Source organism: Hydra vulgaris, chromosome 05, assembly GCF_038396675.1.
Source record: "Hydra vulgaris chromosome 05, alternate assembly HydraT2T_AEP".
Taxonomy (NCBI): Eukaryota; Metazoa; Cnidaria; class Hydrozoa; order Anthoathecata; family Hydridae; genus Hydra; species Hydra vulgaris.
Window position 1 is genome coordinate 42,130,389 of NC_088924.1, and position 122,112 is coordinate 42,252,500.

The window sequence follows — 122,112 nt, forward strand, 5'->3', positions numbered from 1 at the left end:
GAAAGTATTATTCGTGAGACAAAAGTTGTTGCAGAAGTTATTAGAATAAAAGCTCAATTTCATAAAAAAATAATTTGTTCTCCTAAACCAGATCAAGGTTTCAAACATTTTATAGTTTACCCAATGTTGAGTTTAATAATTAAAAATTTGAGCAAATGGTTTTGAAGCAGCCAATGCAATATGCTATTTATTCTCAACCGTTATGAATTTACAGAAACTTGAGCATGGAAAGCGTAGTTTTAAAGCAGCCAAACTCGTAAATTCAAGAAAAGAAAGATTTATCAGATGATTTCTAAGTGAAATACTGCCAATATAATTTCTTATTTAAAATAACACTTGAAAAAAATCTTGTGATAAATAATAAAAAAATGTTTTGATACATAAAAATTGACGATCAAATAAAGAACATAGTTAAAGAAGAGCTTAGTTCAAAAGCAGTCAAACTTGTAAATTCAAAAAATGAAAGCTTGTATTAAAACTTACTCAGTGAAATACTTTATCTCATAAAACTGGAAAATTGAAGGCTAGACCATAATGAGGCCTTTTTCAGAATGTGTGGGCCGTGATGTTCTTCTATGAAATATGGGTAAATTAAATTTCGGAGAATCGGCATTTAGAGTAATGTAGTTGCAAAAGTTTTGTTAAAAAGTAATTTTTTCTTTAAAAAAGTAAATACAATAAGTTCAAACTTTACTTACTTGAGAGAATAGCACTTTTTTAGATACTTTATAAATGATGTTCTTATCACTGAAGGCACTCCAGATAGAATTTCTCTGAAATACAAAATAGGCTTTGATGGTGTCACAGGATAGTCCATATATAAACAAATATCGCAAGGAACAGTAGTAAAAAATTTAAACAATAAGCAGGCATCTTTTATTACTTGCCTAGTGCCATTAAACTTGTGTTGATTTTCATATGAAAAACGGTATCCAGCTTGGCGAAATCCACGACCATGATCAACAACGTACTGTTGACCTCAGCGTTTTAAATTTGAAAAAGAAACTGCAGCAGTTTCTAAATCAGAAGAGGATCTCATTAGGTTTAGATTTTAAACTTGCAAGATACTGAAGTTAAGATAAACAATAAAAAAATCAAAATACATCATATAATACAAATTACTATGATTGATGGAAAAGTTCACTCTGCTCTTTCAGATGTGACAAATTCTAGGCAATCTTATACTATATGTGTGGCAAGTCCCAAAGTAATAAATGATATTGACAAAATGGTTTTGTTAAGGGTATGACAGGCAGTTATTTATTTGGTTTTTTTTTAAATGCTCCCAGAAGTCCTTACGGTTCACGCCTCTTTCCTTACCAATGCCGCTTATTTGGCTAGAGCCGGCGTTGAACCCGGAAACTCTGGGTTCAGAGCCAGAACTCTAACCACTGCGCCACGGCTGCTCAAATTTATCATCCTTACATGCTTTGATATGTTTTTTTTTTTGAATGTTTATTACATATTTGGTATAAATTTACTTTGAAAAACTGGCAGGCAAGAACAGAAGAATATAAATCTAAAGTAAAGAAACTGAAGCAGCAATTTCAAAATAGATTAAAAGATAAAATGGACTTGATAGTTGATGTTCTGAAATCTGGTGGTAGTGGAACATTAAGTGTTGGAAATACGCCTCGATGAGCATTTCAAAATGAATAAAAGTTTGCAGAAATTTTAAGTATTGATGTTGAACTGATTCTAAATTTGCATGTTATATTGGGAACAATTTCATCTGATTTAGACATTGACACTGATAAATTTGAGGCTTTCTGTTTAAAAACAGTTCGACTTTATGTTCATTATTATCCTTCGCACTGTATTCCACAATCTCTGCACAGAATTTTAATCCGTGGTTCTGAAATTATTAAAACTTTAGCATTACCCAATGGTATGTATTCTGAAGAAGCTCAGAGTACGTAATAAAGACTTTCAAAACTATCGTGAACATTTTGCAAGAAAATCATCTTGTGTGAAAACTAACCAAGATTTGTTAAATCGACTACATTGTAAAAAATATAACGCCAACATAACAGTTACATAACGATTAGTGAAAAATTTAGCGTTATGTTTACCGTTATGTTAGTAAAAAATATATCAAAGCGTGATGTTTCCCAAAATTATTTACGTATTCTTTTGTCTATGGAAAACGTTATGCTTTACCATTATGTTACTGTAACTTTGGGTAACTTTGCACAACCATGGGTAACATTGCACAACTAAAGTCAAAGATATTTTATTCTCTAACAGTTAAAAATTATAGCTACAATTGCAAAGCACTTTTGAAGTCAGCTGTTTATTCTAGTTTTAATACAAAAATAGTGTAAAAAGTCATTTTAACGAGATTTTTTCTACACAAGTAATTTAATTAAACATAGAAAAACGTCACGCAAATAATTTCTTGCAACTTTTATCTGTTAAGCAGATAAGAATTAGACCCTAAGGTAAGTAAACAGCATAGCATACTCATCATAATATTAATTTGAATTATGTTTTAATGCGATTGTCAGTATAGATGAAGAAAAATTATCAATTTTGTAAATAAATTACTATTTTGGACTAAATTGGGATAACTTTGCACAATGTGAAAAATAACCACAACTGTCTTTATCATCTAAAAGCAATACTTTTTAAAACTTGAAGTAAATTGTATATATAAGCATAGTTATTACATATATAAATTTATTAAAAATAACATTCATGTTTTTTCCAGATGTCAAGTTGTTAAAAAGACAGAAAATATAAAAACTACACAAACAATGACCTATCCAAATGTCTTGAAGAGGTAAAATGTAAAAAGCTGACACTAAAGCAAGCTTTAGTGTCAGCTTTTTACAAGTAAATTTTTACAGCAGCTTACAAGTAAATTTGTGTCAAACTTATGAAAATCTCGAGTAATGGTTAATGAAAAAAATTTAAAGGATTATATTCAGCAATTGTTAAAAATTGTACAAAATGTACTTCCAAGCAACATATATAATAACGATGAAACAGGAGTTAAAGTTTTGTTAGGCAATAACTTATCATGTCTTTTCTCTCCAAACGTAATTAATGCCTGTGAAAAAAATGAAATTCTATTTGTTTACCTGCCACCTAAAAGCTCGCATATAACTCAACCTCTAGATTTGGCTTTCTTTAAACCTTTAAAAAGAGATTGGCGTAGAATTATTAGAGAGTACAAAGATTCTCCTGCTGGCTGCACAAAAAAATATCTTAAGAAACAACATTTTCCAGAACTTTTAAACAAGTTATTAATTGCTATAGAACCAAATCAGGCTAACAACTTAAAATCAGGTTTTAGAAAGTGTGGTATTAATCCAGTAAATGTCAACCAACTTCTCACACAATCTAGAAAAAGAGAATCGTACGATAAAGAATTTTCAGAAGATAGCTCTAAAATTTTTTACAAGAAAAATATAAATCCTTGTAGTCTTCAGAAACTAAAAAACGAAAAAAAAAAGCTTCCTTTTCTTGCAGGAAGAAGTATTGACACAGAAGATTTAAAAAAATTTGATAACAGTTTTGATATTGGCTCAAAGCTTGCAAGAAAAAAAACTAAACAAAACACAAAGAGCATAAAGTCAAAAAATCAATCTGTTGAAGATCCAAAAGAGTGCCATGATCACAGTTCTAGCTCAAAATCATTGATTACCATTGAAAATAAACTTGTCAACAAAAATGATAAGAATGAGAAATCAAGCTTAGAAAATTTGAGACGTGTGATCTTTTCCTGGACAAATTACAAATGTCAAGGAAAACAGTGCTTATGCGAAGCCAATAGTAAAAATATTAAATGCTTGTCTGACACACAAGAAGATTTTTATGAATGGGACAATATTTGTTTCACATCAAGGAGCCTCAAAAAATAACCTAAACTAGAGAACTTTACAAAGTACCTCTATTAGACTTTCATTTCTCTTGAAGTTTGTTTATTTAACTTTTATTTTTTTTTAAAGGTATATAATTGCCTACATTAAAAGAAATTTTGTGTTTTTAATTTTTAATGAGGCTTTTTTTCTTTTATCATGTTAAATTTTTTATTAACCAAAATAATATTAAATCTGATTTAATTTTTTTATTTTTATTCGTCTTTAAACTCTCGTTAAAACTTTCTTTAAACAGTATAATAAAAAGAGTTTAAATAGCAAAATTCATATAAACGGTAGAGTTATTTTGCGGCCGTGGCGCAGTGGTTAGAACGCTTGCTTTATATGCAGGAGATCCAGGTTCGAAACGAACTTTGGACATATTTTCGCGTCAGGGTAAGGAAGGAGGCGTGAACTTCCTGATTAAATGCACTTCCGCGGTGCTCTGTGACAAGACCGTTAGGACTTCTTGGGGCACCTAAAATAAAAAAATTAAAAAAAAAAACAAAAAAAATTTCAAATTTTATAAGACTGTGCAAAGATAGCCAAAACCCCGGTTAACTTAGGATATAATTTAGACACACATGAAAAATCCTTCTTAAATGGGTCAAAAAATAAATCACCCAGCTACCGCTCAATTTTCATTTTTTCTCTAAGATCTTTTCTTATTAAGTTCTTTTCGAAGCAAAAAACTTCTTTTATGTGCGCCCTTTAATTTAGAAGAATTTTTTAAAATTTGTACCTTATCTTTGTATTCTAATTATAACAGTTTTTGAATCGTCCAAAGAAAATTTTTGGCAAGTTTTTATAAATATTAGGGAAATTTTAAGCCAATTTTTAGAAACACAAAGCAAAAAATTTCAACTTTTAGCGCAAAGTTACCCAAAGTTACGGCACCCGTTATGTTAGTTTAATTACGTAGGTTAGAGTATGACATCATAGAAATATTTGTAAAAAAAGAGAGATTTTTTGCAAATTGTGTTATATGTTTACGATTTTTTTCAATTAGCAATAAGATCGCTCAAACAACTTTTATATTAAAACTTTTTATTAGGATATGTTTATTATATTTTTTGGTTAATGTGGTTAATGCTTTTAATATGGATTGTTTCTTAATATAAATTCTTTAGACAGAGTCTCTGCTTAGAGGTGGTTCATACCCTTAAAAAAATTTCAAAGAAAACTAGCTATTTTAAGTACTTTTTTTAGTTAACCTAAATAAAACAATTTCCATTCAAATAAGAAATAAAAATACGTAAATATTTTTGCCTCATTTATTCATACTTTTATGCTTAAAGAGACGAAATTTAAATCTGCGATTAAGCAAGAAATACTTGCTTTTAGAACCTAAAATTTTCAGGCTATCATTATTAGGTTACACAGGAGTTGAAGCAAATGACAAGCGGTTTGAAGAGCTGTTAGTTGGCCAGGAAAAAAATGCCGGAAAAGCCTTTAAAGACGTTGTTGACAATTTCCTGGGCAATTACAGAGCGCCAAACTACGTTGAAGTTGTAGACAAACTTATCCCCACATACCAGAAAATAAAGTGCAACATGTCACTCAAGGTTCATTTCCTTCACTCGCACTTGGACTTCTTCCCCGTGAATCTCGGTGCTGTCAGTGACAAAAACGATGTTTCACCAGGACATTGCTACAATGGAGAAACGATACCAGGGCAACTGGAATCCGTCAATGCTTGCTGACTACTGTTGGACACTGCAACGTGATGCACCAGAAGTTGAATACAAAAGAAAATCAGGAGCAAATCATTTTTAACTCTGTTGAACTAATGGCTCATGCGGAACATAAACGTGATTAAATAGAAAAACATATAAATGTCTATTTCTTAGGGTTCCTACGTGATACAGTAAAACAAAAACTATATTTGTCCATACTCTATAGGTACCTGTCACAATCACCTAAAACTTTTCAGGAAGCAAGACTTTTATAAAAATTTGTTGTGCAGTGTTATTAGGAGATGTTTATAAAAAATTCATACAAATTTACAATACTGTGTTCTTTAATATCACATAAATCCATCATATGATAAATCTGAAATGAAAAAATGAAACAAATAAGTAGATACAAAGAAAAACATCGTACATGAATCAAAAATCAATGTATTGATAGATTATTGTCAATAACAATAAGGGCATAGAAGTATTCGTTTAGGGAAGTGCTAAAAATAATATCATATAAGCTATCCTACATTTATAGATTCAGTCACTCTCAAACACAAAATGCATACATTTAAATTATTATAACTTTTTTGTATGCATGTTATATATATGTATATATATATATATATATATATATATATATATATATATATATATATATATATATATATATATATATATATATATATATATATATATATATATATATATATGTATATATATATATATATATATGTATATATATATATATATATATATATATATATATATATATATATATATATATATATATATATATATATATGTATGTATATATATATATATATATATATATTAGGGCTGTCCAGAAATTATTACACAACCCAGATCATAGCCTAGTGAAGTTTTTCCCATTATACTATCAATTCTTTATTGAAAAACATTTTTTACAGATTTATTTTAAGTCTTCTAGGGGTTGCTCAAAGCTCTTGAACATTTAACTAAAATATAACAGAAATTGTATTAAAACGCTATCTTACTTTTGTTCTTACTTGGTCTTACTCAATTAAATTTATTAAAGTAATTATGGAAATTGTTATTTTTTATATAGTAGTAATATGATGCACAACTTGTGCATGTTTGTTTACGTTCTACATATATTTCTGGAAAATAATTCAATATTTTCATAGTTTTTAAGGTCCAAAATGAGGAAAAATGTCGAAATTGTCACTTCAAGTTAGTAAGTTCAAGTTATTAGTTTCAAATGTTTAGTGTTTTTTTGTCAAAACTTGGAAACAGCTTCCGATGTTGTTCCACACCTTGCAATAGCCATGCTCTCTGTTGTTCATCTGTTGTTATTATTGTTGCAAAATCTGAGATTAGTTTGACGCCTCGTTCGGCAGCATCGTTGACAACTTTTACTGTTCGAACAAACTTTTCAGCAACTTGGAAGTTTTCATCTGCTGCTCATTGATTCACTGGTTTAGAAAGCCAATCTCTTCTGATGATGAGATTCTGGAACAACAGATGTGACTCCGGTCCTAACAGACTCTTCAATGTTGTGTTGCGTTTGATTTGTCTGAAGATTGGTTTACCCATTCGGAAGTTTTCAGGCACTGCTATTGTCCACAATTTGTTTGCTATTTCTTGCTTAACATGGTCACTCATTTTAGTATGATGACTAAATAAAGCAAAAGGAACAACTTCTTCAGTGAGGTACCATCGATGGTTGTTTAGTTTGGCTACCACAACATCTGCAATTTCTCTGTCTACATTGCGGAAATCCATCATGTCATGAATGAGTTCTAGATCGTTTACTGGAGCATCGGCTCCAATACTGGCTTGCATCCATGCTGAGGTGTAAAAAAGAGCCAAGAATCTGTTTATACGTTCCAGTTTAATCACAGTTTCCTTGTCGCATTTCATTGCTTTTGAAAACATGAACATCTTCCCAGCATATATGTTGCAAGCCATCCAACGAGCCTGATGTATGGCTCCAGGTTTGAGGAAATGGGTACCACGAGGTCGTGTTTCACCCAGAACAATAAGATTATTTTCTGCGCACTCTCGGTAGTCATCCCGAGGAAACACAGATGATTCCTTGCTATTGAGCAGCATTTTTAAATTTTCAATCACACGTTCTTTAACTTCCAACAACCATGGATTTTCAATTTTCAGCAACTGGATAGGTGATTGCTTATCGAGACCTGACCATGCCTCTTTGAAGGTAGCAAACATTTTGTTTTCTGGTCCTCTGATTTCACCAAACAGTGATTTCCAAACAGCGCTAGCTACAAGTTCAAGGATATGGTGACGACAAGCAAGATAAAATAGCTTTTTATCAACAAGTTCTTCGATAAGTTTAGCTGCACCCTTATGGACCCCACTGTTGCTTGCTGTAGTATCAAATACCAAAGCGACAACTGATTCTTTTAATCCCCATGCTTCTAAGAGATCATATGAGGCATCAGCTTGAGTTTGTTCTTTAGAATCTCCTAGTTGTGGCACACCCAGCAATTTTCCCGATAAAAATTCTGGTGAACCTGACAGAAGAATTGCTAGACGTTCACACTTATCACCAAGAGAGTCCTGCAGTAACTTTCCATCCCAGTGCATGGCACCAAATTGAGGTGGTTTTTCCTTTATTTTCTCCATTATGTTTTCTGCAATGTGCTGTCTGTTTGACATTCGCTTTCGACGCGTAGTTGAACAGGATACATCGAAGTCGTCTAGATTGCCACCCGCTGCTTTTATTATAGCTGAAACTATCATTGTAGTTTGATTGTCGGACAACTTTAACCGATCGGCTGCTGTCGTTAACTCGTCACATTCCATAATTTTTCTGGGAACTTGAAGTGTAACAAATTCTTGAAACTCTATTTTTTCAATAATGTGATCTGGCTCAAAATCCGGATTAATTTCCGTACAACCAACTTGTGCATCATCCTCGGACTCTTCAAAAAATTCATTTCCTTCTAGCTCTGCAGCTGCTCTTTTCTCTAGTCTTTCTGTTTCTTTTTCTTGTCGTTGTTGCTGCTGTTCAATTCTGGTCAGAAACTGTAAAGCCTTTGCTTCAAAAATTTTATCCTGGCCATTCATACTAGACTTTCTTTCATGTTTCTGATCAAAATAAAACGCAATGTCATCATCTTTGTGTTTCTGAGATAGAAGTCTAGATTTTCTTATGCCATCAATTGCATCTGGAGCACCAATGTCGAAAAGCATATCAAGCTCTGAGATGAAGTTTTCTCGTTTGTTACCAGGGTCGGTGGCACGACTTCTATTTTTTTTTAGACTGGTCCATTCATTCCATAATCCAAGAACATCAAACATACAGTTTTGTCTTACTTTGGTTTTGATGCAAGCCATGTGCCAAAAATCTGCAACACTGTCTGCAACGATGTAAGAAATTTCTTCATTTTTAACACTGTTACCAACGCTATCAGGATCATGTCTCAGATATAAAACATACTTCATCACCTGTCTGCGTGTAGGTAACTTTGCTCCTGTAATTGATGAACATGGCTGACCAATCAACCAAAAATTTGTACTAGTTCTAGTGGTAGGTTTTGAAGATGACGGAGTTGCGGGAACACTCGAAGGTAATGGCGAAGACGGTATAATTGGGTTTGTCACTTTTAATTCTTTTCCACTCCTAGTCAACATTTTCTATTTTTTCTAAACAAAAATGCAAAATTGTATGTACCCAATCATAGCATGCAGGTAAAATAAATAACTATTATAACAAAAACATTATTTCTTATGTGTTTTAGAAAATGACATACAATTTGTTTGATTTGGGTCAAATTTAGGTCAAAATTGGGTCAAAATTGTGTAAAATTTTAAAAAAAAATACTCACAATAACTTAAATAATCATCAATTTATCAATTGGCATCCATAACTTAATTAATCAATAACTTAAATTGATCAATTTCAACATTTTTCGACAGTTATACTAAAAATAACATAGCGTTTTTGTACATTTTTTGTTAAAATTTACTTAAAATGTTCAAGAGCTTTGAGCAACCCCTAGAAGACTTTAAATAAATCTGTAAAAAATGTTTTTCAGTAAAGCATTGATAGTATAATGGGAAAAACTTCACTAGGCTATGTTCTGGGTTGGGTAATAATTTCTGGACAGCCCTAATATATATATATACACATATATATACTTACAGAAATACACACGTAAGCATAGTACTATATATGCACATATACATTTTAGCTGTGTTTTAACTCTTATTAATAGAAATAGAGCTAAAATGTCGAATACAAATACAACAATGATGTCATCATAAAATTAAATTAAAAACTCTAACAAATGTCAAAATTTATATCTGAATGTGTAACTAATGGATAAAAGTAAAATATTTATATTTACCAGCGTAACGGTTATATCAAAAGGCGAAGGAGGGTTTGACTTAAAAAGTTCAATTAAAAAGTAAAAAGGCGTTTGAAAGAAAAAACATGATAAAAAAACTGCTTCAAATTAAACTAACTCTATTCACTTAGATCACGCGACTAAACATTCACATAAAGTATAATTATAAATACATTTATAAAACTTTTACGATTCAAAAACACGCGGTATACAGTCGGCACGGAATGCCAACAATTAGCTAATTATAGCCAATACTGGCCCGTCAGTTGGATCAACTTAAGCGTGTTTACTGGGATGTTTCAAAGGATAGTTTTAGCTTTTTGTTCAGAGCAATTTATATATATATATATATATATATACATATATATATATATATATATATATATATATATATATATATATATATATATATATATATATATATATATATATATATATATATAATAAATATGTTACTGTTACCCGCATTACTAGGAATTAGCTAAATGCTAATGTTTATAATATAATTTAATATTGCAACTCTGAGTTTCATGTGTTATCACAATCATCAGGCAAGTAGCAAAAGTTTAATTTTGCTACCAGGTACCAGGTATTTCTGGTAACTCAGTTCAGGTAATTCCTGGTACTGCGGGTAACAGTAGCATATATATTATATAGCTCTAGTTTATCTATTGAGCACTCTCTCAAGTATACAATATTATACATGATAATATAAAGATATTTTCTTTAGTCATATATATACACTTACGTATATATATATATATATATATATACTTTAGTGTATATATATATATATATATATATATATATATATATATATATATATATATATATATATATATATATATATATTAATTAATTGTAATTGTATTAATTAATTGTATTAATTATATGTAATTAAAAAATTTTTATAATAATTTATAACTTCCTGTAAGATATTTTTTTCTATAAATTGAATTTTTTTTGAGATTTAGTAACTCTTCCTGATGATCCAGCAATGGTGAAACTTCAAGTCGAAGATAAAAGTTAGATAAGTGTTTTTTACTAATTAATTATATTTATATATATATATATATATATATATATATATATATATATATATATATATATATATATATATATATATATATATATATACATATATATATATATATATATATATATATACATATATATATATACATATACATTTTTTTAAAACTATCTGTTCAATTTTCTACATTATTTTCACACAAACATTGTGTGACAAATAATATTTCAAATAAAGATTTAAACTATATTACCTAGTCTGGAATTTTATATCATATGATATCACACTATGTAAGGTAATATTGTACAGAGTACCATAATATTTGTCAAGTAAGTAATTTTACATTTAATGTTGAAGCAAATTTCAACTTTAACTATACAGTAAATACTTCTAGATGGGTTATCAAAGTCTCCAAAAGTTATTCCAAGTATTATTACTATTGTTTTTATTTAATTTTTTAAAAATCATAATTTTATAAGCACTATCATCACCAACCAGTCTGGTCAAAGCAGAAACTCTTCAGCAGAAAGACAGATTTTTTTTGGTAATAAACTTTTCCCCGATATTTTAAATACAATAAAAACTTTATGCCCTGTTGATGACCAGCTTGCCAAAGTGACTTCTGCTTGTCTTAAAGCAGTGGAGCATGTCTTGGCTCAACAATATAAGAGATATTTTTCTCTTTCAATTACAGATACACTCAAGGAGGAGACAGCATACGCAAGGCTTTGCAATATAGATAGTGAAGAATTAATTGGTATGTTTAGTGATACCAAAGGAAGATGCCCTAATTCAACAAGTTGTTATATATCAAGCAAATTAAGATCCAAAGAGTATCGGACTGTAGATTATTTAGATAATCTTGAAGAGTTAGATAGAGAAAAGGTAGTTAAGTGGTCTATTTACATGGCGTAAAAAAGAAATTTCGTAAAAAAAGAATGAAAATCCGATTAATACATAATGACATTCGAGCAGAGATTACTAATAGACAGATATTTAATCGCCAAAAAATGGATGAAAAACAAAAAAAGAAGTGTGTATTTTTGCGTATTTTTGGTAGGTGTAGGTGGTGGATTAGCACGCCCTCCAATTCCCTCAATGCGCCCTTTACCTAGAAACTTAAAATTAAATACTATTTTTACATCTATCTTTTGATACCAAGTTATAGATATTTAAATAAGAATTGGCAAAATTATAACAATTTATCTGAAAAAAATTTTTTTTTACCACAGTTTTATCAAGAAATCATATAGGGAAATAACCGCCCCCGTTTGGATTAATGTTATATGAAAATAAAAACGAAATGTGTTTTTTTAAAAGTTTATTTTAATAACCAAATTATTAGGCTTTAAATTGCTGCAATTTGAGAAAAAAATAAAAAGATTTTTAAAAATGTTATTGCACAAAATTAACACTTAGTCAAAAAAACGGGTGTGCACCCAGTGTGAGGCACAACCGCACTCTCAAAAAAATCGTTGGGGTACACTTTTGGTCATGGATTTTCTTTACAATAGTCACAGCTAAGATTATTTGCTGATTTTGTTGCACGTTTTCATACGTAGACATTCTTTGCACTTACAGCCTGAGTTTTCTCTTTTGAAATACTTACAATTTCCGTTGGTGTACCATTTTTTGTTACTGCAGTCTTAGCAATTGTTTGAGCATTTTTTTAATAAAGTTTTGAGAACCAAGCGCTTTTCCAGTTCCGCTTTATATGGTGAACTGGTGAGTATAGCTATTTTGTCATTTTGGTATCGTTTTCAAGGTTGCTGAGTTTTCTCATTTGGAATACTTACAATTTCTTCGGGTTTAGCAATTGTGAAACAAGCCATAGATATCAAGGACAATGTTTCTGGTTCAGAGCAATATATCAGGGAGCAATACATCAGGGATACATCTCGAAGTGAAATAATAACCACCATATAAATCACCAGATAAATATAAAATAAAATATAAAAAATAAATATAAATATAAAAAAATATAAATATAACATACTCTTAGCTTTATATTTTAATCAAAAATAAAAAAAATACGAATTCTCATTTCCAACTTTTCAAAACAAAACTATTTCCATTTAAGTTTTTATATAAACGCATTCAAGTGGGACAATTGTAATCATTGTCATTCGTAATTATCTAGCTTTGATAAATATCAAAAGTATGCGGTTGTGCCTCCTGTGCGTTTATGCGGTTCTGTCCCCACTTCCCCTATCGAAAACTTGCTACTAAAAACGGCATAACTTTTCATAAAATTGTCTAATTTTCATAAATTTTCGCCTTTAAAATGCTGTATTTGAGGGCTTTTTAATGGTATATAACATTCTACTATTTGATCAATTTAAAAAAATCAGTCCATGTAGCTAATATATAACAATAATAATCTGATTTATGATTTTGCAGTTTTAGATAAAAGAAATAAAACTTGTTTTGTTTGTTTATTTTGCCGTTTAATAACTTATAATTTAAAAGTTTATAAATAAAAACACTGGCGGGGCAAGTAGAAGACATTATTTTGTCTTACCACCGAGCCCCAATCGTACGTATTTACAATAACCGTATAATATATTTATACTTTACAAACTATTTATTAAAAGTTATATATGTAAAAATAAATACCAATTAGTTTAAGAAATACTTCAGGAACAATATTCATGTTAAGAGTAATAACCAAGTAAACAAAAAATAAATTAAAAAAAAAATAAAATATAAACAAAAAATAAATTAATTAATTATAGGGCACGTATTTACAAGAGCCACACTATCTACGTATATTATATAAAGTATTTATCTAAAAATATAAAAATAAAATGTATAACAATTTCTTATAAAGTAATATTTAAATAAAGAACGAAAAATTAAAAATAAAAGAGTGCTTAATTTACAAAAACCGTAATACTTATGTATATTTTAAAACCAATTTGATTAAAAGTAAAATAAATAACAATTCGTTATTAGTTAAAGAAAAAGAAAATATTCAAGAACTCAGATTAGATTTCAACAATAACTTTCAAGATTAGTGGAAACACCATAACTGAAATAATAAAATAAAAAAAAATTGATAAATTCTGAGGCATATTTTATATAATTGAATTTTAGTTTAAAAGAAGCATTTAAAATCTTAAACTAGAAATAAATACTTTTAAGAGACTTTCATTTTTCACAAAAAATTTTTTTTTGTGAAAAATGAAAGTCTCTTAAAAGTATTTATTTCTAGTTTAAGAAGTGACGTATGAGGTTCTCTGGCGACCAGTATAAGGTTCTTTATGGTGTTACCTAATAAGATGCCTCTAACAAAGTTCTGGGTCAATAGGATAATCTTTTCTGCGCAGCCATTGGCACATTCAATTAGCTTCAAAAACCTTTGAAGTATGTAAAATATCTAACAGTCGTTTCGCTTTATCCGCCATTTCAACTCCCCAACATTTCAACTCCCCAACATGAATCTCAGTTATCCTACCAGCTCATTAAGCTCCTACTTGCTCAGTTCCTAAAAGCATGAATCACAACCTATTAAAACCCCGCTGAGTAAGCTTCGCTGACCTGCTAACAACTAGTAGCTTTGGTTTCCCCAAATGAAACTGCTCAGACAAATTAAAATGAGCCATTTTTATCGTCTTTTTCTTTTCCTGATTTATCACCTAGGATACATTCTAAATTATCCTATAGGCAAGCATGTATGAGGCATTTATCAAACACCTTAGGAATGAATTATTATTTATATTTTTAAGAAACTCTAAAATCTACTTCCCCTTCTCATCCCCCCCCCTCCCCCCGTTCTCAAAAAAAAAAAAAGCGATTGATAATATAATTTAACTATTAGTGGAAGGCTCTAGATTGAGGAAAATAAAATAGTGGTACATATCCTAAGAATTAAAAGACAACTAGTTCACATAGCTTCGTGTAGTCCCCGTGTTAAATATTTATGGGGCCAATGGCCTCTAGAGGAACTTCAGGGCCTCCTTTTTAAATTTGTTTAAAAACAACCTAACTTGTTACCCATTCTAATCAAACCTGATGTGCTCCGTCTCATCCACCTCGTTCTGAGTGACCGACCTTTATATAATCTTACATACAGTGTTTTCCTGTGCCATTTTATTTTCTCATCAATAAGATCCTGCACAAAATGAGAAATGTGTACCTCCAATATGTGTTGCCTGCAGATAAATCAGAACAGGGAAGGTTGTGAAGATGGTAAAAACTCCATAAAAGAACTTCAGTGTTGTAGTGTTGAAAGCAGTGATGTAAAGGATTTTGAAATAAACATTTATAAAATTGTATATCTGAGGTTTTCCAATGCTGAGAAGCTGGTTTGAATATTCTATCAATCAGTTGCCCAAGACAGCTGGTTGATTGAATACTTTACAGGAAACAGTAGCTTTCTGGTATTAGTGTCTATTTTGACAGGACTACCGATGTTAGCCACAAAACTGAACTTTTCGATTGACCAAAGATGGCTTAAATTGGCATGTGACATGTTTTTTTATGAGAGAATTATACGTTTATAAACATATAAGGCTCAGGTTATGTTTAAAAATTAGGCGTATGATAAGCATTTTGTAGTGTATTACTTTAAATCAGACATGTTTATGAGCAGAATACTAAAATTTTTGTTGGTGTTTATTTGATGCATGAAAACCATTTAATGAGGTTATTGCTTTGCAAAACAAAAATATCTACATATAAGTATAGATAATTTTTTTCTTGACCACAAGGTCTTCGAGAATGCACACGGTTTTGTAAGCTGAAGAATAATTACGAGCCTCTTAAAATATTTTAAATAAGCGTAACCAATATTCATATAAAATAAAAGCATGCATTACTCTAATAATAGTATTATTCACCTCACTATTTAACAATAAATGTTTAAAAAAACAAAAAAATGAGAATAATATCCTAAGAAGTTAAATAACATTGACAACAAAGCAGCATTCATTTTCAAAAGAATAATTTTTTTTAAATTTTACAAGAAATACTTTTTGACAACTGATTTTATTTTTCTGGTTATTAATAGTCTCTTGAGACTTCAAAGAATGGCAAAAACTTGAGAAATGTCCTTAAAAAGGAAGAATAAAACCTATTTCTGGTACACCCTTTTGGCGGCTATTTCTGGTACACCCTTTTGTTAAAGTTCTAAATTTAGAGCTTTTGGTAAAGCTCTAAATTACGCATGTTTTTGAGCACAAATCTAATAAAATCGGAATTCTTAAAGAATTCCGGTATTATTAGATTTTCCGGTATTATTTAGATTGAAGAAAGTTTATTTGTCTTTTCTACAAGACTTACGAAAAGGCGCGCACTTTTGTAAGCTAAATCATATTTCCGAGCCTCTCGATACATTTTGCCTAAACATACCCGAGCCCAATTCTGAAAACCAAAATATGCTTTTAAAAAGTCATAATATCACTATTCTATACTTAGTCATCATTATTAACTTTATTAAAAACAAAATAAAAGATAAAAATAAATTTCATTACATATTAATCCAACAAAATTGATATTTTCGAAAATATCAATTTTTTCAAGTTTTACAGCTATCACTTCCTGGCTACGAATTTTTTTCTTCTATTGATTTTTAGCTTTCATAGACTTTAGAGAATGGGAAAAAAATGAGAGGTATCCTGAAGAAAAAAAAAGTATGTTTTTGGGACACCCTACTAAACAGCCCTGTTTGAGTAGAATTAAGTTGTAGTTAGGGAGTTAGGGAAATAACAAGAAAATTGTAGATTCAATCAATTACTCCTATAATTTGTTACAATAAAAATCAATACTCAGGTTTACATACATGTGGTGACTTTAAATACTCAAAATATAATCAATTCAAAATATAAATTAACTAACATTTCAAATAAATAACAAGAAAAATGAGAAACGTATTAGACTTAGTGATCAGATCTTTGGCTAGAGTTTTTCAAATAGAACGCATATCAATCTTTTTTTTGAATATTTCTTAAATATTTTAATTTTAACTTTTTTTTTTAAAAAAAAATAGAATTTTAAAGAATAATTTTAATATATATACTTATACATATTCGGGTGTCCCAAAAAAAAAATATGTATATACCCTTAAGTGTTTGGGATTTGGTCTATAGAAAAAGAAAATACCTATATGTTATGGTTCATTTAGTCGATAATTGCAAGATCTATATTTTGAAAATTTGGATATGACAATTTTTTCCGTATTTTTGTTACTTTCGCTTTTGTAATAATTGTTATGGAAAAAGCATTGTTGCTAAAATCATACAGAAAGATTTATTAGATAAGCTTAAGAATGTTTACAAATTTTTCTAATAGTTGTTAAATAATTTTAACGAATGAAGAATTGTTCACAACATCTAAATGTTTTTTACATGAAATGTTCAAAAACGTAAATAAAGCAAGGTGCATAAAGAAAATGCAACTGCTCTATTAGTCCCAGAAGAACTGTTTACCTTCTTAATTATCTTATAAACAAGATGCCAACAAAACAAATGCCTTCTGTGGGAAATGTGTTGAGATATTAGCTATTTTCAAACTCTGAAAAAAACTACAGATTCAGGCCGTCAAAGTTTCACATTGCGTGTCCACAAAAACATCTTGGATTTGAACTTGTGTGTTTTAAAGGAGTTGTTAATCATTTTGGGATCAATTGTGTTGTTGCCGAAGTTATTTCTGTATGAATCAAAGCAGGTTTTGGAGATTATATTCAGAAAGGAGCTCAAGTAAGCTAATTAGTAACCTTAAAAAAATGAATGTTTTTTCATTTAGTACTCGTTTTTTGTTAGCTTAACTGTAATTGTAATCGATAAAATAATTCTTTTTATTATTTACATAGGGACAAATTAAAGAAGTTCATTAAAAAATACGCAAAAATGCTAAAAATGAAATCACTTGAGTTTAAAGATAAAACAAAACATAACATTCTAGTAGAAGAATTTAAATTCGAGTTAAGTAATCTTTTTAATATTTCAAAAATGGATTTTGAGCAGAAAATAAGAGCAGCTGATCTAAAATAATGATCTAGAAGTAGTTGAAAATGATCTTGATATTTTTAAAGACCAAATGAAGGAAAGGAAAATGTTCATTGAAGAAAAAGATGATGCAGCTTACAGAGCTAGAATTGAAAAGAGGAGACTCAGAATTCTAACTATAGAAAAATAAAAAGATTTAGATGGATTTGAAACAGCCGATTGCAAATTTGACTCTTCAACAGATGATGATTTTGGCAAAAAAACTTATGAAGAGAAAAAAAAGGTAATTGTGAACTACTACGTTATTAAAAATAATTTTTATTTACAACCAAGTATTTATTTTATTTCCAGAACAACTTTTCTATTAATAGAGGCATATTAACTCAACAACAAATTTAAATAAAAAATTTGTTTATTAAACACTTTTAGATTAAAGAAAACGACTAAAATAATCATAGAGCTTACTCCTGATGAGCTTATTGAAGCAACATCAATTGTGGCAGCAAGATATAATATTGGAATACGACCTCAGACCGCAATTATGTCTGCCATTCTTTCTAAATCTAATGTTAATTTAAAAAAATAAGCATCTCTAGGTCTTCTGTTCACAGAAAACGGATTCAGATAATTCAGTCAATAGGGGGCCTTCTAAGAAAGCAAATAATTGATTTACTAAAAGGTAAAAGATAAGTTCTACATTTTGATACTAAACACTAAAAGAAATTTCAGAAGACCTTCAAATATCTGTTGTTTATGAAAGATTGGCTGTAAGCGTTAATTCTCCAGATGTTCCAGATTACGACAATAATTGCTTGGGATTGTTCAATTAAAAAATGGTATTGGAGCATGCCAGGCAATTAAACTAACAAAATTATTAAAATATTACGAGTGTGTTAATCAACTGTTTATTTGCTGCTGCGATACAACCAGTAGTAACACGGGGAAATATGCTGGAGCAATTCGATTGTTGAGCGTAAAACTTGACCTCTCTTTAATATGGTTGTTATACAATTATCATTATATGAGCTGCATACGTCTCACTTCATGGAAGTACTCACAGGAAAGACAAAAGATCCCTATAGAGCATTATATTTAAAGTTAAAAAAAAAGGGGAACGAAGTTTGTAGAGAAGTGAACACTCTAAATAGTATTGTAAAAATGAGTTAACCTAGAAGTTGATTCAGTGTTACACTCATGCAAAAGATACTCTTACTTTCTGTTCAAAAGCTCTACTCAAAAATACTTTTGCAAGAGGTGATAATAAAAACCTTTGCCAGCTTGTTGCTTTTTATCTTGATGGAAATGTAACTAATTTTAAATTCCATCAACCTGGCGTTTGTCATGAGGCACGTTTTATGGCAGATGGACTTTACCTCCTTACATTGGAAATAACAAAAAATGTTGTTAAAATAATGACATAAAAAGAGAAAAATGAGGTACAGAAGGGAAGTCTTTTTACCGCCATTCTTTATGCACCATGTTTTTTAAAAAGCTCTCAGTCTACCAAAGCACCCAAGAATGAGCTTGATGATTTTAGGGCAAGTCTTAAAGTTCAAGAGCAATACCAGTTAGGACAGTCTTTAACAGTTAGGGCAACAGTCTTTAACAAGTTAGACCAGTTAGGAAAGTCTTTAACACAGAGTACAAAACGACATTTTTGGTATTTATCTCCTCAGCTTGTTGTGTTTGCAATTGGAGATAATGACGTTGAAGACAATGAAAAAATAAAAATGATTAATAACCTACTTATATTTCCTATGTCTACCATATTGGGTATCCTCAAACTATTCCAGTTCTTGATTTCGAAACAACATTATCTCTTCTGGTTGGTCCAGAGTCTTAGTATCTTTTTAAAATTATTAAAATTTCAAAAAGCGAAGTTAAACAATAGGTTTACGGTGGAGTAAAATCTTAGGAAAATACTGAAAGTTTTCATAAATTCTGTTTATTTGTAAAATATCTCTCTACTACTAACAATTGTGCAGAAAGAAAAATCAAACTTATACAAGACTTTGTGAAGGCATCTACAAATGATGATCAAAGGCAAAATATAATGCATGTTGCAAAAGATCATAGATAAAAATTACAAGCCAAAATCCCAAAAGATCAACTCACAAAAGCATACACTTTATAACTGTTTTCCAATGCGTTTAATTTAATAAAAAAGATTTTTAACATTGTGATTTATTTTTTCTCGCTGTAACGGTTGTTTATTTCATTATTTAATTCTGCGAAATAAATTTATAAGGTATATTTATTGAAGGAAAATTATCTCAGTAATATGCGCGTAAAACCGTAAAAAAATATAAATCTCTCTGAATTTATAATTAAACATCTAACGAAGTTGCTAACTTTGGATCAAAATTTTTTATACATTTTATCTTTATAGACCAAATCACATAGTTTGGAGGGTATAGACTCTTGATTTTCAAATTTTCATCATTTTTTATGACACAATAATACACACACACAGATATATATATATATATATATATATATATATATATATATATATATATATATATATATATATATATATATATATATATATATATATATATATATATATATATATATATATATATATATACTGCAATCATTTTCTATAGGCGCATGTAGGTTATGTCTTAACTTTATTTTAATAGTGTATTTCAATAAATTATAAATAAAGTATCAAAAAATAATGAAAATTATCACCAAAAAAAATCAAATTTGAAAAAAGGTCAATCATAAATGAATTAAATTCAAAAGATAGCTGATTATTTTCTATAGACGCAGTTCACATTTTTTAACAAAACTATCAAAAAAAATGTTTTATCACATTTTAAAACTCGATTGGACCTCCTTTGCGCTCAATTACTTGCTAGATTCGTTTTGGAATACTTCCCACCAAGTTTTCCAGCACTTTTGGCTCCATATCCTCCCAGCATTCTGATACCGCTACTTTTAACTCTGCCAAAGAGTCATATTGCTTTTGGTCAGCATAGATACGTCTTACAATGATTCCCCAGATGTTTTCAACAGGATTCAAATCTAGACTGCGAGCAGGTCACCACATTTGCTCAATTTTTTTAGCTTTAAACCAAGAGTGAATGCTGGCGTTGTCTTGTTGAAAAACAAACTTTTTGCGTCGATATTTGTTTTTAAATAGAATCAAACATAATTTTAGCACATCAATGTATTCAGAACTCTTTATTTTGCAAGATGTAAATGCTAAATTTAACTTTCCTGTTGCACAAAACCCAAGCCAAACCATCAAAGGTCCACCACCGAAATTCCTTGTCAAAAAATATTTGGGTTCTCTCCTCAAATCACGCCAGTAGTCACTAGAAATATCAGGCCCATCAAGATTAAACTTTTTCTCGTCCAAAAAAATTACCTGGTATTGAAAAAAAAAATATTCAGCTATTTAGAAATCTTATGTATTCATGAGAATTTAACCTAAAATTTCATACTTGTTCTTAATTGTGTGCCATGTTTTCGCGGGCGAATTTCATCCGTTTCTGTTTGTGAACGGGCTTCAAATTTGGTGCTCTATTTACTTTTGATCGTACAATGTGTGGGGTGTCTATAAGAACTTTCCTAATCGTCTCCTTGCAAACATTAAAACCCAAATCTGATTGTTGCATAATCTGTTGGATTTTTCAAGAAATTACGGGTAACGTGATCTGATCTTTTCAATCTTCTAGCAATTTCTAGATTTGGATCTTTTTCTCAATGATAAGCCAATATTTGACCTTTTTCAATATTGGTAAGGACCTTTCCTTTCGGCATTTGGTTAATTTCAACTTAATTTCGATTTATAAAATAAAAAGTATTACAGAATATAAGAAATTTGCGACGAAACTTGTAAAAAATTTTCCTGCGTCTATAGAAAATTGCCACGTGAATATTAAAAATTTAATTATTTTAATACAACCAAGACAATTAATAATCAGATGCATAATGGATCATCGTTTTCTTACATATACTTATTCAAAAGTACCGTTAGAACAATTTTATTACTACTGTAACACAGTAAATCCGCTAAATTCTACATGACTCTATAGAAAATGGTTGCAGTGTATAATAATTTTTTTTATTCTAAAAGTTATTAAAGTTCGTAAACATAACGGGTAATTACCATTTATATCAGGTTTTCAAACGTAACGCTTACATAACGCTAACATAACGCCAGATTTCATGTTTTATAACGGGTAATTACCGTTTTGTTCCATGTATAATTTGTATGAAAAAAAAAATAATGCTAAATACCGTTATGATTTTTCATACGAGTTATATCTTGACCATAACGGGAAATACCCGTTATGTTCAATTTATAATTCCTATGAAAAAAACATAACGGTATTTGCCGTTATGTTTTTTTCATACAAATTATACATTGAACATAACGGTAATTACCCGTTATAAAACACGAAATCTAGCGTTATGTTTTTTAAAAATATAGCAGTTACTTTTTTTTAAGTGTACTGTGTACATCTGATCCATTTATTGTATCTATTAGAAAGACAGCAGGAAGTCACACCAAAACAAAAAACTTACCAGCTGGAGTTATTAACTTATTGAGGTCATCCACTGATGATAGTAGTTTATAAATGTGTCTTTCGTATCTTTATAACTTTGGAAATTGTGTGTACCTATATGAAAGTGTGGCTATAAATTAAAAATCATTTTAATTTATAGCCACACTTTTAAAGAATGTATTACTATGCAACTGGAGTTGCCATGGTAATCACACAAAAGAATAGCCATGCTCATTCAAATTATAATCATCCAATTACTTTATATACCAAACTTTGAGGCCTATGGATGAAAGAAAATTAGTTACAACTTTTTTCTAAAAATATGGGATTCTGACCCATTGTTAGTCTTTACTGTCTCTACGTCTATGTCTATCAAAATTGGCGAACTTTCCTTAATACTTAGAAACAGTTCATCTCATTACAAATTTAAGCAAATAATTAACTAGAATTTTCAAAATAATTTTATTGAAAGATAATAGGTATAGCGTATACCCAAATTATTAATATGTTGTAATTGACGGATAATTGGATCTCGCAATTCGTATAACGTTTGTTTAAAATTGGTCTCTTGCAAATTACTACCCTAAAAATATATAAGCGTATATTGATATATATATATATATATATATATATATATATATATATATATATATATATATATATATATATATATATATATATATATATATATATATATATATATACGATCTAACATAGCATAGACTTAAGATCACTTACTATAAGGTCAAAGACATGAATATTAATCAGAATGAATATTAAGCTCTTGACATATTTGTTTCTAAGAGACATACAAACATGTCATAAAGTGATACAAACATGTCATGAAGTTTGCTGTTAAAAACAATTTTGTAATTTAACTACTATTCTTTTCTTTTTCGTTATTTTTTTTAAATATAAAAGAAAAAACATTTATATATATATATATATATATATATATATATATATATATATATATATGTTTTTTCTTTTATATTTAAAAAAAATATTAGGACCAGGGACGTGGTAGCTCAGTACGAGGGCACGAAGACTTATACTGGGCCCTCAAAAAGAAACTGGGATCCCAATCCTCTAAGTTAAAGAATTTAATTCAGTTCTATAAGTTTCTATCAGGGCATTTTTTACAACATTTTATTTAACTTGCTTTCACGTCGGTTTGTTTGTTTGGTGTCCGCACAAAACAAACACTAGGTCAGCGGTAATAACAAGAGAAATACGCTAAACTTTAGTTTAGCGTAAAATAAAAAAAATTGTTAGAAAAAGTAATTAAAACAAACAAAAAACAAACTTTGTTTAGCGTAAATAAATAAAACGTTGCTGACCTGAAAGTAATAGATTGAAATTAAAAATTAATAAATTAATTGCAAGATTTTATACTGTAAAAAACTAAGTAATGCTTTAATACTTTACTTAAAGATAGTAATTAAAAATAATAGTTAAAATTTTTAAAGTAAATAAGTAAAAAAAAATATCTTATCAACGTAGAAATATAAAGAAGAAAGCTAAGTATAAAAAAGAAAGCTGGAAACTGAAATTATTCGATTAGCTTGTCTTGCTCGAGAAAGAGAACGAAAATTTTGAGCTAGAGAAAAAGAATCAGCTGAACAACGAGCATCTCGGCTAAAGAAACGAAGAGAACGATACGTTAAGGCAAGGTTGGCTGAAACAGAAGAAGGTAGAGGCAGACGAATTGCTAAACGAAAAGAATACCGAAAACAAGCATTATAGTGACGAACGATTAAACGGTGTCTCCTCTTTATCTGATGAAATTAACCATCTCATCAACTTAAAAAAGAGAAAATTGTTATTGAAAAGTTCAAAACAATAAATATATAAAATGCATGAGTTTATTTGCTCAGTGGCTAGGATGGCAACCTCCCCTCCCCCCCATCCTTTACTCCATAATTTTAACAAATAAATATGAGAGAGTGTGTATGAAAGAGCCAGACTCTGAAAGAGCCGATGCCATTATTTACAACTTACTGGCATCCGATCATGATTGTATTTTACTTGTTATGTGGAAACACTGGATACCTGTCACCCACAAAAAATTTACGGTTCTACTAAAAAAAATAGTATCCTAAGAATGCACTAAAAATTTTGAAAATAAAAAGTAATTTTTAATTGAAAGAAATATTTGGAGCTGGAGAAGGCTACAAATATGATTTATTAAATATGTTACAATTTAATGGTTTTCAGCTATTTTTCTATGCAATTTTAAGCATTAAATTGTAGAATAATTTTAAATTAGTTTTTATTTTGTAGCATGTTTTTAAGCTGACATTTTTTTAGATAATAAAATGTAAAAACGATTATCTGTGCATATTTGATTTTACTTTTTATTTAATATTTACATTTTTATAATGTAATAACATAATTTTAACAAAGGAATAATAGTTCTTACTTAAAAACCTTTTTTTTTTTTTTTAGTATTATCAGTGGTCCACCTAGCAAACGTCTTAAACAGCAGTGTCTTAGTTTTGCTCGTATTTCTTCTTCAAATGTTAATACTGCAGCCCTTCAAGTCAATGATACTGCCAACTTTGTGAGTGTCAGTATACCCCAACAATCAAATGGAATTGTTGAAGAAAGTTCATCACCTGCATTGGATAATGTTAAAATTGTCAGTGTCTCTTCAGTTGACCCACTTGTGACTAGTTGACACTATTGTGTGCAATAGCCATTAAATTTAGTTAGTTGCACTGACATTGCTTCAATCTTGATGAAAATATTCTTAGAAAAATAAGTGATTCAGAAAAAGTTAACTTCTTGGACATTTGTTGGAAACCATCTGCTAATTTCATATTTGAAAAGGAGGGTTTCACAATTGCTCAAGGTAAGACAAAAAGTATTTCTTTTCAATCAAAATGGTTTGATAATTTCAAATGGCTGAGATACAGTAATCAAAATAGTTACAAAGGTGGATGGTGCATTGTCTGTATATTATTCTCTGAAAAAGAGAAGTTGGGTGTTTTTGTTAAAACACCATTTTTAAACTACAACAGGTCTAAGGAGCTTCCAAATAGCCATGAATCAAAGGCATATCACCAAATGAGTATGAAACGGTTATCAACTACCAAGACAAACTTAGTGAATCCAGCATTGCGTATTGACTCAGCAATTAATTCAATGACTGCTGAAAATATGAAAAATAATCAAAGGGTGCTTCCAACAATTATTGAAGCCGTCATGTATTGTGCACACCAACAAATTGCACTGCGAGGCCATCGGGATGATGCCATTCAATTTTCTGAAAATCCGACAACAAATGAAGGGAATTTTATTGCCTTGATTCGTCTTCTTGCAGAGCAAAATTTTAGTTTTAAAGGAACACCTACTTAATGGACCGAAAAACGCACTATATACTCGCAAAACTTTACAAAATGAGATAATTAACATTGCCGCTAACTTGATTCGTGATTATTTTTGTAAGTGTCTAAAAGCTTGTCCATATTTTTCGATAATTGCCGATGAGACAAACTCACATGGTCGAGAAATTATTTCGGTCTGTATTCGTCTTCTTGACACATTTAAAGAAAAGCCCAAAAAGGTGGAAGTTGTAATTCGATTGGTAGAGATTAAGAGAATCACAGAAGAGTCTATTGCACTGTCTATCAAAAATGCACTAGAAGAAGAAAGTGTTAACTTCAAAGATTGCAAAGGACAAGCATATGATACAACGGGGTCTATGAGTTCAGACAGAAAAGGGGTACAGACTTTTGTTAAAAAATGGGCACTATATGCAGACTATCAAGGATGTGTCCTTCACTCCCTAAATCTAACAATTTGCCACGGATGTGAGATTTCATCTATTAGAAATATGATGGATTCCTGCCAACAACTGTTTTCATTTTTTGATAACTCACCAAAGCGTCAACGCTTTCTCCAACAAATTATTTCTACTCAAGCGCCTGGATTAAAAAAGACAAAGTTGAAGAACCTTTGCAAAACACGATGGCTTGAGCGTCACAGCACATTCAATACTTTTGATGAACTTTACACTTACATTATTCACACTCTTGATGAAATTGTAACACCATCATAGAGATGATTTACAACTTTTTAGTTGTAAATCATCTCTATGATGATTTACAACCAAAAAGTTGGAACTGGGATTCGAAGACTCGGTTAAAAGCCAATGGATTATAACACACATTTACTAATTACAACCACGTTATTAATTTTGTTGTGGCAAAGAAAGTTTTACAGCCAATGCAACCAATTGTATCATGTCTTCAGGGTGAGTTGATGAAGGTTTATCTGGCCTTCCAAAAAGTTTCGCAAATTTCTTTTTTCTATTTTACACTCCGCACCAATGCTGATGACTGGTTTTCTACCATCAATCTCATAGCCAAAAAAATTGCGCAGTCTTTAAATTGTACTGAAGAAACTCCAAGGCTTCGTAGTCGTCAAATCCACAGCTCAAATATACCTGCTACCTCACCTTTTGAGTACTAAAAGCGTAATGTAGCCATTCCAATCCTCGACAAGGTTTGATCTGAGTTGGCAGCACGCTTTACAGAAAATAAGAGAGCACATTATGTTCTGTGATTCCAGAAGTTATTATCACCAAAGACAATGAAGAGTTGGAAACATTGTCAAAGCAACAAGCGGATAAATGGAATTCTTCCAAACTCATATGATCTGAATATGGAATTCTTCCAAACTCATATGATCTGAATAATGAGTTGCAGCGATGGAAACATTTATGTGTTGAGAACAATTTTTGTGGAATGACAATCACGCAACTACTTCAGCAACATGTTGACTCCACATTCTTTCCCATTATTCGTGAGTTATTCCTCATTCTGGCAACTTTGCCAATTGGCAGTTGTGAGGCGGAGCGTTCATTCTCTTGTGTACATCGCATTCATTCATATTTACGAACAGCGATGACAACTGATAGATTTGTGTGTGATTGGGATGCATTATAACAATTTACACGACTGTGTTTTAACAGAAAAAATTGTAAATAAATTCATTGCACTACATCTACGTAGGCTGAAAGAATAATCTTTTTTTTATGACTGTGTTTAGTAGTTTATGTTTGTATATTATGTTTCAATGAATAGATAATGTGCTTTGGATAACAAATAATTATTTCTAAAACATGGAAAAAATCATAAAATTTTGTAAGTTAAATCAAGTATTTTTTTATAATGTAGCCACCCCCTCCTTCAAAATCTTGGATCCGCCACTGTTGCTTTGCATTGATAAATATGGTCAATATATGTTTGATAAATAAAATTGTGTGTTTAATGAATTTTTGTTATTACTTTCATTCACTACTACTCAACATGCTCCAGTTCACTTCCTATCGGTCCATGGAATTTATAAATAGTACTACTATTTATAAATTCCATGGACCAATAGTAGTTATAATTCAAACAAAAGAAACCAATGCCCTAATTTTATAATAGGACATATTTTTAATTTGATATTTATTTATGTTTCAGGTGAAATGAAGGGAAAAAAAAAAAAAGGCAACATGGAAATACAAATCTGGTGCTTAAAAAAAAGGTCAAAAACGATCATATGAATTGAAAGCAGCTGATAATGATACAAAACAATTAAACTTAACGGCAGGTCTTGCGTCAGTGCAACTGCCACAAACACAGAGAAAAGCTGGGAAATCCTTTACAGAAACAAAAATAACATAGAATTAACATTAACATCCATTGTAAATATCACAAGTAAGCCTATTATTGAAACAGAGCATTAGTGCAGAGCATTAATAACAGAGATTAGTGACCAATCATCTGTACAAGAAAAAGACAATAATCAAGATGTCATAATTGCAGCAGATAAAGGAGCAGATTGCACTACTGATATTACAATCTGTAAGCAAACTTCTATTGTATTACGTTATGTTACGCTCGCTGCAGAAGAGGCCGTTGTAAAGGAACATTTGATTTCAATGATTAAAACTAAAACAACTACTGGTGAAGGAAAAAGTGAAAAAATCAAAGATGAACTCAAATCAAATAATGTAGATATTCAAAAGTATGTGGGTATGTCTTTTGATGGTGCGAGCAATATGCAAGGAGTTGCAACACATTTGAAGCAGCGTTCTTCCATGGCAATAAATATTTATTGTGGATCTCATGGAACAAATTTGGTTATGAAAGCTTGTGCAAAATCTTCTGTTGTTTCTGTTCACATTTTTGGAGCAGAAAACAAGCCTGGTTATGTGCAGAAATTAAAGACTTTTCTCAAGGAAACAAAATAATATATTTGAGAAGTGCAAATTTCTCTTGAGGATAATCTCTTCTTGAGCATGTGAATCAGCCTCTTAAACTGGCTTCTATCCACAGTGTCTATTTCAGTGCCTTACAAAATGCTACTGACCAACTGCTGACACTATACCCTGCAGTAATCGATTGCTTTGAACAAATTACAAATGACATGGAATTTAAAATGAATATTCGAACTAAAGCAAAGGTCTTTTATCCTGATTTCAGTCATATGAAACAATTGTGAGTTTATGTCTCTCCAAAGAAATTTTTACTATCTTGGGTCCCCTAAATAAAATTCTTCAAATAGAAACACTTGATTTTTCCATTGCTATAATGTCTGTCTATGTATAAATAGAAGAGCTTCAAGTACTAAGGGACAGTGCTGGCCAAAATGCTATTTTATCTGCTGTTAAAATTGCAACTGAAGCTCAGCTTGAACAGAGAACATTTGTTAAGAAAAGGACTCGCAGAAAGAAACGACTGGACTTTGATGAAACAGAAGATAAGCGGCTTACTCAGGCTAAAGATCAGTGGCTAGCAGAAGTGTTTTACACTGTAAAGGATTCAGCAACTGCAGTTCTTGTTAAAAGGTTTTCTTCACAGCGTAAATTTATAGAAAGCGTAGACATCTTTTTCTTGACGAATATGAGTGAAGATATTAGCCATAATTTTCATAACTTTAATTCACAAAAAAAAAATTAATCAGTGCTTGAAAAATTCAAAGTTGGTATCAATTTAAATGAATTCACTACTGAAATGGTTGATTTTGTGGAGATCTGCAGAAAGGCTGCTGAGAAGAATAACAAAACTTTGCCTTCTTTCCTCACCATTTACAATTTTATGCTAAAGACTATGTTAGATGCTGTATTCCCCTCTGTTGCGGTTCTATACAAGATATTCGGTACAATTCCAACAAATCAGCAGAGTTTGAGAGAGTTTTCAGCAAACTGAAACTTGCCAAAACTCATCTAGCAAATCGGTTGACATCAGAGCATGCTGGGATTGTGTTCTCTTGTCAATGGAAGATGAGAAAATGTGGAATTTGATGCATTCAGACATAATAAAAAACTATGCTGACACAAATGAGTTACGTTATATTTTGTAGCTATAAAAACATTTTCTAGTATAAATATAATTTTCCTTGATCGCATATTTGTTTTTTGTTAAAAGTACTTTACCGGGGCCCTTTTCTGGAAATTCGTACCTGCATTATACGTGCCACCACATCTTTGAAAAATTTAATAAAAAAAATATTTTTTCTTATTGAGATTTTTATTACGGAATAATTTTTTAACGGTTGTTTGGAAATAGTATTACAATTACTTTCGATTACAATTACTATACTCTGACTGATTTAAATAAAAACATTTTGATAGCATCTTAGCGTTGGATATCTGAAAAAACTCACAAAATAAATAGTGCTTCGAAAAACTCCAACCATTGTTTTCGAATCAAAGTAACACTTGATAGTAGTGAAAAATTTATATATAAAAATAAGAAAAATGGGTTTTATTCTAATTAATCAAGAAATTTTTAAAATGGTATATAAGTATTATTTGTAGAGGACCTACAACACGGGTTTTAAAGGGGTACAATCGTCACTTTCTAAAAAAAAGCTCTCTATATCTGGAGATTTCTAAATATAGAAAAAAAAGTGTTCTCTTTCCCTTCCTGTCTAGTTTGTAGCATTATATCTGTCCAGTTTGTAGCATTATGAATTTCTGAAACCTAGAATTTTCTTGAACCTTATGGAACTTTTTAGAACTTTCTGGACTGTTTTGGATGTTTTTAGAAATCTCTAAAACTTTCAAAAATTTATGAAAAGAGACAAAATTTAGACTATATAAGCTGCCTGATTGAGCAACGATAATAAATATATATGAATCTGTATTCGCCAGATGGTAGCCAAATATTGTAGAAGTACAACAGGGCTTATATTTATTTTTATTACCTTTCAGAAATATATTCAAGTATTTTCTTCAATCATAATGTCCTATAAGAAAAGTGCTTTCACTTCTGAAAGAAACAAGACAATCTGCATGAAGAATCTCGTAGAATTTTAAGAGTCATATCGGAAAAGAAGATTTGTTCCACTAGAAGAACAATTACTAGAAAATAACATCAGGATACAATTAAAAATCCAAGTTGGTGGGCGCTTTCTGTTCCTGGGAGCATCCATCAAAGGGAGACAAGAACACATAAAGCAAATTGAAAAAAAGTAACAAGTTTATGACAAAAGAAATTAAACTTTCAATATCTATCAATTAAAATCGTACAGGCAAAATTGTATCAAGACGTACGATAAATATACAAAACAAATAAAATAGAATAAAGTTTTTTACATCACAAAAAAGATGGTGAAAGGCTCTGCAGTGAGGACAAAAGGTTGTATCATCATTAGATTGAAAACAAAAAACAGGTTGGGTATACAACTGGAAAAGAAAAAAAATATCTTTGAAGTCTTCTTTAACAGTAAAGGTAGCAGTAACAACATCAACTTATGAATCCGATTCTGAGGCTGAATATCAAGAGTCTGAAGATTTAGAAGAATAGTTCACAAGTACCAGCAAGAACTACAGCAAAACCAAAACTGCAATCAAATTAGTAACATCTTCAAAGATATCAACCAGCAACTATTTGTCGACAGTTATCTCAAGATGCGATTTACACCTTCACAGTCTGGTATTTTCAGATAAAATATTAAAGAAACTGTTAAACTTAAAAAAGAAATGAAAAAAACCACTACATTTAAATAGTACTTTGATGGTAAACGTATTCGTTGCCGAGAATATCAAATGTTGAAGAATAAACAAAAAGAAGTTGATTTACGAGCACTAGATTTACCTCCAAGAAAAGCAGATTCTTTAAGTTATAACAGCTATTCTCGATGAATACAAAATATGGTATAAATACGATGAATGGTATAAATACGATTAATACAAATTAGAGTGTAAAAATGATTATAACTGACACTACAAATGCAAACACTGGAAGAAGGAATGTTATTGTAACAATCATAAAATTTTTTGAAATTTTATCCAAACGCATACATGGTGAGTTCAAATTTTTGGTTGGTGGGTGACCTTTTTCAATAAGAAAATCGAATAAATGTTTTTTTTTTTTACTTTTGTACAAATGGATTTATGACTCAGGAACGGATTTGTGGGTTTATGACCCAGGAACGGATTTATGGATTTATGACACAGGAAGATGGGTTACAAAAAAGTCTTAACTTTAATATATGCACACAACAGCGGCAAAGAGTTCAAATTTTTATTTTAAAAACTTTAATGCCAAATAATATTTTTACAAAAATGTGTGGGGATGAAAACAGCTTTTTAATAAAGGGTAGAAAAAACATTTTATGAAACTATACTTTTTTTATGTTTAAATTTTATTTAAAACGCAATCCAAAACTATTTACAGCAAATATGTTAAAATTTGTTTACTATCTATAAATAACTGTGTGAAAGCCAAGCATTTAGGCCTTTTCTATTTTGCTTTACAACCTTTTCCTACCATTTTCTTATAATCTTTTTATTTTTTTTTATTTTTTTATTTTAATTTTATTTAGGTGCCCCAAGAAGCCCTTACAATCTTATCCCATAGTACAGCGGATGAGCATTTAATTGGAAGTTCACGCCTCCTTCCTAACCAATTTTTAAAGTCCAAGTGAAGAAAAGGTTCGCTAACTTTTATATGAAGTTAAGGGTAAGTTAGAAGTAACATTATACAATTTTATTGTTTTCAACTCCAGGAAAATTTGTTGCTTATAATGTTTCAGTTGTATTATATACGTCATTTTAACCAGTATGTTTTCCACAGGTCGAGCTCACCTAATAAAGCCTTTGGATTGACAATAATAAACAGACCTAATAAAATCTTTTTTTGTAAAGGATTTGGTTTGTAAGATAAAAGTAACTAAAAGATATGATGTGGTCTTTTTACATAAAACAGTAAGAACACTGAATTTTATGCAAACAATTAAAAAAAAAAATAGAGAATTAAAAAAAGGAACTAAAAGAAAGATGTTTTATAACACTTTAAAGTAGTATCATTGAACCTTGTGTTTATCTCAGTACTCAAATTGTCCAGCAGAGGAGCGCTGATACCATTTATTGTGCAATTTTTAATTCTTTTTATAGTATATTTGAAGGTATACAATATTTCTAAGTGAAAAGACGACATCTTTTAATGCCTGAATATGATTTAAACTAATAAAAAATATCATTACTTTTGCCTGAATAAGATACATGAATAAAAGATACTATCATAATGCCTGAATTAAATTTAAAACAATAAAAGATATCATTGCTACTTGTCTGCAACATCTGCGTAAGGGGAAAAGCTATATCAGTAACATTTCTTATTATACACAATGCAACAATAAAATTAAAACCTATTATTAACTTCTGTAGAGAAGAATCAGTAAAGGAGGTTGCATGATTAAATGCTCTACTGATATTAAAGTCATTTCTTCGAAGCAGAAAACCGTAAGAATAAAGATCTTTTGAAAAGCATCCGTACCATGATTTCACAGTTCATTGTAACAAAAGAAAAATCAGAAATAGCTTTTAAAAAAACAATAAACAAACCCTCATCAAAAGCATCATTTTAACAAAGAAAATGCTTAAAAAAATTTTCCTACCCGTCTAAATTAGAATTAACCAATAACTAAAAAAGTTTGAACTGTCCAAGGTTTTATTAGCAATAATAGAAAAACATTTAAAACATTTAGTTTTTCTTATTATATTGTATTGAATATTATAATTTTCAATACAATATAATAGTATTATATTGTAGTTTCTTCACTGCAATACGTAATCAGCTCATTTTGTGATGCATTTGATATATAAGCACTTGCACTGAAAGCACCATTCTTAGTGTTAAAACTAAGCTTAGTTAGTTAAAAGTAAGTCGTTGAAAGTTTTTTTAGAATAATGTGAAATCTACTCACATAATTCAAAAACTTTGTCAGATGGGCAGAAATGTCATTTAAAAACCCTTTACAACAAAAAAGGAAATAAACTCATAATTACCAAAGATAGGTACTTACCAAAACGTGATATGAAAATTTTAAATTGATTAAACACTAAAATTTTATATAAAATTAGAAAGGTCTTTCCTTTGTAGGTACAATAAAGTTAATACAGTATAACAAAATTAGTACAGTATTTTAAAGGTGAAAAAAATTATAAAAATCAAACAAACCAATAAAAAATTATGAGGTCTTAAGTATTTTACAAATACAAACACAAATTTTTAATATATAGATTTTTTGAAAAAATTGTGGTCAAAATTTAGATTTTCTTGACTTAAATTGTAATAACTTAATGTCGATAAATTTTTATTAAAAGATAGATACCAAAGTGTCGAATTAGGTCACCTTCAGTGCTTTCAATTCTGAATCGCAAGCCAAGTAACTATCTATATTGTGCAGTTGTAGTTTTGTGGTCTCTTCTATAAGTGTCTCTATAATAGTAATGGTAAAAAATTTCTCATACTGTATCACACTGTATCTCATTTCTTATACTATATCACACTGTATCTCATCTCTCATACTGTATTTACAACATCTTATATTGCATTAAGACAAACAGAAATTATTTTTTATACGTTACTTATCAGCAAACCATGAGTTTATAAATAGTCATAAAATATATGGGATGAGAGGATTTCCCAAAAAATATATCAATTTTCAAAACACTGCACCTCGATTAGATTTTCAATCTTTAATTGTTTGTAAAACATCTTTTACAAAAAGTGTGTCAACTTTAACATTTTACAGTTTAATCAGTTCTAATAAAAATGATACACTGGTGTAGTTTAATTTAGTCTAAAGAATAGATTTTGTTTTTTGGAATCACTTTCAACGCCTCTAAAACTTATCTTGCGATTATCTTGCACCTCTAAAACTTATCTTGCACAAAACAATTTCTAACTACTATACATTCTTTGAATAGTAGTTAGAACTCCAAAACTTTCATTGACAACAAAACTTTCAGACTTTAATGTTAAATTATGTAAAGAGGCATTAAATTTAACTCATCAATATTTTTCACCAAGTTTCACATAATTTGGTTATGGGAAGGTCAGTTGTGACTTTTGTCGGATACTGTGTTTGATACAGTTGAGATAAGCAAACAACAACATTTGTTAAAGGAAAGTAAGTGAAAGGAATAATAAATCGGGATTACGTAGTTTACTGTGTTACATACTTGGTTTTCAGAATCATTAACTGTCCTTAAGATAATTGGTCAAGTGCAATGAATTATATATTTATTTTTTGACATTAAGTAAAAGCTGTTTATATGGACACTTTCTGGAGTATCAAACCAAAGAGTATGAGAAATTAAACTAGCAATTATCCACAATGTTAACTTAACGAACCGTTAAGTTTATTTTACTTGTCTTTTATAAAATCATCTGAAAATGGAATGAAATTATTTACAGGATAATAAACAAAGCAGTTGAGCGCGGTACTACTACGTCCCTGGTAGTACCGCGCTCAACTTGTATCTCCGCGCAGCGGCCTTGTTCGTCAAGGTTCGTGTTTCGGAGTTATAGAGTTGAGAGAGGGTTATAACCACAAGTAGCCTCCTCATCTATAGTTGCCTTCTCGGCCTTGGGGAGGTAAAATACAAAAAAAAAAAAAAAAGTTATTATATAGGTATCTATACATATATATAGGTATACATATAGCAGGTATCTATAGTTATATATAGTCAATATGAATACAATTAAATAGAACTTTAAAACTTATTTAAACGTTAAAAATAATTTTTACTTAATTTAATATGTGCTATAAGTAAGTTTCTAAATAGTTTTTTTAAATTCATCTAATAAGCAATACTAAATGAATTAAAATACCAACATAATGCAAAGACAGTATAAAGAAGTGCCATTGAAGCGCAATATAAAAGCTTACACATAAAAATAATAATGGTTGAGTAATAATAGTAGTAAAGCAAAATTTTAACTTGTAAAACTCTAAAATAACTAAAAACAAGAAAATTGAGTATTAACGTTTTAGTTAGTCAGTATTCTTCTCTAGAGCAAGAATCACCGACTAAGTCAGTATTCTTGCTCTAAAATTTATGTTTCTAATTTAAAATAAACACATTTTATAACTTTAATTTTATCTCTAGATCATTTAACAAAAATTAAAATACAAACTCAAGATTCTTAAAGAGATAATTTAACTAACTGGTATCAACATTCTTTTTTCATTTGTTTTTTATTCATCTTCTTATCTGTTATATAAAATGAAAATTCTATTTAAAATATTTTCAAATATTTACTTTTTAATTCCCCTCCCCTACTGTCTTCCAAATTGATGGCGGAAAATTAGAATTTAGGTATCCAAAGTGTTTCAAAAATTGAGTATGTGGTACATAAAATAAATCGATTAAATTTGGCAGTTAATTTTTTTGGGTACGTCCAACGACGTAGCAGACATCGTCTAGACACACCACTGTTTCTTATCATAAGAAAAACTTTGTTTCAAAATATCTTTTGTAAACTTTTTCACAGACATTAGAGATTTAAAAGTGTTTCCAACTAAAGGCTATTTGATTTAATTAACTCATGAGTTGCTGTAAAGTTTTGTAAACTTATGAATCGCTTGTAACTATGAAACCTGTAATGTGTTATTTTTTTCGACTTTTTTTTCTTTTCTTTTCTTATCGCAGTGGTTTGCTTTGGATATATATATATATATATATATATATATATATATATATATATATATATATATATATATATATATATATATATATATATATATATATATATAAATATATGCAAGATCGGTAAAGAAGGTAACGCAATTGTCGTTTTTGCTCGTTAACACCAACATCGATTTAAAGATTGTCTTGTTTTTTCTTGTTAACATCAACATCCCTGGCATACTTGTCTCGTTTTTTCTCGTTAACATCAACATCCTTTGCGTATTTGTATCGCTTTTTTTTCGTTAACATCAACATCCTTGGAGTGATTGTTTTGTTTTTGCTTCCTCAGTGCACTAAAAAATATTTTAGATACATGCTCTTTAAAATATTTCCTTAATAAACTCTAACTTAATAAAGCCGAAATAAATATAAATTAATTCCTAATTATAATGTAAAATAAAGAAAAACTGTTTTAAATTAAACTAAAATTTTCTGATTAATTTTTTTACTGAAAATTTTCACTTTTATTTTGCTTTTTATTTGTAAAAACGTTTTTGGATATGAAGAAATAAAAATATTTTTTCTAGATGACCTGGCAAGTATGAGAGTATATATAATATATATTGGTTTTAAACTATGCATTGGCATAATTAAAAACCAATGTTTAATTATGCATTAGCCATTCTTTTTTTTTTTTTAAATACAAGCTGAACTTATAAATTTCAAAATATCATATTCAAATTACAGCAAGCACTATTAAAAATAAACTCAATTATTTAAAAAGCGTCTATTGAAAAATATTTTTTTTTAATCAACTGTCACACATTTTCATAATTTCAACTTCGACATAAAAAATACTTGTCAATAAATTCTTGTATTTATAATAAAAAAACAAAATGGTCTAGTCGCGCAATTTATAATTAAAAACTTAAAATATCAAATATGATGATAAGAGAGCTTACTCTACAAATAGCAGTATTTTGTATAAGGTAGTTTTGATAACTTTTTTATTGACTTTATAACAATTTATATATATATATATATATATATATATATATATATATATATATATATATATATATATATATATATATATATATATATATATATGTATAAATTATATTATTTAGGATTTTATCAAAATGTATATTAAAATTTTAATGTGGTTCGGTAGCTAAAAGAAGCATTTTTGCGCACTTATATTTTGACAACACTGAAATTTCTTAAAAGCGTTGTTTTTTAACCAACACTGAAATTTCTTGAAAGCGTTGTTTTTAAAGCAATTAAGTAAAAAAAATACAAGTTTTATTTTAATGATAAAAGTAAAATTAAAACTGATTTAAGTTTAAAGTTTTAAGTTAAGAAGTTAATAATATTCAATTAACACTTTTAGTTTAGCATTAAAATATCTAAAAATTTATTTTTTTCTATAATGAAATCTTAAACGTAAAACTTTTTTTCTTGAATATTATAGATATTTTCTAAACTGTTTAACCTGATTTCAAAATGCTGCAATTAATATTGATTTCGACCAATCGTAGTAAACTTTTATGATGGAAATTATTAACAGTTTCTTTTTTTAAATGAATAATCAAATGATTTAGGACTCTGCAAATTAACTGACAAACAAGACTTTAATCAATTTATTATAACTGTAAAATAAACATTTACAAAACAAAATCGCTTGAACTAATCGAGTAAAATAGCTTAAGATTTTTTAAATTAAATAAAAAAAATAACTTTAAATTGTTTAAAAATTTTTTTTTTTGTAAATTCATTATTTGGCCTGATTGTTCAGTTTTTCAAATGTTATTGCTCTTTGTTAGATTTCTAATGTTTTTGTTGTTAATTTATTTTCCAACAGAAATGTCTTAGTTATAAAATTATTCAATAACATCAGATAATTTGATTCCTTTCTCGGACAATCTGAAAGTTCACTTTCATTGGCTAATGTTAAAGTCCTTTATGAAACCAACATCAAAGTTTATTTTTAAAGTATTTGGATATTTTTAATAATTTTTAAACTTTAAACCATCGTTCTCGTAAGAACTCTCTTCAGATCAGCTGTCAATCGGGCAATTACAAACTCCTGTTCAGGCTTGCTTCTTTTTTAAGAAAGCATAATTATCTGTGTTATCATACCAGGGTACTCTCTGTAACGTCACCACCGATGCCATAAAATGCATAAGTTTCTTTACCAATGCTTTTTTTTTTTTCATTTTAAACATTCTATGAATGCTGTCGTTATTTAAGACATAATTACAACTTTTTTTTTTGTGAAAGCATGATTTTGATTTGGAAGATAAGAATTCGTCCCTAACATCTGTTCAAATTAATATGATTAATTAGACACCAAATGGTATTATGTAGCTTTAGGCGGATTCAGTTTAATTGCGCTTCCTTTTGAAATCTTAGTAAACAACAATAACACACTCTTTCATTTTTATTATTATTTTTTTGTCAAATGCGTTTGTTTGGCTTTCTAAAACTATTGTTTTATTCTCACATCCAACCTTTGATCTGTTTGTTCAAAAACGCAAAGTTGATTTGCAGTACAAGCCAAAAAACATTTTGGTTAAGTTTTAGACATTGAGAATGGCAAACAAGTTTTGAATTTTTTTTCGAATTTATAAGCCAATCATTTAACACTTTCACGGCGGGTGCAAGAACCTTTCGTTCACTTAGAAAGATTAAGTAGCGTGCTGGTCGACGGTAATTTTGTTGCCTTAGTTGTTGAGTATGTTTTTTTTAATACTTAAGCGTATCATAGCGCGTAATAGCATTTTTCTAGTCTTGATGTTCTTACTAAAAGTGAGTTGTTTATGCTTATATCAAATCATATTTGTTAATTTCAGTTATATTTTACAATTAATATCAATAAAATATAAAATATACACAAACTATAAGATATTTCAATCACATAAATTTGAAAATAGAGGGTAGATTAGGGTAATATGAGTCACTTGGTAATATGAGCATACTTAAAGATTTCTTTGATGTAAGCAGCGAAGTTAAAGTTGCTTTGTATTTTTCGAATCGACTTTATGTGGTGATAATGGGAATCAGTACAATTAGCGTAAATTTATATGCTGTAATTAGCGGCTATCATTAGGGGGGATTCTAATTCTATATTTTTTGTTTAACCAGTTATTCTTTATTAATTTTTTTAGAAAATTTTGAAAAACGATTCAGTTTTTTCTATTTTTTTGTGGTTGGTCTTCTACTTCTATTTAAACATTTTTAAAGATACAAAAAAAAAAAAAAAATACATATAAAAGAAAAATCTTTGCAGCGGTTATTTTGCGTATAAAGTTTATGTTGAAATTTATGCAATTAAATACACACTACCAACACGCAGTGCCATATGTAAAAAACTAAAACAGATGCACGCGTATTCTCTTGGCTTGATTGCAGACAGAGTTGTTCAAGCTAAAAATAGTGGCGATATAATAACTCACGCCACTGACTCTACAACTCGAAAGCATGTTTGGACCTTTGCACCTTCTGGTTTACATATTAACGGAGAATATTACTTTCCTTTGCCTACATTAGCAATTGCTTCAGAAACTACAGCAAATATTGCAGATGGAATAAAAACAACATTCGAAATGTTACAGGAAGCCTCAAAGTACACCTCAGAAGAACTATACCAGAAGGTAGATGTTCATATGACTGACAGTACTGTTTATAATATAGGAATAACTAAAATCACAGCTGATATACTTAATAGAGAAATTTCTGCTGGTCAACTGTTTTGCACTTCACATACAGCTTTAAGTTTTAACAGAGCTATTGAAAAAGTTCTAAACCAAATTGAAAATGAAATGAATATTGATAGCCTTTTCAAAGGCTTTCTGTTAGATATATCTATTAACAAAAGTACGAAAATGTTATCCTTAACCTTTCTATCATGGGTACTAAACTTGTTTGGTCCGAGTTTTATTCAAAAACCATGGAATTATCATAAAGAATTTAAAACTTTTGTGCAGCGTAAAAACAAAGATATTTTTCTTTTTTGAATTTAAAGATGTCCGATTTGAATGTCTTTTTTCTTTAGTACTACCATATCCATTTGTGAATAAGCGGTATGCTTGCTTTTGTTTTTTATAGACTAAAGCTAGTTTTGATTAAAAAGTACTTGCCCAGGCAACATTTTAGTAGCTAATGTAGCTATGAACATGCAAAGTATAACCTTTTTATGCAAAGTATAAACGTTTTAGAGACTTTGTTTAAAATATACTTAGTTTTATGCATCCCAATGCTTTTAGATTTTCTAATAACTTGATATACTTTTTCCAGTTAATATTATAGTATCACTCCAAGGAACTTCACAGAAAATGCTCTTTTTAATTTTGTTTTATCAACAAAAATATATGGAAGACTTAATGGTAATGTGTATGACTTGATGGCTTTGTGAAAAGAATGTATTTGCTTTTTTCAATGTCCAAGGAAAGTTTGTTGGCCTTCAACCAATCGCTTAACTCTTCAAGCTCTTGATTTACTGTGTTAAAAAAGTATTAATGTTTGAGTGGGTGTAGAAAGCTTGGGTGTCATCTGCAAAAAAAATAAAGTTCAGTATACTAGAAGATAAAAACATTTCGTTAATAGTTTTTTATTATATATTAGTCTTAGATTATATGATTTAAAAAATAATCTTGAGTTTAACAGCTGTCAATCAAATATAGTATGATATAGATGAAAAATATTTTTCATTTTACTCTTTTCTATTTTTTTTGGTGAAATTTCGACCCTGATCTGTCTTAAGTTTTTGGAATTTTAAGCAAAATCTACATTAAAAAAATCTCTGATAAAACTTGTATATTCAATATCTATCTGGATTTTCGAGTTTTACTGCTGACTTGTTAACCGTTATAACAATTAAGTGGAATGAAAGCGGCGAAGCAAGGTAAGTAAATAAAAGGCTATTACTCTTGACATAAAGAACTTTGATAAAGTTTTCCTTGCTGGTCTTTTTCGTAAGCTCACTTTATATAAAGCGAAAAATGTAAAAAAGGGAAAAAGACACAATCTTACAACCAGTGCCGTAACTAGGCAGGTGCAACAGGTGCACTTGCACAGGGCCCGTAGATTAGGCGGCCGTGAAATGGAACTTTAAACTGACGAAAATATCTTTCAATAATATCTATTGAATATAACATTGTTAAAGATATTAATTATGACGACGTTATAAATGAATTTGCGCAAATGAAAGCGAGAAAAGTGCAATTTTAATAAAGAAATTTTTATAAATAATAAATTAAAATGTATTTTTTATTTACAATTTTTCCAAAAAAAAGTTAGGCTTAGGGGGCCGAAAAATGAAATTTTGCACAGGGCACTAGAAAAGCTAGTTACGGCGCTGCTTACAACAATCGGATTACTTTAATACTGTGTTTAGAAATCAATCAATAATTTAAAAAGTTATGAGAAATTTTTTAAATTGTTGAATTATTTCTTTCTATACACTGTATCAAAGAAATCCGATTGTTGTAAAGTTGTATTTTTTTTTCTTTTCGATGAATATGCTCGCTGCTCAAGAAAGCTATCATCAGTTGTTCCATCAGCCAAACACAGTCTCGCGTAACTCGTATAAATAAAATAAACAATAATCGACCCGAATCGATCTTCATGTACAATTATAAATTTTACTTAAATATGTTAGTTATATTAATTGTTCCTTTTGTTAAATAAAACTCTCTGGAGTATTTATAAAAATTTCTTAACTTAGTTAAAAAATATAACTAACTACTCAAGTTTATTTTTGAATATTTTAAAAGGCATTGTGGATTACAATATCAAAAGCTAAACAACGTAGCATTAGTTTTTTTTTTTTTTTGTTGTTGTTGCCATATAAATTTATTAAAATCGTAAACCATAATATAAATACAAATAGCAGGGGCAAGAAGAAGACATAGTTGATCTTATCACCAAGCCCCTTAGTATATCGTAAATATAAGACAACAAAAATTAAAAAACGTAACACTATATAATATAAAACGTTTTTCTAAAGACTTAAAATAAAAATCATCGGTCATAAAGTCCTACTTTAACTTTTTGTTTTTGTATTAATTAAGAAAAATTTAAAAAAAAGAAAAGAAAAAAAGAATTAGTACAAAGAAACTATACTACTAAAAAGCATGCAAGCAAATACGCATAATCCTGAAGCTTTCCTTTTACACCGGTATATACCTTGAAATATATGAATAATTCTTATAAATCATAATTTTATATATATATTTACAAAAAAAAAAAAAAAAAAAAGAAGGATTGAAGCAATAACAAGTGGCACAATCCTTTTCTAAGATCGTCAAGCCAATAATGAAAAACCTCTAATTGTTGCGAAAGTTTAACAGTAGCAATCATTAAAACTTCAGAAAAAACTGAGTCAATATTCGTGGCATCTCTCGACGTGATACGCTAATTAAACCATGCTAATTCCAAATAAAAGAATTCGAATAATTTTTAAATCGCCTTAACTACACCGAGTATTCATTTTATATTTAAATTTTTTTTATTTTATGCATTAAATTTTTTTAAATAGTTTTCAATATTTTATAGATATATTTTTATATTTTATTATATTATTGTATTTTAAATTAATGTTATATTAATATATTAAGTTATATAAATAAATTTTATACTTAAATTTATATTTACGTAATGTTTAAAATTTCTTATTTTTAAAATAAAAAATTTACTTATTTATTTAATTTTTTATTTTTAAAATAAATTAATTTACTTAGTAAAACACGCGCTGAAAATGAACTAAACTGATTAAAATGTATTTAAGTTTTTGTTTAAATATTACTTTTATTTCTGTTTTTATTTACCTTTAGAAGTTATTTAGAAGTTTATTACTTTTAGTTACAGTACTTCTAAGTATTTATATTATAACCACAATCAGGTGTTAAAGTAGAATAATAAATCAAGTGGAACGGTGTTAAAAAGTTCAAAGCGTGTTCAAAGTAATGAGGGATAACCCACTGCGCCTTCTAAATTAGGTCATTCAAGCTTTTGCTAAGTATTGAATACAATATATATACTACAGCGTTTTGAAACACTATAGCAATTTCCAAAATGATTTTGTTTCAGTTAGTTTATTTTCCTTTCTACATGTTCCTTCCTCGCAATCAGTTGTTCGTCTACCTATATTCACCCATTCTTTTGCCTACTCCTTCGGCTGAAATTCTTTGAATGGAGGACCTTCAATGCTGATAAACACCAATGATGATGAATGTTTTACTGAAAATATGCTTTGCACATTTGTACAGATGATATTCATGATCGAAAAGCCCCGACACGTTTTGCATTGATCACATGATAGATGAAAAGTACAGACGTTTTAATCTGAATCGCTCTAATGTTTGGAAGATATGATCACATGAAACGGATACATGTTCTTGGTCATTTAAATGATCCTTGAAGTCACGAAACTCCTGTTTTGTTAAAGAAAAATCATCAAGTAGAAAATTTTCAGAAGAGTTTTTGAATATTCTTGAGAAAATTGTATTTCATTTTGTTCATTTCGTGGCGATGAATATGGTTATATGAATATGGCATTGCATTGTTTGGGCTATGATATGATTTTCATCAACAGATGCTATGTGTGACTTAAAACTTATTACCAGCTGCTGATAGAAAGTGGCCTGATAAATAAAAGGTTGGTTTCTACCTTCTGATATAATCAAATCTTGGAAAATACCATTTTTAATGGCCAGTTTGACTTCAAAAATCTTGGGAGTTCTTCCAAACTTTTTCCCTTTGATGATAGATATAAGTTAAGAGATAACGTGAATTGCTTTTGCGAGAGTGGCATTTTTCAATTGTAGAGCTTCTGAAGTTGATTTGAGTTTTTCCAATGCATCATACAATAATGCCAGGTTTTTAAGAAAAGTCACACTTGCAAGTTTCTGTGCAAGGCTTTTAAATTTGGATCTCTCCTTTGTGTCCCGTGTTGAATCAATTGAAGTATTTAATTGTGTATTGAGAATTCGCCTAATTTTAAGAAGACAAACTTCTATCTCAACTGCTCCTGCAGAAAAATCTCTCCTGTTTTTCGAAGACTGAGAACAAAGTGAAAGTTCGAAGAGTGCTGAACAAAGCATAAAAAGCATCAATGAAGCACTTGAAATGATAAACGGCTTTAAATGCATCACTTACACCTAGTTCAAGACAATGATTCAAGCAATGCCATCCAACTAGCCGAGGAAACTTCTGCTTCAATTGTTTGGAGACAATATTTAATCCAGTTATAACGGAGGCACCGTTGCAACAAAATCCTAGTAAACTTTCGGATAAATAGAAATCCAAAAATCCATGCCAATTAGGACCATTTAGAATCTGGACTACAATTTCAGCAGAAGCGACTGCGTTCAACTCTAGTAACTCTAAAAATATCTTAAAATCATCAAATGCCTACTGAAGGTATATAACCAAGCAAGCTTTTCCGCATGAATTTGTGCTTGCATTGGTTAAGATACTGAGCGGACCAGGGTTTTTCTGAATGTAGCTTAATATTTTTTTTTTTTCATTTGCTCACTTATAAAATCAATTATGTCTCCACAAACATTGGTCAGTGTTAGGTCTTTTGTTTTTAGCAATATAGTATGCTGTTATAAATACGCATTCAGTTGTTTCTAAGTCTGAAGGGTTACTTTTTGCGAAGTTTGCTTTCAAATGCTCACCTTTTTTGAGTTTGAGAAGTTTGCAAGGCTGTCTATTGGTTTTAGAAACTTTGTGCTTGCATTTTTTCTTTCTTAATGACGTTAACTGCGAATTGCGAGTTTCGCCATAAGATATTATAGAGCACGCAGTCCATTCCTTGGAATAACTTTCTGACTTTTTTGTATCGCAAACAGAGCATCTAATCTTTCCATCAATGCATAATAAAAAACTGTTTTTAGCTTTTAATTTATTCTATTGTTTAATTGTTCAAAATTTAGGGAGATAATTGCTGACTGCGTCATTACAATTTTTGTCAGATGAGGCTGTTGAACTAAGTGATTGTTGAGATATCGATGGTATAGATTTCCATAGTAAACTACATGATTATTGAGGCTATGATGATGAACAACTTGTTGCTAACGTGCTAGTATTATAAGTAACTTGCAAAGACACATGATCTGTATCTCCGCCAAGCGCAATTTTAACATGCAGTTTGGAGAGTGGAGGCCCAGTCAAAAAGAAATTTGACAACTTTTGCTGTTCATGTTTTGTAGCCATTTACATTTACGGAAATGGTGATGTATTTTTATTTAACAATCAATGAATTAAATATGTCCTGAAAAAGTTATAAGAGGGATTTTTAAAATAAAGTAAAAAAGAAATATTAAGAAAATAATATAATTAGAAGTAGGAAATAATAAGCTCTTTTACGCGGCGATTTTCATTTAGCTTAATTTCGCTTCTTTGATTTTTTATTTAAATAAAGTCTCTCTGCGAGGGAAAAATTTTGATCTTCTTTGTTTTTTTTATTGTGAAAGTTTGCCTTATGTAATTATGGACGAAAGTTAGAACGATTTGGTGATTTGTCGGCTAAGGGATCGTCCATAAAGTACGTACGCTCGGAGGGGAAGAGAGGGTCTGCAAATGGCGTATACGAGATGGGAGGGCAGTGGGTCAATTATAAAAGAAAGGAGACACTAGATTTAAAAAAGTATCATGAAATGTTAGATAAATAGGTTAAAAGCATAGGTACTTTTAGGGAGGTGGAGGGTACTCAAAAAAGCGTATTGTAAAATACGGAGGAAGGGGGTGTAGACGAAAAAGCGTACGTACTTTATGGACGTACGCTTTTTCGTAAAAAAAAAGCAATTGCTTTTACTAAGTAATTGTTCAGCTTTACGAGAAACTTCGGCAAGTTTGCTGAAACTTTTTTTTTTTTTAACATTAAGGTTTTACAATAAATTGTGTAGGCATAAACTGCCTGTCAACCTAGTTATATAATACTTGACAATTACAGAGTTTGTATAACTAATAGAAAATTAAATATGGATTAGTCGTAGAGTATCATTCATTATTTAGATGATTGTCTAGAAGCAGCTTAAACGTTTTTAGAGATAACGCTAATACAATGTCATTAGGAAGAGAGTTTCATTTATTTATTATTCTAAGAGAAAAAAAGTTCATATGTAAATTTAAACGTGAAGATTGTTTTTTTAGTTTATATACAAGACCACGAGTAATAAATTGGCTATCTATTTCAAAAAGACTTTGGTCACTACTGTTATTTATGCACCATTTATACACGTTGATTAGGTCTGCACAAATTAGCCTGTATTTTACAGTTGTCATGTTTAAGGCCAACAATCTTTGTTCATACGGTAGATCATGTAATCTATTGATTCGTTTCGAAGGTCTTCTTAACACATTTTCTATTTGCCGTTTGACTTTGGGAAGTCCAGGGTTACAGATTGATCCACAGCATTCTAGGTGAGGGCGGACTAGTACTGAAAATAGTTTTTTGAAGGATAATAAGTCTGGATATGAGGTAAATGTTCTTTTTATTATTCCTATTATTTGTGTGACTTTGTTGACTTGAACAGTTGTGTGTTTGGAAAATAATAAGTTCGAATCTATGTGAACACCTAAATCTCGTTCGAAATTTGTGGTTTTAGTGTTTACTCTTATTTTTCTTTTTCTGGATCTTGCATATTATAAGTATGGGATTTGTTGTTGTTTCCCAAGTGCATTACAGAACATTTATCAATGTTAAATTTCATTCTCTATTTTTAAGACCATGTAACAAGAGCGTCGATGTTATTTTGTAATTTTTGCGCAGATTGATTATTTTCAATGGAACGGAAGATTTTGGTATCGTCAGTGAAAAGAGCAGCTTTTGATTTGATTACTTCAGGGATATCGTTGACATATATAATAAAAAGTAACGCTGAAAGGACGGAGCCTTGGGGAACTCCACTTTTAACGGGTACCCAGTTTAAACAATTACCATTAACAACAACTCTTTGTCTACGGTTTTTCAAAAAGTTTTTAGTCCAATATAGTATTAATCCATTTATACCATAAGCTACAAGTTTAGAAATAAGAAATTTATGTGGAGCTTTGTTAAAGACTTTTTCAAAATCGAGATAAATGTTGTCGATGGGAATATTATTATCAAGTGATGATGTCCAATAATTAGTTACAGCTAAAAGGTTAGTTAAGCAGGACTGATCTGGACGAAATCCATATTGGTGTGGACTTAATAAGTTATCGTTAACTAGGCGTGTCATAATATGATTTTTTATAATTTTTTCAAAGATTTTTATTAAAGTACAAGTTATACTGATAGGTCTATAATTAAGTGCTTTTGATCTGTCTCTTTTTTTGAATGTGGGTGTAACTGTTGCGTCTTTCCATATTTGGGGTATTGATCCACTCTCAAGGACTTTGTTAAAAATAGTAGATAGATGTTTAGACATTTAAAAGCAAGTTTTCTTAAATATTATTGGGTGTAATGCATCAGGGCCTGGTGATTTAGATGAGTTTAAACTTTTGAGGTATGTTTTGATAATTTCTGGACTTAGATCAATATTGTTTGTTAGTGGATTTACATTTTTATATGTTAGGTCAAATTGTGGTGTTGCTGTTATTTTTTTATTTGAAAAAGTATTAGGAAAGAAACTATTGAATAGATGAGCTTTATCTAGATCAGTAGTTGCAACAATATTATTGTATTGGATGTCAGGGAATGCTTCTTTTTTTTTTCTTTTTGATTTGACATACGAGTAAAATGCTTTTGGATTTTGGTCTGTCTCTAGCCAGTTTTTTTTCAAATTCAATAATTACTTTTCTGCACGCTGCTTTTGTTTTGTTTTGTGAAATACAGTACTCATTATATGTTTCTTCATTTCTGTTTAATATATATTGACGATATTTCTCTCGTTTAAATTTAAGTTCATTGATTATTTAAAAGTCAATCTGTTTTGAGCGTTTTATATTTCTAAAGTTAGATTTTGGAATATTATTGTTGATACTAGTTTTAAGTTTATTGAAAAAGATACTCCATAGTTGGTCTGAGTTGGATGTTGGACAGAGTTTAATATTTGCAAGGTCTTCATTAATTTTGTCATAGTTCCCTTTTGTGAATAAATGTTTGGTATTGTAGTATATTTATAATAGGTTCAATCGACACAGTAAAGTAAAGTAGTTAATGATGACTTTTGCGAATGGCTGCTAGATGAGTTAAAAAGGAAATCATGTTTTCATCAGAAGTAAATAAGAGGTCAATTGTAGAAGCAATTTGGTTTTGTCTGATGTGTGTTGCTTTTGAAATATGTTGGGTTAAAAAAGAATCGCGAATATTTTCAGTAAATTTAATCGATTAAGAGGAATTTGTATATAGGTTGTTTTGGTTTTTGCCAGCTGATAACTGGGTAGTTAAAATCTCCAATAATAAGAATGTTTGGATATTTGTTTGAGAGTTTGGCAATGTGTTGATTTATGCAGTTAGTGTTTTCATCGTTACTATTTGGTTATCTGTTAAATAAACTTAACAATAACTTAGAAGTTGTCGTTGTAATTTCACAACTGAGCGATTCAGATGGAAATATATCTAGGTTTGTTATGGATGACTTTTGTTTGCTATGTATAAATATAGCTAAACCTCTTTGGCAAGAACTATCGTTGTGATTTGTATGTAGTCAGTAATTTTCAATAGCAAACTCAAGATCATTAACATCAATTTTTTTACTTTTAGACAGAGTTTCTGTAAAAAAAAAAAATTCGGTTTCAGATTTACAATTTGTTTGAGCTCATGGCGTTTATTTAATGAGTCGATGTTTGTGTATATAGCTTTGACGGATTTAATTTCAGTGATTTTTTTAATGGTTGGAAAATTAATCCAATTTTTTAGAGTTTTTTAATATATTTTGTTTACTAAAATTAAGTTTGATGACTTCGTTGCGCCTAATCCACCATCGAAAGGGTGAGTTTGGTTCATTTTCTAGGAGTATTTGGTTTTTCTTATTTCTTGCTTGTTTAAGTTGAGAATCGATTTGCCTTTCGACGAGTGTCATATCTGGATTAATGAAGTCATATGTATATTTTATGTTTTTGCGTAATTCCCTAGTGGCAAGTAAAACTTGATTGAGTTCGCTGTTTTCAGGAAGCACAGCAATAATAGGCGGAGGAGTTTTTGAGTCTTTTTTGTTTTTTAATCTTATTATTTTAATTGGTTTTTCATTGCCTTTACCAATTTCCTCAAATATCTCGTCAATTATTTTTTTATCGTCGTTTGTTTTTTTCTCACTGTTCAGATTATATAATTTTGGTAATTGAGTTAACAACAAGTGAGTTTACAACTTTTATTCACGTAAAGCTGAACAATTACTCAGCGTTTTAGAGTAAATTACATAGTTTTGCGTGAATAAAAATTTTAGCAAGTTTTTTAAAAATTTTGTTCACGTAAAGCTGACCAATTACTTAATAACACCGACTAAATACAATTGCATTTTTTTTATTCACCCGGTCTAATAAATTAAATTACGCCACTTATCCTGAAGCTTCAGGATAACCAGAAAACTTGTCTACAAAACTGTTATAGATATGTCTTCTGTTATTATTAATATATTATCTCAGATATAGAAGCAGTCATTTATCTATTGTTAATACGCCTGATTTCTCAACAAAATAAGGTTTTCCAGTAGAGTGCCTGTTAATATTATTAACAAGCACTTTACTGGTGCTTGTTATTAATAGGTACCAGTTGCCTGTTAATAATATTAACAGGCACTTTTACTGGAAAAGTTAATATTATTAACTTTTCCAGTTAATATTATTATTCCAAGTTAATATTATTAACTTTTAACTTTTAAAGTTAATAATACTAAAGTTAATAATATTATTAACTTTTAACTTTTAAAGTTAATAATATTAACTATTCCAAGTTAATATTATTAACTTTTACTATTAATAATATTTACAGTGCCTGTTAATATTATTAACAGTGCCTGTTAATATTATTAACAGTGCCTGTTAGTATTATTAACAGGCCTGTTAATAATATTAACAGGCATTTTACTGGAAAAACTTATTTTATTGAGAAACCAGGCTAATAATTATTAGATAAATTACCGCTTTTATATCTAAATTAAGACAGATCTTTCCTCGCTTTGACTCAAATCTGCTTAATTAGAAATTTCTACATTTATATCGTCTTTAAATTTATCCTGGTTAAAATCACACTAATTCCTCTAATGACTAAACAACTCTTGCCCAATGACTACCATCAAATATTCTACATCAAATATACATGATCATAATGTAGACATAATGATTATGCAAATTAGTTGTCTATCACACTTAGCATATCCGAGTCTTAAACAAATAGTTACAACTATTTGTTTGAGGGTTGTAATACAATAGATTCTATTCCAGGTTATAATATAATGAATTCTGTTGTTCAAGCTATATAGTACTGGAGTTATGCTAATGAAAATTACAAATCAATTTTTGCATTATTTTTTGATTTTAGTAAAGTGCTTACCTTGAACTAATCGGACTCACTTAGCCCAACTATTTACTAGTATAAAACTTTTAGGTTATTAGCCACACGATATATAGTGCTTCAGTTCTCACTTCGTGCAGTCTCGCTACAAAATAAGAGATTCAACATCACCCCCAAAATGACTTGCACATTACCAGAGTTGTTGTAATTAAATAGAGCAAAAATATTTGTTTTGACAATTACTAGATAAGATCAGTAATATTATCCTCAAAAAAATCCTTACTTATAAAAGAAAACTTACTTGATACTTTTAATTGGATAACCACTAAAATTGTCCTCACCAGTAGCAGAAACAAATACTCCTTTGCTCAAATACTAAAGATACTTATACCTATCAAATTAATTATTAGCGTTAATCATTATGATTATTCTTATATTTTGTTATTGTTATTATTAATATTGCTATTAGTATTATTTTTATAATTGTTATTATTATTACTATTTTAGTATTGTTATTATTTTTACTATTATATATATATATATATATATATATATATATATATATATATATATATATATATATATATATATATATATATATATATATATATATGTTCTTCATAATGGTAACAGTGACCCCTTTTTTCTTACCCAGTATTGGGAGTTTATTTACCTTTTCAATGTATTAACAATCTTTTGGTTTGAGCAGATACTATCTAGATATGAAGGACTTTTATTATTGCAAAAAAGCTTGTTTTTTTCTTTTTTTGTTTGTTTTTATCTTCTTTTTTTTTTTCAGTTAACTGTCTGGATTTAGTTTAGCATTTTATATATATATATATATATATATATATATATATATATATATATATATATATATATATATATATATATATATATATATATATATATATATATGCACGTATATATGTATGTGTATATATATATTTATTTATATATATTAATATAATTTTAGAATCAATATTGTGCTATCTTCTCCGCCTTTAATCAACAATAAAATTGGAGATGTATTTATTAATTTTTGTCAAATTGGAGAAGTTCAGTTATACCTGGATCAGTATTCTGATGGAATCACTACTAATGGCAGAGACTACACCCTGACGTTGCTTGATAATCAATATCTTCCTGTCAAACCAAACTCAAAGTATGTTCAGTACAATTCTTCATTGCGAAAACTATTTTTTGTTCCTCAATCTTTTTTACCAAACAGTACAAAACAAGATGTGTTCTATACAATGCGAATTAAAAATTCAAATGGAGATATTAATAATGACTCTTTTAAAGTGTCTATGTCAGGAATTGTTCCTGAACAAAGATATATTGTTACAGCTAAAGTTAGAATTTCTAACCCAGATTTATATACAACAGACGTAGAAAAACTTTACAGGTTATTGACAAAGATACATAGTTATTTTACAAACCAGTTTTATGTTAGTAAATCTTTATATTTAGTAGATTATTCTATTGTTGGGGATGTTATGATTGTAAGTTTGCAAGATTGCTTATTTAATCAAGGGCAGCAAAATTGTAATAGAAAAAATAAGTATGATCTTAAATCCCAATTTTGCACGCGTGGATATAAAATAAATGATGTTTGTGTTCCACGACAAATCTTGTATCAGCAGTTAAGTCCAGAATTTCAACTATTAGATATTACACTTTCTTCGTATAATAATAATAAAGGAACTTGTAATCGCATTACACAACCTAAAACATTATCAAAACTAGGTGGAGAATTGGTTGAGTATGAAGTTATTGGTATTCCAGGATTGTTTATATTTACTTTTCCAATCCCATTTTACGAAAAAAGTGAAACCACAAGTCCAGATGATGTTTTTGATCTTTTTGTATTAAGCCTTAATAAATCAACTGAAATTTATGAATTTGTTCCTTTAACATATTGGGCTTATGTTTATAATCAAAAAGGTTTGAAAAAAATTGGCTAAAATTTTGTTAATTTAAATAATTATTAAATAATATTACTAAATAATTATAAATAACAATAAATATTATTAATTTATGTAATTTAGTTTTGAGTAATTTATAGTTTTTTCTTCTACTTATGATTTAATTAATATTAAATTTGCACATCACAGAACAAACAAATATTAAAATTAGTGCAGAACTTGTATAGGAAATATTTTTCACATTGGCTAATATTTTTGTTATTAATGACTTTTATGCTTATTGAATTGAATTGGCTATAGTACTACTGACTCTGCTGGCACTAAAATTTAAATTTCTTTTCAATCTTTTTAGTGGCTTTTTAATCTCTTACCCAGTAAACTTTGTGGCTTGTTTTTTAGATCACTTACCTTCGTCTCCCAAATCACTTACTTTTGTGATTTTCTGTGAGATGGACTTTGATATCCTTCATCTCTTTGCTGAAAATTGTCCTACAAAGTCTCCTGGATTTTAGCAGGCATGGAAATTTTTATTTTCTCTTGTCAGTGATCATTTCTTTTATTTTTTTCCACCAGAACGACTCTTTTGAAAATGAACATCTTTTATGATTGCAGGAAATAAATGCAAAAAGATATTGTCTAATATTCTCAGGTTACCTTATCTTCTATTTTATCTCAGAAGTTTTTTTAGGCTTTTAGAAAATCTTTGATGTCATTAACAAAGACAAGTTTAGTATTCCATTTTCTATACACAAGATCTTTTTACCCCTCCCTAGGATAAGGCAGAACTGTTTGCAAAGAGCTTTTTTTAACTCATTTTTTATTTGAGTCTAAAAACAACACTCTTTCTGACATCTCAGAGAAACATTTTATTCTATTAAGATCCAATAAGACATACAATTTTAATCCACGAAGATCAAATAAGATATGCAAATTACCCCAGTTTTGTTGTTAAGTTTATTTCTCATTTAAATTTATCTAAACCAAGTAGTCTTGATAACATTCATGTCATAGTTGTCATGGTTACTCTTGTTTTCATAGTTACAAAAGTGCAGAACTCTTATCGATAATCTCTTAACTATTTCAAAAATATTTAGCTAAATGTTGTTTTATAACTTGTTGAAAAATGCTATCTGTGATTTTAATTTTTAAAAATTCTGGAGACTGTAATTCATGCATTGTTATTGTCTTATTGACAATGGCAAACATATCAGAAACTATTACTAACATTATTCATAAACAGGCATTACATATTGCAGCTTTGTATTAATGAATAATGTTACCAAATTTGTTAAGTTGTTACCAAATTTCTTTGAACAAAAAGTTGTTACCAAATATTTTTCAAATACTGATAAAAAGAACCTCAGCTTTGTAAAAATAAAGGTTATACAATCAGCCCTATACAATCAAACTATACAATGTTAACCTCAAATTGTCTGAGGTTGGGGATTTCATGCTGATCTCATTTCTATATTGTTATAGTGAACATTTTGTGATGCCGACCAAAAAGGTCTTTTTTTTCTAATTTCGTGCGCTTCAATGGCTGCAAAAAGAAAATAATTTTTGTTTACTATATTTTTTTTAAACTTCACTTATAATTTTTATAATTGCAATACTATTAAGGAAGAAGAAGTTAAATATGTTAATAGTGTTTTCTTTATCTTTGATGCAAATAAAACTTTAAAAGTTGCATATGGTTATATTATACAGGGTCTCTGGCCTACACTTTTTTGTTTGTTTATTGTAAGTTATAAATAAAGTTTGATCCCTCTAACTTTTGCCCAACAACCTTATAATTGCAAGGTGTCTACTCAAAATTTAAAAAATCACTTATCACTTCATTTAGATATGTTTTTCCAGGATTTTGGTACTAAAACTCATATCTTTTTTCCAGGATCATTATTGAAAAAGCTCTTAAGCTTCAGCATTAATGATATTTCCAAAGTGATACAAAAATTGTCTTAAAGACAACCACTTCACTTATAAACATAAAAGCATGTAATCTGAAACTAAATACTATATACTATACTATAGATTTGTGTACAACCAAAAAACTGTAATAAATTAAAAAAGCATTAATGCTATGAATACCATTACTCAACACCATCAAGGATTATACATTCTGAAAAAAAGTTAGCAAAAGTAAGGACTTCCATAGCACATTTTTTTTTTATGTAACAAATTTCCGAATTACTAAAACAAATTAAACTTATTGAAACTCTATTGAATTACAATGACTGAAACACAAATAATAAGTCATTACAATGACTGAAACACAAATAATAACAAGTTTTCATATAAACATGAATATACAGGTTAGTAATTAACTTGAAAAAGCTGAAGAAAAACAACAAAATATTCACGACAACTAACAAATAACTATTTAAAATTTAAAAAATTCAAAATATTTAAAGAACTTACCAACACACTACGATTGTAGATGGTAGGCTTACCAAGTATCTAGTTATTATATCAAAAAAACTCTTATGGAAGGCTCAATCCATACAAAGTATTTTTCATTCTAGTTAAGATTAATAAATTTCAAAACTTCTCAATAAATCACAAAATCAGAAAAGTTTAAAAGAGAAACAGTTTAAGATGATAATAACAATAATAACTAAAAGTAAGATAACACAGTTCCAATATTAATAATAGAAAATTGGCATTGATTAAATAAACAAATTTTGTTGAAAATTGATATGATTTAATACATAAATTTTGTTTTTCTATAAACTCAATCTCTTGTTTAGTTTCAATACTTTTTTTTAAAATCCATTTCCTTTCTTAACATAACTTATGTCACTTTTTTCCTCTGCAAGTTCTATACACTCTGTAACCTCATTTCCAATCATTAAAATTATGCTTCTTTTGCAATCTTGACTTTTTCATTTAATTTTTAAATACTATTACTTTTTCCGTTTTCTCTTTCTCCTTTTTAGTATTATTCAATTCAATTATATAATTTGGATGGACTGATCGAAAAGCTTTGACCAATGGTGCTGTAATTTGAACTTTGTGTGCAGTTTCAAGTCATTGACTATTAAATGATCCTTTACCATTCTCCAGGAGATAATACTTGAAGATGTCATGTTTGTTTTAACAGAACAGTTGTTCATGCTAAAACCACTGTCCACATTCTTAAGCTGCCAGTAAATTTCAGCCTTAGTAACATCTACTTTTTTGACACTTACGTCTAATATCTTTTGTTTTTCTGTAATTGACTCATTAGAGTCAGAAATGGCAGATAGTAAAAATTTATTCTCTTTTGGTTTTGCAAATAAGTAAGGATCAGTTGACTGTCAGAGAGTAAGAATCGATTCTTTCATTCTACTGCTGTTCAAGTAATTAGTAGAACTTTAGTAGATAATAATAGAAAAGTAATATCCTGCACTAGATGGAACTGGTAGCTATTGCTTATGACTAATCATGACTAAAGTTAAATGTGACTCAAAAGTAAGCTTGTCTCCAGCCTCCAGAAGTTTCTCCAGCCTTGTTAAAGGCAATTTTTTTTTGGACATGAAAAGTTCACTAAAATGTAATTCTATTAAAATTTTAATATAAATTTTTAACTATATATAATATAGTTTTTTATTATTAAAACAAACTACAAAGCTACAAAGCTAAAACTACTGTTTGTATATTCATTTAAAAATAGCTATTCAAATTTAGAGGTACGGAATTTAAATAGTTTATTTAGAGGTATGCAGTTTTAAATTAGTTATAATTAATAATTTTAGTTGATTTGTAATTTAGATGTTCATCAACTTTATATTACCTTGACAGATGAAGCATGGAATTTTAAGGATGTGGCAGTCTTTGTTTTTGATTATGAGCTTTTAAGTTTAGAGGCTTATTCAGTTTATTTACCTCCTATGTCCAACAGACCTCTTCATTATTACTATGTCGAATTTTCATTTTCATCATTTAACACACAAAATATTAATATTTGGTCGTATCACATGCAATATTTTTTAAACAGTTTAATTGATGTATTAGGCAGAAGTACTTATGGTTCAAAGATTTATTTAAGATGGTTTTACCTTAATGGTGGGGAGTTTGCAACTCAAAAGAAAGATACTTCTGGTTATTTGGCTTGGGGAATTGATTTTAGAGAACAATGTGACTTTGCTCTAATTCGAACAATTCAGAAAACCATGTTTTCAAATTCAAGCTTATTAATTATTAATCCAAAATTTTTACAAAATATGAGTAATGTACTCACATTAATCAGTATTAAAGAAACATATAATGGGATATGTAAGTTTAATGCGCCTGTTTTAAAAAATGTTATTCCCACAATACAATTTTCATTTTGTGGAATTAATACATTTCAAATCCCACAAAATGCTTTCATGGATGTAGAAGATGGTGATACAAGAAATTTAAAATTGACATTGTTGAATGAAAATAATCAACAGTTAAGTAGTGATTCATGGATTCAGTTCAACATTAGTACCCAAACAATTATTGGTTTAGCAAGCAAAAGTATTATTAGCAAAAGTTATAGGTTTATATTGGTGGTTACAGATAGTTCTGAATTATCAATTAGTTCCTATATTAATATTTTTCTTAATGAAAGTGTGGCAGAGGAAACATTTTTTATAACAATGAAAGGTTTATTTATTCCTTTAAATTTAAATGTTGCATATACTGCCTGGAGCTACATAAATAGATGGCTTTATAATCGTGGATATTTTTTAAATGACTTCCGTTTGCTTCAAAATACATTAACTTCACTTAATGAAAACTATTTTTCATTTACTAGCTGCTCATTTCGAGCCCAGCCTTGCGATGCTATAAAAATTAAAAAATATACAGATTTATTTTTTGAAAGTGATACATCTGTAAAACAAGATTTTTTAGCATATATGTCTCCTATATTTTCAAATTTAAAAATAAGTTCAGATACAGCAGGAGCTTGTAAAACAAACAATCCACCTGTACTTAATAAACCTTGGGGTCCTTTGTTTGTATCAACATGTGAAACATTTTTAATGGCTGTTCCAATTGAAACTTTCAATGATCTTGAACAAGGGAATACACGCTTCTTATATCTTACTTTAACTTCTCTCAATCAAAACATTGTTCCTGAATGGATTCAGTTTTCTAGTGAGAACCAGACTCTCACAATTGTACCCTATCAGCTTTTGAAGAATACATATTTTAGTTATCAATTAAAAGCAACAGATCTTGGTGGACAAAGCGTTGTTCAAACTTTGAATATTATTATTAATATGTCATTAAAAGAGCCATCCCTATTGGTAAACATGAATTTCTCTGTAAGGTTCCAAGTCAGCGACTTTGTAACAATTTACAAGACTATAAGAAATCTAGTTGTATTATATTTTGGAGATATAAAGTCATCAGTAGAATATATTATTTTGAGCTCATACCCCAACTCAGTTTACAGTATTCAATGGACAAATTGTACTGTTTCTCGCAATATTTGTGAAATGGATAAATACAGGTATGTTGAAGAACGCATTAAGTCACCTAGTTTTCTTTCATATTTAAATTTAAATTTTGTTATTTTAAACATTTCAATTGCAATGAATGGAATTTGTTTTTATTCAAACACACCACCAAAAGTTATGTTTCCAATACCAGCTCAATCTTTAAAATATTGTTGGTATTTAAAGTATTTAATTCCAGAAAATACATTTAGCGATTTTATTGATGGTGGCACACGAAATCTAACTTTATCAATGACACAGTCAGATGGATCTCTTCTTAGTAGTAATAGCATTGCATCGTTTAATTCTGAAACTCAGGAGGTAGCGATCCTTGTTACTTCATTTCCTATCAAAAATCAGAGCAATATCTTTAGCATTATTGCCAAAACTAAACGGGGTTTAAGTGTGACCACACCCTTTGTAATTTTAGTTATTGGTCAACCTGTTGAGCTAAAATCTTTTGTTCAATTTATTGTAGTTTCAAATCTTTTTAAAAAATCAGAACCAAATACTTATGCCTATATTATGTTTATGAACTTGTTTAACACCATTTATCAGTTTAATCCAGAAAGTGCGCATGCCTATGAAATTATTAATGGCAATAGTTTTGTGTCTATTAAAATGGTGCCTTGTGGTTTACAGTCATGCACCGGTGCTATAGATCAACAACGTTTAAGTCAACAGAGGTATAATTTAACTGCATTTCAACCTTATTTTACTATTGAGCAGATAGAGTATAAACGTGATAGCAGTTGCCAAGGTCAACCTCCTGTAGTCGTGCAATCCCTCAAGCAGTTTGTAGTCAAAACTTGTGAAACATTTAGCTACAATATAAGTAAGCAAGCATTTCAGGATTCCGATGGATCTGAAAATTTGATCTACATCATTACACAAATAAATAGAGAATATATTATTCCAAGTAGGGCTTGGGCTACTATTGAAGGAATGACTATTTCAGGTATGACTTACTTTCAAAGGTAAATATAGCATTTTTATAGTTTTTAATATTTTTGTAATTTTGTTTTATTTTAGTTTAAAATAATGATCAGAATAACACAATTTTTTGTTTGTTTGATTTTTAGGTTTAATCCCATATAATATACTTTTAAATCAACCAAATGGTTTATTTAATCTAACTATTCGAGCTGTTAATAGTTACCAGCTCTTTGCTGAAACAAGTGTGCTAATGATTGTTGATGGGCCCCTTCCTCAGATATTTTATAAGTATGCCATGACTGCAAACACCATTGGATCTTTGGTACAATCTAATTTACACAATCAAATTCTTGTCACCAACACCATTAATAAGTTTTTTAATAATAGAACAGTAAATATCCTTTCATATAGCAATTTAGTTAGTGGAGGTTTTAAATTAGAATGGAGCGTGTGTTTGCTACCTAATTTCTGCACACAGTCAGGTTTAAAAGAATATTCAGCTAAAATTTACAATTTTGGACAAGCATCTTCAGGAGTAAGCAGTTTATTATTAAATTTATTTTCAAGCGTCAATCTAAAATTGTTATCTATTGATGAAGTTGTGCTAAAGCAATACATGCCACCATTTAATTACCCGACTTCTCTAGTCAGTATCTACAATATAACAGTGGATTATTGTGGTGGTTTTAAACATTTGATTGATGAAAATCTTTTTTTGGATGTTGAAGATGGGAATACACGAAAATTAAAACTTCGTCTTATGGCATCAGGTAAATGAGTTCTTTGTTCAATTTGTTTTCAAGAGTCAATCTAAAATTGTTATCTATAGCTGAAGAAAAATTATGATGATGATGATGATGATGATGATGATGATGATGATGATGATGATGATGATGATGATGATGATGATGATGATGATGATGATGATGATGATGACCATCATCATCTTCAAATTAAACTTCTTCAAATTATCATCATCGTTAAGTTAAGTTTTTTCCAAAAGTTGTTTAGTTCAAGTTGCTTAGTTTATAAATAGTCATGTGCAACCTTCATTCAATAGAAAAAAGTATTTTATTATTTCATTATCATTTTCTCAGTTTTTTTATTAGAGATGCCACGAATGTACAATAACTATTTGGTATTTGGTGTATTCAGCAACATTTTACACTAATCGGTATCCGGCTAAATATTGCAAACTATTGGGCCCAATACCGAATACTGAAACATAAAAAAAATCGCATTAAGAATAGATTATATTACTATATATTACTATAAATAATACAATAAACAGATTAATCAAATAATAAATATATTGTATATATAAGATTGTAATAATGACAAAATTTTTATATTTAAAACAAGTTTAATACTTGAAATCTATCAATGGTAAATTATTTTGAATGAAAACATTTTTTTTGACTTTTGTTGATAGCAAATGATTCTGTTTTTCTTTGTAAAATATACCTGAAAAATATATACACACTACTATCTGGAATGGTAAATAAATCTTAGCAATTTTTGCTAGGCTTGGATGTTGTTTTGCATTAGCTGACCACCACTTGTAAGGGCTTGCTTTCAAATCTAGGCGAACAGTTTTCATGAATAAATCAATTTTGTTTGCTGTTCAAAACAATTCCAGAAACTATTGTGTATCTCTATTGTTTCTAACTATTGTTTCATCATTTTCATTGACATTTTTTTTTCTTCCAAAGTGGAGATGAGTCATTGTTGGTGCTACTAGGTGCTTCAAAACTTTTTTTCAGAAACAAATAATTTTTTTCTTCTAAAAAAATGATTTGTTTTGGTCTTTGTGATTTTACTTAAGGCAAGAAATTAGTTTTGAAGTGGGGGCCAAAAATAGTTGCAACCAGATATTTGTCATTTTCATTAAAGTTGAACCACACTTCAAGTTAAGACTGAAGCAAAGGTTTTATTGTTGATATATTCGGTATTCTCTGTGCTGCTTCTTTCTTTCCCAGGTATTTTAACAACATGACAACTTGTGGAGTTACCTCAGAAATGTAAGAAGTACCTGTGCTGGTTATTTTTGTAAATTCTTCAAACAATTTGAGAAGTTTGATGCATTGTTCCATTAACTCCCATTGAGCATATGTTAAAATGTACAAGATAGCTTGCTTTTGCTTTAATAATCGCTCCAATAAATAATGTTGAATTCTAGGGTGTGCTTCTTGTATTAATCAGTTGTCTGGCAGTTTAAGTTCTTGGCAAATGCATTTTAGTTTTTCTTGTGCTATACTAGAGTGGTTTAAATTGGTGACAATTCGTCTTGCAGCAGCTACCATCTGTGTTACTTCTGTTTGAGAATTTAGCAATACATAGACAGCCAGTTGCAGTAAGTGAATAAAACACTTAGCAGAATCATGTTCTGCATCTGGTAAACCTTTTATCATATTAGCTCCACTGTCATGCACAAGAAAATGGATCCTACTATGTGAAATGTTCCATCTTTCTGCAATAATCTTGAGTTCTTTTGCGATATTGGTACCATTATGTGAAACAGAATATGGCTTAATTGCTAACATGTTCAAGAATAAAATCTGTAGATATCCAATGCGCAGTAAATCTTAAGAAACTTTGGTTGTTGTTCTGACATGTTCACATATTATGTTCGCGCATACTAATGTTGTTTGTGAAATACTAACTTTCGATCTTAGTGTAAATTCAATAAAATATATCAGGGATAATTTTTTCAGTAATGAAGGTGCTACAAGGTATTTTGTATTGTGACTGCTTTTTCCATAAGTTTTTTGAAGCCAACTTGTTCAACAAGTGATAATGGTTTGTTGTCTAAAGCAATTATTCCTCTAATTAAGTAATGATATTTTATTGATTTCAGGTCATTAATATTCCAACACAATTTCCTTTCAGCTGTCTCTTTCAGAGTTAACAGAGTTAGATTTTTTAACATAACTGTTACTGCTGATATCTTAGAGTCAGTATAAGTGAGAGAACCCTCATTTTTGCTCTCTCTTGCCAGTGGAGCTCTAGTTAACTTAGTGTACTGCTCAGAATGCTTGTTTCAAAGCTGAAAACAAAAAAGAGTACCCAGAGTAACTAAAGTACTGTCCAAAAGAACTAGGAATAAAAAAATTACCAGCGTAAAAAATTTATTGTATTAAAACATGTTTAATTAGTTATAATATGTAATTGATTAAAGTAGTTTTTCAGATTTCAGTAGTTTTTAAAGGATAATTAATTGTTGATATATTTATACTATTTTTAATGACAATATTTGAGGTCTGTAGTTTAAAATAAATTATCGAGTTTGTAAATAAATGAATTGAATTTAGTAAATTCAATTTATTTATTTACAAATTCTAATGACAATTTATAATATAAATATATTAACAACTAATTTAAACCACAAACAACGCAATTGCCACTAAATGCTCTAAAGCTTCACTATAGAATTACACTTATTGTGTATATATCTTGCACAACGGGTTGTAAGAAATACAATCTATAAGGAGTTATAGGTTGTATTACAAAGTTTTATGTAACAAATAGTCAACAAATAACTTGCCCGAACACGCACATAAAACAAATAAGCGTAATTACCCATAGATTACGGTATTCACTGTGCTATTGCAGGTTGGAAAATGTGAAATTTTTTAAGTGTTACTGAATATTCGGCTATTTGGAAGAGAGTCAAGCTGAATATTTAGTATTCGGCAAAACCACTATTCGTGGCATCTCTAATTTATATAGATATATTCTGAAAATAATTTTTCACAGATATCATTTAAAAATTAGTTAAAAATAATCATCTCAAGTAAATACTTTAAAAAATAAATTATATATACTTGATTAATAATAGTAATAATAATAATAACAGCAATAATAATAATAATAATAATAATAGTAATATAATAAAAATATAATTAACAATAGTAACAACTATTATAGTAACAAATAATAACTAGTAGTAAATAGTAACAAATTCTCTCTCTCATTCATAAGATCTTATTACCTCTTTAATTCTCTCTAAATTATTTAATAAGTGCTCGACTGTGTCTTGTTTTCCTGCCTGCTGGGAAATGGCATCTGTGGTTTCTCAAAGTTTGGCATGCTGGTCTTCTCTATAAGCCTGTTTCATATGGTGTATCTGGAAATGTTTTTGAGATTATGAAATTGTTTCTTTCTGACTGCTTTATCAAATTTCCAGTAACTTCTCAACCTTTAAGTTCTATTCTTAGTCCTGTTGTTCTTATATACATTAATGATCTTCCTGACAACCTGACTTCAAAAGTGGCTCTTTTTGCTGATGACTCAACTTTATACTCTTGTCTTGACTAAAAGTCTTGAATCTGATCTCACTTCTGTAACGTATTGGGTCTTGCAGTGGCTTGTGAATTTTAACTCCAACAAAACTGAGCTATTTACTGCAAGCAACTACTGCAATACTGTTAACATTCCCATATTAATGAATGGCAACCCTTTCACTGAGTCTTTTTCTTAATGTCTTCTTAGATTATTGTCCACTACTGACCTTTCATGAAAACCATATATACAATCAATTGCTAAGTTAGGATCTGCTAAGGTTGCTTCTCTTTATCGTGCTTGCTATTTGTGTACTTCTGATTTCATTTTCTATCTCTTCAAATCTCTTATTTGTCCCTGTATGGAATACTGTTATCATATTTTGGCTGGTTTTTCTTATGATGCTCTTTCCCTTCCAGACAATGTCCAAAAGTCAAGGTCTCCTCTAGTCAAGGTCTAAAAATACATTGTAAACATAGTTGGATCCTCTCTGTCTGCCTAGCTTGAGCCTTTCTCCCATCATCGTAAAGTTGCATCTCTTCAAATATCTCTATTTTCTACAAATACTATTATGGTTGCTACTCAAAGGAGCTGTTATCTCCATCATCTCAGGTTCCATCTCATCATCATCTCAGGTTCTATCAACTAAAACTCATTCTCCCTTGACTAGTCATTCAGCAAAGTCTCATTCTTTTACTGTATCTGTCCCTGCATGATCTAAAAACTTTTTTTATTTTTCTAGTTTTTTTTTCGCACTTTAACCCTATGGAACACTCTCCCATCTTTATGTTTTCCTTGCTCATACAATCTACAACTTTTCAAGTCCTCCATCAACTGTTTCCTTGCTCTATAACTTTTTTTCCTATTAACTTCTAACCTAATAATGGTTGCTTGTAGCCTTGTTGGGAGTGAAACGGAATAACAATGAATAAAAATACATAGTTAAGTTAACCAAAAAACTATTTTGTTTGCCATTCACTGTTAATACACTTTTTGTTGTTTTGAAGATGCCATTTCAGCTGAATTCGTAAATTTTAAATAATAATTACAAATAAATTTTCAAAGTTAAAAGATTTTCGTAAGACTAAAACTAACTAGAGAATTGTTAATATTTTATAAAAAATATGTAAGTTTTACATTTCTTTGTAAATTAATCTCTATTGGTTATATTATTAATAAAAATTTATTTTTAGTAATAATATAACCAATAAAGATTAAGCCCAGATAAATTGTTGCTGAGGGCCAGATGTGGCCTGCCCTTTTTAAGTTTTTCTGAAATTGAAGTTATTATAATTACTAGTTTTTTGATTTTTCTTTCCAAACATTTCTTGAGTTTTATGCTCTTATTAGTTTTCTGCAGATTTACAAGTTAACAAATTTACCGAAAATGTTGGTTTTGTAACATGTGGTTTTTGTATATCACGATTCAATATTACTTATCAAATCAAAAAAAAATTTTTTTAAATATTTCAAAAGATTTTGTAGAAGTTTCTTCTATATATTATCTAATTAATCTTTTTTTTGTTTGTTTGAATATATTTCTTCGCTAAGGAGGAAAGACTATCAGATAGTCTTTTTTTGGTAAGACTGGTGGAGCTTTTCCAGAAATTCTGAAAGCAGAGCAAACTTTGTCAACTGATATCAATCTGTTCTGCTTTTCCTGTTTGTTGTTGTAACAATGGACATATTGCTGCATCATGCTGACGGCTTTCCGTAATGGTACAATAAGGCCATTGGCAAAACTTTCAAAAATTTTAAACAAAGACTGTGTATGCCAGCATTGCGGTGGAAGTGAAAGACAGTCTTTAGTGGATCTTTCTCAGTACCAGCATTTTTTTCTATCTCTTTTCTGTTGTTTTTCTTTTCTTTCTTTTTCTTTGTTTTTGTTTTTTAATTGTTCAGTCTTAGCCATCCTTAGCTAAAACACAGTTACAATCCAAATTTTTACAACTTTCAAAATTTTTATGAAGCAAGCATGTAATCAAACTGATTTTTTGGTAGTTTTAGGCAGTATAGATTATAGGTATGTTAGATGTTGTAGAATATCCATGCCTGTTAGAAGTTGAATATCTAAATGCATATTTGTTTTTGTTTATTATATTTTAATGAGATCATTTAGATCACTCTATATCTTATATATATAATATACATTAAATTGCTCAAGTTTCTTACAAATTAGAAATCACCTGTAACTTCTGGTTTAGCTGCTTTAATAATAAACAATTTCTTTTTTTTATTAGATCTTAACTTAAATTTGCTCTCAAACTCGCACCTTTTGTTTCCTTTATACATATTTATCGCATGTTTAGTATTTATCATTATCATTAATCTAAATAACCAAGAATATATTTGTAAATATTATAAAAGCCTGAAAAATACTTAATATATTATTTAAGTATTTGCTATATTTTATATAGTTTTATTTCACTTGTTAAACGATATATTATATCGTCTAACAAGTGAAATAAAACTATATAAAATATAGCAAATACTTAACACATTATATCTTAATTTGTGTTTCATATTGCTACTTATAAAATTACAAATATTGTAGTTATAAATTAAAAACGTATTCTTTTATTTGGTAATGGTATTAAACATACATAAAATGAGTAATTCTATTCTTATTTTGAATATATACATTTGCAAACTATATTATGAATCTAAATAACAAAGATTTAATTTAATTGTTGAATAGGTTATAAAAACAACGCCGCACCACGTAATTTTTAGCTGTTTTAAAATGTAAGTTATGCTGTTTTTGGAGAAGAAAGAAAAAAACCATACTTTTTTAATCAAAAATACAGATATTTATCTAAACCCTGAAAAAAAAAATTATTATAAATATTTATACTAGCCTTGCCCTCAAGACACTTAAAGTAATCCGTTTTTGGTCATTTTTGGGTCCCTTTTTTTCCAAACATGTGCTTTGAGGGCAAGGAAAAAGTGGTTCAATGGTGCTGAAATTTTTTGTGAGTAAGTTTAAACATATTTGCTTCAAATCTAGATGGTTTGGTTTTTCAAATTCTAAATTTTTTTTTTCTGAACACTTCTAATGTGTATATATATATATATATATATATATAAATATATATATATATATATATATATATATATATATATATATATATATATAATATATATATATATATATATATATATATATATATATATATATATATATATATATATATATATATATATATATATATATATTAAGTTAATTCACTTCCAACATGGCTGCAAGTAACCACTGTTAATTTAGGAGTTACTAGAAAACAAAGAACAAAGTGTTTAGGAGCTAGGAAATAGTTAACAGAAGACTTAAAAAATTAAAGGTTGTATAAGTCAGGAAAACATAAAAATGGGAGAAAATATTAAAGCATTGAATCTTTGGGGAAAAGGAGATAGCTCAAATGGCTCAAACTTGGCAGATCTAACTACATTTACAATGCGTTTTTGCACCTTGTCTAGAAGAAAAGAGCATTATTTCAAAACTCAGACCTTGCTATAGAAAGAAGACTGATGAGACAATAGTTGGAGAGGGCAGGGTGTTCTATTGAGTTTTTAAAAATTGAAACCACAGATGACATATTTCAGCAACAGGAAAACAAGATTCAGTCAAGCATTTATCAAATAGTTTAGAGCAGAGGTGGCCACAATAAGGTCTGCAGCCTGCATCTGGCTCTTAGCAACAGTTTGTCTAGTCCTTCAGTTATATAAATTTTTATTAATAATATATCCAAAAGAGATTAATTTACATTTATATATTTACATTCATACATATATATATATGTATATATAAACAACGCTGACCACGTTTTTTATATATATATATATATATATATTTATATATATATATATATATATATATATATATATATATATATATATATATATATATATATATATATATATATATATACATATATATATATATATATATATATATATATATATATATATATATATATATATATATATATATATATATATATATATATATATACATATAAACACACATATACATATAATTTTTAGAAATTTCAGCAGAAAACAAACTTTGTTACTGTCATTACTGTTATTATAATAATATTAATAATAGTATTATTAATTATAGTATTAATAAAATATAATTTATGTTATTTGCCTATAATGTTTCTAAATTTATATGTTTAATTTGTATTGCACATTTTGCACTTTATATTGCAGTTCCAAGTTAAATTTGTGTTTTTAAAAGTTTTAAATCACAAAAGTGTTTATAAAAAGATGAAAAATAGAAAAATTTTATGTAAGCTTAGAGTTGAACAAGAATCTTACTCTGTAAGCTTAGAATTGAACAAGAATCTTACTCTGTAATTATTTAATTGATTAAAAGATTTACTATAATATATACTTTTAAACTTGTTTGTTTTTTAATTTAGAAAAAGATTATGCCAGTACTCAGTTTTCTTGGATAATTTTAAACCAAAATCAAGAAATACAAGGTATGCCGACTTATACTGAAGCAAAATCCAAGTATGTTTTGCTTCTCTATGCTCAAGATTCATGTGGTCTAGAAACATCTATTAGTATTGTACTTCAATTTAAGCAACCAATCAATTTTCAACAACCAACTTACTTTTATCGTTTTATATTTTCATCTGTGATTAATCCTGATGTGACTAGCAGATTTTTATTTATGGACACACTTGCTAATTTTTTAGGTGATTCTAATCGTAGTAACATTGGTTTTTCGCAGTTCAACCAAAATATGATATTTTATTTTAATTGTTCTATTTCTTATTCACCATGTGATATATACAAACTTGATGCTATATATAATAAATTAGCAACACCTGATTCTTTACCCAGGTCATCTTTAATTAATGCTTTTACTCCAAACTTTATCCTTACTCTTGTTGTAAAGCAATTAGATAAATGCTATGGTCCATTCACACCCATTGTTGTAGATCCTCCACCCAAAATATTTGTCTGGCTATGTGGAGTCTTTACGTATTACATTCCTGAAAAAACATTTTATGATTATGAGCAGGGTTATACAAAAAATTTAAATCTTAATTTACAAAGTAGTTCTTATGCGTCTAGTTTAATTCAGTTCTCTTCATCATCTCAATCTATTTCTATTTTACCAACAGCATCATTTATGGCATTATCTACAAGCTACTATTTTAATCTTGTAGCTACTAACAGGGCTCAACTGAGCAGCTTAGTATCATTGGTTATACAATTACAAGGGCCATATAGCCTGTTTCGGGAATGCCAAATCAAGTTGTTATTAGTTAAAGGTATGTCTCGGCATAGTTCAACATATGAAGCTGCAATATTTATTATAGGAAAACTAGCAGTATATTTTTCTATCAGAATAGATGAGATTGTTGTTGTAGATTTGCAAGATTCTACGGATTCAATTACATTCAGCTGGAGCTTTTGTTCAAAAAATTATCAGTCATATGTCAATGATTCTACAGCCCAGAGTGTTGATTATATTGCATTTCAACAAAAAATTTTGATGAGATTGTTTTATGAGGATCGTGTAACATTTAATGTTGAATTTAAAAATGTGTTTGGAAGTTATTTCACTGTAAGTACTGTAACAACCGATTTCACTAAGCGATGTGCTAACTTTCCTCCGATATCACTAAAAGATGAAATTACAATTATAATCAGCTATGGTGGTTACTATTTTCACACTTACCAAGATAATTATTTTTATGATTTTAAAGATGGTGGAGCTTTCAATCTAAAAATTAGTTTGTCAACACTTAAAGGTTCTCCAGTGCAACTAGACAGCTGGGTTAATGTTGATATTGTCACACGACGCATTATTGCTGTGGTTTATGATAGCATTCGTAGAGATGTTTTGCAGAAATATCAGTTTTATTTAACTGCTATTAATTCTCTAGGGTTAACTTCACAAATATCTGTTGTTATCTTGAAAGATAGTATGATATATAATCAATTAGGACCTTTTTATATAAGGTATTACTTTAGTTATGCTGGTTCTAGTGACTCAGTGTATGTGAATCAGAGTGCTTACATGGTTGATAGCATATTGAGGTACTTTACTTCTATTACATCAAAATCAATGATATTAGTAAATTATTTTTTGAAAGCATATGGATATTTGGAGTATCGAGTCATGGAGTGGACTGTTGCATTTCATACATGCGATTCAATTGTGTTAAAAACAATTAAAGACATGTATACTAATCAAGGTAATTTTCTACTATTATGTATATTGTACATATATATATATATATATATATATATATATATATATATATATATATATATATATATATATATATATATATATATATATATATATATATATATATATATATATATATATATATATATATATATATATATATATACAATATACACCTATATACAATCTGTTAGACACACACATATATAAAAAAACTACTACTAAAACTAAGCTTACTAAAAACCAAACAAAGAAAATATTTGTGAAAATTAAAGAATTGCATGTTAATTAGATTATTAAAAGTTATTAAAAGTATATAAAATGATTCAATTAATTAACTATGACATAATAAATGTGCAAGAGATTTATTCTATAATTTGACATCCAATTAAAAAATGTTTTTATAAAGTACATTTTTCAGAAAATTTTCAGATTTTCAAAAGTTTATCAAAAAATTATGATTGTGTTAAAATTTTTATTTCTATTAATGACTAAATATATATAATATATATATATATATATATATATATATATATATATATATATATATATATATATATATATATATATATATATATATATATATATATATATATATTATTAGTAAAAATTAAAAGTGTTCCTAACCACTCTCCACAAGGCTAACTTTCTTTTACTATATATAAGGAATAACCATGTAAAAAATTGGACCATTTTAAGCAATTTTTGGGGTCAATAGGATTTCAACATTTTGGGCAAGCACCTAATTTTACGACATGTTCGTAGCAGAAATCACATTGTTGAGTGTTTACACATAGTTTTTAGTTTTGTTTTTCTGAACAGCCCTTATGCAACACCATACAAAGTAATTGTTCTAGTTCTTTGTGCAATTTGTAAACAGCAGACATCTTGCCATCAGCAAATAATTTTTAAAAATTGAAATTTTAACAAATATATAGTATTATTGAATTTTTATTCTGACCATAGAAGAAAAGCTGAAAAGGTTAGTAATTTGCATCAGCTGCTTTATGCACATATTACATAATTACAATTAATTAGTTACCATGAATAGTTAATTAATAATCTATTGTTTATTAAATGGATTAGTCTAATATTATCAATTATCAGTCATATATTGAGGCCTTAAAACAATTGTTGTTGTTTTTAAAATAAAATGAACATTGAACATTGGAACATAACATTCATGAACAGTATGACAATATTTACTATTTAGTATTTTTTTATATCAGGCAGGTACTTAAGCACATAGTTGCAGCTGCAACAAGAAGTTCTGCTGAAGTTTGGCTTGTCAGCAAGGTTACCAAACAATTCTCTTCAGCAAGATTGGTGTAAGAGGCGTTACCACCTCACTGTCCTTCACAGTGAGGTGGTAAAAGAGGAGGCAGCAGATGGTGATGCCATCTGCTGCCTCCTCTTTTACCACCTCAAAGAACACCTCACTGTGAAGGACAGTATTAATTGCACAATTAAAAATATCAATATGATTTGGAGCAAAGCAAGAACTCCGACTCAGAGGATTGATTCTGGTGAAAGAAAACTGAAGAAGTTGTATGGTGAATATCAACTGTTAAAGGTGAATAGGACGAATATGAAAGCTGCAGATTTAAAGAGTTAATGTTCAAAGTCGACCTGATGGAACTTTTTGACTTGGCCATAAAGAATGCTTTGGACATCATGACGAACAATGAAGACAGACAATTCCTAACGATGCAGAAAGAAGATTTTCTTGCAATCTTGCAGAGAAAGAGACAAAGAAGAGAGCTCGTATAGAAGATAATGAAAATCGAAGACTAAAAGAGACAGAAAAGTTGCAGCAAATAGAAACATCTGGTCCTGCTTTGGATATCAGTTCTTCTTCTAAGTCTGAAGACGTGGAAGACGTCGACAATGAAGACTTCAGAGTTCCATCATCATCATTTGCTCAAACTCCTTCCTTAAAGCCTAAACAACTGAAAAGCGTGATAGCAACTCCAGAAGTTGCAGGGACTCTAGATTAAATTAAAAAATTTAGATTAAGAAGAGTAAATCTTCCTTATTGTGGAACTATATATGTTGTTGCATAAGTAGCAAAGGCTTTAGGCCATCCTCTTGACACTGTCTAGGAGCACCATCAGAAGGTTACAGATGGATACCCGAAAAAAAGTCGCTGAAGCAGAGAAGAGTTTTTTTTTCAACTAAATTTCCTCTTCTTATCCATTGGGATGGGAAACTGCTTCCGGACATAGCTGGTGCAAAAGAAACCATCGATTAAATTGCTGTGATCGTCACTGGGAATGATATCGAGAAGTTGTTGGCAGTCCCAAAAATTGTAGGAGGAACTGGAGAAGAACAGGCTGCTGCATGCTTAAAAGTACTAGATGACTGGAATCTATGAGAAAAAGTTCAAGGTCTGGTATTTGATACAACTTCCTCCAACACAGGCATCCATTGAGAGGCATGCATTCTTATTGAGGAAACTATTGGCCATGAACTTTTAAACATTGGATGCCATCATCATATCCTGGAAGTTGGAATTGACTGCTAAAGAAAAGCGAGGTCTGAAGGAACTGGCAATCTTCGTTTCTCTCATTTATGGGCATTTCTGGCACGAGGGACCACTGGCTTCACACACTCCCCTGAATGATGTAATGATAATTGGGCTTCTCAAGAAATATTCAAACTGTATCATTGCTGATGCGGCTTACACAGCATTTACTTGACATCTGTGGTTCTTCTCAAAACACCTTGTGGGCTTAGCTTTTTTTCCGAGTCCCTCTAGATATTAAAAGAGCCATAATAGCCAACCTCCAGCTTCCAAAGACTCTGTCAACTCTGAAGAGAATAAGCATGCGTGGCGCAGACTTCAATCATCTTGAAAAGTTTGTGACCCAAAGAACATTTCGTTTCTTCAAAGCACTTAGTATCACTAGAAAGGAGGAGGCCAAGAGTTTCCTGTTGAAAGATCCAGAAGCATGGGAATCAGATGCTTGCTACCAAAATTTGAAAGAACAAGTCAACAAGATGAAGGTTGTCAATGATAGTGCAGAGCGTGGCATTGCTCTTATCCAGAAATATAATGAAACCCTCACCAAATATGAAGACCAAAAACAGTTTCTGCTTTGTTTTATCCAGCGACATCACCAGTTTTACCCATCCTCCTCTAAGGCAGTCATGATCGCGGTAGATGACATTAGATGGGGCATTACTTATACGTCATACTTTTCAAATCAGTTTTACAGAAATTCTCTAATATTATATGATTATATGAAACAAGATAAGCCTTGTGGAGAACAGAATTTCCAAACTTCATTTTTTTGGACCACCCTAATATATATATATATATATATATATATATATATATATATATATATATATATATATATATATATATATATATATATATATATATATATATATATATATATATATATATATATATATATATATATATATATATATATATATATATATATATATATATATATATATATATATATATGTATATATATATATTATATAGTATAATAATACAAATACTCTTGTGCGTTTAAGAGTGGTCAATATTATTAAATAATAGAGCAATATTTATTTATTTATATAAAATGAATAAAAACAACTTTTGATTGAACTCTGAGTTTCATGCCTTTCGGCAATCATCAGCCATTGTGTATTTCATCACTTAAAAACCGTTTAAAAATTACAAATTAAAATTACGGTGGAACGAGTTCTGACGTTACAAAAACAAAACAAAAACAAAAAGACGTCAAAGGCTTTAGTCCCTAGTGTCGAATTAGGATAGTAAAAAAATTTCTTTGAATGCCGGCAATTTGATACTATTTCATATCTTTTATTTAGTAAGTTTTCTCCTTTATATGACAATATATGAAATTTCTCGCGGAGACAAAGATTGCAAACTTTAGATGCTTGATTGTAGGGCTTACATCGTGCTATTATTTTCCATGTAACAACAGGTTTTATATTTTTCGATTTTAGCTTCCATATTTCTTTGGAAAGTTCAGTATCATTTTCATATTTGGGTATATTGAAAGATTTAAGATGGTTGGCATATCTTAATTTAAATGTGGTTTCACTTATACCGAAATAAACTTTATCTTTGAATTGAGGATCTCCAGAACTTACAGTGGTTTGGTATACGACATTGTTAGAAAGGCATTGTAAAATTTTATTGTTATGTGCATTTATTAAAGACTTGACATTAGGCATGCAACTATAGCTAACTTTAATATAGTTTCGATTAAAAATTTTATGAAGCCTGTGTTTAACAATGGTTAAATGTTAATATTTAAATGGTTTTTTAGTGACGAAATACACAATGGCTGATGATTGCCGAAAAGCATGAAACTCAGAGTTCCATCAAAAGTTGTTTTTATTCATTTTATATATATGTATATATATATATATATATATATATATATATATATATATATATATATATATATATATATAAATATATATTTATATATATATATATATATATATATATATATATATATATATATATATATATAAAATTAATAATATTAAAATTTTAACATTAGTGCTGAATTTTTAAATAAAAGTTGTACAATTGAATAAATCATTTTTAAGATATATATATATATATATATATATATATATACATATATATATATATATATATATATATATATATATATATATATATATATATATATATATATATGTATATATATATTTATATATATATATGTATATATATATATATATATTATATATATATATATATATATATATATATATAAATATATATTTATATATATATATATATATATATATATAAAATTAATAATATTAAAATTTTAACATTAGTGCTAAATTTTTAAATAAAAGTTGTACAATTGAATAAATCATTTTTAAGATATATATATATATATATATATATATATATATATATATATATATATATATATATATATATATGTATATATATATATATATATATATATATATATATATATATATATATATATATATATATATATATATATATATATATATATATATATATTAGTTTGGTGCAAAAGAAAGTTCTTTTTTTTTTCATTATTATTTAATATTTTTTCAGTACTATTAAATATAGTTAAAATTAAGAAGTCATTTGTCATCAAAATAATTTCCTTGGCTATCTATGACCTTTTGCCATTTTGTGACCAACTGACGAATTCCATCTCTGTAGAAAGACTGGGTCTTTGCTTCGAAATAGGCATCTAGCTGATTTTGTAAATCTTGATTTTCTTTGAATGGTTTATCCTGTAAAAAATGTTCCATTGAACGGAACAAATGGTAATCTGATGGTGCCATGTCTGGTGAATACGCAGGATTCGGCAAGACTTACCAGCCTAGTTCTAAAATAGTTTCTTTGGTTCTCATAGCAACATGGGGCCGAGCATTGTGCAGCAATATGATTTTACGGTTTCCATGACCCGGTTCGGACCTTTTTTCTAAGATTTTTTCATTCAAATGCCTCAATTGTTGCAAGTAGCGTACAGCGTTAATAGTTTGCTTTGGTTTCAGCAGTTCATAGTATATTATACCTTTCATATCCCACCATACGCTAAGGATTACCTTTTTTCGATGAATATCGGGTTTAGGTGAGGCAGATGCTGATTTACTAGGACTCAACCACTGCTTTTTGTTGAAAGGATTGCCATAATAAACCCACTTTTTATCACCCGTTACAATTTTCCACAAAAAGTCCTTTTTTTTGTACTTAGCCATATGAGAAATACAGGTGCTCAAACATTGCATTTTGTTGTTTTCAGTCAAGTCATGTGGGACCCATTTTCTAACCTTTTAAATCTTTCCCATGTCGTGTAATCGTCTTAAAACAGTCAAATGATCAACTCCAAGTTGTTCTGCTAATTCTCGAGTTGATTGCCGTAAGGATTCTTTTAGCAATTCCTCTAAATTGTCTGTTTCCATTTCTTGTGGCTTTCCTGAAAGTTCTTTGTCCTTAAGATCAAAATCTCCACTGCAAAACTTAGCAAACCACTTCTGGCAAACACGAACATTTCGAGCATCCACACCGTAAACAGAATAAATCGCTTCTGTCGCTTTTGTTGCATTTTTACCCTGCCGAAATTTGCACAACATGCAATGTCTAAAATGTATTTTTTCTATGGACATTTTCTAAAAAAGAATTATATATATACAATGTTACTAAAAAAATTAGAATTTATAACTTAAAATGTGCAAAAAAGATTGCTTTCAACTAATATATATATTTTTTGCATTTGCACTACGCATGTGCATCATATTTGACTTTGAAATTATGCGAATTTACTTTAGCACCAGCCTAATATATATATATATATATATATATATATATATATATATATATATATATATATATATATATATATATATATATATATATATATATATATATATATATATATATGTATATATATATATCTATACATATATATATATACATATATATATATATATATATATATATATATATATATATATATATATATATATATATATATATATATATGTATATATATGTGTATATATATATGTATATATATGTATATATATATATATATATATATATATATATATATATATATATATATATATATATATATATATATATATGTATATATATATATATATATATATATATATATATATATATATATATATATATATATATATATATATATATATATATATAAACTCATACACACAGGGTGTTAGCCAGGAGTATATTTTTTATGAAAGTTTTGCAATATAGGGAATATTTATTTTTATTCTTCTGCAAAACATTTGGAGTTTTTATTAAAATAGTCCTATTACTTTAAAAGAAAAAAAAAGGTCATTGAATTTTGGGAATTTTAAACCCATTGTGAATTCTGTGTTAAATGTATTGTCATTGGGCTGGCTAACACCCTGATATATATGTAAAGTGATATTATATGCTATTTATGTATTAATTTAATTATTACACACGTTTAAGACAACATTTATCAGATTGTTTTAAATATAGGTCTTAGCATATATTAGAGTTATAACCTTTTGGTGTCCCCATTTAATCCTATGAAAAATAGATGAACTTTGAACTAGAATATCATTGATTTATTTACTTTAATTAAAAAGGTGACTTAGCATGACTGTTTATTACACACTGGGTCCCATATATCAGTAAAAAAATTTTCACTAAAAGCATATTAAGCTGGATCCAAAAAAGGACAAGATTTTTACAGAGATTTTAAAATTCATAAATTTTTTTGCTAAAAATGTTCTGAGAAAAAATTTTGCTAATGTCTTATAAAATAACCTTATCAATTTTTGTTAAAAGATATTTTTTTTTTATATAAAATTTGAGTTATTTATTTCTATTTAAAACCATTATTATTTCTAAACTTTTAATAAAATTCACCTCTTTTGAGATTGATACCTTTAAATAAAAGTTTTTTACTGATACAGATGGGACCCAGCTTGTGATCAAGAGTTATGCTAAATAATCTTTTTTGAAAATTAAATAAAAACCATGATTTTTTAGTTACTTTTAAGCCAAAGTTTTTCCCTTTTTCATAGGTTCAACTTGGGAAACCAAAAAGTGATGTAGTGAATTATTGACCAATCTATTTACCAATAGGTGCAGTTATTATACAAACACTATGTAAGGGTTTTGGTTCGGACAAGCATTCTATTTAAAGAAATGTTTTAAGTTTTGAAATTTTTTTTAATTCTTAAAATTTTTTCTTGTCTCCTTTTTTAACTTTGTAATGTTTAATTAAAAAAAGTAAAGTTATCCTAACAAGCTCACATATGTGGGTGTGTATAAAAACATGGCTTTTACATTTATTTTATTTTTTAAAAGGTGCGCTGAACAATTTATTTGTTAGTTCTACAAATGGGAACTCATATTACAAATTTGCTCAGATTAACTTTGCTTCAACTTGTTTTTCACCGCCGCCGCCACCCCGTCCTTTTAATCCAATATCTCCACCAGGTGTTAACTTTTGCAGTGTTTATGTTTTTCGATTACCAGCTGATTTGTTCATTGACAGTGAAGGCTCACAGCACTTGGCATTAAGATTGCTGGATAGTAATTGTAAGTAAATAGATGATAAATGTTTTGATTTTTAAAAGTAAAAAAAAATTTTCTAATGCAATTTTCTCAATAAGTATTAAAATTATAGTTAGATTTAAGTCAAAGAATAAAAAAATAAAAAAGTAAACAAAGAAACTATTTCTATTTATTTAATTGTGTTAAACACTTTGATTTGAAATTGAGTTATTTTACATAGTAACACTGTTTTTGAAGTTTATGTTTTTCGGAAAATGGGCTAGTTAAAATTAGTGTAATTTAATACTATTAAAAGTGTTTTAATTTCAGCTTCCAATTTGGCAACAATTTTTAAGCAAACTGCCCCTAAAATCGACATTTTGGAGGCTCTTTTTTTTTGTTAAAAAAAAACTTTTTTAAAAATAGTTAACATGAGTCTCAATAGATGAGGAATCTAATTCTAATTTCAAAAAAGTTATACTTCCCTAAAAAAACATATGAAGAATTAAACATTTTCCATTTTCTCTAATAAGATCTAAAAAAGCTGTTTTTTGTAATATTATTAGGCCTAAAATATTAACTTTTAGTTAATAAAACAACATAACTGGGTTCAGCATTTGATGGTGACTTTTTTAGATCTCAGGTTGATACACTTTTAAGTTTTTTTTTTTTTTTGTATAACAGGACTTTTAAGTTCATAACACATAAAAAAAGTGATTTTCCGCTAATTTTATTTCATATTTGTTTAGATGTTTAATTTAACAAAAGTTATTTTTTTAATGGTTTTTATTTTAATGATTTTAAATACTATAGCTGAATGATTGCCGGATAGCATGAAACTTACAGTTCCATAAAAAAAATTTTTTTCCATTTAGATATTTAAGAATAAAATAAAATTATGTTTGTTTAAGTAAACTAAGTTTATGTTAAGAGAAAATGAAATAAAATCATTAATTTAATTCATTTTGCATTCATAAATTCACCTATTTTAATAAAATTTATCAAAAATTATGAAGTAATTAATTTAATTGGATATATTTAAAAGTAATATTAAAATATTATTTCTTTTAAATAATATTTCTTTTAAATAATATTTTAAACTCAATGATTTTTAAATATGTTATTTTTCAAGGTATTATTTGTAACGGTGTTTTTATATTGAAACTTTTTTAAAAATGTTTTTATAAAATGCATCAAAAATTAGCTTTCCTCAAAAAACAAAACAAATATAAAAAAATTCTTTCAGATTGATGTTTTAACGTGCAATAATACACCCTACTAATCTAATAACTCAGTTTTAAGATCAACCTGCTCTAATATATCTATAGTTGTAAGAAAAGATTGACTAGGGCACCATCAACATCACTCATCATTGGTCATGTTTTACTACCACAAATTGTTATGCACATATGGTGTATAACTTTTTCTAAAGATAATTTTTTGATCAGCTTTTGTCATATCTTATAACATCTGTCCAACAACATCTGTAAATATAATGAAGTATAATAATATCTGTCCTACAGCATCTGAAATTTCATTGGTGTCTAATAACATCTGTACAAAAAATATATGAATATTACATATGTAGTTACATCTTTTCAGTTATAACAACATCTGTGCAACTACATCTGGATTTTACAGATGTAGTTACATCTTTTCAATTATATTAAGAATAGCTCCATTTCTTCAACTCTATCTGTGGATTCTACAGATGAAGTTAGAACTTTTTTATTATATTAAGAATAACAAAAAAATATATTAAATAAATGCATTATTTTAACCAGATGGTTACATACATAATTTTTTAACCAGATGATTACATATTTTTTTCTAAAAAAAAAAAAAATTAACTAATAATGCATTGTTTTAATCAGATGTAGATAAATTTAAATATAAATTTTTTTTCAGATTTAATTACATCTAGTGGAAATTCTTCCAGATACTATTGGACTTAAAATTCCCCGATGTAGTTACATTTTCCTAAAGATGTTGTTAGGGGTCATTTTTAGATGATATTGTTATTGGAGTAAAAAAAAATACAAATTGATCTTGGACAAAAATGTACAGATAATCTTGGATTACTTAACAGATGTTGTTGGACAAATGTATTCATTTTTTACCAATATAGATATATAAGAAGATAAAATTATCTTTCCATCCATCTTTGTATCTATCATTCATTCTTTTCGCTTCTATTTTCCAGAGCCTAACTTTATTAATTCTTATGTTTCTGCAATGTGTAATTACATTTTGACTACAGTGTATATAACGGAGAATGGATCTTATAGTAAACCAAAATGTGCTACAAACTGAGCTATGAATCCTGATGCACACCTTTACTTTAAAATATTTTGGTTTCATTGCTGTTGTAACATTTTCATACATAGTCACTGTATACTGTATGATTCTTGAATCATACAGTATACAGTGACTATGAAATTCTTGAATCATACAGTAATACAGTAATAATACTGTATAATTCTTGAAAACCTAAACACTAAAGATATACCATTTATAATATTTAACCAACTCTGGATCTTCTTCGCTCAAATCTTTGATTTTTTTTTTTGTCTTTTTTTTTTATGCATTTTTTCCTATTATCTCTTAATGAGGGTACAGCTCTTAAAATAAGTTTAATGGTTCTGAGGCTAGATTTTTGTAAGGTTTCCCGAACTCTGTGGTAGCTCTCAGAGAGACTGATTCTATCGACAGCTGTAAAATATCAAATTATTAATGGTGTCATGTTACGCATGATGGTTTCCCTGTTAATTCTTTTGTTGTCCATTGTTGAAGCCACATAAGAAGCCCTACATTAGGACTTTGGATAAATTAATGGGACTGAGTCAAGTGGATAGCTCATTGTTTGGGATGCAATGCTTTATCTATAAATAAGTCAAGTTCTCTTTAAATGTATATCATGCCCAAAGTTACCCAAAATATTAAACATAAAATCTCCACTACCTAACTTAATATATCTTTCACAAAGACTCATGGTATTTTTGTGGCTTTGAAGTAACCATCAATTGAAAACCAGTTTCTGTTGTTAAAATTGTATCTCAAATAAACTTTTCTACGGCTTGTGGTCCAGAAAATATTCCTGTCATAATCTTAAAAAACTGTTCTTTGGAATTCTCATCAATTCTCTATACAATCTAATAAATGCTTGAGTAAATCTTGTTTTCCTGCCTGCTGGAAAATGGCATCTGTGGTTCAAATTTAAAAACTTTGGAGAACATTCTGACCCTTCCAACTATAGTCCAATCAATCTTCTATCTGTTATTAGCAAGGTCTTTGAGTCTTTGATCAAAAAATTGCATAATTTTAAACCAGTATAAGCACAAACACATTGAATTACACTGCATATAGACAAGCCCTCTAGCATATTATTTATTCAAAAATGTGCAGCATGTTTATGGCATACATTGCCTTTAGTATACATTGCTTTTAAAGAATCTAAGTGGTAAATCACAGCATATGTGGTGTACAAATGCTTTGGTGTACTTTGATAGCTAGATACTGAATCATGCTTAGGCTAGGATCGTCATTGTCCCAGTTTATCCATAGGAGAATGCAATGAAAATTTTAATTTTAACTAGTTTAGCACTTTGCATTTTTATGTAAAAACCAGGACTATGACAACAACCCTAGTTTAGACGCAAATATTTACACATTCAAACATACATTGGTGCTAATGTAAAAAAAGTAATTTTTTAAGGCGTTTTCTTAATGTTACCATTTAAACTAACAGAAATGATTTTACTGATTAAAAAAATTGAAAGTCATATTTTTAAATCATATAAGGGGTCTTCCATAAATTATGTCACATTTTAGGAGGAGGAGTTTGTGGTTATGTGACGAGTTTTATTACTAAAAAGTTAGGATGTTGTGATAAGGGTGGAGGAAGGGGGGGAGTGGCAGTCGGGGATCTAAAAGTTCAAATTATGCGTAACTTAGTTTATGGACGACCCCTAAGTAGTTTTCTTAGCTGTTAAATCTTTTTAAACACAGTTAGGAAGTATCATTTTTCAAATGTAGCAATTGATGTCTATTAAATGTGTCTGAGCACATCATTAGAATAAAACTCTTAATAATTTTTGAGCTGCTATAATTTATCATTGAAGTTAAATAAAAACAACATTTTGGTTTAAATATGCATTTAGTTTACAAGTTATTATAATCGTGGTTTTAATAGCTATTTTTTGTGGTTTATTTAACTAATTATGCAATTTTGTAATTAATTGTGTAATTTATTTAACTAATTATGTAATTTTGTAATTAATTGTGTAATTTATTTAACTAATTATGTAATTTTGTAATTAATTGTGTAATTTATTTAACTAATTATGTAATTTTGTAATTAATTATGTAATTTATTTTACTAATTATGTAATTTTGTAATTAACTGTGTAATTTATTTAACTAATTATGTAGTTTTGTAATTAATTATGTAATTTATTTAACTAATTATGTAATTTTGGAAGAGTTTAAAACAAGAAAAGGCCCATGTGCTAAGAAATAAGTTGAGTGCAGAAATTTTCACTTACAAGGCAAGTGCTCTACCACTAAACTACTTAAGTTAACAAATTTGTTATACAAAATATGTTATAAATATATAGTATATTATATAATAATATCATTGTATATATAATAGAAATATCTTCAACCTGAAAGAAATATTATTTTTTGAGCTAAGAAATGAAATTAAAAAAAAACTATAATTTTTTACAGCATAATTGAAACTTTGTATAGTCTACTCAAGCATTTAATGAAATACTTGATCCCTAAAAACTTTAGTTAATTGTAGAAAATTTATAGAAAAAAATATGGGATTCCAAGGAGTCCCTTTTTTTTTGACTCTAGCCGGGCACAACAAATCGGTGAATGTGTAAACCTTTATTTTTTTCCAAATAATTATGGAGTTGATACTTTTTTGTTTATTATAAAAAACACATCTTTGTAATAAAAATACAATTAGTTACTAAAATTTAAAACCCATTTTCAAAAACTTTAAAAAAACCATGTTAAAACATGATCACTTTCTTTAATAGCGTTACTTTTAAATAAAAAAACTAAGTACATTATTGAAGAAAGTAATATGTTTTAGCATGGTTTTTGCATGCATTTACAAAAGCATGTAAAATTTTACATAAATTGAATGCATTTGCAGTTACTTTTTTAAAAAAAAACCGCGCTTAAATAATATGATTGCTTTCTTCAATAGTTTTTTTTTAAAATTTTTTTCTTTTCCTCAAAGTGAATTATGTTTGCTTGCATATTAACACTTTTAAAAGTTTTTTAAAATATTTTTAATTTTTTCTGAAATATAATCTGATAGAATAGATTTTTTATGTTTTATTTATAGTTTTACTATTTATATTTTTATAGTATTATTTATAGTTTTTATATGACTTATTTACAGTTTTCGTTTGACTTATTATGTTTGTTATAGTTTTCATTTTTTATTGTGCATTTAACAACACCAAAAATATGATATTTTTATCAACTTAATATTTAATACTCAATATGATATCTTTTTAGATTTAAAAAAAAAATTGTGAAAATTTCTATAAATATTTGTTTTATTTTAGTTACTTTTATTTTAATTGGTTTTTAAATTTTTTAAATTAAATTATTTTTTTTAAACATTTTTCTATGCATTTGTAAAGTGCCACTTTACAAATGCATAGAAAAATGTTTAAAAAAAATAAAAATTAATTAAATTCAATAAAAAAAATTCAATAAGCATCTTTTTTTCCAACAACTTATTAACTAGAATAAAAGAATAAAAATAGAATAAAGTTTTATTTTTTTTAAAAATAAAACTTAAAAAATATAAATAAAAATTTAAAAAGGTTTATATGTTGTCTTGTTTGACAAAATATAAACCTTGTTTATCTCTTAAATTAGATGTTTATCAATAAATAAAGATACTAATTTTAATGTTCAAAAAATTTGTTGCACCCTATCCAGAGTCCCTGAGTCCCTGAAAATCGATAGGACTTCACATCCCTGGTGTCAATACATATAAATGTTTTGGTATCAAATATGTGAATATAATAATTATGTATATATACAAAAATACGCTTATACATGAAGACGCTTTCTTATTTCAGACATTATAATAAGTGCAAATAGGTTACTGCAAACATGGGCTGTATGAGTTGCACTGATTAAAAAAATACAAGTTAGCTAGCGAGTGCAGATATAACAGTTTTCACTGATTATTTAAAACAAGTTCTGAATTCTGTTTGTAGTTGAAGACTTGTGAAAGGGTAATTCCATGTCAAATCATCCAGGTCATGTCACCCCATGTTTGGGATTTTGCTAATTTTTTTATATGTTATAGGGTTTATGAAAATTAAGAAAATTTAAAATTTGGAACCTCCAACCCCTTACGGTTCTTGAGATATTCAGGTTTCAATTTTCTTATTTATGCTGACTCAGCATTTTTTGCAAAATGTATTTTTGTCATTAAATAGCAATAATTAATGGACGAAATAAGGTATCATTCTGAAATTTGGTACATAGACAATCTTCCATATGGCGGATACAAATATTAGATTAAAAAAATTTTAGACCACGTTAAGTACATGTAAATTGAATAATAATGGCATTTTTTTTGGGGTATTTTGACGGTCAAATTTGTGATGTCACCTTGATAATTTTTTTTTAGGCATTAATATAACTTACAATATAGGTATCAAACTTCACTATTAATTAAAAATATATTATTGCATTTTTTGACTTTTCTAAATTCAGCCTTTCAAGTAAAGCTTATATAAATGCTGAGTCAGCATAAAATTTATTGCTAACTTATTAATGAAAAAATTAGCTATATCTTAATTTCTGGTTGTAAAAAGTCATTTTCAAAGTCATTTTGAAGGCAATAATAGATGTATATAAATATAAATTCTAAATTTTTTGTACCTGGGGTAGGCCCCCCCGCCCTCCCAAAAAAAACGAAAATTTTCCTAATTTTGTAAAAAGTTTTTTTTAAGTCATTTTGAGGGCAATGATAAATGTATACGTATTTATAAATATTTGGTACCTGAGGGAGGCTTCCCTTCCCCTAACAAATAATTTGTAATAAGAGTTTTCTATAAACCAAATAATGTTCATGGTATTTCTAAATAAATTTATTTAGTAAAATATATAAAAATCAGATTTTTCGAATAGATTAAAAACTTTAAATGATGGAAAAGTGTTCTATTGGATTAGAATGTAATGTTGACTGCCACAAGCAAGGTTTAACAAGAAGACAAGGTCTTTTAGATCTATCAGCGTTTTCAAGTGTTGAAAAACAAGAGTTATTATGGAGAGCTGGTTTATTTGATTGTGAAAAATTGTTTACAACAGTTTGCTATTATCATAGAGAATACTTTGGAGCTGCATTTGAAAGAAAATTTCAGAAATGCTGTAATCTATATAAAAAACATGGAAATCGAAAGAAAAATGTGAAAGGTAATTTTTATACTATTTTGATGAAACAGTTTATTATTTTGATTAAAATAGTAATTAAATAAATTTAAAAAAAATTAGGTACATTTATAAAGTAACAATTACACTCATTTGTTCTTTACAATGATGGTGAGTTGATATTAGTTTTTAGAAATGATTGTTTCCTTTTTTTCATAGGAAATGTGAAGATATCGCTATCAATGGCAATAACTCTAAAAACACAAGACATTGCTGCTGTACCTGGGTGGAAATTATGCAGTAGTTGTTACAAAAGGGTACATTGTATAAATAAAGAATTAAAATCAATTGATCAATGCTATAGTAGGATTGAGCCTGAACAAGAACAACGTTCATCTCTCAATGAAAGTCTTGGATCTATAGGTGTGTCACCTATTAAGCTTAAATCAATTCCAAAACACCAACGATTACCAGCTGCCAAAAGAAAATTTGATCAAATAACTGGAGCAACAGCAAACAAAATAAAAAAAGTTTATGATATTGATCCTATGATTACATTGACACCATCTTGTACACCATTAAGTTCTTCAATTGATAACCAAATTGACGATCTATACTCACTTTTAAATGAATTGAAAGATAAGATAAAAAATGTGACATCATACTCCGCAAAAATTCAGATATTAACACTAACTCCAGAATCAAGGTCACTCGCAAAGTCTGCAGAATTTTTTAATGTATCTAATTACCTAGTACGAGAAGCTAGAAAAGCTAAAAAAAAACATGGAATTTTGCATAAACCATCATCAAAAAAAGGAAAGTCGCTTTCCCACGCAACCATTGATCTTGTTCATAGCTTTTATCAAAGTGACGAGTACACACGAATGCTGCCTGGAAAAAAAGATTTTGTGAGTATAGGGTACAGGCAACACATGCAAAAAAGACTAATATTGATTAATTTAAAGGAACTATATGTAGCATTTAAGTTCCAACATTCTAACTTAAACGTCGGATTTTCTATGTTTTGCAGCCTTCGCCCTAGATGGTGTATAACCACAAACTCGTCTGGCACCCACTGTGTTTGTGTCTGTACCTATCATCAGAATGTTAAGTTGTTAACTGATGCTCTTAAAATTGACAAAGACTATAGAGATTTGATGGAAATGATTGTTTGCAATAGGGATAATGTAGAGTGCATGTTACATCGATGTCCGTTATGCCCTGGTATTGCTGCTTTAAAAGAATTCTTAACAGCAAAGTTTGACAACAGCCATAAAGAAATAACAATTAACCAATGGCAGCATACAGATAGAACTACGCTGATCAATCAAAAAATTAATATTGAAGATGTTATCGACCTTATATGCAATAAAATAGATAAATTAACATCTCATTCACTTATAGCTAAAAGTCAAGCCAAGTACCTCAAAGACTGTAAAGAGTTATTAAATCAAAATGAGTGTATAGTATAGTGTGACTTTGCAGAGAACTTCCAATTTATTGTTCAGGATGAGGTGCAAAGTTACCATTGGAATAAACCAAAATGTACACTTCACCCTATTATTATTTACTATAAATCAAATGATAAACTACTATTAAAGTCATTTTGCATCCTTTCTGATGACGCTGAGCATGATGTATACTTTGTATATAAAATACAACAGCTCATTACCAATTACATTAAGGCAAACATTCTACAGATTAGTAATATTAAATACTTCACTGATGGATGTGCAGCACAATATAAAAACTTTAAAAACTTTATTAATCTTTGTCATCACAAAGAAGACTTTGATATTGATGGTGAATGGGTTTTTTTTGCTACTAGCCATGGTAAGTCTGCTTGTGATGGCGTTGGCGGCACAGTAAAACGATTAACTGCACAAGCTAGTTTAAAAAGAACAGTGACTGGACAGATTTTGGAGGTAGATAAGATGTTTAAATTTTGTGTAACCAATATAAAAAACATTCAATTTATTTTAGTTTATAAAATAGAAATAAATGAAGTACGATCATCATTGCAACCAAGGTTTACTATGGGAAGAACCTTGCCAGGAACAAGATCCTTTCACCATTTTATACCAATTGATAAATATACAATTTCTTTTAAAAGGATGAGTCAACAAACTGATGTTCAGACATTTAAGCTTGTGCAGATACCAAATGAGCTGGTTGTGCAGCAAGTTATTTATAATCATATGGACTATGTAGCTTGCATGTATGACAGCTTTTGGTGGATTGGAATTATAAACAAAAAAGATGAAGGAGAAGGAGATTATAAAATTCAATTTATGCACCCACATGGTCCCAGTCCAAGTTTTTCTTGGCCTGCACGAGAAGATATGTGTTGGGTCCCATCAAATCATATTTTATGTACCATTGATCCGCCATCTACAACAAATGGTCGTGTATACAAAATTTCAGAAATTGAGTTGGCAAAAATTATTGAACAAAATAATCAAGATTTTTAGAAAAAGTTTCTATTGCGTCATTATTTTTATACTTGTATATAATTTTTTTAAATATAGTTAAATATAATTGTATGTGTAATTAGCACAATTTGGCCACACAAATAAAAATCTCTTGGTAACTTGTCTTTATATATTTTCATTAAAACATTTTTGGAAAGATTTGGTAATATGCCTTATTGCGACCCCCAACCTAGCTGGCATCCAAAAGCTTGATGGAAAAATTTTAAGAAAGCAATCCTTATTTTATTGGTATAACAAAATTAGCAAAATATAAATATATTTTTCGTGGTAGGGCGGGTGAGGGGGAAGCCTACCCCACTAAATATTTATAAATACCTAAAAAATTATCATTGCTCTCAAAATGACTTTAAAAATAACTTTTTACAAAATTAGGAAAATTTTCATTTTTTTTGGGAGGGCGGGGGGGGGCCTACCCCAGGTACAAAAAATTTAGAATTTATATTTATATACATCTATTATTGCCTTCAAAATGACTTTGAAAATGACTTTTTACAACCAGAAATTAAGATATAGCTAATTTTTTCATTAATAAGTTAGCAATAAATTTTATGCTGACTCAGCATTTATATAAGCTTTACTTGAAAGGCTGAATTTAGAAAAGTCAAAAAATGCAATAATATATTTTTAATTAATAGTGAAGTTTGATACCTATATTGTAAGTTATATTAATGCCTAAAAAAAAATTATCAAGGTGACATCACAAATTTGACCGTCAAAATACCCCAAAATAAATGCCATTATTATTCAATTTACATGTACTTAACGTGGTCTAAAATTTTTTTTAATCTAATATTTGTATCCGCCATATGGAAGATTGTCTATGTACCAAATTTCAGAATGATACCTTATTTCGTCCATTAATTATTGCTATTTAATGACAAAAATACATTTTGCAACAAATGCTGAGTCAGCATAAATAAGAAAATTGAAACCTAAATATCTCAAGAACCGTAAGGGGTTGGAGGTTCCAAATTTCAAATTTTCTTAATTTTCATAAACCATATAACATATAAAAAAATTAGCAAAATCCCAAACATAGGGTGACATTTTTTGATTTTTTTGGATGATTTGACATGGAATTACCCGAAAGCGTCTGTTTTTATTTTATAAATAGCTAGAACTTTATAAAAAAAGTAATATAAAGCAATATCCAGTATATTTGGCTGGATAGATATATATCCAGCTGGATACCTGATAGTTAGATATCCATTGTTTCATACTAGATACCTGCCAAATATCATATCTGATATACATCTCTACTAAACACTTTTAAGCCAAAACTACCTCTCTTTGTACTCTGTCAAAAACTTTTTTATGGTACTCAAATGCCATCAATAGATCTTTTTTATTTTCCTAAAATCTTTTATGAACTTTTTTTACAATAGATGTTGCACCTGCTTCCCAGCCCAAAAACATGGAAAGCAGGTGCAATGACCTTTCATAACAAGATGTTATCTCTGTTATAAATTAACTTAAAACATGTTATATGTTACCTTAAAACAAAACTTTAAAACAATATGTTATCTCAGTTATAAATTACCTTATCAAGTTACACAAAAATGCCAGACTTTTTTTAAAAAGAATCTTGACTTATTCCAAACTTAGTAGAAAAATGAAACAAAAAAATTAACTTTTTTACAACCACTTGCATAAAAAATTTTTTGTAAGTTGTTTAATTCTATTTAAATTATTTAATTTTTCTTTTAAGATAAAAAAGTATCAACATCATCTTGGATCCAGATCAACTCTGCTACTCAAGAACTATTTGCTATTAGCATACTATCGTTATTTAAATTTCAGTCCTCTTATCAATATTTTATTCAGGCTACTAACAGTGCAAACTTAACAGCTTTGTCAGGTTTTAACTTTACAATGAACAATTACCCTTTTACAAGTGACTGCAAAATAAGTGTTACCTTTAACTACAAGTTTGTAGTCGAAGAATTGGCAGAGTTAGATGTGCTTCGGCTTTTTATTGAAAAAACAAGCTCCTATTATGGTGATTCGAAGGTAAATAACATTAAAATAATACAGTTTCAAAAAGTTAGCAGTTCATATCAAGTTGTATGGAGTAACTGCTCATTTTCATTTTCCTCGCAACTTGAAGCAACTCGTGGACTCACTGAAGCATATCGCAGCCAAATTAGTTTTATTTTTTCTAAAGTGGTTTTAGTAACTGGTAAAATAAATCCCAACTACTTCAGTTTTATGTCTGAATATTTTGAAATATTGGAAGTGTCAGGAAATTATGATTGCATTGAAGAACCACCCATACCTAATGGAAACTATATTGAACATGCTGAATTTTGCAGCTTGTTTTACAAAAGAATTGACAGTATGACATTTTACGATAAACGTGATGGAAATACTAGATTCTTACAGCTTGGTCTTACATTTCAAAATGGAAATAAAGTCTCTCCTGATCATTGGATACAAATGAATGATGATCAGTATGTATATGGAGTATTGACACCACAAGTTATTCAAAGAGCCACAGAATATCAATATTTAATTGTAGCAACTGATTCTTCAGGTAGAACTGCAAATGTGTCATATAAGATACTTACCAGTACAAAAGATATACCCTTTGATCCGTTTTTTCGAACCGGGTTTGATGTTTTGAAAGATGACATGAGTACTGCATTTCTTTTATTTACATTTGTCAGGAACTTATCATTGTATCTGAATTCAAGCGATAAGGTTTGTTTGTTTTGAAAAATTTATAAATTTATTTTTATGTTAATTATTTGTTAAATAAATCTAGAATTTGAATTTTTTTTAAGTTTTACAATTTTTAAAAATTGGATCTTTTTTTTTATAACTTTTTTTTTAAAAAAAACTTAAAATTACTTTTTTGCTTTTATGGACAAACTTTAACTACTTTTCATTCAATTTAATTTTTTTGGTTTGATGGACAAACTTTAATTGCTTTCCATTTAAGCTTTATGTTTTTGGTTTGATGCATAAAATTTTTATTTAAGCTTGGGCAAATCTATATAAAATCTTTTGACTATCCATCAACAATTGTTTGGACACACTGTTCTTTAATTATATGCACTCAACAAAATTTGGATAATATTATAACAAAGTTGACTACTATACAGAATAAGCCTGTCTCTCAGTTTATTACTGCCATGCAACCTTATATTATTCCATACTCTACTCAGTTTTGCCTAGGAAGTTGTGGTCGAAATGGGGGAAGTGATACAGTTGTTATTACTCCACCTCCAATTTCTGTCAATGAATGTGGATTTTGGAAGTTTTATGTTCCATCAAATGCTTTTCGAGATATCTTAGGTTATCTTGATTCCAAATCGTTTTGTTTGAATTTGCTTTATACAAATGGTAGTTCTGTTCAAAAATCATCTTGGTTGCAGTTTAATGGTCCACAACAAATGTTTTATGGTGTAGCAACAATCACCCAAATGAGTTCAAACCAAAATTATTTACTTACATCTGTAAATCAAATCACAAGTTTTTTTAAATCTAGTCAATGGAGTTTTGATTACACCAAGTTTGAAAGCTTGCAAAAATATGGAACAGAACTCTGCTTCTTTGAGTTCCTTTTAAGTTCAGAATATAATTCAGACTACAACGATGTCAACATTGTATTTCTATTTATTACAACTCTATCAGCATACTTGAAATCAGATAGCAACACAATTCAAATATATAGCTTTCAAAGGTACTCTGGGTATCCATATAACTTTCGAATAATATGGACAAATTGTTCATACACTGCTTCATTCATTCAAACTCCATTCTCAAACTTTTACTATGCAAGCATTTCAAGCATTTTAACTCAAATTACAACTTTTAAAGATAATTCCTACAACGTTAATGAAATGATTTACAAATATTTTAAAGAAAACTCCAAGTTTACAATTTTGTCTGTTTCAATAAATAAAAAATGTTTCAAACCTCCTAATACCCCTCCAAAATCAAATGGAGATTTAAGTTTGTATCCAAAATGTGGATTATTTCGATATCTTATTCCTGGAGATGCTTTTTATGATGAACAAGATGGTAATACACGAAACTTAACTTTATATTTGAGAAAAGCAAATGGATTAATGTTAGATGCTTCAGACTGGCTATTTATTAACAACAGTCAATACATATTAGGTAAATGTAAAAATTATTAATAACTGGTAGAATATATTTAAACTTATATTGTTATTTATTGTTTTATAAATATATGTATATATATATATATATATATATATATATATATATATATATATATATATATATATATATATATATATATATAATATATATATATATATACAGTATCGGACAAAACGAGTGCAACGAAATAATGCTAATTTAGTTTCTTTATATAAAAGTGCTGCATTTTTTCAATTTAGAGAAATAACTATGTAACTGTTTAGAGACAAAGCTCTTTAAGTTTTATTCATCACAAAGTTCATTATTTGTACACGAAAATTAATAAATTAATCAAAAGTATTAAAAAAAGTTGATTTCCTTCTGGATAAAACAAGTGCAACTTGACAAAATGTTGACCAAGCTGTATTTCGCCATTCTTGGAGAATCCTTTGTTGTCGATCACAGCCTTGCATCTTCGAGGCATAGATTCAATCAGGTGATAAAAACTTTGTGGAATCGCTGCCCAGGCCTTTTGGATTTGTTCAAACAGTTGATCCTTATTACGAACACCTTCACAATTAATTCTGCGGTTGACGATCTTCCACAGGTTCTCGATAGGGTTGAGATCCGGAGATTGAGGCGGCCAATCTATCACAGATAGGTGGTTGTGTTGAAACCACTGCTTGACTACTTTTGCAGTGTGTTTCGGATCGTTGTCTTGTTGAAAAACCCATTTTATTGTCATATTCCATTCAGCATGAGGTAACATAACATCTTTCAGGATATTTTTATACATGAAACGGTCCATTAATCCATCGTTTCGATGTATTGGACCTAGACCATTAGCAGAAAAATACCAGAAGACCATCACATTGCCTCCACCATGCTTCACGGTCTTATGGCAGTAATGTAAATCGAGGCGTTTTCCGGCCGGTCGATGTACACGGCAAATGCCATCGCTCCCAATGATGTTGAACTTCGATTCATCACTGAACAGGACAGTTTGCCATTTCTGCACATTCCAGTCAATATGAGATGTAGCAAATAGGAGTCTTTTCTTCTGGTTTTTTAGTGAAATCAGCGGTTTCTTTGCAGGGCGTCGAGAAAACAATCCGGCTTCAATAGCACGTCGTTTGATTGTTCAGTCCGATACAGGCAGCTCTAATTGCATTTGTATCTCGACTGATGATATCCAGGGATCCTTCTTGACGGATCTGACAATCATAGAATCCTCTCTAGAAGTGGTGGAACGCGGTCTTCCACCTTTGTTATCTGCTGCCAACTTCCCCGTAGAACGATATTTGGAACATAGTCTTGATACGGTCCATTTTTTCACGCGATATTTATTATTTTTTTTTTTTTCTTTTTGCAAAAAAGCAATATATTTACCAGAAATATAGATGTTTTACATAAGAATGTTATACGTTATAAAAAATATTTGTACAGTCTACATTCTGGATGGTTCACTCTCATATAGCTAGGCTAAATCGAGGAGAGCGACCATCGAAATGAGCGACCATTTATCACAAATACTTTTTTGTGACATTCCACTTACGTAATTGCCAATAATTTTCTTTCTTAGTTCCAATCCATGACTGTCGAGAGCCATTTTTGCACTTGAAGTCATAAAAATAATAAAAATAAATAATCACGCTTCTCAAGGCTTACCGTGTTACATTTACCTTATGATGATACAATAATGCTCTGTGGAACACAACATCTTGGTTGGATGTGGACTGTATTGATGTAATGAAACACTTGTTGTATTCACTTCTTGTATTGATGTTCTTCGATAGAACACTTTGATAAAACTCACTTCGATAAACTGTCTTGATAATACTGACTGAATTACATGTAGATTTACATGTCTCTTATATAGTAAAATGAACCTGTGTGAACCTGTTCTGAAAGATTCTAGATACTTCTTTTCGATGCTTCTGGAAGCTTCTGGATGCTTCTGAATATTTCTGGATACTTCTGGATGCTACTAGATGCTTCTTATAGAAACTTCTGGAAGCTTCTGCATGCTTCTGGAAACTTCTGGAAACTTCTTGATACTTTCTTTTTATTATTAAAAAACTTCCGTGACATTGACACGGATCAGACTTAAGAAAATGAAACAAACCAAAAAAGTTGCACTTGTTTTGTCCACTGCAAAATGGCAGTTGTCAACGAAATTCTGCCTGTGTGCTGTCACCTGTCAGCTGATTGCTCATGTCATGGCATGCTATGACTCCAGACTCCTGAACTGTTTGCTGTGGTAGTATAATTCGTTTCATTTTTAAGACATGTAAAATTAGGAACACTTTTTAGCATTGTTCGATGTTGGTTGCAAATGTTTTGTCCAATGCTGTATATATATATATATATATATATATATATATATATATATATATATATATATATATATATATATATATATATATGTATATATATATGTATATATATATATAAAATTTTATAATATACATACAACCCTCAGAGTTAGGGTCGGCATTTGGCAATGGCAATCTCATTTTTCCTAATTCCAAGGGTTGTACATATATATACATATATATGTATATATTTATGCATGTATACATATGTATAATAGTATATATATGCATATATATATATATATATGTATATATAGTATACATACTTGTATCCAGAATTGCAATATGGTCTTTTTTCTCTGGTCCACCACTAACATAAATGATTGAAGGATCATTAGCTGAAAATGAAGCCATTATGCTGGCAGCTTGCTGGATTTGGTGCATTCCTCTGCTTCTCTAAATACTTCTTCTAGACTGTGGCAGGATAGCTTCATCCTTGTTGCTGAAGGTTTGTGTGGCTGCTGTGAAGATAAATGCAGCTTTCCTTTTACTGGTATTTGTACAATCCTGCACTGCTGCAACATCTTGTGTTATAACATATTTAGCTGATGCTTTTTATTTCAAATATTTTAAAAGCAAAATTTAGATATTTTTTACGAAACAAGAATTTTTGCAAGAAATACATAGAGATAATTTAACATTATTTTTATTTATAAGTTATAAGTAATTTCTTAAAACAAAACAATAAATACTTACCTGCAATACAATAATTTATGATACAATAAATAATTACCTCAAGCTTATAATATAATTACAATTGAATAGTTACCTGATGATTCTGTGGCTGCCAACAAACACTACATTTTTCTAATTTTTGTGTTATTCAAGTAATTTTTATTCCATTGAATTTTAGCTTTTCAAAACTCACCAGAGCTATAAATATTAATATATATATTTTTATAGTTTATATTTATATGTAATATAAATATAAACTATAAAAAGTATATTCATTTTTTTTAAATAAGTTTCAAAAAAAGGTTTTTTGAAACTTATTTAAAAAAATAAATATACTTTTTATAGTTTATATTTATATTACATATAAATATAAACTTTAAAAAACAAGTAATATTTAAATATAATTTTTTTGTTGTTGTTGTTTTAACTTTTAAACAGCCCATAATACTATGCTAATTAAAATTGAAGTGGCTTCTAAATGTCCTCTGGTCCGCTTTTGTTCTATTACACTTTTGTTCATTTGTACATATTAGTAATAATAATATCATAGAAATTTATTGTTTTAATTTCAATTGTATATTTTAAGGAATTAAGAAAATTTCTCTGTTTGAATACTATAAGTTCTCTAAATTATGAATTGTTCTACATAAAACAACAGCAAAAAAATTAATGAAACCTTCTATTTATCATAAGATCATTTTTAGTTGAGTCTTTGAAGGCTTTTAATATACTTTATCTAAATGGATTAATTTTATTTCCTTTAAACAGATTTATTTAGTTTCAGGTAAAGATATTGAATGTGGAATAATAACTTTTTTGTTATAGTCATTGAAACTTGTGTCACGAAAGGAACCTATTGTTCCTTCCGTGACACAAGTTTTAAAAGCCTATAACTAAAAATTAAGAATTCTACTAACAATGTCTTTTCTCAAAACTTATAGATATTTGTAGGTAGTTTGTTTCCTATTTTTGCCCCCTTCTCAACGTTTTTTGTTTTTTTTTAATTTCCAATTTAGTTTACAAAGGTCATTCCTTTTAAAAAATACTACCCATATCAAAAAATACTTGTATCTTGTCTCTGTCAATAATCCATTTAATGCTTTTACTAATAAAGTTTTTCAACCATGAAGGATTTTGATTTAAGACCTGCTTTATTTTTTAACATTTCATAGCAAGGTGTGACAATTTTTGATGTAAAAATTTTCATAAAAAAAAATTTGCAAGTTTATGGGCTTTAATTAGACTGTAAATATTAAGTAGAATGGGATTGGTTGGGCATATGCTGTCTTTAGAAAAGCATCATCTTTTATTTAGTTGTAAAAATTAAAGACTTTATTTTAATGGCATAACATAAAATAGTGTTTATATTATTTATATTATTTATAAATAGTGTTTATTATTATTAATTTTAGTTGAATCTTCTTTATAATTTGTTAAATTCTATTTTCATGGTTCAGAATTTTTCATTCTAACAAAAGCACTACATTTAACAAGCAGATATTTTCTTTATTTTCTTCAAAACCTTTTCTTTGATTTCTTTAAAACCCTGTCTTTGTTATCTTGTAACTTTTTCATCTATTTTAAATTTTTGGAAAACATTTTTTCTTTAAATTTTCAATTTCGTTTTTTATATTTCCATTTTTAAATAGAAAATTGTGGTTGTAATAATATTTGTATATGGTAAAGTATGTAGCCATATATGGTATAGAACTTAACGAAGATACTAAGTGTGGAGCAAAGTTCAGTAAATTGTTTTGTTTTTTGTAAAATGCATTTTTTGTATATTTGGTTGTTTTCTTATTTGCGTCGTCTGACTACATACATTTAAAGATGACAATTCATCATTAAGTGTATTTTTACCTATATCTTTCTCATGATTTTATAAACATATTTTTGAGAGCTTTTACTGTGATCCATTTTACTTGGTTATAATCTTACTTTTCAAGTTTATATTTTATATTTTTCTAGAGGTTATATTAAAGTCAAAGTATTTAGAGTCATTTTTTGTACAAGTTAATAGTTCAAATCTAAAACAAAAAAGTAATACTTCTGGTTATTTTAGTCAAAGGTTTTGCAAGGTATTGTTATTATTATTATTATTCTGAAAGAATATCTGAAAAGTTTTTTATACAAAATATTGTAAAGAAAAAATTGGTTTTTTTAAAAATTTGAATTTTTAAGTAGAAAATTGTAAGAATGCATAATAAAATAAAATAATAATAAAAAGTAAGAATACATGTCGAAGTTTAAAAATTTAATAGGAAGGTCTGAGAATAAATAACACAAAAGATTTTAGTTTCTGACAAAAATTATCTCTAAGAAGATTAAGTAAGAAGTTTTTTTTCTTTTTTAATGTTTTAGAGTCACATTTCTCACTCATTTTTGTTTTCGCTAATTTTTCAAGCACTGGAAATCATCAGTGATCTTGGCCTATGGTTGAATGGAGTAAGTTTTTTACAATCTTCAGTTTACTAAACGATCGTTCACCCTCAGCAACTTACACAGGAATAGTGTTAAAAATTTGGAGCATGATACAAATGTACAGAAAAATTCAAAGTTCAAGTTTCTTCTCGAAATTTTGATTGAGTAGCTGCAATATATTTCTGTGCTTAAAATTGTTTTGCGGGCATTGTTAAAACAGCGAGTTGTTTAAAGATTTTCTCTTTGTTCAAATCTCTTTGATAAAATCGTGCAAGCTTAACTTTGAACAGAAAGATCATCATTATACAACTAGATAAATAAAAAAATATTGCCAAACAACGGGATTGCCTTAAATCTTGAATCAATCTGCTGGATCAGACTATCTAAACCAAAATTAAAAACGTTCACTTTGAATTCTTTTGTTTAGCTGTTGTGAAAATGGACTGTGTTTGATGCCGCATCGTAAAAGTCCTTCAGTTTATGCTTTCTTTTAGTAGTGAGTTCAGTTTTGAATCCTAGCGGTCCAGCTACAGCCTCTTGTAAAATTTGCAACCAAGAACCCCTAATTTTTTAAGATCTTTCAACAGCTGTCAAATTAAATGTAGCTTGTCATTGATGGTACTGGCTTCAAATTGTAGAAGACAACTAATGTCGTTAACAACAATAAGGGTTTTATACCAAATCGTAATTAGCAATGCAAATTCAAAAGTTGATAACTATTTTTTAAGGTTCTTAGCTGAGCTGCTCAGTGGTCATATCTAGATTTTCCATGACATGTTTAAGAGCTGCCAACATTCCTCTTGGCCTCTTGGCAAGTGTTTTGATCACATTGGTATGAGAGCTTCATCTTGTCATATAAAGTCTATGCAGTGAAATTCTTGTTGCTTCAGTGAAGACCTTCCATCTGGCAGGACTTGCACTAAAAATTACTTACAAAGATTCAACATTTCCAAAGAATATTTAATCTCAATGGTTCAGCTGCTTGCACACCAGCCAAATTCAGAATATGAGCACTTCAGTGAATGTACAGAGCTGCCAAATAATTTTGCCTTATAAAGGCTTGAGTTTCCTCGTAAGCACCTAGCATATTGGATTCATTATCGTATCCTTGACCGCAAAAGTTTTAAATATCCAAACCTAGCCTTGTAATCACATCAGTGGTTACAAGGCTACATCTTGTACAACTTGGTTACATTGATTCCTTTCTTCTTTTCAAAAAATTTCAACACACAAAATTCATTCTTTTCTTTCTTTTTAGAGAAGAGAACAAAAAAAAAGGTCATCTGCTCAGTGTGAAATATATTATGGGTACCATTGACGATGATGTTGAAGTAGATACCATCCTGGATTTCTTCGACCTCTGCACTTCGGATGACACTACCAAATTCTCTGATGAACTCATTTTGAGAGGACAAAGACAGGTAATGGAAAATCATTCTGGAGCCCTCTTGTTGATGGTGTCTTACATCTTCCAAGTGGGATGTAACGACAATTGAGAGAACTTTATAATTAGTTACCCAAAAATGCTGAATTCCTAAAAGATAAGAAAAGATTAACATCCAAAATTCCAAGAAGAATTGTCCTTCATTTAGCTGCCTCAGAGTTTATTTGCTTTTGGAGCTTTGTATCTATACCAGTGGAGCTAATAAGACAAATGATTTCTTTTTCCAATCTAAGTGGAACTTTTGGTGCACTGCGCTGGATTGATGCTGCTTCACACGATCAAGTTTCCTCCATTGATCCCTAGCTCCTTCGTTCCAATGAAGAAAGGACAATTTCCTGCCTTTGAATACTACTTTCGCACCCAAGAGATGCTTTGATGGTCAAGCTCTAAATCAAATAATCTCTTTCTACTTTTTCCTTATTAGGCAAAGATTTATAAAACACATTCAAAGAAAAGATTCACTTCTTAGAATCACGAAAAAAATCTTGTTGCTTCAAAGAATGTGAAGAGGATCCCATAAAATGATTACATCTTTTATTGGTGGGGTTAATTGAGTATTCGGAGAAGATTACATCTTTTTGACGCAAAGCACAAAATAGGAGTTAGCATTATTACAAAATTTGATACAAAAAACAGTTAACTTATTGGTGGGGTTAATTGAGTATTCGGAGAAGAGGCATTTTCTTTGGTCTGTGTTATGGATTTAAATCCCATATCCTCTAAAATCTGTTTTTTCATTGCTTCTTTTGTTGTTTTTTATTAGCTGTAGCATGGTTTTGAGCACCAGAAGATTTCTTTTGACCCATTTTTCAAAACGCCTAAAATGTTTTGTAATTTATAATGAGTTTACAAACAAATGTTTCAATATTTTGTTTTTTTTCCTAACTTGACAATCGCAAATATAACAATTTAAAACAAAATTTATACTATTTTTTTAATTTTTTAAGAAGCCCCAAGAAGTCTATACGATATTATCACAGAGCACCTCATTTCTAACTAATCTCTCAAGAGATCAGTTAGAAATAGGGTGCTTATAAATGGCTTCAAAGTCAGAGATGGCTTTGAACCACCAATCTCATGCTTCTGAGGCAAGCCCGCTATAATATATATAGAATAAAAATATATAAAATTTTTAAAATTCTTTTGTAAGTTATTAATCAACTTATTTAATCTTTAACTATCAACTATAAAACAAAATAAAACTTATTTATCAATCAACTTATTTAACCAAATACTTATTTAATCAACGTTGACACTAATCCTAACCATAAATTAAAAGCTTCACTACAGCAAATTTCACCAATTCATTGAATTAAAATTTCAACATTTCCACCAGACGTCAGAGCAAAAAGGTCTTTTTTTCCTATTGTGATTAAAGTCAGCGTTCCGTCTACTTTAAACTTGATGCAAAAGCTCAAATACTTGATAACTAGCCAGGTCCTGGTAGAGGGCGTTTTTTTTTTTGTCTAAAAAATGCAACTTATGATTATCTCTTTTGCTTTAATAGTCAAATACTACTTGAAAAAATAGTGCCTTCATTGTGAAATAGTCCTTAATAATCCTCTGAACTTAGTAATCCTCTGAACTTAGCCGAGACAAGTCTTGCTCTTGTCTCTACTACTCCAATTGTCCAAGTGAGCAAAAACTACTAATGCACTATTTTTCCACAATTATTTTATTTTATTTTTTGACTTCTTTGTATTCACCAATCATTTTCTACACTCAAAAACAAATAGTAAAGGGCATTATGTTAATTTTACAATAATTTAGTGCTACTACTTTTTCAGCAAGTCTCTTGCAATATGTTTTACTTTTTTTTTACATGCCATTTTGGAAAATATTTCACTTTTATTATGCATGGGACCCACATTGACTTACCTGATGTTAATTGAAATTCATCAGATTTTACAGGATGAGCAACTGGTGTTAGGACCATTCCCAGTTGCTGAAAAATTCTAACCAATGATTTAATTTTGCACAGTGGCATATTTGAGTTCAACATCGTAATAATCAGATGTGCTTATTGTAAATCCACACAACAGGCAATGCAGCATTTTTCTTTTGACACTTTGCAATGTGTAGTTTTTGAGTTTTACTACTGGATTGGAGCATTTTACGAGCATTAACTTTTTTAATTTGTTTTTATGAAAACTAAGAATTTTATTTTGACATCATGTATATATATATATATATACTACATATATACTTTTTTTCCTTATTTTTGTTTTTTTTCATTTTCTTTTAGGTTTGCTGTTTAATGAGACAATTTTGTCACAAACCAAATATGAGTTTTTATTGGAAGCAGTTGATTCTCAAGGACTTAAAGCAAGCTTGAAATTATTAGTTTTTATGCCAAAAGATCCACTTCCGTTTCCTGCATTCGCTGCAAGTTTGAGATACACAATTACTATTTCTGCCAATATTTTAGTATATTTTCAAGTTCTTGAAAAACTAGAGTACTGGGCTGCTAAATGGCATAACATTAAAAAGCCTCAACTTTTTTTATATGGTTTGGAGTCAAATGTAATAAGGTTTTCACACTGTGAAGTATGTGGAAATCAAGACTTTAATAGACTACTGCAAAACTTTGTTGATAGTGAACAAGACTTTGGACGCGGTGATGAGATTATTATAGCAGAACTTAATGGTGTGTTTGACCCTTTGTTAGAATTAGAAAGTATAGGTTCAGAAGTAATTTATGACTATTGTTCCAAAGTTGCCCCTTTCTCTATGTTTATAATCCCTTTAAAAATGTGTTACCTTTGGTCGTTTGATCTTGTGTTAAACGAAACAACTACAATTTACAATTACAATGTTATTTTGACTGGTCCCAATCGAGTGCCTTTACCTTCAACTGAATTTATGTGGCTAAATAAATATGTTTTAGAAGCATATCCTAAAGAAAGCTTCTGGAAAAGTGTCAAGAATTACACTTATCAATATATACTTTTGGATAAAAAAACTGGTAATACAATGAGTTATGACAGGCCACTAACATTTGAAAGCGTTGTTGGTAAGATCTGCTTTTATGTTTTATACTTTTTATTACTTTTTTTTTTCATTATTTTTATTATTCAATTTCATTATTTGCTGTTTTATAAGCATTTACTATTTTAAGTATTTTTTTTATTTATTTTTATTAAAAAAAAATTTTCGATTATTTTAATGACTTTTTATTAAATTTACTTTTAAATTAAATCTGTCTTTGCCATTGAATTTTTGATTGGAGTTAAAATTTCTATGTTTAAACCTTTCTATGAAACACTGAAATTTATGTGAGTTTATTGTGCTAAAATTTAAACGATTTTAAAGAGGGTTTTTAGAAAAATGCATGAATAAATTGAACTGTTTTAAATATAAAAAACAACCTTTTTTATGGTATTATAAATATATAAAAATAAATAATTTTATTAGGATTTTATTATTTATTAAAATGAAGTTATTTAAATATTTTATGTTATAGTGCTCTAAGACAAAAATGAAACTCCCTTTAGACTCAAAATTTTTTATTCAAAATTCAAAGTGGCATGTTTCAAAAGTCATCATTTTCATTTGTTAATTTACTATGTTAATTTATTTATTAATTAATGTCTATTTTTTCAATTAGCAACAGTTTGAGAAATGCTTGTTTATATTAGACTAATTTTGATTTCAATTAAATTTATTTAATATTCAGATTTAGGTTCTGTAATTCAGGATTGATAGTAACAGGATTGATAGCAACAGGATTGATAGCAACAGGATTGATAGTAAAAGGATTGATAGCAACAAGATTGATAGTAAAAGGATTGGTAGTAACAGGATTGATAGCAACAGGATTGATAGTAAAAGGATTGGTAGCAATAGGATTGATAGCAACAGGATTGATAGTAAAAGGATTGATAGTAACAGGATGATGCTAAAGTTTTTTATTACTTTAGTTGAATTGTGCGTTTTTTCTTTTTCGAGATAGAATAGAAGAGGCCCAAGGAAAGAACCTTGTGGAACTCCACTCTCAACTGTTAACCATTTTGATAAACATTCCCCTAAAATTACTTGTTGCTTTATGTAAATAGTCTGCTATCCAGTTTAGTTTTATTCCGACAATACAATATGATTTTAACTTCATCACCAATTGCATATGAGGTATATTATCAAATGCCTTTGAGAAATCTGTATACAACCTATTAACACATCAGCCATTCTCAATAGCATCAAATAAAATATCTTTTGTTTCAAGTAGATCTGTGGTGCAGCTTTTGTTCTTTTAAAAACTATGTTGGTTACAATTTAATAAATTGTCACTTAAGATTGATTTGAGAATTTTGCATGTTATTGGCCTTAATGAAAGTGGTCTATAACTTGCTGGATTATTTTTATCTCCTTTTATGTGTAATGGTGCTACATTTGTTACATTAGTAATTATTATATTTTATTATATTATTGTGAAAATATAATGTATTTTTAATTTTGTTATGGGTTGTTCTTTTTATAGGAAGTCTTGATTCAAATTATCTTCAGTATATTGCAACTGTTCAAACCCCAACTGTAATGGACCAAGTAGACAATTTTTATATAAGTTTAGTTCTAACTTCAGTTCGTAATCAAGTTGGTCCTAAAAATGGATCTAATATCCATTTTTTACGATATGAGAAACTAGCATTTAATCGTTATAAAGTTTATTGGATTAACTGTTCAATGACAAATGATTGTACATCTTCTGATTATTTTAATGTTCATAAACTTGTTTCTTCTTTGACTCTACCACCTGGTTATGTTATTAATGTTCTTATGAATAATTGTATAAACAAACCAATCATTGGTTCTGCTATACATTTGTATATTCCAGTTTGTGGTCTTTTTAAATATAAACTCAATTCAAGTTTCACCAAACCTGGTACTATCATTAAACTAACTCAAGTAGACGGCAGCGACCTTCCACTTGATTCTTGGATACGTCTAAATGCTACATCAGGTGAGATTTATGCTTTACCAACAGAGTACATTGTTCAGTTAAAGCAAGTAAAGAACTATTTACTGCAATTTCTTACTGATTTTGTAACTTTAATCAATGTTACAGTAGAAGTTAAAAATGATAGAGACAGCTTCTATTCTGTTACTGCTGCTTTTCAGAGTTTTATGTCTCCTCAGACCCCACTGTTAGATATTGAGATTAAATTTCTTGAATTGATAGTAAGTTATTCTAAAAGAAACATGTTTGATTTTCGAGTTATATCAATAAGTTCTGACAGTTATTTGTATTATTTAAAGTATGCAGACTGCACAGTACCAAAGAGACTTTGTGAAAAAGATCAAAAAATAATATTGCAGAATGAAGCAAAAATCATGACAGTTGACAGGGAACCCAATAAGAACTTTAGCGCGTATATAGCTAATTACTTTTCTATAAACATAATTAATAATGACTTATCTTTATTAATGATAGAAGTACCGCCAGTTTTTAAAAAAGTAATTCCAACAGTTGTTTTATATGCATGTCAGCCCCAGTGTATAGATCTTAGTACTTTGTTTTTTGAAGCATGCAATGAGTTTTTATTATATACTTTTTATTTCGGCAATAACACTATTGTACCTAATTCTTATTGGGCTCAGTTAGCAAATCAATATATTTGCTTTTACCCAACTCCGAATGTAATTCCAGGTATATACAGATTTAAATTGAAAGTTTATAACAGTTGCAATAGCTCAGCGCAAATAGATGTTACTGCTAATATTATCAGTATCTACCAGCAAAACTTTGGTTATGAATGGTCAATGGATGTAAATATTTTGCAGTCATTGGATACTTCACATAATGTTTCTATGTTATATGATACTGATATTAGTATAATTAAGTTGGTATATGAACCATTAGTTCAGTATCTTTCCAACTCAACCGGTGCTCTTCAGCAAATCCAACTTTTATACTATAAAATTGATGCAAATATACTAACGCTCAAATTTGCTGATTGCAAAATGTGCACTGAACAAACTGTCACTAGTTTGAAAAATGCTTTATTTTTGGAACCAAGAGTTTTGAGTGAAAATTTAAAGAAAGTCATTAAAGTCATAAATGTAAGCTCTAGCACATGTAATCTGAAATCACCAAAATGTAACACTACCATGATTAATATTCAGGCTCCAATTTGCCAATTGTTTAAATTTAAATTTGAAAATAGTTTATGTTTTGACAATAATAAAAATGGACTGCAAAGTTTGTTTACAACCTTTTATAGTGCAAACTTAGAAACAGAACAACTGCCTGTTACATCATGGATACAATATGACAACCAGTCAAAAGTAATATATGGTTATCCAAAATACATTGGTTATACATATACTAATAGATACTTTTTGAAAGTTGCAGATAATGATAACAACCAAGCAATTATAGAAATTGATATTACCATATATGGTACACCTAATCTTGATTATCAGTTGACTATTAATGGTTATATATTTGATTTATTTAAAAGTTATTTACAGCAAGAAATGTGTTTAATTGAAAAAATAAGCAGTTATTTTAACTCTTCCATTAATAGCATGTACTTTCAGATTAACCAAAACAAACTTTTTGATTACACTTGGAGTTTTTGTAAAAAAATTACGAATTCGTGCGACTGTTCTGAAATTGCACGTACTCAAGAGTTGATTGAAAAAGATTTTTCTGAAGCTCTCAGACCTTGCGTGCTGGTAAATAACAAAGCTTATACATTATATGGTCAATGTAAAGCAACCCCGGGTCCCAAGGTAAATAATAAGATTTCAGAAATTTTAATAATTCCTGGAAACTTATACAATGTCAATTTGCCGATTCGTCAATTTATTGGCACTGAAGATAGTGGCAATTTATCATTGTATCTTGTTAAAAATGGAAATTTTGATTGGTTGCAACTTTATGGCAATTCCATTTGTGGGTTATTGGTATATGAAGACTATATACAACTTGGTTACAAAAAAGAATCAACTCAATTTTATTCAGTTGCAGCTAAAGATTCTTGTGGAAAAATAGCATATGATCAGTTTAGAGTAAAATTTATTGAGAATTTCTCAATAATTAGTTATCGAATTTATATTTTATTAGAAAATTCATATTACAATTTTGTGAGAAATTGCATATATCTTGGTGGGTTAATACAATTGCTTGCTGATACTGGAGGTGTTTCTAAAGATGATATTGTATTGTATAATCTTCAAGAAAGCAATAATACAGTAAATGGGACTACGATTGAATTTTTTTCAAAAACTTATACCAATTGCGAGAGCTCGCAGTTTGTCACATATGTAGAGAAATTTTATAAAGATGGAAAAGGAAATGAGGTTTTTATCCGGTCTTTAGAAAAATCTGGTTACAAAGTTAATGTTGTTAACCTTCTATTTAGTTTTCCTTGCTCACAGCCTGATCCACCTCGACCCTGGTTTTGGTTGATAGTTATAATAGTTGTTGTGTTTTTACTACTGCTGCTCTGGCTACTGTGGCTTTTTATTCCACGATGTTGCCCTAGTTGTTGCTCAAGATTTTGTTCTTGTTGTGATCCTTGTTGCAAAAAGGGTGGCAAGTTTGCTTCTCTATCTGCAGAAGGAAACACATGTTGGGGTGCTTGTTGTGGTGGTAATTTGCAGAGCAGAAAGTCGAGTTTTAATTCAGTAACAAAAATACCAGGATTTTCAAGTGTATCTCCATCCATTAGTAGAAAAAGTAGCGATACATCTGAATATCATATTAAAGTTGAGTCACCAGATAAAACTGACTGGGCAAACCAAAAACCAAAGCTAAATCCTATTGTAGATAAATTTACTCAAACTAGTGAGCATTCAATGCCCTCTAATAATACTTTAAATCTCATTAAACCACCACTGCCACCATTATCACCATCTTCACCATCGAGTTTTGTGCAAACTAGGTCTTGGCATGATGATAGAAAAAATATATACAAACATAAAAAAATATATATCGATGATATTGATGGTCAAAATGATAGGAACAATAAGTACAAACAAAAAAGTATATATCTAGATGATGATCAAGATGACAGAAGCAAGTACAAATATATAAATATGTATCATAATATTGGTGATCGCAATAACAACGTAAGTAGTTATCAACGTCATTTAAAAAATGAAAACTTTAATGAAGATTATTCAAATCGTGATCAAAGTTATTTTGATAGTGCAAGAAAAAATTCGTTTTATTTAGACAGGAATCGTGATTACCATGACTATAATGATGAACCACCAGGATATATGTTGTCAGTACCTTCAAAACATGAGATTGTTCACTACAAAGAAACTAGAAGACCTGATTATCATGATCCAGAAGTACATCAGCTAGGTCGTTATAATAGTGGGCGTTTAAGAAGACGCTCTTCATTTAAGCACCCAATAACCGTTAAAGTCCGACGTTCCGAGCTAAAGAAATACTTAGGATCAAATGATACCAATAAAATAAAACTACAACCTGGTGATATACGGCGCTTGTTGCGTGGTAATGCAAGAGTAAAATTGTTAGGCGAAAGAGATTACGACGATTCCCCCGATAAAACATATCGCAAATTATCTGTTAAAAAAAAATTAAGCCATGGTAATCGAAACCGTAGTTATAGTACGACTTCTTTATCTGACGAACTTAACTCGAGAAAATTTGTTCAAAACCTACCAAATAGCTCAAGTAGCTCTTATGAGTTCTTTGATCGTCGCCGCAGTTATAGTGATTCTTCTGCTGATGATTATAAATTAGAACGACGAAGGGGCGCATCAATTAGTCCAAGAAAGATTTTTTTAACATTAGGTGAACAAATTTCACCTCGTATTAATGAGCGCAATTCACGTTTAACATTGAGAAAAGACTCATTTACGCGAAAACGATCTCAACAGCCAAACAATTATGTATACAAAGATCAGTCTTTTAGGAACAAAAGAAGAGATTCAACTGAAATGGCTTCTTTATCAAACAAATTTCAAGTAAATAAAACTTACCTTGAAGATAGTTATATATAACTATGACTTGGTTGATTTTTGTATTCTTTAATACATTAATGAAAGGATTTAATTATATAGCTGATTAGATTAAAATAAAATGTCAGCATACATTCTCACAGATTATATTTTTTATATAATTTAAAGTTGATGATGTTTTTGTTACGTCACGAGATGATGTTTTTGTTTGTCTAAAACACGTCACGATATGATGTTTTGTTAGTCTGAAACACGTCACCAGTAATAACAGTATTAATTTAAGCTTGATTCATTTTTCGAAGTAGTTCAGATATATGAAGTTTTATTCATTATGTTAACATTTGTAATAAATGTTTTTATTTACTTTATTGTTTTTATTTGCTTTATTGTTTTTATTTGCTTTATTTGCCGTTTTTCTATTAGTTTATTATTAAATTTGTTTTTTCTTTTTATTAATTATTTTGTTATTTTTAAATAATCAATTAATTCAAATTCTTTGCATAAAATAGATAATAGTCTCTTGACAAAACATTTAAATTGAATTAGAGTGGATCCTTATGCCGCTTACTTGTGGAAATATCAAAAAATACCCATGATACAATAATATATATTAATAATAACAACAAAAATATTAACAATAATAATGATAATGATAAAAAGAATAATGATAACTAATGATAAAACTAGAAAATTATCAACAACCAAAATTTAAATTAGAAAAATTATGATTATTTACAACTTTCTTTTTGTTTTTCAGCCCTTTTTTTTCTTTACATTTCTTTCGTTTTTTCGCTTTTCCAATCTTGTCTTTCCTTTATTATTATTTCTATAACAGCTAATACAAAAATTATCAACGAATTCTTAACAAATTATGTTTCTTGTTTAGTATCATATGTAAATCAATCCTTTCAGAGTTATATTTTAACGCTTTTAACGGATCTAGAATCCACTACCCATTCCGGTAAATTGTTCCATCGGAAAACAACCGAAAATTTGTAAAGAATTGCTGACTACTTAAACAATTTTTAACGGATACGGATGTGACGCAATGTTTATAGCTTCTAATACTGGATGCTGGACCTAAGCTATTAATTGAATGCATTTTTGTTTGAACCTTCTTCATATCAATAGATTCGAGGCCATTGTATAGTTTATATTGTTAAATAATGTCACTTCTTCGTCTCCGAACTTCTAAAGTTTTTAAGCCTAATATTTTTAATCTTTCATATCCTAAATGTCGTAGTTTTGGGATCATTTTTGTAGTTTTTCTTTGAATTTTTTCAATTCCTTTTCTTTTCATGAACATGACATCTTTTTTTGTAATAGGGATACTAAGCTTGAATTGCAAACTCCGCGGTCTAACGTACATGCAATAAAGCAACTTCGTGAGATATCTTTGTACTTAAAAATGTTATTTAATATTGCAAGCACAAGGAACCTGCGGTAGTTTACTTTATACATTAACCCAATCTGTTTTTTCTCCCATCACCACTCTTTATCTTCTATTAGATAAGAATAATTCAGTCTATTTAAGAGGCATACCAACGATACCATAAGCATAAACCGTGGCATATAATTTTATCTGCAACACCGTCAAATGCATTCTGGAAGTCGATACACAAAACATTAATTGAAATACCATTTAATATACCTGTTAAAATATATGTTAATAATACATCTGTTAAAATGTCAAGGGTTTCTAGTAAATTAGTGGCGCAGCTCTTTCCTTTCAGAAAACTATGCTGTTCTTTTGCTAATAGCTTGTGTGATATAAAGTGCTATATTTTACTATATAATCACCAATGATTCTTTCTAGTATTTTGCATGAAATCAACGTACAGTGGAAAATTACATGGCCAAAAATCAAAAAGTGACTTCAAACATTGTCTGTTTGTGGGTTTTGTTCAAAAATTACAAAAGTTAAGACTATGCAAAATTTACACCCCTCATTGGGGGAGGGGTCTAAAAATTTGCATGGTTTGCATCATAACTTTTGTCATTTACAATATTTTTCTACGAAATTTATAATCTGTTAATAAATTTAAGATAAAATTTGACTATATTAGTGCCCTCACGTTTGGGCAGGGGTGGAGGCTAACGTTTTAGTGGTTTTTTGTTCCCAGGCCTCCGCCATCCCAAATTTTTGCAACGCTTCCTCATTTGACACAGATATGTTTGGAGTTAGCACAATGTGCGAAAGTGTCCTATCTGAAACATCAAAAAATCCTGCCGGCGCCCATTATGCTTAACACTCAGCTAACTAAGTTGTAAGTGAAATGACGCCTGAAGAAGCTTTATTAAAATGCTCATGTAAAGAAGCATCATGCAGATTTCCATCTTATCAAGTGATTTCCAAAATAAAAGCGAGTTCTTATCTTTAAAAACATCAATTGACGTTACTAAAACAAAGGCCAAAGCTAAACTACAGGATCTTATTAATCACACATTCAAGAGACTAATGAAACTACATGAAAAAGAAATTTTAAAATATATGGATGAAATTTTGATAAATAAATAATAATTAGTGGTGGACGGAACATCAAGTCACTCAATATTTTTTTTTTTTTTTTTCTTTAATATTTTGCCGTTTAAAAATATTACAATAACCAATTATATTTTACAATTTTTACATTAGTAACGACAGGACTTCTAGAAGATCATATGGATCTTGTCATGAAGCCCTTTACAATATATGGTTAATTTTTGATAAAAATACAATGTCTTAAAGTAAAATAATAATAATAATACAACTTTATGCAAAAACATGAACAACTTTAACATAAAAACCAAGATAAAATTTTAAAAAGCCAAGATTAAAAAATAAATAAAATATACAAAATAGAACAACAACGAACAAACAAACAAACAAAACATAAAAACAATTACAAATAAATCAAAATATTTTCAATTAAAAATATAATTTTTTTAAGTTTTTGTTTGAATGAAGCAAAAGTTGGGTAGAAAAATCAAAATTTGGTAAGACTAGTTTGTTCCAGAGATAAGGACCTCGATAAGAAACAAAAAACTGGTCCTTGCTTTTATGGAAAAAAGGGGCAGTAAGTCTGTTATTAATTCGAAGATTATATTTGTTTTTAGGTTTCATACAATAAAGATTTTGTAATACGTTTGGCAACAAATTTTCTCTACATTTAAACATGAAACATAAAATGTTAAAGACATTTTGTTGATATACGTTTAAAATATTCATTTCTTTAAAAAGTTGTTTCGTATGAAAAAACCGATTTTTAAAATTTATTGCGCGAGCTGCTTGTTTCTGATGAAGGTAAAGAGAATTTAGATTTGTTCTATGAGTGCTTCCCCATAAAATATTCGCGTAGTTTATATGACAATGTATAAATGAATAGTATAATTGTGTTAACTGGTGTTTACATAATATACTTCTTGCTTTATAGAGAATTCTGATGCATTTAGCGATTTTATTGGAGGTATTATCAATATGATTTCTCCAAGATAGATTCTCATCAATATATACTCCAAGAAACTTAGTAACTTTTTCTCTTTTTATTATTATATTATCAATTAAAAGGTCTGGCATGATATGAGGCAGTTTCTGTTTTTTTAAAGGTGGATAAAAAAGTGTCCATTTAGTTTTTTCTATTATTTCTATACAATTTATTTTGTTTAAACCAAACAGATACTTTTTTTAATTCATTTGTCATATTAGTAAAAAGCATATTAATATCTTTATGAGACAAAAACAAGTTAGTGTCAGCTGCAAAATTTATCGTTGTTAAGTTTGATCATTTATGAAGATCATTTATGTATATTAAAAAAATAAGTGGGCCAAGTATGGATTCTTGTGGAACACCACATGTTAAATTCATTAATAGATGAGATATAGAATCTTTATTGTAAACAAACTGTTTGTGGTTAGTAAGATAACTTTCAAACCATACTATTTTTTTATCTTTAATACCATATGATATTAATTTTTTTAACAGTATTTGATGATTGACAGTATCAAATGCCTTAAACAAATCAATAAACACTCCTTGTGTGAAGCAAGAGTTTTTAAAAAAGTCAGTTATATTGCGCGTTAGTTGAAGATTGGCATGCTCGGTTGAATTATTTTTTTTGAATCCAAATTGGCTTTCGTATAAAATTTTATTTTCAACAAGATATGAGTAGATTCGGTTGTACATTATTCTTTCTAAAATTTTTGAAAAAACTGAAAGAACTGAAATAGGGCGATAATTTGTTATATTTGTACGATCTCCTGTCTTAAAGGTTGGAGTTACTTTTGCTATTTTTAGTTTATCTGGAAAAGACCCTTGTGCAATGGATGCTCTGAAGATTTTATAAAGAATATCTTTTATAACATTGTAGGAAATAATCACAATACTTGTGTTAATATCATCATACCCAGTAGCTTTATTACGTTTTAATTACTTAAAAGCAACTTCAAATTCATTAAAAGTTAACTCAGTAAAATTTAGATTAGAGCTTATTGATGTTTCGAACTCATCATGAATGAAATACTATCGCTTAATTTTGTACCGATAGTGGTGAAAAGATTATTAAATTCAAATGCAATATCATTTGAGTCATTTATAATTTGTTATCGACTTGTATAAAATTTGGGAGTAAATTTTTATTTGGTTTAAGTTTTCCAGAAACCTCCTTCATGATTTGCCAGACGCGTTTTGAGTTGTGCTTATATTTATTAAGCAAGTTTGAATAGTAGTTTTTTTTTGCATTTTTGCGAAGCTCTTCAAATAAGTTTGTATAAGTTTTATAATTTTGTTTATGTTTTTCAGATTTTGATTTTAGGTATTTTATGTAAAGCTTCTGTTTAATTTTTGACGATTTTCTGAGACCTTTAGTAATCCAAGGAGATGACTTTTCTTTATCGCTTAAAACTATTTCAATTAAAAGAAAATTGGAATCATACACTTGGTGAAAAGTTTTGAAAAAATTATCGTAGATTATGTTGATATAATCATTAAAGTTAATATAACCCCAATCTACAAGTGATAATTGTTCTCTGAAAGAATTTAAATTATTATTGTTGATAAGCCGTTTTTATAGAATATAGAATTGACGTTAATAATTCCAGTCAAAATAACCTTCAAGATTCGGATCTATTAGTCACAGCAACATCACCTCTTTGGCTGTATGCACAATCAGATTCAAACAATATTTTATGGAATAACATAATGTCTCAGAGTATTAGAATCTGTTGACCAATTATGCTGGAGTATATAAAGGAAAATAAAGAAGTTGCATTAAAGGTTAAGGTGGAAACCGAAAAAGAAATTCTTAATTTATATCCTGTTAAAGTTTATCTTCCAGAGTATAAGTTATGTCATATGTTTTTATCAACTTTAGTTTTGTCCTTTCAATGAATGATGGGAAAACCTTAGTTAACATCACGTACACTTCTTCGACACAATGTTGACTGATTTGTCACGCCACACCTAACATAATGAGCGATCTAAAAAATCTTTAAGGAAGGATTTGTTACACATGGGCAGGCATTGTGCTATGGCATTTTATCACTCCATGTTTGGATTAGGTTTTTTGAAATTATTTTACATATTTATATAGAATTAAAATAAAAACTTGGAAAGTAAAAAATGTTTACAAGATCAATATTTATTGAGAAATCAAGTATTAATGGTAGGATGTTTGAAGAATTTGGTTTGAGAGTTGATGAACCAAGAGCTGGCTCATCAGGAACTAGTAATACCGGAAATATATGCCATTTTTCTATTTTTGGCCTTGTTGACATATATGATTCTTTACAGGTATCCAGTATTTGTTCATTTGAATGTTTTATGCAGTTTTTAAATGATTCTAATATTAGTGTTACCTTGAATTTTAATTTTTTTCTCAAAAGCATTCACTACAAAACTGTTTTAATAAACAAGTAAAAATACGTTACTAGGTAACAAACAAAAAATGGGTTAAAACTCAAAACTTAAAAACTCAACTTTATTCTTCAAAAAATCAAACTTTTATTTGACGTGAAAAATGATTTAATTGTTTTTCATCTCGTATTCTAACCAACTTCGTAGCTTAGATATACGAGCAAAAACTGAATAGGCCGCCGACGCATCACACTTAGGTGATCCCCAACTGACCACACCGTGAAGTTGCCATCTTCCATTTGTGCCAGTTCTGCAAACAAATCCGCTTCCAGAATCTCCGTGACATGATGCCATGTTTGTTTTGCCTCCGTGTCCTGCGCACAACATGGTCTCAGAAATCTGAAAAATTTAAATATTTGTTAATTAATTCTTATCATCAGTGTTTTTATTTGTAATTTTTTTACTTTTAGGACATTTTATACTATTTTAAGATTTTACAGTTTTTAAAATTTAATAAAATATTATATAAGAAGCTGATATATTGACTATATAAGAAGGCTGTAATTAACTATACCGGAATAGGTATTATGGCTTTATTCAGGTTACGACACTCATTGTTAGAGATAACAGGTAGTTTAGCTTGTTGAAGTACTGTATGAGGTGTTCCAGTTACTGCAATTTTACCCCAGCCTATAAGAAATACATTTTTAAAGGATTATATATTTTAATTTTTAATTTTATGTTAAAATTAGAACTAAGAAAAAACTATTTACTATTTTTTATACCTGTCACAAAACATTCAGTTCCGTTTGGAACATCTATAATAGGTAAGCATATTGGTTGAACCCAATTATTGAACTGAATAGGTTTGCTAAGTTTTAGTAGCCCAACATCGTGGTCCAAAGTTAATCTCCAGTAAGCAGGATGTGGGATAATTTTTTCAACTCTGTGATCAACCTCAAAACCTTCAACTTTTCGGACATCGTATTCTCCTACTCTAATGTAAACAATGGTTTGGTTTCAAACTGACTAACAGACTTTAAAAATAAATACAAAGTCGGAAAAATCTTTGGAAACAAAGAGAATACTTAAATCACACCTTACCTAACGATAAAATTTTCAGCAACAGCTTCTCTAGGTAAACAATGCGCAGCTGTAATAACATAATTTGGCGACACAATTGTACCACCACATCCACGATTACCTCTAAAATACACAACGACTTGCCATGGCCAAGATCCAGGTACTGCATCATCTCCACCAATTATCCTGCTTGTTGATATCTGTTGGAGACCGCATTGTTCTTAATGTTATAGTTACATATTTTAGATAAAATTATGATTTTTGGTATTGATGTTTACTATGTATTTACTACTTACTAATGACTTGTAACTAACGACTTGTAACTAACGTAACTGTGTAACTAACGACATGTATCTAACTAACGTAACTGCGTAACTCGCCTTATTTTACTACTAAATTCAAGAAACGTGGTCTCTATAAATAGTTGTACTTTAATTTTTCTTCTTTTGTGGTTTTGTTCCTAAAAGATTTCTGTCAAAACTGTTGTTGTTATTTATTTTAAACTTATTATTATCGAAAAATTTACTTTTTACCTATTCATCCATTCAAGCCAAATAATTTACAGTGATTATTGTAGTTCATATTATTTATAAAAGTAAGTATGGTAGTTTATGTAATTAAGAAATGATCGTTTTTTCTTTCTAAATATAAACTTCTGAATAATTTTTCTAACATTTTTTTAATAATAGCTTTATATATATATATATATATATATATATATATATATATATATATATATATATATATATATATATATATATATATAAAGCTCTGCTAACATATATATAAAAAAAAACTCTGCTAACACATATACATACGCATCATTAGGTACTGTAGCTTAAATCATGCAAAACATAAATTTAAAAAAATTGAAAAGTTACCTGTTAATGGAACTTTTGTTTGAGGAACGATTGTTGGTGGGTTAGGTCCTAAAATATAAAATGGTTACGCTAGTTAGAAATTAAAAAGTTATTTATTTTATGAAAGTATTTTAATGTAAAAAAAACCTGAGCATGTGTGACAGCATCGTATTTTAAAAACAGAAGCATTGCAATCTATGTTTTGATTGCAAAGCATAGACGATACATCTTTGCATTCTAAACAAATAACAAACTAATAATAATTGATAAAAACACAAAAAAAAGATACATAACAAATTAAAACAATTATACTGAAATATTATAAATTTAGTAAAAAAGCCGTGTTTAAAACAATCACATTACAGAGATTTTTTAAAGCACATGATCATAATATTACTTTCTAATACAGTTCCAATTGCACTAACATTACATGTAAGAAAACAGAGGGTAGGTGAAAATGAATACAAATCTCACAGCTACATGTACTATTAAATTTTTTTTGTGTGTGAATAAGTTAGTGATTTAAATTAGAACATTTATTTTATAATCCAACGCATTTATAAAAATAGTTTGCGACTTTTTTTTTTCTTGAGCGACGTTATTATGCTAAAAAATAATTTTCAAATAAATATTAAAATTAAACAAAAAATGAAATAAAAATATTGCTATAAATAAATAAAAGTTATAAAATTTAAAATAATCTATAGCCTTCAAACTGATATAAACAATTAAAAAAAACCGTGAACTCAACCTTCTTTCAAATCAACAAAAAAACAACAATCTTGCTTTTATGGCAAACTATTCGCGGTTCCTCAAGAAATCATCAGTATTAAGGCCATCAAAATTTGATGTTAAAAAACAATTACCTATTGAGTGACCTTTTTTATTTCATACTGCTATTAAAATTTACTGTTCATACTGTGCATACTTGATTCTTCAAAGTTATTTAATAGACAAGAATAATTTGTTAAAAAACTTTTAAAATTCAAACGTTTGAAAAATACAAACCTTTTTCTGAAGCTGCAAAGTTAATTAAAAGAAAGAAAAATGCCCAAATTAGTGTTGCTGTTTCCTTTAGGAATTTTGATGCCATTTTTTTTTTTTTACTTATTAACTTTTTAGAAGGCCAAGTTAAAAAAAAAAGTCACTTCATATATTGTGCATATGGTTCTCAAAAACATCTGCTGGTACCCAGTTTTAAAAGAGATCCTAAAACGTGGATTACCTAGTTCACAAGTTATGTACATACGGCAAAGTACACGTTCTTTAACAAACAAACAAAAAAATAAAAATCTTACCAAGAATAAAAAGCATAAAAAATGCGTCGCATATTCATGTTTGCATAATTAAATGATGCAATATGTACTAATGGCCACTTTTACAAATATATTTTTAATAAATATTTTGAAAGTAAAAAACGCCTATATGCAGCTGTATTTAATTTAGCACATCGGTTTACATGCTTAATGTTATATCGAACGAAACCGTTTCTTAATAATGAATCTTTAAAAAAGGTATAGGTTTTGTTTATACACTTCCTCTATTATTCTTACTGTAACGTTGCCTGGGGTAGCACTAATCGCACTAAACTCATAAAAATTATAGCAAACAAAAACATGCTTGCATGATATTGTTTCGGGCAAACATGAATTCACATATCAAACCTCTCTTACACCAGCTTGAAGTTTTAAATATTTATAAGGTTAATACTCATCAAGTAATGTTTTTTATGTTTAAAGCAAAATGTGGGCTATCTCCAGTAACAATTCAATCTTATTTTAATGAATTCTCTCATAAATATTCTTCCAAATTTTGAGAGAACAATTTTGTCATTCCAGATTTAATATCGGGAACTTTTTGTTTGAAAAAATTTTCTTCATATTTTTTATGAAAAAAAAAAAATTCGTTTTAAACTGCACTTTGGAAAATTTAAAGGCTGATTCAAAACGGCATTTACTAAACATGGACTTCGATATACTAGATTTACTTTGAAAACAATTTAAAATGTTTCGAATTAAATAAATCATTTAAAACTATTACATTTTCTATAGCTTTCGTTACTAATTGTTTTCTTTTTTGTTATAGATAAATTAATCAGCCCTAAATACTTATTCATATTGCCTTACTCTAATAAAACATATTGCAATTTTTTGTGATTGATAACATGATTATCTCTAGCGTTGTTATGACCATTTAATAATTCGATATATATATATATATATATATATATATATATATATATATATATATATATATATATATATATTGTTGTTGTATGATTTAGTGTTAAAAACACTAAACTCTTGATCGTTGTAGAGTGCTCAATATTTAAGGTGGTACAACACCAAATATTTTCTCAAAATCTTTAAAAAAATGAAATTTTTGATATTTAGCTCATTTGATAGACAATTTATTGCAGATTAATAATATATAAAGTTAGTTGGCAAATTTTTTTTTTGATATTGAGAAAAAGTAACTTTTTTTTTTAAGTTCCATAGCAACGGCCTTAGCAACGCAAAACATCCATAAACACAACTGGATAATTTCTAGTTTGTTCTGTAATTAATAAATCATAAGCTTAAATAACTTTTTATAGTGGTTTTACATTATTACTTTCTCAAAATAAATTGTAAATAAAATCGCTAAATGCTGCTTAATTTGTTGAATAGTTAATATTCTGACTGATTAAAAAAATATTTGTTCTGAATAAAAGACTTAGGTTCTGTTAACTTATTAGCCTTAAAATGGTCAGATCCTATGCTAGAAGGAAAAAAAGACATTACCAAGGCATTAAACGTTACGACAAAGCACAAAAAATTCAATGCCAGAGCATAGTTATACCACAAGAGCCAAATTCTTTTACAACAATAGCCAGTGCAAAAAAAATTATTGCAAGGAAAAATCCAGAACTTCTTTATAATGATTTCAACTTTATAATGAACTTTGAGTTACTTCATTTAATAATTCTCGAAGTTATGAAATGTCCGAGTTGCTTTTCTTTAATTTTTATACAAAATCGTCCTAATAAAAGAATGGGACTTTGTTTGACTTTGGAACTTTGCTGTACTTCCTGTGATTGGTGTCATTCATTTCAAACTTCCATACCTATTTCAAATCTTTTTAAAAATTCTGTAGGAAGAGATAGCTATGAAATAAATGTTCTTTCTGTATTAGCATATAGAGAAATAGGTGAAGGTTATGAACCAATGAAACTATACCACCAACTAATGAACATTCCTTCAATTACCTACAATGCATATGATAAAATTAACAAAAATTATACAATGCTTATGAAACTGTTGCTCAACAGGTTACTAACAAAGCAGCATTAGAAACTAGAAACTTGATTGATAATAATGCTTCACATGATGATACAATTCAATGTCAGGTTTCAGTTGACGGAACGTGGCAAAAAAGAGGTCACTCATCATTTAATGGTGTTGTCACAGCCATATCTACTTTAACAGGCAAATGTATAGATGCTGTTGTGTTGTCAAAACATTGTAAAGGATGTATTCTTTGGAAAAGCAAAAAAGGAACTCCAGAAAAGAGGATTGGAAAGCATACCATAAATGTCTTGCAAATCATCAAAGATCATCTGGTTCTATGGAAGGTGCAGGTGCAATTACTATTTTCCATTGGTCTGTCGAAAAATATAAGTTACAATATACTAGTTATTGGGTGATGGTGATACCTCATCGTATTCTGCAGTATTAGCTTCATGTCCATACAAAGATATAGAGATCAAAAAAGCAGAATGTATTGGGCACATCCAAAAAAAGAGGAAGTCGTGGTCACTCACTGCATCAACGTCTACGTGGAAAAAAGTTGTGTGATGGAAAACCAGTCGCAGGAAAAGGGAGGTTAACCAAAAAAGCACTTAACCTTTTACAAAATTTTTTTGGAATGGCTATTAGACAAAATTTAGGTAATATATATCAAATGAAAAAGGCTGTATGGGCAGTACTTTTTTACAACTCTGATATTAAAGACATGAGTATACGTCATCAATTTTGCCCACGAACTATTGTTAGCTGGTGTAAATGGCAACGTGACCATGTAAATGGACATAAAACATATAAACCCAAGCTAAGCTTGCCATTAGCAATAAAAAGTATTCTTGTCCCTTTATTCAAAGACTTAAGCAATGAAGAACTACTTAAAAAGTGCCTGCACGGTCTTACACAAAACAATAATGAAGCATTAAATGCTATAATCTGGAAACGATGCCCCAAACATATTTTTGTAAATAGAAATATTATTGAAATGTCAGTAAATTCTGCAATTATTAATTTTAATGAAGGTACCCATGTAATTATTGATGTTTTAAAAAATTTGGGAATACGTATTGCAGCGCCGTACTATCGCAAGTGCAACAAGTGCAATCGCACTGGGCCCCCTATTAAATAAATTAGAAAAACTTCTCCAATACCATAAATTACTACGAATTAAAAGAAAAAAATTTTTTTTTAGTTTCTGCACAGGGCCCCCAAAAGTTACAGGCGCTGACGTATTGGACGTTTTACTCAAATCAGATTGATTAACCGTGATAAATGCAGAATTAAAAAATGTACAATCAAGTCTTCACTTACTGCAAAATCCCAACGACAGAAGTTGCGTAACCAAAAAAAAGGGTTTAATGATAAGGAAGCTCAATTAGAGAACCATGCTAAGCTTATTCTGCTGGATTTTATTAGTTTTTCATACTTTATAGTTTACTTTTTTTGTCATTAAATCTTCTTTTGCGTTTTTCTCTGTTTTTGATTTTTGTGAAACATGGTGTTATTGAAAACATGATATCTTGTGAAGTAGTTAAGCAAATCACTTCAAATTTTCAGGAAATGTTTATTATACTATGTTGTAAGGAATAACATTTCAAAATTCAAAAATTATTCTCCCATCTCTTTATTTATTAGTTTTTAGGCCTAAAAAAAATTTTTTTTTAAAGCTTACAAATTTTTGACGCAGGATTGTATGACTTACAGCGTTTAATAATACTCCATTTGATTGAAGTTGTGAAATTGTTTTCTTTTAATCCCCATACTTCCTTAGACAACTCAGTGTCGTTTTTGTATTTTTTTATGTTAAAAGATTTTGTATGGTTCGCATAACGTAGCTTAAATGAGCTTAAATAAATAAAAAAAAACGTAGCTTAAATAGATAAATATATATATATATATATATATATATATATATATATATATATATATATATATATATATATATATATATATATATATATAAATATATATATATATATAAAGTTAGATAAGTGTTTTTAACTAATTTATATATATATATATATATATATATATATATATATATATATATATTCCCCTCTTCCCTCCCTCCTTTAGAGTCCAGAGCCAGCTTAGAGTGGCCCTTTATGAAAGTATTTTGAAAATCACAATAATTGAATAAAGAAAAGAAAAAAAAATTTATCAAATACATAATCGAAAATTTAATTTAGTATAAATAATCCTAACATGCTATGAATAAGATAAAATTTTAAGAGAGTAAATAAAAAACTAGGTAATATAAATAATACATATTATTGTTATTTATTATTATATTATACGTAGTATTATATTATGTGTATATTATATTATATATAATTACACATGTTATATTATATAAAAATATTTTTGTATATTATTAGATTAAATATCATTATACTATACGCAATTAATGTTTTATTATTTAAATAATTTAAGATAATTCTTTTAATTCTTAAAAGTTTTATATTTATTATGCTAATGAATAATTGGTTGTATAACTAATTGTATATTTTTATGCAACTTTGTTATTACATATAACGAATATACAAATAAAGCAAGCTTCTAAATTGTTATAACGTAGCAAAAAAGCAGTTTTTAATAATAACCCTTAACAGATTTATCTTAAAAATATCTTAGATATCTTTTTTGCAAGTACAGGTTTTAATAATATATAACAACTTCCTCTAAAAAAGTTCTATAAAAGGAATTATCAAAATACTTTTCAAATTTATTTGATAATTAAAATGTAAAACTATTATTACTATTAATTAAATAATCAAATATTCAGTTAAATGCTCTTCATGGGCGTCTGTGATAAGATCTTTAGGACTACTGGGAGCACTTAATAACTACATTTTTTTAAAAAAGAATTAATTTAATGTAATAAAAAGTACGTCTTGTCATTTACAACATTTTTTTTAATTTCATAAAATAAATATACGGTTCAGAACTAATAATATTTTAAAATATATTTGTTCAAGTTGCGTAAAATAAAAGTATATATGTATATAAACATACACACAAGTATATATGTATAGATGTGTACACTTAATTGTGTGTATATTTTCCCTCGAAAGATGCATAGCGAATTCTATTTTGGTATTTGCAGTAATGCCCTCTTTAACGAATTTTAACAACTGGAGAATATTTTCCTCTGTTTATATTGTCAATAACGTGCATATGTTTGTATAATGTTACCAAATCTCTTCTTTTCTTTCTTTGAGGTTTGTCAAGCCTAAGGCAATAAGTCGATCTTCATATTTTAGACTGATGAAATAGTTTTAATTGCTCTATGTTGTATTTTTTCAATCGTATCCTTTTATGAATGGAGACCAAGCTGGAACTGCAAACTCATGAAGTGGAGGAATGAATGTTAAATAAAGAGATCTCATAAGTTGACAATCAAAACTTGCAAACAATTTCTTTATTCGTCCCAGTAATTGATTTTCTTTCCCAATTGCTATAGTTACTTTATTTTTCCATTTAATATTTGTGGAAAATATAACTCCGAGATCTCGTTCAGACTCAGATTCATGAAGTTGTAAACCATTAATGAAAAATGGAAAATTT

General features: G+C 28.7%; 3 protein-coding genes across 4 annotated transcripts; 2 read left to right on the forward strand and 1 right to left on the reverse strand.

Moving 5' to 3' along the window:
- The first annotated feature begins 37,144 nt into the window (after window positions 1-37,144).
- LOC105844463 (uncharacterized) lies at window positions 37,145-107,853 on the forward strand. Of its 2 annotated transcripts, none has more exons than XM_065798247.1 (10): window positions 37,145-37,316; window positions 51,750-51,938; window positions 56,452-59,109; window positions 59,234-59,857; window positions 67,793-69,586; window positions 77,435-77,668; window positions 89,240-90,231; window positions 90,513-91,656; window positions 100,802-101,569; window positions 103,031-107,853. In XM_065798247.1, exons 3-10 carry the CDS (start codon window positions 56,571-56,573, stop codon window positions 107,530-107,532), a joined length of 12,597 nt encoding a protein of 4,198 aa, XP_065654319.1. In that variant the 5' UTR covers window positions 37,145-37,316; window positions 51,750-51,938; window positions 56,452-56,570; the 3' UTR covers window positions 107,533-107,853. The 2 variants fall into 2 exon arrangements, with proteins under 2 accessions (XP_065654319.1, XP_065654318.1); XM_065798246.1 differs by having other exon boundaries at window positions 37,148-37,316; window positions 51,750-52,720.
- Window positions 84,722-86,522, forward strand: LOC136080879 (uncharacterized). The gene is made up of 2 exons (XM_065798245.1): window positions 84,722-85,084; window positions 85,259-86,522. The coding sequence occupies exons 1-2, from the start codon at window positions 84,814-84,816 to the stop codon at window positions 86,509-86,511; spliced, it is 1,524 nt and encodes a 507-aa protein (XP_065654317.1). The 5' UTR covers window positions 84,722-84,813; the 3' UTR covers window positions 86,512-86,522.
- Window positions 107,854-113,431: 5,578 nt separating the features above from the next.
- LOC100209420 (chymotrypsinogen B) lies at window positions 113,432-116,543 on the reverse strand. The gene is made up of 7 exons (XM_065798248.1): window positions 116,273-116,543; window positions 115,412-115,501; window positions 115,286-115,333; window positions 114,426-114,624; window positions 114,107-114,318; window positions 113,896-114,011; window positions 113,432-113,720 (listed from the first exon to the last, which is right to left on the reverse strand). Exons 1-7 carry the CDS (start codon window positions 116,355-116,357, stop codon window positions 113,490-113,492), a joined length of 981 nt encoding a protein of 326 aa, XP_065654320.1. The 5' UTR covers window positions 116,358-116,543; the 3' UTR covers window positions 113,432-113,489.
- Window positions 116,544-122,112: the final 5,569 nt, after the last annotated feature.

Bases quoted from the DNA above. Each gene is read 5' to 3' on its own strand.
- LOC105844463 (XM_065798246.1), top strand. From the start codon at position 37,270: ATGATGATAAGAGAGCTTACTCTACAAATAGCAGTATTTTGTATAAG. The intron at 90,232-90,512 runs GTTTGTTTGTTT...TTTTTATTTAAG, and splicing joins ATCTGAATTCAAGCGATAAG to CTTGGGCAAATCTATATAAA. The intron at 101,570-103,030 runs GTAAGATCTGCT...TTCTTTTTATAG, and splicing joins AACATTTGAAAGCGTTGTTG to GAAGTCTTGATTCAAATTAT.
- LOC136080879 (XM_065798245.1), top strand. From the start codon at position 84,814: ATGATGGAAAAGTGTTCTATTGGATTAGAATGTAATGTTGACTGCCAC. The intron at 85,085-85,258 runs GTAATTTTTATA...TTTTTTTCATAG, and splicing joins TCGAAAGAAAAATGTGAAAG to GAAATGTGAAGATATCGCTA.
- LOC100209420 (XM_065798248.1), bottom strand. From the start codon at position 116,357: ATGGCATCAAAATTCCTAAAGGAAACAGCAACACTAATTTGGGCATTT. The intron at 115,334-115,411 runs GTTTTTTTTACA...TTTATATTTTAG, and splicing joins ATGCTGTCACACATGCTCAG to GACCTAACCCACCAACAATC. The intron at 113,721-113,895 runs GTATAGTTAATT...TAAATTTTTCAG, and splicing joins AAGCCATAATACCTATTCCG to ATTTCTGAGACCATGTTGTG.